Source organism: Salvelinus fontinalis, chromosome 31, assembly GCF_029448725.1.
Source record: "Salvelinus fontinalis isolate EN_2023a chromosome 31, ASM2944872v1, whole genome shotgun sequence".
Classification (NCBI taxonomy): Eukaryota; Metazoa; Chordata; class Actinopteri; order Salmoniformes; family Salmonidae; genus Salvelinus; species Salvelinus fontinalis.
Genome location: NC_074695.1, coordinates 20,522,952 through 20,644,847, shown reverse-complemented (window position 1 = coordinate 20,644,847; position 121,896 = coordinate 20,522,952). Strand labels below are relative to the sequence as shown.

General features: G+C 41.3%; 1 protein-coding gene across 4 annotated transcripts; it reads right to left on the bottom strand.

Moving 5' to 3' along the window:
* Positions 1 to 295: 295 nt before the first annotated feature.
* Positions 296 to 106,735, bottom strand: LOC129829782 (synaptotagmin-6-like). Of its 4 annotated transcripts, XM_055891696.1 has the most exons (8): positions 106,624 to 106,735; positions 105,071 to 105,152; positions 19,166 to 19,619; positions 17,114 to 17,672; positions 14,826 to 14,946; positions 11,543 to 11,714; positions 10,542 to 10,692; positions 296 to 10,234 (listed from the first exon to the last, which is right to left on the bottom strand). In XM_055891696.1, exons 3-8 carry the CDS (start codon positions 19,342 to 19,344, stop codon positions 10,163 to 10,165), a joined length of 1,254 nt encoding a protein of 417 aa, XP_055747671.1. In that variant the 5' UTR covers positions 19,345 to 19,619; positions 105,071 to 105,152; positions 106,624 to 106,735; the 3' UTR covers positions 296 to 10,162. The 4 variants fall into 4 exon arrangements, with proteins under 4 accessions (XP_055747671.1, XP_055747670.1, XP_055747672.1 ...); XM_055891695.1 differs by lacking the exon at positions 106,624 to 106,735 and having other exon boundaries at positions 105,071 to 105,692; XM_055891697.1 differs by lacking the exons at positions 105,071 to 105,152; positions 106,624 to 106,735 and adding an exon at positions 53,501 to 53,642.
* Positions 106,736 to 121,896: the final 15,161 nt, after the last annotated feature.

The window sequence follows — 121,896 nt, the reverse complement described above, 5'->3', positions numbered from 1 at the left end:
CAGGGTGAAGGACAGGGTGAAGGAGAGGAAGAAAGGGGGAGAGCAGGAGGATGGGCACTCCAGAGTCTTGGGTGAGTAGAGAGAGGAGCAGTGGGAGGCAGTTGGGGGAGCTCTGACGTCTTCTACAGGATGATTGCCTTTGATCTAGAGCCTTTATTTTCCTGCCTGACAGAGACTTGGCTGAGAGAGACCTGTTGGCTTATGGAGCATGGTTACAGATTTTTTGCCTAACACTAAGCATTATACAGCTATTGGCAGTTGGTGTCCTCCCCTGAAAATAGGCAACACACACACATTTATTTCAAGTATTTTATTTGCGGTTGGACCTACGTTTTGAATCAATGGGTTGCTACTAGTTAATTTGTTCAAAGTCCTATTTCACCAACAGTAGGTTAATTTGGTCAACTGTATAACATAGCATGGAAAACACAGAGAAAAGGGTTTCAGCATCATAAAGAGTTTCAGCATCACTAGGAGTTTTAGCATCACTAAGAGTTTCAGCATCACCAAGAGTTTCAGCATCATAAAGAGTTTCAGCATCACTAAGAGTTTCAGCATCACAAAAGGTTTCAGCATCACAACGAGTTTCAGCATCACTAAGAGTTTCAGCATCACAAAAGGTTTCAGCATCACAACGAGTTTCAGCATCACTAAGAGTTTCAGCATCACAAAGTGTTTCAGCTTCACAAAGAGTTTCAGCATCACTAAGAGTTTCAGCATCACTAAGAGTTTCAGCATCACAAAGTGTTTCAGCTTCACAAAGAGTTTCAGCATCACTAAGAGTTTCAGCATCACAAAGAGTTTCAGCATCACTAAGAGTTTCAGCATCACTAAGCCTTTCAGCATCACTAAGCTTTTCAGCATCTGCATAGCCTCCTGAGCGATCAGGGGGTTCGGTAGCACATTAACATTAAATAAAGGTTTATAAAAGATTAAGAAGTAGTTTATAAACTAGGAATTATTAGTTTATACATTAGTTTATAATAAAAAACAGTTATAACTTTAATGTAAAGCGTTTACCAGGGGCTCTTAAGGTGTCCGCAAACATAGGTTTGGTTTGCGCCTAGCAGAACTCGGCTAGGCGACGTGAACATCAGTGCTCGCATACTCCCTAAAGCTAAGCGGTGATATTATTATTTGTCACTCTTGAGCCACCGTAGCAACAACATAGCCATGACATTTCCTCAAAAAAGTCTGAATTCATTTCTAAGTTTTTTCAGAGGTCTTAGTCACAGAATTTTACACATAAGATGTTGGTGCAGTATTTCTCAAGTGAAAAAATGTGTGGGAAAACTAGTCGTCTCTCGTTGAATGACAACAAACACTTAATTGAAAAATCCCGTCCATAGTTCCCACTTCTACTAGGAATACTACTGTTGAACAATCACAGACGAAGGGACATAGACTTCGGCTCCCGGCCCTTCCTCAAGAGAAAATGGCGTGTGCACAAACAGCTCCCCAAAAAACTTTGTTGTCTTGAGAGATACAATTTACTGTTGATCAGCAAAAAGCTCTTTGAAGAAAATACCACTTTACTATACTCCAGCATATCTGTATCCCACTCATCTTGCCCACACTATCTTCCACTACGTGAGTAAGACATTTAAGCATGTTAACCCTCACAAGGCGGCTGGCCCAGACGGCATCCCTAGCCGCATCCTCAGAGCATGCGCAGACCAGCTGGCTGGAGTGTTTACGGACATAGTCAATCTCTCCCTATCCCATTCTGCTGTCCCCACATGCTTCAAGATGTCCACCATTGTTCCTGTACCCAAGAAAGCAAAGGTAACTGAACTAAATTACTATCGCCCCATTTCACTCACTTCTGTCATCATGAAGTGCTTTGAGAGGCTAGTTACAGAAGGATCACATCACCTCTTACATGACACCCTAGACCCTCTTCAATTTGCTTTCCGCCCCAATAGATCCACAGACGATGCAATCGCCATAGCACTGCACACTGCCCTATCCCATCTGGACAAGAGGAATACCTATGTAAGAATGCTCTTTCATTGAGGTGGTGAAGGTAGGAAACAACACCTCCCCTTCACTGATCCTCAACACAGGGGCCCCACAAGGGTGCGTGCTCAGCCCCCTCCTGTACTCCCTGTTCACCCATGACTGCGTGGCCACGTACACCTCCAACTCAATCATCAAGTTGCAGATGTCACAACAGTAGTAGGCCTGATTACCAATGATGACGAGACAGTCTACAGGGAGGAGGTTAGTGGTGCCATGAAAATAACCTCTCACTCAATGTCAACAAAATAAAGGAGCTGATCATGGACTGCAGGAAACAGCAGAGGGAACATGCCCCTATCCACACGACGGGGCCGCAGTGGAGCAGGTGGAAAGCTTCAAGTTCCTCGGCATACACATCACTGACGATCTGAAATGGTCCACCCACACAGAACGTGTGGTGAAGAAGGCGCAATAGCTCCTCTTCAACCTCAGGAGGCTGAAGAAATTTGGCTTGGCCACTAAAACCCTTACAAACTTTTACAGATGCACAATTGAGAGCATCCTGTCGGGCTGTATCACCACCTGATATGGCAACTGCACCGCCCGTAACCGTAGGGCTCTCCAGAGGATGGTGCGGTCTGCCCAACGCTTCACCAGGGGCAAACTACCTGCCTTCCAGGACACCTACAGCACCTGATGTCACAGGGAGGCCAAAAAGATAATCAAGTACATCAGCCACCCGAGCCTCGGCCTGTTCACCCCATTATCCCCAAAACCCCATCAGTACAGGTGCATTAAAGCTGTGGCCGAGAGACTGAAAACCAGCTTCTATCTTAAGGCCATCAGACTGTTAAATAGCCATCACTAGCCGGCTTCCACCTGGTTAGGCAACCCTACACCTTAGAGGCTGCTGCCCTATGTACATAGACTTGGAATCACTGGATACTTTAATAATGGAACACTAGTCACTTTAATAATATTTAAAATAATGTTTACGTACTGCTTTACTCATCACATATATATATATACTGTATTCTATTCTTACTGTATTTTAGTCAATGCCACTCCGACATTGCTTGATCTAATATTTAAATATTTCTTAATTCCATTATTTTACTTTTAGATTTGTGTGTTGTTGTGAATCATTTCTAGATATTACTGCACTGTTAGATAATACTGCACGGTTGGAGCTAGGAACACAAGCATTTTGCTACACCCGCAATAACATCTGCTAAATATGTGTATGTGACCAATAAAGTGTTATTTGATTGGGTGACAGACAGTGCTGTGTTTCTAGTGGAGGTGGCGGACCATAGACCCGTTTAGAGCCTCAACCCAGAGACTGTTTTGGACATGGCTGCCAATGAGGAAGGCCTCTGGGTTTTGTATGCCACCATCCAAGAGTGAGACGCTTCACCTGCCTAAGATGGTCTGAGACAGCCTGGATATAGAGCAGATGTTGGACACATAGTGTCCTCGGGAGAATGTGGAGGCAGCCTTCGTAGTCTGTGGGACGGTCTATGTCAGGGCTGCCCAATCCTCTTCCTGGAGATCTTCTGTCCTGTAGGTTTTCAGTCCAACCCTAATTTAGCATATCTGATTCAGCTAGTTAAGGTGTTGTTGAGCAGCTAATTAGTAGAATCAGGTGTGTTAAATTAGGGTTGGACTGAAAACCCACAGGACGGAAACCCACAGTTTATATAAGAAAATCAGTAAATTGAAATAAATACATTTGTCCCTAACATATGGATTTCACATGACTGGGCATTGGAGCAGCCATGGGTGGGCCTGGAAAGGTCTGGTCTCAGACGATCCCATAGGTGAAGAAGCCGGATGTGGAGGTCCTGGGTTGGCGTGGTTACACAGGGTCTGGGGTTGTGAGGCCAGTTGTGAGGCCAGCCAAATTCTCTAAAACAACGTTGGAGGCGGCTTATGGCAGAGAAATTAACATTAGATTTTTTTGGCAACTGCTCTGGTGGACATTCCTGCAGTCAGCATGCCAATTGCACGCTCCCTTAAAACTTGAGACATCTGTGGCATTGTGTTGTGTGACAAAACTGCACATTTTAGAGTGGCCTGTTATTGTCCCCAGCACAAGGAGCATCTGTGTAATGATCATGCTGTTTAATCAGCTTCTTGATATGCCACACCTCTCAGTTGGATGGATTATCTTGGCAATTATCTTGGAGAAATGCTCACTAACAGAGATGCAAACAAAATTGTGCACAATATTTTTGAGAGATAATATTTTTGTACGTATGAAACATTTCTGCGATTTTTTATTTCAGCTCATGAAACAAGGGACCAACACTTTACATGTTGTGTTTACATTTTATAGTTCAAACCATTTTCTCTTTCCTACTGCTTGGTCCCTTTGTTGTACACTTTGAGATACGTAGTTGTGAAATTGACATTCTCCAGCTAAATTATAAGTTCACCTGCACAAAGAATACAATTATTTCACAAAAAAGTTCAATCTTAGGTGAAATCTTAAAATTAGAATAAGTACTTCATGTTTAAAACACAACTTTACACCACCATAATTCAAAACATGTCTTCTGTTGCTGCAATACTGCTCATTAATTAAATGTTACATATATATAACAACAGATACAATTATATTTTTTTGATCAGTTTATTACACATTGGACCTCATATTATGAGTCATAACGATTCAGGATTTAAAAGCAACCAAAAATAAAACCCTTATCTGAACTAACAACATTTGGCTTCAATTACAAGAACAGTTGTCAAACAGTTATATTACAATACAAATCTTCAATACAAAATTGGAAAGTCAGAGCTATCCAGGAGGAATGGAAGGGATACAACATCATATTGAGGAACATAACGATAATAATAATAGCCAAAGCAATAAGGTCTTTAAAACAGTCCATAAACTGAGGCTAAATCGATTTAGTATGATACCTACTATGGAAATAAACACACTAGGCTATATTATCAGAACACAAGATCATCATCATTATTAAACGCACGTTACTGAAACAGAGGAAGAACCAAATCTACAGTCAGTTATTTCAACAATTTTTGTCAAATAGAAACAAACTTGGGAGTCAGGTGTCGGTACAGAAATGTTATGAATCTAATCAGGAATGTAACCAGCAAGCGTATACCTATATACTGTATGTGAGAACAACTGAAGAATCACACTGAGCAGATAAAAAGGCCACCTTTAGACAGGTGCCTCCTGTCTAAAGCCTCACTACTGTTATTTTACTGCTGCTCTTTAATTATTTCTTTCTTTATTTCGTATTTTTCTTTTAGGTCTTTTTCTTAAAACTGCATTGTTAGTTAAGGGCGTGTAAGTAAACATTTCACTGTTCTATTCGGCGCATGTGAAAAATAAAATTTGAGATTTTAGTGGTGTGAGGGAATCCAACAATCCAACAAACTGTAGTGAATCAGCTATCAGGAGTCTGCCAGTAATGGCAGGAGGAATCTTAGCAGGATTGTAACCAGTACTGTAACTACACATACTATGTGAGGAAACCCAATTAATCACATTGTGCAGAAAGAAACAATAATGGTGTGAGGGAATCCAACAAGTGACTCATTGAATTGCGTCTCACCAACTGCCAATTAGAGAAATGACTGACTCACTGCAAGACATCGGCCTTTGACTATCTATTGGCTAGTTTCCCCCACACTGTCTGTCTGTCTGTCTGTCTGTCTGTCTGTCCGTCCGTCCGTCCGTCCGTGAAATGCGTCCGTCCGTCCGTGAAAACATGAAATGTTTATGGATTTTTTAAAAGTATTTTATTAGAATCAAAGACACAAATTGTACACTTGATATAGTGTGCGTATTGCTAGAACTTAAATAATTTTCAATTAGGTTTTGTTTCATTAGTGACTTCTGTAAACAACATTTTGAAGGGTGAGTGTTTATTTACCATTTTTAGCTTTAAGGTAAAGGGTGATGGAAAAATATCCAAATGCAAAACGGACGGATGGACGGACGGACGGACGGACGTTGGAGTCCCTCCGTCCGTCCGTCCGTCCGTCTGTCTGTCTCTTAGACAGTGTAGACAAAGTAAACAAGGTTAACTCCTGCTCTCTCTAAGAGGAATAGCTAAAACAGTGATCTATTGTGTGTCTATTTAGTTCATTCACTTTAACCATTTTCCTTGTTCACTTTTCCCATGGTTCTTCCATATCCTCTCTGTTTGATTTATACCATCTTAAAACATGCTTCTGCTCTGCAGCTGTGGTCAGGCAGAAGCCACCTTGTCATGACCATTTTAGATTTTATTATCATTGAGTTACAATTACCTCTTTGATTCACAAACAACTACTACCATACGATCAGTGCCAAAGTTCTGTAGACAGAATGCATGGAGAAAGAAGCTTCAGTTTAGAGCACTCAAGGGATAAACGTAGAGAAGAATGCTACTCAGAAATGCTCCTCATGTACTACAAACAACACCCATTTCCTGATACCCACATTATAGGCAGACCGGCTTTCAAACATGTGCTCGCCAATGTCAAATCAAAACACTGTCACGGTCAACATAAAACAACATTGATAAAGATTCCTGATTTGTATTACATCTTACATAACCCAACTGGGATAAACAAGAATCCTTCTACTCAAATTGAAGATATTACTAAAATTCCTCTCTCAAATGGTAGCCTACTTTCAGTTGCACATTGTATTATTAAAAAACATTTGCAATCCATGATGTATTTGTTCTAATAATTGAAACAATGACAGAAAATAAGAAAATAATAAGTCTCACTGGAAAGAAAATATTAATTTTGATGATTGACATTACTTTCCTTATTTTTGTCACAGAGCAAATTATAGTCTACCTTTGCTACAAGCACATTTGGCACCAAAAACCTATACACCAATCAGTTTGTTTTCTTTTGTCTGTTTAATACATATTTGGCTATTGAGAGGACATCAAATATTAGGTTGTACTGCACTCATCACAGTACCACAATGTAGAAATAAATAGAAATATTACAAAGCCATCATAATCAAACATTAGACCCAATAGTACACATGTATGGCATACAATAGAAGTAGCTACATACATGACTGCCTACATGTAAAGGCCGACTAATTGGATTTTGTCGAAGCATTGGGAAAAGGGTTCAATAATGCAAATCATTTGTTTGGATTCAGATCAAGCTCCTCAACAATATCCAATAAACTGGTCCTTGTATGAAGGGCAGATTCAGAGTCAGCTCATTACAAACCGCTAGTTTCCATGGTGCCTCTTGATATAAAATAAATCTAAAATGAATAGTTGATTATTGGTCCCCCGAGGGTGATGTTCTCCTCTTTTCGAGGAGAGTTCTGAACACTTAAGGATAAGGAAAACTCCCACAACACAACAATACTAGATATACAGTGCCTTGCAGAAGTATTCATCCCCTTGGCATTTTTCCTATTTTGTTGCATTACAACCTGTAATTTAAATGGATTTTTATTTGAATTTCATGTAATGGACATACACAAAATAGTCCCAATTGGTGAATTGAAATGGAAAAGATTACTTGTTTCTAAAAATAAAAAAATAAAAAAAACTGAAAAGTGGTGCGTGAATATGTATCCACCCCTTTGCTATGAAGCCCTTAAATAAGATCTGGTGCAACCAATTACCTTCAGAAGTCACATAATTACTTAAATAAAGTCCACCTTTGTGCAATCTAAGTGTCAAATGATCTGTCACATGATCTCAGTCTATATACTGTAAAGGGTGTGTGTTGGTGGCAGGGAAGTCAGGCGCAGGAGAACAAACTTGGTATAAATGGAGTCGTTTAATAAGTGCTCACAAAACTCCAAAATACCAAAATATACAAAATAATAAAAGTGGGTACAAAACCCGTTGCATACCAACACATAACTTGCACATAACATACAATCAAACAATCTCCGACAAGGACATGAGGGGAAACAGAGGGTTAAATACACAACATGTAATTGATGGGATTGGAACCAGGTGTGAAGGAATACAAGACAAAACCAATGGAAACAGAAAAATGGATCAGCGATGGCTAGAAGGTCGGTGACGTCGACCGCCGAACGCCGCACGAACAAGGAGAGGGACCGACTTTGGCGTAAGTTGTGACATATACACCTGCTCTGAAAGGCCCCAGAGTCTGCAACACCACTAAGCAAGGTGCACCACCAAGCAAGCGGCACCACAAAGACCAAGGAGCTCTCCAAACAGGTCAGGGACAAAGTTGTGGAGAAGTACAGATCAGGGTTGGGTAATAAAAAAAGATCTGAAACTTTGAACATCCCACGGAGCACCATTAAATCCATTAAATTATTTAAAAAATTTAAGAATATGGCACCACAACATACCTGCCAAGAGATGGCCGCCCACCAAAATTCACGGACCAGGCAAGGAGGGCATTAATCAGAGAGGCAACAGAGAGACCAAAGATAATGACTTAAAGATTGCTGTACACCAGCGGAACCCATCCAACTGAAAGGAGCTGGAGCAGTTTTGCCTTGAAGAATGGGAAAAAATCCCGGTGGCTAGATGTGCCAAGCTTATAGAGACATACCCCAAGAGACTTGCAGCTGTAAGTGCTGCAAAAGGTGGCTTTACAAAGTATTGACTTTGGGGGGGGGGGGGGGGGGGGGGGGGTGAATAGTTATGCACTATGCAAGTTTAATGTTTTTTTGGTCTTATTTCTTGTTTGTTTCACAATAAAAATAATTTGCATCTTCAAAGTGGTAGGCATGTTGTGTAAATCAAACGATACAAACCGCCCAAAAATCTATTTTAATTCCAGGTTGTAAAGCAACAAAATAGGAAAAATGCCAAGGGGGGTGAATACTTTCGCAAGCCAATGTAATCTACTTTGTATTCTGGTGGGAAATACAAACTTTACATTAGCAGATAGAGGGCTGTGCTGTACAGTTCAAACCAACCCCAGAGAACAGAATACAATAAGAAGGTGCTGAGATGTGTAATACGTTCAGCTGACAGAGAAAAACTATGGGAGCAGGAGTAATGAGAATACACTCTCCGATGGAATAGGCAAGGGCACCAAGACTAACAAGGAAACAAACAGGAGGGAGAGGTAAGGGTGGTTCAGAGTCTGTATGCTATTTAACATTTTTTCATTCCATAGAAAGACTCTCTCAGGAGGCACTACGCACCAATGGTGTTGCAATGTGCTTATATGATGTGTTGCACATATTTTTTTCTTTATGACCCTCTGTAAACTTGATGAACACTATTTGACTGGTCTAAACCATCCCTTTAAGTTCTGCTCATTACTCCTGAACATGTAATGGTTTACATTGAGAAAATATTCAACATAGGTACTATTGTGAAATATGTCATTTTTTGTTGCCTTCTTTGGCTTGGTTAATATGACAATTAATGTTTGTTAAAAGAACTACACATTTGTTTGTGCCTCAGTGTTTTTGTTACTGCCACACAATATTAGTAGATAGATAGTAAGGGCAGACGGCTTTAGATATTCCTTAGGTCAATCCAGTCTTTCATTTCCTATCTTTAGGAAAGCAACAGATTTTGACCAACTGATCCAATATAAAGTGACAGCTTGTAATGACCACTGACTGGCTTTCTCACTATGTTTCCCCTATTCTCTCTCTCTCTCTCTCTCTCTCTCTCTCTCTCTCTCTCTCTCTCTCTCTCTCTCTCTCTCTCTCTCGCTCTCGCTCTCGCTCTCGCTCTCGCTCTCGCTCTCGCTCTCTCTCTCTCGCTCTCTCTCACTGTGTTGAGCAGAAACTTCAGTATGTTGGACCAAGTCTCTGTAAGAGAACTGTGATCACATTCATTTGGACTCAACCCATAGATACATACACTCGGAACCAGCAGTCTGTTGTTCCACTCAGACAACAAGCTCCCCCTTTGGGGACTCACTTGATGAGAGAAGCTCAGGATAAAATCAAACCAAAGCACCCTAAGTACTGGGATTGACTCCAGATCAGTAAACCTAAGTTCAACACTTCATGTTGATTCAAAAAAAGCATTGTTACGTCACAAACAACTGACAGCGATGCTGATCCAGGATCAGTTCTTGGGAACAGGATCACTTTGCTGCTACACTTGAGGGAGAGTGAAGACTGAGAAAGAGACTGAGTGGGGTTATGTTTCTCCTCAGGCGCAGGCAGACAGACCAGACAGGATGTAGGATTAGTAGGAGAGAGAGGAGACCATTTCGCTAGGGTCACAGGTGGTTCTGCTCAGGGGCTAGAAGGAGGCCTGGGGGAGGGGCAAGAGCCCTGGCTGTCTAAACTGGCCGTCCGCGTTTTCCACTGCAGTACACAGACACACACGTACACGTACACGTACACGTACACGCACACACACACGCACACACACACACACACACACACACACACACACACACACACACACACACACACACACACACACACACACACACACACACACACACACACACTTCAGTTAGAAGATAGATATCACACTGTTACAATATCTGACATTGACTATTTATCCTACATATTATCCTTGAAAAAAAAAAGTCTCTATATTTTTTACTATATGCAATATTCATGCATACGAATTCTTCACACACCGCAGTGTGCTGTATGAACTAACCTCTTTCTCTGATTTCTTGGCCTCCAGTAGGGGGTGCCAGTGTGCAATGGGTTTGCGTGGGTACGCCAGCATCTCGTTCCAGTGGCCCTTGCCAAGCCCCTCAGCACTGCACCCCACACGGTTCACACCAATGATCTCATTGTGACCTACCCTGCAAGGGCCAGACAACACACACAACATCAACACAACAGTACAGCTAATCCTGCTCTTCAGAGACACTACATTACAAAATGCAGGATTGATTTCATAGCTGAATTTGTTTTACAAAATAGAATAAAAAAATACACTGGGAACACACCAATGTAAGATCTTTGCATCCACATTATAAAAGCTAATTTGGCAAAATGATTTCACCCCATCTCCAACCCTTATAACAAGTATACATTTAGTTATCAGAGGATACGGCTGCAAGATGTAAAGTTAAAAGTGAGAGGTGATAATTAGCAGTTGCAGTTCAGGTGAAGATAAAGCTGAGTTATGGTTAAAAGGAGACATTTCCATATCTCTTGGAGAGATAATGTCTGAAATGTAAATGGGATGAAGAAACAACTACAAATGGTAATGGCACCAACAAAGTCCAGACTAGAAGGGATCTCTGTTCTTCCACATCATAATCCTGGATCAAAGGGACGCACTGGTACAAAACAAGGATCACCTGGCTGATACCCTCAAAGTAGAGTCGGTTCGCCAGTCGGCAGCTGCCACGTTAGTTGATAAAGACTACCCTCAGAGCTTCCATTCAACCAGTGAAGTAAATGTTCTGACTCCTGATCTATTCTTTCTATTTGTTGTGTTTATTTTATTTTTTAAATAGACATCCTAAGCAGTGTTCTATTCTAAGGGGGCGTATTGTGCAAACTACACAGATGCTGAATATTCTGAGAAAACCATCTGAGTTGAATTTTTTGACAGTGCTTGACAGACTGTTACCAAGTAGCTGGCCAAGTGCATGCCACATTTGTCTTATGGATGCCAAGATTAAATCAAAGCGTTATACGCACAAGTCATAGTCCATGACTGAGATGTGCAGGCTGACGTGGTCCATGCTGTCTGGGGGGATGTCGAAGATGATGGCCTCGTTGTACGTGGGGTTCAGAGTGTTCTTCTTGATGGTTGTCTTCTTCTTTTTCAAACGCCTCCCGTCACAGACGAGAGACACTTTGACGTATGGATCTGAAGTGGAAAAGAGAAAAACCTATAAGATATAAATCAGGATGTAAATTCTATAGGCGCATTATCTTGAGATTAATCGTGGCGCTCAGAAATCTCCCTGTGTTTTCATCCTTGATTTGAGAAAGAGATTCTGTACATTTACCACCAGAACACTTGACATGCAGCATTATCAAGGACCCCACATGGAGCATGAGGTTTGATACCAACAGGCTCAGAGATAGTTTCTATCTACAAGCCATCAGGCTGCTGAAAACTTGAACTGGACTGACCACCTGCACTGACTCTTGGCACCTTAGCACACATGCACTCGCTCACTTACGCATACACCCACACAGATATACACTCATCCACTAATCCACTAATCCACAGACACACGCACACACACACGCACAAACACACACACACACAGACATACACCCCCACACACACACACACACACACACACACACACACACACACACACACACACACACACACACACACACACACACACACACACACACACACACACACACACACACACACACACACACATGTTTGTTTTACTATTCTTGTGGGGACCAAACAATTGATTCCCATTCAAAACCCAATTTTCTCTAACCCCTAACCCCTAAACCTAACCGTAACCGTAACCCTAACCCTAACCTCAAAACCCTAACTCCTAAACCCTAAACCTAAACTCTAACCCTAATTGTAACCCTAAACCTAACCCATAAATCTAGACTTTTTCCTTGTGGGGACTGGCAAAATGTCTGGTCCCCATGTAACCGATGTGAAATGGCTAGCTAGTTAGCGGTGGTGCGCGCTAATAGCATTTCAATCGGTGACGTCACTCGCTTTGAGACCTTGAAGTAATGGTTCCCCTTGCTCAAGGGCCGCGGCTTTGTGGAGCGATGGGTAACGATGCTTCTTGGGTGACTGTTGTTGATGTGTGCAGAAGGTCCCTGGTTCGCGCCCGGGTTAGGGCGAGGGCACGGACGTAAAGTTATACTGTTACACCCACAAGGGTACTAAAACCAAAAACACACAGTGACACACATTCATGCTAGACACACATCCCATCTGCTGATGGGAGACTCGTATTATTATTGCTAAATAATGCACAATTTAAACACTTGCCTCCCAATCCCCCCTTTCCCAAAACACGTGTAAATATTGGACAATAAATTGTGCCTTCCTGCTAAAATGTTTATTCTATTCTACTGAGCCATTTACTTTATGTTCGTATTCTTATCTTGTATTATTTCTTATTGTTGTTGCATTGTCGAGAAGGAACCTGCAAATAAGCATTTTGTTGGATGATGTATATCATGTGTATACTGTACATACGACTAATAACACTTGAAACTTGAAGCATGCAGGTATTGTTTCAGTATGTGAGAACATAACGCTCTTCTTATTAAGCCTGCAGTGACCTCAACATAACTCAACACATACATTTTGATGCTGCAGCGATCAATTTCATTTCCCATAAAGTAAATTTCCCATGTGCATTATACTCCTACGCTACCTTAAACCTAAATATAACAATAACATCCTTGGAAAGGTCTGGAATAAATCTCTGTACATTTGATATTGATGAGTAAACACCTCATGTATTGAAAGCGGAGGAAGCGAAAGCTGCTGAAATATGTTTTAATGGAATAAAGTGAAACATATTGGCGTGGTGAATACTGATTTCAATCTTCATCCATCAGCTCCTATAATCCATTATGCCAGGAAACTAGTCAGATGTAAGCTGCCTTAGATCCATACACAACAATATAAAGAGTGCTTGCTTTGCAACCACATATGCTTCAGGGTACAATTTACTAGCCATGGTTTACTGCACACAGATCCAATTCAATCCAGCAACAATTGGTAGACATTTAAATCCTCAACTGAGAAGGGATGTTAAACTTGTAAAATGTCGTTAACAATGAGCGGAAAAATAATAACAAATAATAAAATAATTGTTTGAAATACATACTACAATATTCACAACATTTAACGCACAGGGAATGTGTCAGGACCCGGTGAGAGAAACAGTCACTAATAGTTGGCAGAACCCAGAAGATGAAGCAGACTCAGCAGTACTAGAGATAATGATTTAATAAAAGGACAAGATCTTCAGGCAAAGAATATAAATCCACCACGTCCAAAATAAATCCAAGAGGCACAAAATGGATATCCTCCAAAATACAAAGAATCTCCACAAAGTGGTAAAAACAGCAGGGAAAAACAAACCTCAAAAGACTACTCAAAAATACACAAGAACTAAACCAGAGAACCTCTGGAAAATCCAATAAGAGAACTAACTGTTTCACACAAAAAGGCTTGGGCTGGGGCTGGGTGCTAACATACAAGCACTGAGCAAAGAACTGAGGAACACACAGGGTTTAAATACTAACAAGGGAACGACACACAGGTGCAAACAATAAAAGAGCAAGGAAAAAACAAAAGGTTCAAAAAAGGTGCAATGGGGACATCTAGTGACAAAAACCAGAACAGTCCTGGCCAAAACCTGACAGAATGTCACTTGAATTCGCAAGCAAACATATTTCCTCAAATTATATTTGGTTATTGATAATATAAACTGAATATGGAGCAGCAGATTGTTATCCTACATCCCAAATGGCACCCTGTTTACTACATAGTGCACTACTTTCAGCTCTTAGTGCACTATATGGGAATGGGTACCACCTGGGACACACCTAGATTAGAATAAAAACACTGACTGAAACCTCAGAGAAATGAGTAGTTATAGGTGACATCTTCCTATTGCCAGTGATGAATATGAAAAGATTCTCACAGAAACAGAGCTCAGCACTAGAGAGGACTTCCCTTCGTTTGCTCTTTTTATTCAACATTTGATAACGTCTATAATTTTATATGTTACAGCCGGGGTTTATTTTCACTTTGACACCATCACAAATGTGCACGAGCGCACAACACACACACACGCACACGCCCACGCCCACGCCCACGCCCACGCCCACGCCCACGCCCACGCCCACGCCCACACACACACACACACACACACACACACACACACACACACACACACACACACACACACACACACACACACACACACACACACACACACACACACACATACAGCTTGCCTACCTGAGTATCCAGTGATATCCATGGCCTTGAGGTTCCTGCACTTGATGACGGTGAGAGTGAGTCGTCCTGCAGTTGGCAGGTAGCATAGTGAGAACATGATCTCTCCCAAGTCTACACTCTCCTGTGGGAACAAACAGAGAAACAAACTGATGTGACACACATCACTGGAAGGATGCCTTCAAGCCCTACTGGCGCAAGGGCAATAACATTACGATGGAAATGGATTGTGAAGCCAATGCTATTCCAAAATCCCTCAAGAGATATTGGTGTGAAGCCTGTCATCACAAACAGAATTGAGTATCTAGCTCACACTGAGGAAGTTGTAGAGTCAAATCTGTAGGACAGTGAAAAATGTCTACTTTATGGCCACCTGTGGAGTGTTAAGCATTTCAAATGTAATGTTAGTATTTCATGTGTAGTGTCAAGCGTTTAAAATGTAATGTTAATATTTAATGTGGAGTGTTAAGAGTTTAAAATGTAATGTTAGTATTTCATGTGGAGTGAAAGTTTCGTTCTCAGTCTGTCCCGGGGTGTTCTGACTAAGCTTCATCCCATGAACATGCATTAAGGCTGGTGAGGTTCTTTAAATGCCCCCCCCCCCCCCCCCCCCTGACTGAGAAATCCCATGACTCGGGATGGGATATGGACTTAATGTCTCAAGCACTTAAAGCTGATTTAGCCTAAGCACTCCAATGGGAGAGGGAATTTGGTTGATGAAGACAAAGTTGGATTCCGTGCAGTAATATGAGCGCACAGCAAATGTGTCATAAAATACTTTCTAGTCCAGAGCATCTTAGAAGTCTAATGTGGTACATGACCTGTACGCAATATTGACATTTACAGTTATGAAATGGAGCTAATGAATCATTGTGAAGACTTCAGTAATGTCAGAACAGTTATCTTACGCACTGCTCCCTTGCCCTCTCTGTCTGGAGACAGTATTACCTGTTATTAATGCCTCCTCTTTGTAAAACAGTATTGCTTTTCACAGCACCAGTGCAGGTTTGCAGTAGTCAAAGGGCCAGGATTAAAACTGGGGTGTGGTGCGAAGGCAAGGGATGCAAGTGTCAGTGTTATGAGGGAAAATGCTACATTTAGGGTTTGAGCCAGGATTAGAGTTTAGATTTAAGCTGATTCTCAAGCAATACGGCCCCAACCATTCACTTCCTCTGAGTTTGTGATCAGCCACTATCATTTATCACTTTATCACCACAGGATGAAACAGTCGATACAGTAGGCCTACCTATAGATGTATAAATCAGGCTTACCTAAACATTTATGCATCATGCGGCCTATGATTAGTGAGAAACCCCTCTCAAAATAGTTCATATGGATCATGCTCTAAGACACTGCCTACAGTCAATAAGTCTTCCACCCTGCCCTCCTCCCAGCCCTCGGCCCCCTCTACACTCTTGATGTTCTTGATGCCAGTGGGTTGGTGTTATTGATGCATCCCCCATTTGTAAACAGTACCTACATTCAGTCCAAGGCTCATATAAAAGGTAGGCCTAGTACATGCACCTCAACCCCTTTATGCCTACTACTACATCCGCAACGCAACAATTACATTTAGAACCGTCCTTGTCTGTCTACTATATGCATTACTTTATATAAGACGGTGGTTGAGGGAGTTTTGGCTGGGCGTCCTTGTTCAATAATATGTGTTTGTTAAGCAACGAGCCAACTGCTTCCTGCCACTTTAGCAATAACTACTGGATTATTGAACTACCCTCCAAAAGCAGCTGAAGTCCAACAATACGGGCCAAATAAAATAATCTGACAAAGGTACCCCTCAGACCAGAGAGCTGCCAGAGTGATGCCAGAACGATGCCAGAGTGATGTAGACTCCAATAGAATCCAAACTGATGCCAACAGCATAGTGCACTATTCATCAAGACATCCTCAGGACACCATCCAAATAGAATTACTGTCAAATATAATGACCACTTCAATATCTCGTTGGAGGGCTCAATTCTTTTGCCGAGACAGTTTTATGACCTTTGCGATGATTACAAGTACTTTTTATGCCTTTAGCTTATAATTACTGTCATTTCATATGACTTGAATAAATTCTTACTTCAACAAAAGATTTATGACATGCTGAACTCACATTTGTTCATAATGTTTTGTTCTGGTGGGGGGGGGGGGGCATATGATTTGAATGAGATTATTATAACTGGTTTCAAATATAAGTAATGTTAACTCTAGGCTGGTCAGCACGAACATATCTGGGATCAGGCTATGTCGACTCTGCTTTGAGTCAAAAACAAACAGACAGACGTTCTTACAGTTGTGGCGTACTGAATGTCCCTCCAAATGTCTGTCTCCCTGGAGAGGTCTGACGTCTCAACAAGGTTATCCACCACCACCTCCCCGATCATATCATGTCTGGAGAACCTGTCAAAGTCAAACACACTCATGTGGAGCTTCCTAACAGCCAGCTCATCATAAGGCACGGGGAACTGGAAGGACTCGTCAAACGTGGGGTTGAGCGTCTTCCGGTGGACGCGAGTCTGGAACTTCTTGCGATCTGGGAGAAGATAGATTTTAACGTAGGGGTCGGAACTGCCGCACAGGTCCTTGGCGGGCAGGTCGAAGGCCTTGAGGATGTTGACCAGGAGGGCCTCATTGTCATAGTCGTACTTCAGGGAGAAGTTGATCTTCCCACAGTTCTTGGCGTTGCTGTTCTTGGCGGACTCGTCTGTATCCAAGGTCTTCTGTCTGTAGAGTTCTGGTTTGATGCGTCCGATGCTGGTGGGCTGCTCCTCCTCATCCGCATAGTCGTTGCCCAGGTCCAGGCTGATGGACTGCATCTGCCTGGGCAGGTGCCTTTTGAATGAGCTGTGTCTGCAGAGACAGAAGAGAGGAGGGAGAAATATGAGAACCCCACTAAACCATTCAGCCTGTAGTAGCGACAGGCGGTGTGTAAAATGGCAGAGAGAGAGGAGAAGAGGGAGAATATGAACAGCTTCATTGTGGCATCTGGAAAGGTCAGTGTTTTGAAAAATTGCTTGAGTGCCCAGCAGGTGAATTCAATTCCAAGTGGTTTCTCGAATCTTAATAGTGTTTCTGCAACCTAGAACTACATGGTCCCCAATTCAATTTATCTTAGTCAGTAGTATAACTTGTCCTACTCTTAGGGGGCTGTTATTCAGGATGGGTATGGGTGTTTCAAGACAACAGAGCACAGAGATTATGTTATTGAAAAATAATTAGGTACATCCAATAATTAGACCCCCGTTATCGTTGTGGCCATGTGGAATAATGTCTGTGGGGTTGTTTAACTGGTGAATTTATGCTTATAACTGTATTGCATTACTCATCATGAAGTGGTCTGGAGATATTAACCTTATATTAAATGAACAGCACCAAATGGCTCACAGGCAAAAAGTAACACAAGGGCTTTGGAGGACCGAAACAAATTGAAACATAATTGTCTTTTTCACTATGATAATCATGTACATTTTTTATTTTTAAACAGCTGTGGAATAACAAATTGAATTCAGATAAAAGTTAATTCCTAACTTTGTTAGTGCCGTTATTTGTGCCGTTATTTGTGAGGTCCTTATGAAGTTTCTTTCTAACTGACTATAGATATTTCTGCTGACTACCTGACCCATTCAGTTTTTCTGACCACGCCTCTGTGTATGTGTGTACTGTACTGTATGTGTGTGTGTGTGTGTGTGTGTGTGTGTGTGTGTGTGTGTGTGTGTGTGTGTGTGTGTGTGTGTGTGTGTGTGCGTATGCGTGCGTGTGTGTGTGTGCGCATGCATGTGTGTGTATGTGTATGCGTATGTGCGTGTCTGCATACGTGCTTGTGTGTGTGCATGTGTATGTGTGTGTGGCAGTGAAATACTGAAGTGGATTCAGGTAGATTAAGCGTTGGATTTTCTATCTTTGTTGCCATTATGTGGAGATTTGGCCTGTACTGTCCCTGTGTACACGTCAGGTTCTTTAAACTTTAATCTTTTTATTATTACCAGAGCCATTCAATTTTCCTGACCATGCCTCTCTCTCTCTCTGTGTGTGTGTGTGTGTGTGTGTGTGTGTGTGTGTGTGTGTGTGTGTGTGTGTGTGTGTGTGTGTGTGTGTGTGTGTGTGTGTGTGTGTGTGTGTGTGTGTGTGTGTGTGTGTGTGTGTGTGTGTGTGTCTATGGCTGTGTGTGTCTATGGCTGTGTGTGTGTCTATGGCTGTGTGTGTGTGTGTGTCTATGGCTGTGGGTGTGTGTGTGTGTGTGTGTGTGTGTGTGTGTGTGTGTGTGTGTGTGTGTGTGTGTGTGTGTGTGTGTGTGTGTGTGTGTGTGTGTGTGGCTGTGTGTGGCTGTGGGTCTGGGTGCTGACCTGGTGGATGAAGCGGGCTCAGTGGCTTGCCGCTGCATGCGTTGCGTGCGCCTCAAAAAGTGCTCCCTCATTGAGAGCTGCACCTCGGCGGGGATGTCAGGCGATGTGTGGCTTATCTTCACAGCAGCCTCTAGGAATCCCATGGAACCCATCGGGTCTTTCACCTTATCTGTAGCCATGGTGACCGGTGACTTTTGCTGGTTGGGGCTGGGGAGGAACTTGTGCTGGTTGTGGTGGAGGGGGTGATGAGGGTGGAGGTGGAGGTGGAAGGGAGGGCAGTCGTCTGGGGGACCACAGGCTGGAGTGAGGGCTGCAGAGTTGGAAGAGAGGGCCGCTGCCTCTTTATTCCGCAGATAAGGCACCCAGCACAGCTTCCAGGAGGCAAAGGCACAAAGAGTCAGCAGGACCAAGCCACACACCACAAACACACCGAGGAGGAGGCCAAAAGTGACGTCTGGAGCAGAGCCGCAAGGACCAAATGCAGGATCACACAATATGGACAAGCAGATGGTGGTAACAGTGAGAGAGAAACAGAGAGAATCAGAGTCAATTAGATTGAAATACAAAATATGGCACAGTAGATTGGTATGGTGCAGTGCTGCAACACAGTAACACAGTAGATTGATATTGCAGTATCAGTGACAATGAAACACTGGTGGTCTGAAAGATGGACAGCCATATGTTTACTGTCAAACCTGTTTTCGTAAGATTGATGATCATATTATACATTTGTCTGCAGTCATTGGTGTATACATGTGGATGCTGAATACATAAAGCTCATCCTTAAAGCAGTAAAAAGATACGTAACACACACTTTGTTAGCCTTGCAACTGAGTTAAAAAGTAATTACAGTTAACTCTGATAAATGATAAATAACGAAGCCTATTGGGAGATGTGCTACAGTGTCAAATGCTCTCTCTGGCGATAGTTTATGTATGGTGTAAATCTGTATGTGTGTGGATATGAAAATGGGTATGGGGTGTGGTGGGCTTGGAACAGCCCCTCAAACGAATTAATTTGTCAATATTATGAATATGTTTTCTGGAAGAACAAATGGGATCTAAAGACCTGGAGAGCCACTAAGAATGCTAGCAGGCAGCACCAAGGACAAACATTCATTTTAAAAAATTGAGAAGATGAAGAAAAAACACCACATTGTTGGCTTGGTTCGCCCCGGGGGATACTTGCCAAAGCATTATAAATTTATTCTTGATGAAATGTAATTATCTTTCTCCACCTGATACTTGCCAATGTTTCCATACTGTGGAAAATGTACTTTTATCTATTTGGGTTTCACTGCAGCGTTCATCCAATGCTGCTGCACTCTTGATTACCCTGATTTATCTGCAATAATTCACACTGAAGAGTTTCAGAGCATCTTGGTGCTTTCTGTTTGTATTCTGACTCCAATCTCAACATACTGTCATTCCCTGCTAACCATTAGACCTGCTTCAAGGCAGATTCAATTTGTTCCTTTTAGAAATTCAGCTGGCTCAACTGTTACTCAGTTTAATGTACAAACATGAGCATATGTTAAAAAAGAACACTGGAGGTTAGATTCTGTTTGTTCAACAGTTACATTATAGCCTTCAATATGTATATGATATTCATATTTATACAGGGAGATTTGTAAATGGTTCAAATGAAACATGGGTTGAATGTCCAGTTTTTGACAATCATCAATATGGATCATTGCTTTATTTGTTTTATAGATTTGATCCTTTCCAAATTCTTTCACACTCTACATCAAACTCTAAGACAGTGGTATTGCAGTATTATTAGGTATAATGAAGATCTCTTTACGCATGCCTTATGGTTTTTATAATACAGTTGTAACTTTCAAATGTCCTCAGATAACTCCAAGTTTCAAGATGTGCATTTTTACTCAAATGAAAAACTCTCATGTTCAGAACTCTCCATCAAAGCATTTTGTAAATTGGGTCCAGTTCGGAGAGCTTTGGGCTTATCCAAGATGGAGCCTGGATTTCCTAGACATGGGGATTTGTGCCTCTACTCTGAGAGGATTTCAACATCATCCCCAGCCATGACTCCTCCTTGTCATATCCCATTTCTCCCAGTCCTTCACAAAGGACAGTGTTAACTGACCTGCCACTGGCACATTTCTCGTTAACTGTGACAAAAAATGCGAAGATTGTAGATTGATGGTTTATGTAGGCTATCTGACCAGAGCATAGAATGGAAGTTTTATGTAGCTGAAATGGTATATGATGGCTTTGGAATGTATAATGTAGCTGTTTCATGATATGTAACCACTCATGATATTTAACTCATTATCAATTTGTTGTTATTATAGAAAGTACTTAATTTCCCAATAATGACAACATAATCGCACATTTGGTCATTGGAACCTGGAAGCAAATCTGAGTGTGCTGACGGTCTGTCATGAGAGACCATTGCACAGTAGATCATTGGCATACAGTAAGCAGAGCTCTATTTGATGGGTAATGTAATGTTCACAATAGAGACAATGGAGTAGGCCAACAGATATAGACAGTGAGCAGTGAATTTCCATTTGCTCTGTGTGTGTTGTAATGTCCACACTAGAGACACTCAGCATTGGGGAGTAACGGTTTATCAAAACACTCTAACTGTAATTTGTTATGTTACCAACAAAAATATTGTAATCAGAGTAAAAAGTAGATGAATATGTCGATGAATAATTTTTTATTCAATTTGACACCTTTCTGTTTTCTCAATGACATTCAAATAAGCATTGAAAAAAGTGTAAATTGAACATGACACAATAAATGCGTTTGATGGATCATGGGAAAAGAGCAGGAATAGCAGTGACGTGTACTAATGGATGACAAGGGAAGCCAGGCTTCCCCAAAAAATGTACAGAGAAAAAAAGATAGCAACTAATGTATCTTTAGTTTCTCTGTTTTTCATAATTTTTTGGTCCAATAGAGTATGACATTGTAGTTTCGGCTATTTCAGCCAAAGACAGGTGTATAAAATCGAGCACACCGCCATGCAATCTCCGTAGACAAACATTGGCAGTAGAATCACCTTACTGAAGAGCTCAGTGACTCTCAACATGACAGCGTTATAGGATGCCACCTTTCCAACAAGTCAGTTTGTCAAATTTCTGCCCTGCTAGAGCTACCCCAGTCAACTGTAAGTGCTGTTATTGTGAAGTGGAAACGTCTAGGAGCAACAACGGCTCTGTGGCTAAGTGGTAGGCCACACAAACATGAACAGGAACGTTGAGTGCTGAAGCGTGTAGCGCGTAAAAATCGTCTGTCATCAGTTACAACACTCAACACTCAGTTCCAAATTGCCTCTGGAAGCAAAGTCAGCACAAGAACTGTTAGTTGGGAGCTTCATGAAATGGGTTTCCATGGCCGAGCAGCCACACACAAACCTAAGATCAACATGTGCAATGCCAAGCGTTGGCTGGAGTGATGTAGAGCTGGCCACCATTGGACTCTGGAGCAGTGGAAATGCATTCTCTGGAGAGATGAATCACATGTTTTACCATCTGGCAGTCCGACGGACAAATCTGGGTTTGGCGGATGCCAGGAGAACGCTACCTGCTCCAATGCATAGTGCCAACTGTAATGTTTGGTAGAGGAGGAATAATGGACTGGGGCTGTTTTTCATGGTGCGGGCTAGGCCCCTTAGTTGCAGTGAAGGGAAATCTTAATGCTACAGCATACAATGATATTCTAGATGATTCTGTGCTACCAACTTTGTGGCAAAAGTTTGGGGAAGGCCCTTTCCTGTTTCAGCATGACAATGGCCCATGCACAAAGTGAGATCCATACAGAAATGTTTTCTCGAGATCGGTGTGAAAGAACTTGACTGGCCTGCACTGACCTAACCTGGCCGTGACCTCAACCCCGTTGAGCACCTTTGGAAAGAATTGGAACGCCGACAGCGACCCAGGCCTAATCACCCAATATCTGTGCCCGACCTCATTAATGCTCTTGTGGCTGAATGGAATTAAGTCCCCTCAGCAATGTTCCAACATCTAGTGGAAAGCCTTCCCAGAAGAGTGGAGGCTGTTATAGCAGCAAAGGGGGATCAACTCCATATTAATGCCCATGATTTTGGAAAGAGATGTTCGACAAGTTGGTGTCCACATACTTTTGGTTATGTAGTGTATAATGGATTTATACACCAGTTCAGTTGGTTGCGGTGATGCAACATATTGGAGGCCAATGGCCATAAAACCTAATTGAAGAAGAAAAAGAAGGAAGGTAGGGTTGATGTAGCACAGGGGAGAGCAGAGGGTATACAATTCATACCATCCCACAGGGCCATGCTTATAAATTACACCGCTACACATTTTGTATGGTAAATAATGTTTTGATTACAATATTATGCAAATGAGAAAGGTCAAACCACAGTAAAGACTAAGGACAGCTAGTGCAGTAGTGGTACATGTAGCTGTGGTTCCACCCTTATATTTACACCTAATCAAGTCATGTGTTCAAAGTCTTTATATCAAAATACCATATGAAAGAACATGTTACGTTGTTGGATGTATATATTTTTTAAGGATTCATAATACAAATGTATTAATATTGTTATATCTGGAAAGCTCAGAAGCTCCAACATACAATTATATCAACATCAAGCTCAACACCGGCACCAGTAGGCCCAGTAAAAGCCTATATTGTTAAGTCTTTCAATGGAAGAATGATGAAAGATGAAAAGGGCTGGCTGAGAACTGCTTCCATCCCGATAGAGAGTTCTACCAAGCTGGGCCTTGGCTGAAGCATATGTAGCCTTTCAGAACGGCCCACAAATTGAATTAAACTTTGTTTTGAAGAAGAGTCAGAGCAAACTCAAGCCTGGGGTTTTTTCACTTCAAGTGCCTTCAAAATCTAACCTGGTTTCCATAGAAACCTTGTCATTAGACAGATGTATGCACTCTCTACTGGCTGTTATGAATCGACTGATCTCCAGAAAGAAAACCAGAAGGTGGTCCACTTTTGCATAGAGCTAATGGCACGATACGAGATATACACTGCCTGCTGTGCACAGCATGAGTTGTACTGTATTGGTAGTGTTGTATTACATATTGTATTACACATGTTGCTGTCCACAATGCACAAGGAGAGTGTTCAATGATAAGCCAAGGTTGACCTTTTGGATTTAAATCTTTCAAGAGCCTTAACGATCCACTGTCATCAATTGAATAAAAATGATTGGCGTGTACTGCTCAGCTCATTTTCTGCAAAGGGCAATCTCTGAGGAAGGCAGGGAGTGGTGGTGCTATCCCTGCCCTGTATCCCTCAATTACTCACAGGCTCTCCCTCCAACACATCGCCATGACAGCTGATATTTCCCTGGGAACGAGAGGGGAGCCACAGCAATGGAGAATGGCTCAGAGTCACACTGCTATCGAAGATGAGGGAGTTCAGAGTAAAATAAAGTAAAATAGACTTTGGATAGCAATTTCACTTCCAAACTTCCAAAGTAAAATTGTATTTGAAAGGCTGTCCATTGGAAACCCTCAGTCATTTCCAGTGGTGAATCTCATGTTCAGACATTTTCACTGTTCAAAATGCAAAATGCAAATGTTCACAGTAGAACATGATTAATTGAAGAGCAATACAACAGGTCAACTACATGGAGATAAAGGCAGGTTTCCCATCTCTCTTATTTTTTGATAGCTGCATTTTATGGCTCACTTTCTTTCTTTCTCTCTTCCTCACTGCAATCTGAAATCCTCTAATCCCCCACATCCCCAAATCCTTAAAACTCCACAGCATGCCAGGAAGAGAAGGGTTAGACTCTAGCATTATCTGCCTGCCTGCCTGCCAGCCAGAGGGCTGTGTGTGTGTGTGTGTGTGTGTGTGTGTGTGTGTGTGTGTGTGTGTGTGTGTGTGTGTGTGTGTGTGTGTGTGTGTGTGTGTGTGTGTGTGTGTGTGTGTGTGTGTGTGTGTGTGTGTGTGTGTGTGTGTGTGTGTGTGTGTGTGTGTGTGTGTGTGTGTGTGTCCAGTATATCGGCCTGCCTGCCAGAGGTGTGGGAAGAAAATGGGAATGGATTATGGGAAAGACTGTTAGACACCCTCACAGTACAATTCACACACTGATCTGGGGTGAGGTGTACTATAAGAGCATGGTGTTATTTAGGGTTGGGGTTGGATGGAGTCCATAGTAGTAGTAGCCCTGATTTTCATGAGAATTATGGCAAGGGAATGTAAGACATCCTCCCTCACAGTAACATTCACATACTGGGTTGGGGTGAGGTGTACTGTTGTACTGATGTACTATGTTTCGGATATGAATTGGAGTGGGTTGGATGGAGTTCATTAAAGCAGTGTCCCTGATTTTGTGTCTTTGCTAGTCATTTTAGCCACCCTTTTTTAATTGGTGGAAATAATGTTATAATTATTTGGTTCTTGTAAACAGCTTTCAAGGATGGGTCAAGCTATTGAAATGCTACAGTATTGGGTAGGGGTTGGATGGAGTGCATTCTAGCAGTATGCCTGCTTTTGCTTGCTTTCCTACTAATCATTTTATCCACCCTTTTTTAATAAGAGTGGAGAGATGATTTTGTCATTATTAGGTATCTTGTAAACAGATTTTTCAAGGGGTGGTGAAGCTATTTAATTGCTGTGAGAATGGATGGATGGTGTATCAGGGGTTAGGGATAGTGACTCATATAGATGCTGTGGTGAAAGTATATTAAAAACTTCCAGCTTGCTACAAGGTTTAATTTTTTACTGTGATTTATTGACTTTAGCAGGCCTTCATTTACAGCAGTATCAATTTCCCAAACTGCACTCGTATATGAAATATAGGCCTACTCTCTAAGAGGAATAAACAGACAAAATCCCTTAACATTCATCGACATTGTTGAGGGTAGTAGAACAGGTATTGAATATTGCATTTGAATACCAAGATCTGTCCTGTCAAAGGTATGTTTATATGTTATGTAAACAGATTACTTGTACAGTATAAATTGAGATCAAAGCAGTAGACTATTTAACCTTTATTTAACCAGGAAGTCCTACAAAGGATATTGATAAAGACTGTATGTCTCCTTAATTATGTATATACTGTGACACTGACTGCGCTTTTCTATAGGAAAGGTCATTCAATTTAAACCCTACTGTATTTTCGGTGTATTCTTAGCAATGTAATACAGATATTTGGTGACATGAAAATATTGAGTAGAGCTGTATTTCAAAGGAGATATATTTAAAAAAATGTTTTCATGTTTTTAAATGTTTCTATGGAGGTCCATTCTCCTTTACTTTCCTGCAGGAACCTCCACTGGCTGGTTCTTGGCCTTTATCTTATATCATGTGAACATTGACTTCCCTAATCCATTTCCTTCTGCGAAGTATATCTATTGATATGCTGACCAATTGATGAACTTTTTGGAACTCAAGGAAGTGAAGGAATTAACTTATTTTGAAAAATTGATTTTCTCACAGGATATGCATGTCCATTTATATATCAATGCTCCCTCTCTCTCGCTGGCTAATTACTTTCTCATGTAATGGACTCCTTGGGGTTCAACAACAGAACTTTCTAGCACACTCAATAGCTGACAGACAGAAGACTGTTCTCAGCTGGCTGTTATCTCACCACACTTGTGATGGTGTGAAGTAAATCATTGTAATCTTGTTCTATAATTTCCTCCACATAAAATGATCAGATGATATTTCCCATTTCAGATGATGCTCTAATTCTATTGATTAATGATGGTCTTACATGAGTTTTGAGGTTAATATGAGTGTTAATTATATTTTCCTTGGTCTGAGAAAACACATTTTGACTGCTGCCAAAAGTTGTCTGATTTATTTGATTTCATGGTTCCCGTGTCCAATCAGAGAGCAGGAAGTAGGGCCCCCACTCAATGTAATTGAGTGGCTTAGTGGTGCATCAACATCTTGTCCTAGCAGCCAATTAGCCTGCCTGGTGACCAGTAGTTTCTATCTCTGACCCACAGGCTTTAGTGTGCCAGCCAGGCCCACACCGCTGCTGCCTTACCTGGCTTCCAAGCCCCTCTAACTCTCAGGTTCACACAGAAAGGAAAACACTGAAGTCATTCAAAGGATGGATGTTTTGGTATTTAAAGATGCAAGCTTTAGGGGTACACTCCAACCCTCAGACACCATTTACAAACAAAGCACTTGTGTTTAGTGAGTCTGCCATATCAGAGGAAGTAAGGTTGACCAGGGATGTTCTCTTGATTATTGTGTTAATTGGAAAATGTTCCTGTTCTGGTAAGCATTCAAAATGTAATGAGTACTGGCTGTTGGGGAAATGTTTGGAGTAAAATGTATGGAGTAAAATGTATGGATTAAAATTATTATTTTCTTTAGGAATGTAGTGAAGTTAAATTAAAAGTTGTCCAAATATGAATAGTAAAGTACAGATTCCCCCAAAAAACTACCTACAGTAAGTAGTACTTTAAAGTATTTTTACTTCAGCACTTTAAACCACTGCATATAATAATGCCTTGTAATGCTTGTTAATGCTTTGTAACTTACGTTTCTGTATTGTATAATGTTATCATTCATTTTACAAAGTAATTAAATACACCTGTTCTGGGCCAATTGTAATTTTCCTAAGTCCCTCTTTGTGGCACCTGACCACACGACTGGACAGTAGTCCAAGTGCGACAAAACTAGGGCCTGTAGGACCTGCCTTGAGGATAGCGTCGTTAAGAAGACTGAGCAGTGCTTTATTATGGACAGACCTCTCCCCATCTTAGCTACGGTTGCATCAATATTTTTTGACTATGACCGTTTACAATCCATGACAGTTTACTCCAAACAGTTTAGTCTCCTCAACTTGCTCAATTTCCACATAATTCATTACAAGATTTGGTTGAGGATGCTTAGTTGAGGTACTCTTAGTTTTTGAAATATTTTGTTTTTGAAATAACGTATAATTTTTTCTGAATGTGTTGCAGTGATTTCACGTGCATAGTGTTGAGTCATCAGCTTACATAGACACACAGAGCCAGTTGCAGGTCATTAGAAAATATTTTAAAAAGCAGGGCCTGGACACCTGCCATGGGGAATGCCTGAATCTACCTGGATTATGTTGGAGAGACAGGTAACTCTTGATCCACAAGCTATAACACATACATTTTTCCAGCAGCAGATAATGTCAAAAGCTGCACTGAAGTCAAATAAAACAGCTCCCACAATCTTTTTGTTTTCAAAATCTCTCAGCCAACTCATAAGTCATTTGTACAAGTGCCATACATGTTGAATGCCCTTCCCTACAAGCGTGTAGAAACTCTGTTGTTAATTTGCTTACAGTGGAATAGCATTGTATCTGGTCAAACACACTTTTTTCCAAAAGTTTACTAATGGTTGGTAACAGGATGATTGGTCAGCTGTTTGAGCCAGTAAAGGGTGCTTTTCTATTCTTGGGTAGTGGAATGACTTTGCTTCCCTCCAGGCCTGAGGGCACACACTTTCAAGTAGGCTTAGATTGAAGAGATTGCAAATGGGAGTGGCAATTTCATCCTCTATCATCCTCATTCATTTTCCATTGAAGTTGTTAGACTCAGGTGGCTTGTCATTGTTGATAGACAACAATAATTGCGTCACCTTTTCCACACTCACTTTATAGAATTCAAAATTACAATGCTTGTCTTTCATAATTGGGTCAGTTATGAATGGATGTGTAGGGTCCGAATTTGTTGTTGGCATGTCATGCCTATCTTTGCTAATCTTGTCAAATATAAAATCATTAAAGTAGTTGGCATTATCAGTGGGTTTTGTGATGAATGAGCCATCTGATTCAATGAATGATGGAGCCGAGTTTGCCTTTTTGCCCAGAATTTCATTTACGGTGCTCCAAAGGTTTTTGCTATTATTCTTTATATCAATTATCTTTGTTTAATAGTACAGTTTCTACTTCTTTTTATTCAGATTTGTCACATGATTTCTCAATTTACAGTAGGTTTTCCAATCGGCTGTGCAGCCAGACTAATTTGCCATTCCTTTTACCTTATCTTATACAATTTTTGTCTTCCTCATCAATTCATGGGGATTTAACAGTTTTTACAGTCATTTTCTTAATGGGTGTATGCTGATTAGTAACTGGAATAAGCAATTTCATAAATGTGTTAAGTGCGCGTCTGGTTGCTTGTCACGATCGCCGTAAGAAGCGGACCAAAGCGCAGTGTGGTTTGAATACATTCTTTTATATTTAATGAAGAACACTTAAACAAAAAACAACAAAACGAATAAGACGAACGTGACCGCTATATAAACACTGTGCTAACATGCAACATAACATAGACAATCACCCACAACCCACAATGACAAAACAGGCTACCTAAATATGGTTCCCAATCAGAGACAACGACTAACACCTGCCTCTGATTGAGAACCATATCAGGCCAAACACAGAAACAGACAAACTAGACATACAACATAGAATGCCCACTCAGATCACACCCTGACCAAACAAAACATATAATCATACAAAGCAAACTATGGTCAGGGCGTGACATTGCTCCCCATTACACACTACAGACCAGTAAATATTATATTATATATATATTATCTTCAACATAGGAATCACTACAAAACATATTGTATATTATATTATTATGTATATTAGGCCCAGTGTAACGCTCTGAGTGTCGGGAGGTGCGAAGTCAGACGCAGGAACAGCAGAGCTTCAATATGTTGAGTTCTTTAATACTCAACTTGCACACACAATGTCCAACACGGACGTACTGGGTGTCACACACAACGGTCCAACGACACGATAAACAAACCCAGTCCACAATAATAACATCCACTCCCGAAATCCAAAAGCCACAATGAAACAATCCCGCACAAAGAAGTGTACGGGCTGGCTGACTAATAAAGCCACACTAATTAACAATTAACTGAACACAGGTGATACAAATAAACACATAAGGAGGGGGAGGAAAAAGAGTCAGTGGCAGCTAGTAGGCCGGTGACGACGACCGCCGAGCGCCACCCGAACGGGAAGGAGAGCCTGCCTCGGTTGAAGTCGTGACACCCAGCCTTTGGAACTTAAAATTTCCCAGATATCAAATCAAATAAAAATCAAATCATATCAAATCAAATTGTATTTGTCACATGCGGCGAATATAAGAAGTGTAGACCATACAGCGAAATGCTTACTTACAAGCCCCCTACCAACAATGCAGTTTTAAGAAAATACCCAAAAAAAGTAAGAGATAAGAATAACAAATAATTAAAGAGCAGCAGTAAATAACAATAGCGGGGTTATATACAAGGGGTACCTGTGCAGAGTCAATGTGCGGGTGTCGAGGTAATTGAGGTAATATGTACATGTGGATAGATTTAGTGAAGTGAATATGCATAGATAATAACAGAGAGTAGCAGCAGAGTAGAAGGGGGGGCAAAGCAAATAGTCTGGGTAGACATTTGATTAGCTGTTCAGGAGTCTTATGGCTTGGGGTAGAAGCTGTTTAGAAGCCTCTTGGACCTAGACATGGTACTCTGATACCATTGAATGCTGAGCTGTAGTCAATGAATAGCATTCTCACATAAGTGTTCCTTTTGTCCAGATGTGAAAGGGCAGTGTCGAGTGCAATTGAGATTGCATCATCTGTGGATCTGTTGGTGCGGTAAGCAAATTGGAGTGGGTCTAGGGTTTCTGGGATAATGGTGTTGATGTGAGCCATGACCAACCTTTCAAAGCATTTCATGGCTACAGGCGTGAGTGCTACGGGTCAGTAGTCATTTAGGCAGGTTACCTTAGTGTTCTTGGGCACAGGGACTATGGTGGTCTGGTTGAAACATGTTGGTATTACAGACTCAGACAAGGAGAGGTTGAAAATGTCAGTGAAGACACTTGCCAGTTGGTTAGCGCATAATCGGAGTACACGTCCTGATAGTCCGTCTGGCCCAGCGGCCTTGTGAATGTTGACCTGTTAAAAGGTCTTACTCACATCGGCTGCGGAGAGCGTGATCGCACAGTCATCCGGAACAGCTGATGCTCTCTTGTGTGTTTCAGTGTTACATGCCTCGAAGCGAGCATAGAAGTTATTTAGCTCATCTGGAAGGCTAATGTTACTGGGCAGCTCTCGGCTGTGCTTCCCTTTGTAGTCTATAATAGTTTGCAAGCCCTGCCACATCCAACGTGCATCGGAGACGGTGTAGTAGGATTCAATGTGCCTGTAATCCATGGCTTCTGGTTAGGGTACGTACGTACAGTCACTGTGGAGACGACATCCTCGATGGTAAAGCCAGTGATTGATGTGGTGTACTCCTCAATGCCATTTGAAAAATCCCGGAACATATTCCAGTCTGTGCTAGCAAAACAGTCCTGTAGTTTAGCATCTGCTTCATCTGACCACTTTTTTATAGACAGAGTCACTGGTGCTTCCTGCTTTAATTTTTGCTTGTAAGCAGGATTAAGGAGGATATAATTATGGTCAGATTTGCCAAATGGAGAGCAAGGGAGAGCTTTGTACGCGTCTCTGTTTGTGGAGGAAGGGGGTCTAGAATGTTTTTCCCTCTGGTTGCACATTTAACGTGCTGATAGAAATTCAGTAAAACTGATTTAAGTTTCCCTGCATAAAAGTCCCCAGCCACTAGGAGCGTTTTCTTGTTCCCCTACATGTGGTCTACAGCTCATTGAGTGCGGTTTTAGTGCCAGCATCGGTCTGTGGTGGTATGTAGACAGGTACGAAAAATACAGATGAAAACTCTCTAGGTAGATAGTGTGGTCTACAGCTTATCATGAGATACTCTACCTCAGGTGAGCAAAACCTTGAGACTTCCTTAGATATCGTGCACCAGCTGTTGTTTACATATATGCATAGGCCCCCGCCCCGTATCTTACCAGAGGCCGCTGTTCTATCCTGCCGATGGAGTGTATAACCCACCAGCTGTATGTTCTTAATGTCGTCGTTCAGCCACGACTCGGTGAAACATAAGATATTAGAGTTTTTAATGTTTTTTTTTGTCCCATTTATTTTCCAGTGATTGAACGTTAGCTAGCAGGACAGAATGCAAAGGCAGGTTAGCCACTCGTCGCCTGATCCTCACGAGGCACCCTGATATTTTTCCGCGAAATCTCAGTTTCCTTCTCCAACAAATACCAGGGATCTGGGCCTGGTTGGGAGTCTGTAGTATCTCCCTCCTGTCCGACTCATTGAAGAACAATTATTTTTCTGATCTGAGATGAGTAATCACAGTTCTGATGTCCAGGAGCTCTTTTCGGTCATAAGAGACGGTAGCAGCAACATTAAGTTACGAACAACGCGAAAAAACAAACAAAATAGCATGTTTTTTTAAGAGTCATCCCCTCCGGCGCCATCTTCTTCTATGGCTGCTATACTATTATTTGGTATTTTGGTATTTTATTAGGATCCCCATTAACTGTTGCAAATGCAGGAGCTACTCTTCCTGGGGTCCACACAAAACATGAAACAAAAAAACATTAGCACTACATCCAGTGGATTTGGAAGCTGTGATTAATACATGTGAATGATTTGATTCCTGTGTTGTTTGTAAATACTCTGGTAGGTTGTCTGATAATCTGAACCAGGTTGCAGGCACTGGTTACAGTTTGAAGCTTTTCCTTGAGTGGGCAAACTGATGAAAGCCAGTGAATATTTAGGTCACCCAGAAAAAATACATCCCTGTTGATATCATATACACTATCAACAGGCTAGGGTAGGTTACTTTTTAAATGTAATCCGTTACAGTTACTAGATGTATGTCTAAAATTGTAATCAGTAACGTAACTTTTGGAGTACCTAAACTCAGTAACGTAATCGGATGAACTTCAGTTACTTTAGGATTACTTCACCCGAAAAACACATAAGAAGAAAAAAAATATTATTACCAACAACATTTCTTGTAGGATGTTTGAGCCACTAAGCATAGCCACATTAGAACACATCACAAAACCTTGTGACAAAAATTTATTTATTCACTGTATACCTGCCTCTAACATGCGTTCTTCATTCTGATCTTGTCCATTTACACCTATAAGATCTGATCACAGTTAGACCACATTGCGTCTTTTAATCATGTACACCGGTCTAAAAATGTGGGCACAAACACAATGTGCAGGACAAAGGATACACGTTAAAACCAGGTATAAGTAAGGGCTTAAGTAACACAGAAACATGGATGGTGCTAAACACTTATCACACGGGACATCAGTAAAAAAAAGTATGAAAATGTATGCACTAAGTCGCTCTGGATAAGAACGTCTGCTAAATTACTGGTTCTCCAATTCTTACTGGTTGGTAGGTGATCAAATACTTATGTCATGCAATAAAAAGCAAATGAATTACTTAAAAACCATACAATGTGATTTTCTGGATTTTTGTTTTAGATTCCGTCTCTCACAGTTGAAGTGTACCTGTGATAAAAATGACAGACCTCTACATGCTTCGTAAGTAGGAAAACCTGCAAAATCGGCAGTGTATCAAATACTTGTTCTCCCCACTGTATATCACTTAACTTGGCAGCAATCACATCGTAGGTATGACGTCTTCACAGTCTCACACAATCCAAAGTAGCTGACTTCTTCTCCAAGGTGTCCTCCTCGATCCAGTGGCATGTCATGCCGAAAAAGCTTATTTTATGGACAGACCAGATGTCTGTTGTGGTGCTGACTGACTTAAGGCTCTGGAACTTGGTGGAGAGAGCTTATTTCATGGACTCAATTCCCTTTCAATTCGTTGCATCATGACCTTTCTCCCACCACTGATTCCTTCTACTAGCTTGCGGAATGAAGGCACCTCTACTAGTGAAAATGGTTGCACATCCTCCATGATTAAGTCAAATACCTGGTGATTAATGCCACTTTGTGAGGTGTGTGGTCCTCCTCAATGGTGTACAAGATGTCCATTTTTGGCCATCTGTAGATGGCTGTGAATCTCTGCACCCATTCATGTCATCTGGCTGCCTTTTCCTGCTCAGGGTCTGCCATTAATTGTTATGCATCCTCTGAAAAACAAAATGTAATTACTTAACTATGACACTACAGTATAAGTAACATAACAGTGGAGTGAGAACCTTGTTATTGTTTCAATTAAGGATCGTAGCTTTAACCAACTTTTGTCCACCCTTTTGAAACATGTGTTTCACTTTCTATAGCCTGTCCCTGTCTCATAAACACAGAGCTGGGGTTCGAACATGTAACCACTCACACATGGACAAAGCTGTGGATGCAAGGATATCTATGGTGGTTTATATTGTTTGTCCAGAAATACTCAAATTTGAAACTATTAAGCAGCAGGAAAACTGCAGTGTGGCTTTATTGATCTGGGTAGCATGTTACTCTGAAACCAAGTTAGCAACAATCCTGACAGTTGTATCTTGTTATGTTGGGTTACAGAGTGCAACTAGCTTTCAATTTTTGTTTTTAAACTTTTGATTTAGCTAGCTAGCTAGGCTCCGTAGCCCAGTAAATCTCACCCAACTATCTACAACTGATTTACCTTAGTTAAAATAGATTTAGTTTGTGAAATTGTTAACACATTTGCACAAAAGCATACTTGAAATGATATCTTGCTAACTACAGTAGCTAGCAACCGACAGAACAACCTTAAGTGAGCAGTATACCACATACAGTTGAAGTCGGAAGTTTACATACACTTAGGTTGGAGTCATTAAAACTCGTTTTTCAACCACTCCACAAATTTCTCGTTAACAAACTATAGTTTTGACAAGTCAGTTAGGACATCTACTTTGTGCATGACACAAGTAATTTTTCCAACAATTGTTTACAGACAGATTATTTCACTTATAATTCACTGTATCACAATTCCAGTGGGTCAGAAGTTTACATACACTAAGTTGACTGTGCCTTTAAACAGCTTGGAAAATTTCCAGAAAAGCTTTAAAAGCTTCTGATAGGCTAATTGACATAATTTGAGTCAATTGGAGGTGTACCTGTGGATATATTTCAAGGCCTACCTTTAAACTCAGTGACTCTTTGCTTGACATCATGGGAAAATCAAAAGAAATCAACCAAGACCTCAGAAAAATTATTTTAGACCTCCACAAGTCTGGTTCATACTTGGGAGAAATTTCGAAATGCCTGAAGGTACCACGTTCATCTGTACAAACAATAGTACGCCAGTATAAACACCATGGGACCACACAGGCGTCATACAGCTCTGGAAGGAGACGCGTTCTGTTTCCTAGAGATGAAGGTACTTTGGTGCGAAAAGTGCAAATCAATCCCAGAACAACAGCAAAGGACCTTGTGAAGATGCTGGAGGAAACAGGTAAAAGATCTATATCCACAGTAAATGAGTCCTATATCGACAAAACCTGAAAGGCCGCTCAGCAAGGAAGAAGCCACTGCTCCAAAATTGCCAGAAAAAGCCAAACTACGGTTTGCAACTGCACATGGGGACAAAGATCGTACTTTTTGGAGAAATGTCCTCTGGTCTGATGAAACAAAAATATAACTGTTTGGTCATAATGACAATTGTTATGTTTGGAGGAAAAAAGGGGAGGCTTGCAAGCAGAAGAACACCATCCCAACCGTTAGGCACAGGGGGGCAGCATCATGTTGTGGGGGTGCTGTCAATGGTGTGCGTACTGGGAGCGGAGTCAGGTGCAGGAGAGCAGGGAGCTGTGAACAGGCGCACACTTTATTTAGGCAGGAGAAACCAACAGACGGACGTCACTGCGTCGAAACCTCCAGCCAATAGGTTAAAGTGCAAAACGCGCAAACAGTCACAATAATTATGTTCAAACAAATAAACATACTTCGTGACAAAACACGGAAAATAAACGAACACGCGTCAAAATTGACACGTAACACAAAACAATTTCACACAAAGACATTAGGGGTAACAGAGGAATAAATACATGTAGTGTGATTGGGGAATGAAAACCAGGTGTGCAGGGAACAAGACAAAACAAATGGATAAATGAAAAATGGAGCAGCGATGGCTAGAAAGCCGGTGACGTCAACGGCCGAACGCCGCCCGAACAAGGAGAGGAGCCGACTTCGGCGGAAGTCATGACAGGTGCTTTGCTGCAGGAAGGACTGGTGCACCTCACAAAATAGATGGCATCATGAGGGAGGGAAAATCATGTTGACATATTGAAGCAACATCTCAAGACATCAGTCAGGAAGTTAAAGCTTGGTCGCAAATGGGTCTTCCAAATGGACAATGACCTCAAGCATACTTCCAAAGTTGTGGTGTCAAAATGGCTTACGGACAACAAAGTCAAGGTATTGGAGTGGCCGTCACAAGGCCCTGAACTCAATCCTATAGAAAGTTTGTGGGCAGAACTGAAAAAGCGTGTGCGAGCAAGGAGGCCTACAAACCTGACTCAGTTACACGAGCTGTGTCAGGAGGAATGGGACAAAATTCCCCCAACTTAATGTGGGAAGCTTGTGGAAGGCTACCCGAAAGGTTTGACCCAAGTTAAACAATTTAAAGGCAATGCTACCAAATACTAATTGAGTGTATGTAAACTTCTGACCCACTGGGAATATGATGAAAGAAATAAAAGCTGAAATAAATCGTTCTCTCTACTATTATTCTTACATTTCACATTCTTAAAATAAAGTGGTGATCCTAACTGACCTAAGCCAGGGAATTTTAAACAAGGATTAAATGTCAGGAATTGTGAAACTGAGTTTAAATATGTTTGGCTAAGGTGTATGTAAACTTCCGACTTCAGCTGTAGTGTATGAGAGTTGCCAAGTAAATTAGTAAACTAAACAGGCTAGCTAGCTAGAAAGTGGACTAACTACCTAGCTAGTCTCTGAAATCTCTGCCCTATGCACGAACATTGTAGATGCAAGACAACCTGTCTGTCTATGGAGCCTAGCTAGCTAAGCAAGCTAACACGTCACACCTGCCAACCGTCATCCTTACCTCCAGGTGTTTCTTCAGGTTCGATGTCGAGTCTCCTGATGTCGACAGCAGCTTTATCGTGGGCAAGCAAAGTTTGCATTGAACTGTTACATCCTTTTCTTCTTTGAGACAAATTAATTTTTTGAAACGGCATCCAAAAAATGCATTGCGTTGGCGCACCATACCTTTTTATTTTGTGACCGTGTATGTTGCTCAGGCGGGAAGATCAAAGTAGCACTTTTTCAGTTAATTACTGACCTTAATACGAAAGGTAATTAAGAAAACAAGCAATTGCTTCATGGGAAAAAAATCCTCCAAACATCCCTTCTAAAATTTGAAAGTAATCCTAGAAGTAATTATCGACTTTTTCAAAAATATCGGTAATCTGAATACAATATTTTTGCTGGCAATGTAACGGATTACCGTTACAGTTTTTTGTAATCCATTACATGTAACGGATGACATGTAATCTGTTATTCCCCAACCCTGACTATCAAGCATTTCACTCATCCTATCCAGATCCTTTTACCACTTAGTGGTCTATAGCAGGGGTTCCCAAACTTTTTCACCCAGACCCCATATCCAGCATTGGGGAACATCCCCTGCCGACTCCTCACGCCCCACAGTTTGGGAACTCCGGATCTGATATCGATGCGGAAGCCCCCAGTGATGAAGGCGCCGGCAACTCTGGATCCAGGGCGGCGAAGCTGTTTGAAGTCTGTATCTGGTCCGGGCTTCCCACCGCCAAGGAGGCCCCTATTGCCAAAGGCCGTAGTTTTCGAGTTCCACGGCGAGTGCCTCCGTGGCTGGTTGGTATGGTCAAGAATAGGATCATCCACTAAGTCATCCAGAAGCATCCTACTAACTCCATTCCTGCAGAGCTCCGAACAGTCGGCTCTGGAGAGACGACACGAAGGCGACACTCACACCAGGCCAGAGCGGCGTCCAGCTACTAGAGTAGAAGAGAAAGAGAAAGTAGGTGTGTAGGCTTGTGTAATACTACTTGTTTGCCAAGTTTGCCAAGAGTAGCCATATTTGCCCCTGTAGTCTTCTGCAATCAAACAGTTGCTACATTGAAAGTCCAGATGGTCCACATTGTCCTGGAATAGAGCAAAAATAAACACAGCTCCTGCAGCATTGAAAACATTAATTAGCAACCTCTATTTGAAACTATAGGCTAGCTAGGCTATCTGTGCTTCCGTATCTCTCTTCTTGACATTCATTTACTGAAGGTTTGCAATGAGCTACAGTGGGTTTGCAAATACAGGCCGCACCCCGCCTCCCAAAACAAGCACAGCAGGTGATATGGCAAAAACACAGAAGCAACACACACCCGAGTCACACACCAGTACGGCAAACAGAGAAAAGTGGAGGACTTGCTCGCTGTATGGATCCTGACTATACATACACTATACAAGTGGGAGATGACCAACTCGCAAGTTGGTGCTGTAGAAACAAGCAGTAAATTGTGGGGCAGTTAGCCAAAACACCAGTCAACAAGTTAGGGAGAGACAGGTAGCAGGAGCATTCGCTTACCAACGAGCAGCGTGAACGCGCAGCGTATACGCGCATTGATGGGAAAGAGCTTGCAAGTAAGCATTTCACTGTACTGTTTTACACCTGCTGTATTCTGTGCACGTGACAAATAAATGTTGAAACTTGAAACAACGGCAGTTTTTTTTTATCTCGTTGTGTGTTTGGAAAAATGCTGCTTATTCCATATTCCTATTTTTCTTCTCACCACTGCTGAAATCAACCCACCTATTCATCCCAGTCTCCAGCTCGCAGAGAACACTCCCTACCTGCCGAGCTCAGACCCAACTCTGACCTTGGACCACCCACTCATCCTCTCTGGCAGCACTAGTACAAGCCCCTACAGCGCTTAACGCCTGCCCAGCCCTTACACCCTTTCAGTCATTACAGTCTGTTGGCATTCCCCCTGCCTGCCTCCTGCCTCTCTGCTTCCTGTTCTGCCTCCAGCCTCCATCCCTACCCTGTCTCCAGCCCTGTCAACAAGTGGGCTGCTTTAAATAGATGTCAGTTCAACCTTGTTCATAGCACTCTGCCATGTTGGTAGCACTCTGCCATGTTAGTAGCACGAGCTGAACTCACTCCCCCATGCTGTGGTCTACACCCCAATGCCATTCCACGCCCTGCTTTCACTAGAGAACAATAGACTGGACATGACAGCCCTCTGGTCTTGTCTACTTCATATTGAATTAATAATGAATATTATTCAGAGGCGTCATAGAAGGAGTATTTTTGAAGGGGCATTAATGGCCAACATTTGTATATATAAAAAAAATATTACATGAAAAGGCAACAATATCTTCTGCATTTTCAGTATTCAAATGGAAAGTAAATGAGAGGCCTGGGCCAATCATCATGCCAACCCTGCTATTATTCCTCCCTTTTATCTCCAGTTCTCTGTGAGGAACATGAAATCCTGACACATTCTGCATAACTTCAACATATGAGAGGACCCCCTCTCTTATCCACTAATTTTCTATAACTCAGGGATATATGGACTCTAATTGTATGTTCCTCATAAAAATGCCTGATATTAAAAAATATATTTTATAAGCTGAAGTGTATAGGTAAGACCAGACCAGGAGAATACAGCACCTGGATGATTTATGACATGTTGAGGGTGGTGAAGTCTTATCTATTTGGCCCACGCATTCAGTCATGACACTTTCTAGGCTGTTTTAGTTTCCAAAGGTATCACAATAAAACTGCCAAGTCTCATTCCTGTTGCTGTAAAAATAGATTAAGCCCATTTTCCGTCTCAGTTCCTGTCTCAGTTGTTTTCATTGCCCGGGAGTTTAAATGGATATGCTTTACCCATCACAGATAAAAAGCTAGCTGTTGCACACAGCAATCCTTCACTCACACAAAATGCTTTATTGACCAAAAAACACTCAGTTCATCTGCAATGAATAATTGCTAGCTACCAGTTACTGTCATATACATTTATAAAGATACAAATATATAAGTGCTTGTATATAGAGGTGGTAGGCAGATGGGTTCTTATTGGCTTTGATTGGGTATGAAAAAATGTGGATGAATATAATTGAAATGGAGATACCTTTTTGTTCCCTATTAGCAGGTTATTAACACATCTTGATTGTTTATTAGAGCTCTCAGCTAAATGGACATTTAATGGAGTTTAAGAACAAACCCCTAAAACCTGCAGGGACATCATCATAGGGTGATGCTGCAAATGACAGCTTGAGGATGCATTAAAGACACGCTTCAGAAATTTGGAGACTACTTAGTATTTTTTTAATCTCCCGCTTAGGCTGGATGTGTCAGTGTGTAGTTCATACATGCATAATCTATCAGAAGAATGACTGTTGATATTCTATATTGATATTCTAGTTTAGGGCACCTGTAACACCCCCTGCTTATGTACATTGGAATGCTTGGAATGTTTTGTCCTGTGAAACGTATTAAACAATGCCCACGTAAGTTTCCACTCCCGTCTCATGTCCTGTCCTTATATTAGGTGTACAAGTAATACAGTGTGTTATACAATATTTACTGTTTTACCTCAATTAGCCACGAAATCCCTAGTTTGAAAGTTACTATTTTTCTGGAAGCTGTGCTACACCATTTCCCCTTCATTTACGCCACGTGGGCCAGCCCCCTAGGAATTCAATTTAAACCAATGAGCTCCAGCCCCGCACCTTTCAGTGACAGCTAGCAAGATACACACACAGCAGACGAGAGAGAGAGCAATGACGTGGTGCACATATCTGCCCAAATGTGGTATAGTACGCAATTTTTGGCAACCACTTTTGGCTTGTGAGCACTACTTTCAGAACTACCGGCTAAAAAAGTATATAAATGTACTGGAGAATCTCTTGAAGAGAGCATGTGGTGCACTAGACTAGTTGAACGGTTCTGAGTTTAGTCTTGCAATGACAAAACATTTCATTCAATGGTTGTGGATGAGGCAATTCAGAGTTAAGTTCATGTCATGGGCTTTCTGCCTTCTCTCTCTTTCTCTTTGGGTTTAACCTCCAACACTGCATACCAGTCCAATCTGGAGTTTAAAATAGGATGAGTAGCCTACCTACTTATTTTGATCAAGAGAGTTTCATGTTGAGTTTAAATGTATTCAACAGCACCAGTCATGGTCAGTTCTTGTTTCTGACATTTTACAGCTTTCATGTGCTTCGGCCTTGACAGCTCACATACTACTTGCTCACTTTTATTCAAGGTCACAAGAGAAGTTCACAGAACTCCTTAAGGGTTTAAAAACTCATAACGGATGTTGAATAAGCCATGCCCAAGCCACTAGTCACTACTCCAATCTGCTGATAAATAATTTTTTATCAGCAGAGTGGCTCAGGCATTGATGTAATCTGACCTTTGGCCTTGGCCATGAAACAGAGCGTCCAGTCAGCATACGGAGATAATGATGATGTATCATCACTATGAGTCTCTGAACCGATGCTTGAAAATGAGAGGCCACAGGGCTCCGAGTCAGATTATGGGTAGTAACGAGCTGGAGGTTTGACAGCTTCAGCGCTGCATCCACACACCAGGTCACAATTCTCCTCTATGTTTCCGTTTTGTCTTAATGAGTTGTTATTGATCCAGTACAATGTAGATGCAGGTCGCCTTAAAGCCCATTCATGTATGATGAGGAGGTAAATCAGAGGATTATGAAATGACTTGACACTATTTCTCTTGGTTGGTCACTTTTTATATGCACAGTGGCTATGTAGAAAATGTATGGTGAAGGAACATTAATTAGATCGTACAATAGCGTCACAGCTTTGTTGAAATCACACAACTGTTCACTGTGTTTTAATCTATGTCAGTCCAATAGGAGGAATTGTCATAATGCGTTTCAGTGCCACTGCAAGAATGCCCCAAAGGTGTTTTCCCTTCAAATAAAATATCCATTCCAGGATGCAACCTGCATAATTGCTGTCCACATACCAACAGCTTTCTCTCATGTAGGCTCAGCCCTAATTTATATATCTGACAACTGGAGTTGCACGGCAAATGGTCCAAGAACAAAGGACAATACCAAAGGACCAGTCAGCCCTTCCCTCTAAGGGGCTAAAATGTACTGCATTTCTGCTATAGTATTCAGAGAACTGACTAAAAACCTGTTTTTGTTTTGTCATTATGGGGTATTGTGTGTAGATTGATGAGGGGAAAAAACTATTTAATCAATGTTAGAATAAGGCTGTAACATAAAAAATGTGGAAAAAGTCAAGGAGTCTTGACTTTTGGAATACTTTGGAATACTTTCCAAATGCACCGTATGCATTATCGCTGTGGTTACTTGTATCTGTATAGGGTGAACTCTGAATTACTATATGCAAAAAGGTTTTATGGTCCTCTCAGGATTTATGTCTTATTTACATTGGTCTCATCCCACACACAAGCCTTTAAATGCTGTGACACCCTGTGGAGATTAGGCCTGGCAGTGTTTAGGTTACTGTAAACTTGATATTGTTTGATTGGGCAATGGTGGTTGGTTTGGGCTGAAAGGTTACACCTTCAGATGTTATAAATGGAATTAAATGCCTTTGTTCTCTCTCTTATCCTACATCCAGTGAATGGAGGATGGTTGTATGATCAATTCTCATTTTCTAGGCTTCTAGTTCTGGCATAGTATGCATCCCTTTGTTCATGCTTTGTTCTGTAAGTTAACCTTAGGATCTATATTCTTTGAATAATGCCTTGTAATGCTTGTTAAGGATGTGTAACTTAAGCTTTATGCCTTGTACAGTATGTGAATCCATTCATTGTACAATGTTAATTAAATATCTTCCTTTGATAAAGACAACTCAGAACAATTCTTGCTAGTCATGGTCAACTCATGCTTGCTTGTATATTTAGTAATGGCGCCGGAGGGTAGGGCTGCCATCTTATCGGCTCTCAACCAATCATGCTATGTTGTTTGTTTTTTCGCGTTGTTCGTAACTTGTTTTGTGTATAATGTTGCTGCTACCGTCTCTTATGACCGAAAAGAGATTATAGACATCAGAACTGGGATTATTCAACTCAAATTGTAAGAGGAGTTATTCTTCAATTAGTCGGATGCAAGTGATATATTACAAACACCCAACCAGGCCCAGATCCCCGTGATATCACTGGAGAAGGTAACAGATATTTTGAGGCAAAAGATCAGGGTGCCGTGCGAGGATCAGGCGACGAGTGGCTAATCTGCTCTTGCCTTCCGTTCTGCTAACTAATGTTCAATCGCTGGAAAATAAATGGGAGGAACTGACATCACGTATATCCTATTAATAACGGGACATTAAAAACTGTAATATCTTATGTTTCACCAAGTCGTGGCTGAATGACGACATGAAGAACATTCAGCTGGCGGGTTATACACTCTATCGGCAGAATAGAACAGCAGCCTTGGGTAAGACGCGGGGAGGGGGCCCAGCAGGGCAGGGACCCACAAGGGGCGGGAACCCAGCTGGTGCACGATATCTAAGGAAGTCTCAAGGTTTTCCTCGCCTGAGGTAGTGTATCTCATGATAAGATGTAGACCACACTATCTACCTAGAGAGTTTCCATCTGTATTTTTCGTAGCTGTCTACATTCCACCGCAGAGCGAGGTTGGCACTAAAACCACACTAAATGAGCTGTATTCCGCCATAAGAAAACAAGAAAACACTCATCCAGAGGAGGCGCTCCTAGTGGCTGGTGACTTTAATGCAGGGAAACTTAAATTAATTTTACTGAATTTCTATCAGCATGTTAAATGTGCAACCAGAGGGAAATACATTCTAGACCACCTTTACTCCACACACAGAGACGCGTACAAAGTTCTCCCTCGCCCTCCATTTGGCAAATCTGACCATAACTCTATCCTCCTGATTCCTGCTTACAAGCAAAAATGAATGCAGGAAGCATCAGTGACTCAGTCTATAAAAAAGTGGTCAGATGAAGCAGATGCTAAACTACAGGACTGTTTTGCACAGACTGGAATATGTTCCGGGATTCCTCCGATGGCATTGAGGAGCACACCACATCAGTCACTGGCTTTATCAATAAGTGCATCGAGGACTTTGTCCCCACAGTGACTGTACGTACATACCCCAACCAGAAGCCATGGATTACAGTCAACATTCGCACTGAGCTAAAGGGTAGAGCTGCCGCTTTCAAGGAGCGGGACTCTAACCCGGAAGCTTATAAGAAATCCCGCTACGCCCTCCAACGAACCATCAAACAGGCAAAGTGTCAATACAGTAATAAGACTGAATCCTACTACACTGGCTCTGACGCTCGTCGGATGTGGCAGGGCTTGAAAACTATTACAGACTACAAAGGGAAGCACAGCCGAGAGCTGCCCAGTGACACGAGCCTACCAGACAAGCTAAATAACTTCTATGCTCGCTTCGAGTTAAGTAACACTGAAACATGTATGAGAGCATCAGCTGTTCCAGATGACTGTGTGATCACGCTCTCCGCAGCCGACGTAAGACCTTTAAACAGGTCAACATTCACAAGGCCGCTGGGCCAGACGGATTACCAGGAATGTGTGTACTCTGAGAATGCGCTGACCAACTGGCAAGTGTCTTCACTGACATTTTCAACCTCTCCTTGTTTGAGTCTGTAATACCAACATGTTTCAAGCAGACCACCATAGTCCCTGTGCCCAAGAACACTAATGTATCCTGCCTAAATTACTACCAACCTGTAGCACTCACGTCTGTACCCATGAAATGCATTTTACTGGCTGGTCATGGCTCACATCAACACCATTATCCCAGAAACCCTAGACCCACTCCAATTTGCTTACCGCACCAACAGATCCACAGATGATGCAATCTCTACTGCACTCGACACTGCCCTTTCCCACCTGGACAAAAGAAACACCTATGTGAGAATGCTATTCATTGACTACAGCTCAGCGTTCAACACCATAGTGCCCTCAAAGCTCATCATTAAGCTAAGGTCCCTGGGACTAAACCCCTCCCTCTGCAACTTGATCCTAGACTTCCTGACGGGCCGCCCCCCAGGTGGTAAGGGTAGGTAACAACACATCTACCACGCTGATACTCAACACGGGTCCCCCTCAAGAGTGCATGCTCAGTCGCCTCCTGTACTCCCTGTTCACTTATGACTGCACAGCCAGGCACAACTCCAACACCATCATTAAGTTAGCTGATGACACAACAGTTGTAGGCCTGATCACCGAAAATGATGAGACAGCCTATAGGAAGAAGGTCAGAGACCTGACGGTGTGGTGCAAGGACAATAACCTCTCCCTCAACGTGATCAAGACTAAGGAGATGACTGTGGACTACAGGAAAAGGAGAACCGAGCACGCCCCCATTCTCATCGACGGGGCTGTCGTGGAGCAGGTTGAGAGCTTCAAGTTCCTTGGTGTCCACATCACCAACAAACTAACATGGTCCAAGCACACCAAGACAGTCTTGAAGAGGGAACGACAAAACCTATTCCCCCCCAAGAGACTGAAAAGATTTGTTATGGGTCCTCAGATCCTCAAAAGGTTGTACAGCTGCACCATCTAGAGCATCCTGATGGGTTGCATCACTGCCTGTAATGGCAACTGCTCGGCCTCTGACCACAAGGCACTACAGGGGGTAGTTCGTACGGCCCAGTACATCACCGGGGCCAAGCTTCCCGCCATCCAGGACCTCTATACCAGACGGTGTCAGAGGAAGGCCCTAAAAATTGTCAAAGACTCCAGCCACCCTAGTCATAGACTGTTCTCTCTGCTACTGCATGGCAAGCGGTACCAGAGCGCCAAGTCTAGGTCCAAGAGGCTTCTAAACAGCTACTACCCCCAAGCCATAAGCTTGAACAGCTAATCAAATGGCTTCCCAGACTATTTGCACCCCCCGCTGGTGCTACTCTCTGTCATTATCTATGCATAGCCACTTTAACAACCCTACCTGCATGTACATCATTCCCTAAATTACCTCGACACCGGTGCCCCCGCACATTGACACATTGACTCTGTACCGGTACCCCCTGTATATAGCCCCACTAATGTGATTTACTGCTGCTCTTTAATTATTTGTTTTTCTTATCTCTTACTTTTATTGGGGGTATTTTCTTGAAACTGCATTGTTGGTTAAGTGTCTGTAAGTAAGCATTTCACTGTAAGGGTTACACCTGTTGTAGTCGGCGCATGTTACAAATAAAATTTGATTTGATTTGATATGATATTTGAATTATCTTTATAGAGTCATATAAACATTTTAATAGGCTAATCGCTAAGTCTTATTACGAGTCGCATGTGAGGTATTTATAACATCCTATATACTGTATTTGCACGTCAATTATTACTGTCCACTACACTCACACTTGATCTCTGAACAAGAGATCGGAAATAGGAAGACGATTCTAGATTTAATTTTTGATTGGAGATGTTTATTGTGAGTCTGGAAGGAGAGTTTACAGTCTAACCAGACACGTAGGTATTTGTAGTTGTCCACATATTCTAAGTCAGAACCGTCCAGAGTAGTGATGCTGGACGGGCGGGCAGGTGCGGGCAGCGATCGGTTGAAGAGCATGCATTTAGTTTTACTTGCATTTAAGAGCAGTTGGAGGCCACGGAAGGAGAGTTGTATGGCATTGAAGCTCATCTGGAGGTTAGTTAACACAGTGTCCAAAGAAGAGCCAGAGGTATACAGAATGGTGTCGTCTGTGTAGAGGTGGATCAGAGACTCACCAGCAGCAAGAGCGACATCATTGATGTATACAGAGAAAAGATTGTGGATACATTGTGGATACACCATGCCTTATAAAGGACGAGAACACTATTCCTCTTTCACAGACGGTCAGGTTATTGATCCTATGAGCCAAACACCTGTCAAATACTAAAACATTCTGTATTGTATGTTTGCGTCCAAGAGGCCAATGGAAACTGTGGAAAACCTTACCACAAGCATCTCACACATCCCTCCCTCTCTTCCTTCCTGTGTGTTTTATGCCCTTTATCTCTCCATTGTGCATCCCTTTTCACACAATGAGCTGCCTCACTGTTTTTTTTACAGGCAACACATAGAGTGACATTTTGACAAGAAGTCTTAAATCGATTTCTGGTATGGCTACGGTGAGGTAGTCAGTCAGGTGAAGGTGAAGGTGATCCGTTTGGTATTCCGTTTCTTTACCAAAAATATGCCTCTTAAAATGAAAATAACTTGACTCTAAAGTCAATAAATGACTGAAAAGTAATGTCGGCAACTGCATGTTATGGCAAATACTAAATCTAGAAATAGAGACAAACAAACACAGCAAAACAAAGTGACCATGGACCAAGTAGCTGATGACTCGGCTAAAGTGAGTTTAGAGACACTACTAACAGAATGGCTATGTATAGACTGAACAGACAACGCAGGACAGATTGGGCATTAAATAAGGTAGGCGTTAATGTCTTCACTCACACGCCTATTAACAAGACAATCACAGCACCACTCAGGCCAACTGTCTAAATGAATAACACTGTAATGGCTATTGGATATGTAGCCTAAATGACAACCCATCCATTGGTAGGCCATAGTCATGATCTATTTGTTTACGCAACAAACTGACAAGTGAACAAGACAACATGATTGCTATGATCTGGACAATTATTTTGAATGCCCCCCAGCCGATAGGCTATAAAGGCCTGAGTGGGTGGGAAGAATTTAAGTGACCCATATATAAAAAAGAGATCAAATGTCATACAGCGTAAGATGCTGAATTTGTAAGCACACTGTCATTACGCTACCGCCACCAAGGGGCACTCTGTTCACAACGTTGACATCAGCAAACCGCTCGCCTACACGAAGCCATACACATGGTCTGCGGTTATGAGGCTGGTTAGACGTACTGCCAAATTATCTAAAACAACATTGGAGGCGACTTATGATAGAGAATTGAACATTAAATTATGTGGGCAACAGCTCTGGTGGACATTCCTGCAATCAGCATGCCAATTGCACGCTCCCTCAAAAGTTGAGACATCTGTGGCGTTGTGTTGTGTGACAAAACTGCACATTTTAGAGTGGCCTTGTATTGTCCCCAGCACAAGGTGCCCCTGTGTAATGACCATCTCAGTGTAAGAGGTGTCACTGCAGACCCTGGTTCAAATCCAGGCTGCGTCACATCCGGCCGTGATTGGGAGTCCCATTGGGCGGCGCACAATTGGCCCAGCGTTGTCCGGGTTTGGCCGGAGTAGACGTCATTGTAAATAAGAATTTGTTCTTTACTGACTTGCCTAGTTAAATAAAGGTTTGATTTATTGTGTAGCCAGCTAAAATAATTAAGGCATTTTCTTATTTTAAAAAGAATAACGACAACATCTGTTTTTTTTTTAAAGAAACTCATGTCAGCAATAGAATTAAAAAGGTAAGGGTGAGCTTGAGATGGGTACTCCACTTAGATCAAACAGGGTACATACAGAATAAGATATCTTCAGAAAATCTCAGTCGATTTTTCTATAATCCATCATACCAGGAACTTGAACGTTCACAAAGTGGTAATATCATTGGATGCCGAAAAAGCGTTGTATAGGGTGGAATTGGCATATTTGGTGTCCATCTTAAACAAAAATTGGTTTTGGTCTGGTATTTATTTCCTGAATGGAGCTATTGTATAAATCCCTCAAAGCAGATGTAAGAGCAAATGGACAAATCTCTGATCCAAACATCCCTTTCCTGCAGTCAATGACCAAAAGCACCCTCTTTGTCCTCATGGGTGGAATGTTATTCATATTTGTCAAAATGTCCAAATAAAAAATAAAAACAAAAATCCGGTGTTTCTTTGTTAAACTGTTTTGTTATATTTCAGTCTTCGTTGATGTACATAAAGTTTAATATTGGGATTCAAACTCAAAATTGAATACAATTCAACTCTATATCTGACATGGTACAGGTGTCTTCTTTTTTTAAAGCCCATAACCATGTGTGTTAGGTGTATACTATTGTTTCAAAGTAGATTTGTTTAAGACTACCAAGAATCATTCTATGTGACCCTGATTTAGGTTAAGTTATCAAGAGGAACAAGACAGGGGGGGCCCTCTTTCCAGTTATTTATTTGCTTTAGCCACGTAACCCCAAGCATCAATAATCAGAACCCACGGCTCAATCCAGGGAAAGCAGCTACTCTTCCTGGGGTTCAGCAAAATTAGGGCAGTTTATACAATTTAAAAAACATTACAATACATTCACACATTTCACAACACACTGTGTGCCCTCAGTGCCTTACTCCACCACTACCACATACCTACAGTACTCAATCCATGTGTATGTATAGTGCGTATGTTATCGTGTGTATGTTATCGTGTGTGTGTGTGTGTGTGTGTGTGTGTGTGTGTGTGTGTGTGTGTGTGTGTGTGTGTGTGTGTGTGTGTGTGTGTGTGTGTGTGTGTGTGTGTGTGTGTGTGTGTGTGTGTGTGTGTGTGTGTGTGTGCATGTGTCTGTGTTGCTTCACAGTCCCTGCTGTTCCATAAGGTGTTTTTTTATCTGTTTTTTAAATCTAATTTTACTCCTTGCGTCAGTTACTTGATGTGGAATACAGTTCCATGTAGTCATGGCTCTATGTAGTACTGTGTGCCTCCCATAGTCTGTTTTAGACTTGGAGACTGTGAAGAGACCTCTTGTGGCATGTCTTGTGGGGCATGCATGGGTGTCTGAGCTGTGTGTCAGTAGTTTAGACAGACAGCTCGGTACTCTCAACATGTCAATACCTCTCATAAATAAAAGTAGTGATGAAGTCAATCTCTCCTCCACTTTCAGCCAGGAGAAATTGACATGCATATTATTATTATTAGCTCTTTGTGTACATCCAAGAGCCAGCTGTGCTGCCCTGTTCTGAGCCAAACGCAATTTTCCTAAATCCTTTTTTGTGGCACCTGACCACACGACTGAACAGTAGTCAAGGTGCGACAAAACTAGGGACTATAGGACCTGCCTTGTTGATAGTGTTGTTAAGAAGGCAGAGCATCGCTTTATTACAGACAGACTTCTCTCCAACTTAGCTACTACTGCATCAATATGTTTTGACCATGACCGTTTTCAATCTAGCGTTACTCCAAGCAGTTTAGTCATCTCAACTTGCTCATTTTCCACATTATTTATTACAAGATTTAGTTCAGGTTTATGGTTTAGTGAGTGTTTTGTTCCAAATACACTGCTTTTAGCTTTAGAAATATTTAGGGCTAACTTCTCCTTGCCATCCACTCTGAAACTAACTGCAGCTCTTTGTTGAGTACTGCAGTCATTTCAGTCGCTGTAGTAGCTGACGTGTATAGTGTTGAGTCATCCGCATACGTAGACACTCTGGCTTTACTCAAAGTCAGTGGCATGTCGTTAGTAAAAATTGAAAAAAGCAAGGGGCCTTAACAGCTACCCTGGGGAATTCCTGATTCTAACTGGATTATATTTGAGAGGCTTCCATTACACACAAGTAACTCCCTGGACAACTTGTTAGAATACATGAATATCATGGACTCCATCAAATATCAGCAGATATTACATCGAAACCTGACTGTATTTGACTACATCATATGAAAATGTATTACTGGGCCGCACAACTGCGTTCACTTAAACAATGGACAGCAGACTATCATTGTGCTTGGAGTAGTATTGAAGCCATAAATATAAATACCCTATGTTTTAAAATATATTCACTACTTTGGGTCCAAGGCTTTAAATAAATAAACATCCAATCCAATGATTTTCAATTAAATTCGTATTTGGGAAAATGTACATAAATTCATGAAATGGAATAAACCCATATTGTTAGGTCCCCCTATATGAAACAACCCGACATTACCTCCAGCATTTAATGACAATACCTTCAAGTCCTGGTTCCAAAGTTGGCATCATTCATTTTTAGCATATGTATTATAAGGGCTCCCTACTGTCATTCAATCAATCACAAGAAAAATGTATCTTATTCAAGACCAATTTCTTTAAATTATTACAACTAAGAAATGGTATTCAATCACTTCAACAGAATCTGGATGAACCAAAAGCATCTAGCATTGAAAAAATGCTGAAAAACGCTGCAACGCCAAAGAAGTTGATTGCCAAGTTATATCTAGGATCGATTATATCTCTACCTCTATCTCTAGCTCAGAACCTATAAGGAAAAAATGGGAAATGGATCTAAAAGAAGAAATTGATGAGACCTATTGGTCACAGATATGTGAAAATGTTCATATTTGCTCCTACAACCTTAGACATAAATTACTGTAATTCAAGATAATCCATAGGATTTACTAAACTCCTGCCAGAATGCATTTAAAGCACCCAGAAAAGTCACATCTCTGTTGGAGATGCAGAAAACAAAAAGGAACCCTATTACATGTGCTGTGGTCCTGTGACAGACTGACACCATTTTGGGATAATGTCTGTACTAACATGTCATTGTGTCTAACACTTTATATCCATCCATATCCACGATTATGTCTAATGGGAAATATAAATATTGGTGACCAATATCAAACAAAGTTATGGTGTAGGTGTAATTGCTGCAAAAAAAATTATAGCTTTCAACTGGAATGCATCATACTCACTGTCAGTAATGAACTGGAGGGCTGGACTATGTAGTTACATTCCATTAGATTCAGTGTTTAATACAATTAAGCAAAATAAAATACATATTTGATCAAATCTGGAAACCTTACATTGACCATCTTGAGATGTGTGACATTTCCCTACAGACAGAATCGTGTTTGAACTTGATATGTGTATTTGATACGTTCAAGGACAGGTGTGGGCATGTTGTGGTGTGTATCGGGTGTAGTGGTTGTGTTGTTTTTGTGTGATGTTGTTTCTGTTTGTTCATGTTTATATATTTTTAAAGAAGTGAACAAACTAGTCATTAAACATGCTACATGAAGAAAATCGTACATCCATTCCCTGTTTTCTCCTTTAGGAGTGAGAGAGAGAGTGAGAAACAGAGAAACAGAGAGACAGAGAGACAGAGAGACAGAGAGAGAGAAGAGACCCCTGAGGTCATCCTAATCAACCTCAATCATGTCACGGCTGCTGCCTGCCTGCACACACGCCGCCCGCCTCCTGCTTGCCTCGTAGGGTCTAGTCTTTGGCAGAAAACTGATAAGGCTGGAAAGGATTTGTTCAGTTTAGGCTCCCTCCTACTGCTGTATACTGCTGGGGACAGAGTGACAGACAGCCTGGAACAGCACCATAGGAACAGGTGAAGGGATGCAGGGGATCCAGAGATAGAACAGCATAATCTCTATGGGGGGACCAACATCTACCACAGAGATGCATTCAATCACCATCACTCATCACTGAATGCTCAGCCAGCCACAAACAATGTAAAGTGATATGATGTTGGCTGAAAAATTATTTATGAACCCAATCCACTGCAACATCAGATCCTCTGCCAATACCAATACAGTTTATGTAAGTTTTCAGTTTTGAATACCGTACTCCTATAACTACTACTGTATATCCTAATGCACATTGAACTATTGAATGATTTTCTGTCTGATTCGTGTTGTACAGTACAGATGAAAGAAAACAAATGATTCCCTGGTGTGTCTCACATTAGCTTGGCAGCAGACAGGGAGCGTTAATCAAAGTGACAGACAGAGCCGTGATCCATCCACAAAGGATTGATGATGAAACCCATGTGAGCTGTCCACAGAGAACATGAGGTAACTACCTACCTGATGGGACTGGGAGATAACGCTCTGGAGACACCTGGGACTCACCTGACTCTGACTTTCATGCTACGCAGCTAAATGTGTACCCCTGATACCATATTATTGTACAGGACTTTTGACTGGTACTGTACAGTATATACAAGAGGCATAAAACAAAGTCAAGATTTTGACAAATTGACTAGAGCTGAAAAGATTCACACTGCAATTGACTGAGGCAGAAGTAGGAAAAAAGATGCGGCCAAAAAGTGTGGCAACAGAAAATCATTCTTATCAAATATTTACACAGTGATTCATAAATGATACAGAAGAGTATGTGTAATCCAGCAACAGACACTATTAGAAAGAGGAACTCAGACACTGATTTGACACTGGTGAGATAGAAATAGTGGCAAAACATAATCAACACTTGAGCAGAGAGGAGTCTGTCACTGCTTAAAAAGATCAGAGGATCATCCCCACTTTGATGACGCACACACACACACACACGCACACACAAGCACACACAAGCACACGCACACGCACACATGCACGTAGTTACGCACACACACACGCTCACACACCACCACAACACACACATGCACACATGCGTGCACACACACACGCACATAGCCAAACGCATACACAATTTAATTATGCAACAATAATGAACTTGAACCATTCAGCAAACAAAAGCCAGATTTGTGCCATCCGTCTGCCTGCCTCTGAGACCAAAGCATCACACAAACAAGACAAGGCTCTCTCTCTTCTCATCCCCCACAAACTAACAACCTGTTTCCCACACAGCCACATCATGAGAGAAAATAACCTGGAGAAATCAATGATCAAAGGAAAGAAAGAGCTCAAAGCAACAGATTTTCACCAACTGATCCAATATAAAGTGACAGCTTGTACTCACCGGTGACTGGCTCTCTCACTATGTTTCCCTGTTCCCTCTCTCTCTCGCTCTCTCTCTCTCTTTCTTTCTTTCTCTCTCTTTCTCTCTCTCTTTCTTTATCTTTCTCTCTCTCTTTCTTTCTTTCACTCTCTCTCTCTCTTCTTCACTTAGTCCCTCTCTCTAACTCTTACTCTCGATCCTCTCCCTCGCTAGCTCTTAGACAGAATGAGCTTCCACTGCACTCAGGAACTCTGTTTCTATGGCACTGCGAGGCGAGAGCAAGCCAGCCAGCAGGATACTGTACTGTAGCAAATGTTTAGGGGCAGATACGTCCTCACTCAGTTCCAGAGCAGTTACAACTGCTTCACAAATAGCCTCTCCGCTAATCCCTGTTGTGGTGAAACACCCCCAAACCACTTCACTTTGCTATCACATACAGATGTAGGATCTTAATTTGATCACCCTGTGATGCAGGAAATGTAATACTTGTAGTGTGTTTGAGGTTTAAAAATGCTTCTGAAGTTTGTAATTTTCACTTTGAAATTGCAGGCTTGATGTAACAACCCATACAAAAATATCCATTAATATAATCCGCATAATAATTCACATTTCCTGTTGCTGCAGGATTATTTTCCTGCTGTAGCAAACTGGCTCAAATTAAGATCTACACCTGTAGTAGTGTGTATGTAAGTGGAGACTAGATGTGGATGTGCATGCAGCGGGGGACAGAGAGGGAGAAAACATAACATAATATACACTCTGTAAATACTGTAATACTGTAAATACTGTAAATACTATAATACTGTAATAATGTAATACTGTAATACTTTAATACTGTACTACGTTTTACTGTAAATACCGTAATACTGTATATACTGTAAATACTGTAAGTACTCTGTATGTTCTGCACAGAAAATATGCACAACAAAAGAGAGAGGAAGACATGCATAAGTTTAGAAGGCATGAATATTAATAAAGCAGACGTTCCTCCTCATTAATATATATTTTTTAAAGGTGAATAGATGCCCAGTTAACAGATCCACCAAAGGTTTGTTTTATTTTCAGATTGAGATTAAGCAAATGTGTTAGACGGAAGATAACATGTATTATTTATGATGCTGCGAATACAAAACTATGGCTTTGTTTCCCTAGAGTGTTCTAAAATCTAGATGATCCACTGCAAGGAACACAATCAAAATGCATACAACATTGATGTAATATGCTTGGGAGAAATTGTGCCTCAGTCTGCAGCTATAGCTATGTCTGAGGTCAGGCGATATTGCAGCACAATCTAGCATAGACAGAGAGAGTGAGAGAGAGAGAGAGAGAGAGAGAGAGAGAGAGAGAGAGAGAGAGAGAGAGAGAAAAAGAAAGAGAGATAGCAATACCTCCTAGCCTCCCCCTCTCTGTCTAGATTAGCATCAGTTTATATCCTCATCTGCCTTCAGCAGCCTAGATGCAGTCATCTCTGTACACAGAGAAGCACCCTGACCAGCCAACAGCCTAGATGCAGTCATCTCTGTACACAGAGAAGCACCCTGACTAGTCTAGATGCAGTCCTCTCTGCATGCAGAGAAACACCCTGAACAGCCAACAGTCTAGATACAGTCCTCTCTGCAAGCAGAGAAGCACCCTGACCAGCCAACAGCCTAGATGCAGTCCTCTCTGCACACAGAGAAGCACCCTGACTAGTCCAGATGCAGTCCTCTCTGCACACAGAGAAGCACCCTGACCAGCCAACAGCCTAGATGCAGTCCTCTCTGCACACAGAGAAGCACCCTGACTAGTCCAGATGCAGTCCTCTCTGCACACAGAGAAGCACCCTGACCAGCCAACAGCCTAGATGCAGTCATCTCTGCATACAGAGAAGCACCCTGACTAGTCTAGATGCAGTCCTCTCTGCAAGCAGAGAAACACCCTGAACAGCCAACAGTCTAGATGCAGTCCTCTCTGCAAGCAGAGAAACACCCTGAACAGCCAACAGTCTAGATGCAGTCCTCTCTGCACACAGAGAAGCACCCTGACTAGTCCAGATGCAGTCCTCTCTGCACACAGAGAAGCACCCTGACCAGCCAACAGCCTAGATGCAGTCCTCTCTGCACACAGAGAAGCACCCTGACCAGCCAACAGCCTAGATTCAGTCCTCTCTGCACACAGAGAAGCACCCTGACCAGCCAACAGCCTAAATTCAGTCCTCTCTGCACACAGAGAAACAACCTGACCAGCCAACAGCCTAGATGCAGTCCTCTCTGCACACAGAGAAGCACCCTGACCAGCCAACAGCCTAGATTCAGTCCTCTCTGCACACAGAGAAACAACCTGACCAGCCAACAGCCTAGATGCAGTCCTCTCTGCACACAGAGAAGCACACTGACTAGTCCAGATGCAGTCCTCTCTGCACACAGAGAAGCACCCTGACCAGCCAACAGCCTAGATGCAGTCCTCTCTGCACACAGAGAAGCACCCTGACCAGCCAACAGCCTAGATTCAGTCCTCTCTGCACACAGAGAAGCACCCTGACCAGCCAACAGCCTAGATTCAGTCCTCTCTGCACACAGAGAAACAACCTGACCAGCCAACAGCCTAGATGCAGTCCTCTCTGCACACAGAGAAGCACCCTGACCAGCCAACAGCCTAGATTCAGTCCTCTCTGCACACAGAGAAACACCCTGACTAGTCCAGATGCAGTCCTCTCTGCACACAGAGAAGCACCCTGACCAGCCAACAGCCTAGATGCAGTCCTCTCTGCACACAGAGAAGCACCCTGACTAGTCCAGATGCAGTCCTCTCTGCACACAGAGAAGCACCCTGACCAGCCAACAGTCTAGATGCAGTCCTCTCTGCACACAGAGAAACAACCTGACCAGCCAACAGCCTAGATGCAGTCCTCTCTGCACACAGAGAAGCACCCTGACTAGTCCAGATGCAGTCCTCTCTGCACACAGAGAAGCACCCTGACCAGCCAACAGCCTAGATTCAGTCCTCTCTGCACACAGAGAAGCACCCTGACCAGCCATCAGCCTAGATGCAGTCCTCTCTGCACCCAGAGAAGCAACCTGACCAGCCAACAGTCACAGTGAAGACGGCTTGAAATCAATGAAATACCCAACTACATACCGAAGACGTGTAAAGGTTAATCTGATTTAAAGATTTATCATGTTGATATGCAAAATGATACAGTTGGCAGGTGCTCAATGGGAGTCTGAAATATACATGTACAGTGCCTTCAGAAAATATTCCTACCTCTTGACTTTTTCCACATTTTGTTGTGTTACAGCCTGAATTCAAAATGGATGAAATACATATTTTTCTGACGTATCTACACAGAATACCCCAGATCGACAAAGTGAAAACATGTTTCAGACATTTTTGCATATGTAGTGAAAATGAAATACAGAAATATCACATTTACGTAAGTGTTCACACCCCTGAGTCAATACTTTTTAGAAGCACCATTGACAGCAATTACAGCTTTGAGTATTTCCTGGTAAGTATCGAAGAACTTTCCACACCGGGAACGTGCAACATTTGCCCATTATTCAATTCAAAATGATTCAAGGTCTGTCAAATTGATTGTTGATCATTGCTAGACAAACATTTTCAGGTCTTGCCATATATATTCAAGTAGATTTAAGTCAAAACTGTAACTCGGCCACTATTATCTTGGTAAGCTACTCCACAGTCCTTAACTATTACAAGCAGACCCATAACATGATTCAGCCACCACTATGTTTGAAAATATGGAAAGTAGTACTCATTAATGTGTTGTATTGGATTTGCCCTAAACATAATACTTTGTATTCAGGACAAAGAGTGAAGAGGTTTGCCACATTTTATTACTTTAGTGCCTTGTTGCAAACAGGAGGCATGTTTTGGAATATTTTTATTCTGTACAGGCTTCCTTCTTTTCACTCTGATATTGTGGAGTAGCTACAATGTAGTTGATCCATCCTCAGTATTCTCCTGTCACAGCCATTAAACTCTGTAATTGTTTTAAAGTCACCATTGGCCTCATGGTGAAATCTGAGCGGATTCCTTCCTCTCCGGCAACTGAGTTAGGAAGAACACCTGTATCTTTAGTGACTGGGTGTATTGATACACCATCCAAAGTGTAATTAATAACTTCACCATGCTCAAAAAGTTATTCAATGTCAGCTTTTTTTCTTTTACCCACCTACCAATAGGTTCCCTTCTTTGCGAGGTATGGACAGTGTATTAATAGAAAAAGGTGTGTACAGCAGTAGTTATAGGATGAGCCTTGACTAGAATACATTATATACATATGAAGTAGGTAAAACAGTATATAAACATAATTAAAGTGACCAGTGTTCAATGACTATGTGCATAGGGCAGCAATCTCAGGGTAGAGTACTGGGTGGTAGCCGGCTAATAACAGTGACTAAAGTTCAGGGCAGAGTACTGGGCGGAGGCCGGCTAGTGGTGACTATTTAACAGTCTGATGGCCTGGAGATAGAAGCTGTTTTTCAGTCTCTCAGTCCCAGCTTTGATGCATCTGTTCTGTCTCCACCTTCTAGATCACAGGTGTCAAACTCATTCCACGGAGGGCCGAGTGTCTGCGGGTTTTCGCTCCTCCCTTGTACTTGATTGATGGATTAACATCACTAATTAGTTAGGAACTCCCCACACCTGGTTGTCTAGGGCTTTATTGAAAGGAAAAACCAAAAACCTGCAGACACTAGGCCCTCCGTGGAATGAGTTTGACACCCCTGTTCTAGATGGTAGCGGGGTGAACAGGCCGTGGCTGGAGTGGCTGAGGTCCTTGATGATCTTATTGGCCTTGCTGTGTCACCAGGTGCTGTAGATGTCCTGGAGGTCAGGCAGTGTGCCCCCGGTGATGCGTTGGGTTGACAGCATCACTCTTTGTAGAGCCCTGCCGTTGTGATGCTGTGATGCTCTCAATTGTGCATCTGTAGAAGTTTGTGAGGGTTTCTTAGGTGCCAAGACAGATAAATACTACCTCAGGGCTACAATAAGTACAACCTCAGGATATGCTGTCGCAGTGTCAGCTTGAGGGGAAATATACATCGTCGTGACGATGACCGAAGAGAATTCTATCCGGTGGTAATGCAGTCGGCATTTGATAGTGAGGTATTCCAGATCGGGAGAACAAAAGGACTTGAGTTCCTGTACGTTACCACAGTTACACCATGAGTAGTTAATCATGGAACATAATGCACAATGCACCTCTAACTGAGACAGCTCAATGCACCTCTAACTGAGACAGCTCAATGCACCTCTAACTGAGACAGCTCAATGCAAATCGAAGAAACATGTTATACTGTGTTACAAAGTAATATGTGTGTCAAATGTGCTATTGTATTTCAAATGTATTGTATTACAAAAACTATTCATGACAGAGAAGTTCAAAAGAGTAGGAACCTTATGACAGTGAGCTGATAGCAGCTGGACAGACATTTGACAGGGCAGCGAGGGCACGACAGTGTGTTTGAAGTGATAGGTCAACATCAAAGCTGAGTCAGTCCAAAGGTAGAATATTCAAGAATTTTGTAGGTTTGGTACCCTCTTGTTGAGTGTACCAAATCTATGTATATCCAAAAATGGTTATATTGCTTGCTTCCTATATGGCACCCAAATGGTTCTATATAGAGCCCTTGAAGGCTACAGGATATTGGACTTTTTCTGAAAAAGGTTCTTACATTTAAACTGAAGAACCACATGGGTCTAAATAGCCTACACAAGGGTTTTATATAACCTTTCAGGGTGCCATATATGAAGCATTCGCCCGATATTGAAAGAACGTTCCTAGAACACAATTAATCTGTGTTCAACAGATTCTGGTGAGAACATTGTGGGGACATCACAAAAGATATGTTCCCAAACCACAAAAACTGTCAAGATGTGTGGATGATTCTACAATGTTTGTTTAAGGGTGCAAAAAACATTCAACCGGTTGTTACAAGAATGTTCCTAGTCTGTTCTTTAGAGGTTCCTATAAAACATTTAAAAAATAGTGGGAATATTGTGGGGATATGACAAGAGATTAAAAGTATCCAGTTATGCTGATATTCAGATCATTTTTGAATCATGGTGCACAAAACATTCCTTTGATTTTGCAAGAATGTTCACAGAACAGCCTTTCTGAGTTTTATAAAGGTTCCCAGAACATTGCATTAGGTTGTGGGAACAGTGTGGGAACATTGCAAGAGAAGTTGTGATGACATTCATACAATGTTCAAGTTAGGTTAGACAGGACATTCCTATAATGCCTTAAGAATGTTGACAGAACACCTGGTCTAAGTTCTTTAAAGGTTCCCAGAACATGTCATTAAGGTATGGGACTTGTCTGGGATGTTGCAAGAATATCCTTGTGATATTCACGAAGGTTGCAAAGAACGTTCCCACAAAATTGCATAATGGTCCACAATTTCCAAATATGTCTGTTTGTATGACATTCATAGTATATTTGTTTTATGTTTAACATAATATTCTATTGATGTTCACACAACATGCATTTTACCTTGTCTGGAGGTCCTCAGAACATTTCAAGAACATTTACAAAATGCTATATTTAAGTTTTACCTAATATTACCGCAACATTCTCACCATGCACATTTGTAGCTCCTTAAAGCTTAAGAAAAAAGATTGGAATACATCCCCATTATGTTTATCTCCAGATAGATATGGCATTTATATTTTATTCATTTGAACAGCATTTAATCATTCAAACACAACTAAATGTTTTTACTCTTATGTTGTCAATCTGCAAATTATTTCAATCATAGGACATTCGAGCAGCATTTATTAATACAGACACAATTATATTTTTCAAATTTAATTTGTTAACAGTCTGTACATTATTTCATTCATAAGACATTTGAACAGCATTTAATCATACAAACACATTCATATGTTTTACACTTCATATATTGACAATGTGCATATGGTGGGGTTAAACCTACAATGTTTGGTTCCCGAGCCAGGTCTTTAATCCTCTGCACCACCAGGGAAACTCTCTTACATCTTATTTTTTCAGTATATGCCCAGATATTCCACACTTCCTTTTCAGCATTACACATAACTAACCCAGGGAAATACTGTTAACTGGGTTATCCACCATCACTCCACCCATCCTCTTTATATGCTGCATACTTCATGGTCCACATTTACAAGGTATCCAACACTATGAGTGGTGATCTAGAATCATTTCTGATTTTTAGATCATGAAAAATAAGCCAGGGGGGACCAACACAAATGTCTCAAAGCAGGAATTACAGTTGAAGTCGGAAGTTTACATACACTTAGTTTGGAGTCATTAAAACTCGTTTTCAACCACTCCACAAATTTCTTGTTAACAAACTATAGTTTTGGCAAGTGGGTTAGGACATTTACTTTGTGCATGACACAAGTAATTTTTCCAACAATTGTTTACAGACAGATTATTTCCCTTATAATTCATTGTATCACAATTCCAGTGGGTCAGAAGTTTACATACACTAAGTTGAATGTGCCTTTAAACAGCTTGGAAAATTCCAGAAAATGTCATGGCTTTAGAAGCTTCTGCTAATTGACATCATTTGAGTCAATTAGAGGTGTACCTGTGGATATATTTCAAGGCCTACCTTCAAACTCAGTGCCTCTTTGCTTGACATCATGGAAAACTAAAAAGAAATCAGCCAAGACCTCAGAAAAAGAATTGTGGACTTCTGCAAGTCTGGTTCATCCTTGGGAGCAATTTCCAAATGCCTGAAGGTACCACGTTCATCTGTACAAACAATAGTACGCAAGTATAAACACCATGGGACCACGCAGCCGTCATACCACTCAGGAAGGAGACGCGTTCTGTCTCCTAGAGATGAAGGTACTTTGGTGCAAAAAGTGCAAATCAATCCCAGAACAACAGCAAAGGACCTTGTGAAGATGCTGGAGGAAACAGGTACAGAAGTATCTTTATCCACAGTAAAACAAGTCCTATTTCGACATAACCTGAAAGGCCGCTCAACAAGGAAGAAGCCACTGCTCCCAAAACACTATAAAAAAGCCAGACTACGGTTTGCAACTGCAAATGAGGACAAAGATCATACTTCTTGGAGAAATGTCCTCTGGTCTGATGAAACAAAAATAGAACTGTTTGGCCATAATAACCATTGTTATGTTTGGAGGAAAAAGGGGGAGGCTTGCAAGATGAAGAACACCATCCCAACCATGAAGCGGCAGGGGTGGGGGTGGCAGCATCATGTTATGGGGGTGCTTTGCTGCAGGAGGGACTGGTGAGTAATCATGAGGAAGGGAAAATTACGTGGATATATTGAAGCAACATCTCAAGACATCAGTCAGGAAGTTAAAGCTTGGTCGCGATGGGTCTTCCAAATGGACAATGACCCCAATCATACTTCCAAAGTTGTGGTGGCAAAATGGCTTAAGGACAACAAAGTCAAGGTATTGGATTGGCCATCACAAAGCCCTGAACTCAATTCTATAGAAAATTTGTGGGCACGACTGAAAAAGCGTGTGCAAGCAAGGAGGCCTACAAACCTGACCCAGCTACACCAGCTCTATCAGGAGGAATGGGCCAAAATTCACGCAACTTATTGTGGGAAGCTTGTGGAAGGCTACCCGAAACGTTTCACCCAAGTTAAACAATTTAAAGGCAATGCTACCAAATACTAATTGAGTGTATGTAAACTTCTGACCCACTGGGAATGTGATGAAATAAATAAAAGCTGAAATAATCATTCTCTCTACTATTATTCTGACATTTCACATTCTTAAAATAAAGTGGTGATCCTAACTGAACTAAGACAGGGAATTTCTACTAGGATTACATGTCAGGAATTGTGAAAAACTGAGTTTAAATGTATTCGACTTCAACTGTATATTGGATGCCTTTTTTAAAGTTGAACAGTCAATTGTAACACAATATAAATGTATGTATATTTTTTTACGGTTAGTCTAAATTCTAAATTCATGACTGGATTTATGCATCTGGACGAAATAAAGACATCCTTTTAGGAATATGTGTCATTGAATCTGCAATTTTTGGATATGCAAACAGCTAATTAACCCTATGCGCCACTAGAGGATAGCTGTGGCCTTTTTTTCTTTCTCTAATATGTCCAATCAGGACACAGAACCATTTTCTTAAAGTTAAAGAGTTCTTGAAATGTTCCCATTCTCTTCTTGCAATGCACTTGTGACACTGTAATTTATGATTTAGATCTTTGGTATTGCGTTTTGAAGAGGATGAGAACATTTTAATAACTCTGAAATGGTGTTCTGTGTCCTGATTGACGATAATTAGACTGGATAAAAAAACACAATACCACAGATATTCCCAGGTGGCACAAAGGTTTAATGATCTTCAGCTCTGCAATCAAATCATTAACCCTTTGCGCCACCAGTCTAATATGGCCAATCAGGACACAGAACACAATTTCTGAATTGCTAAGATGTTCCCATCCATGCCTCTACCCGCATCAGTCCTCTGCTCGTGTACAGGGCTACTTTACCAGCTAGGCATCAGTCCATGCCCTCGACACCTGTGCCTGGCTGGGCCTCTGTCCTTGCCATCAACATTTATGCCTGGCTGGGCCTCTGTCCGTGCCCTCAACACCCATGCCCAGCTGGGCATCTGTCTGTGATCCTCACACCTGTGCACGGCTGAGCTTCTGTTAATGACCAAACCTGTGCCCGGCTGGGCTTCTGTTAATGACCACACCTTTACCAAGCTGGGCCTCTGTCCATCCTCTACGTCCATGCTCTGTTGTTCCTTAGTCAGTCTCCTGTCCTCTGCATTCTGCAGCCAGCGATCAGTCTCTCCCCATTTTCACTTATTTATATATTGTAATTATTAGTGTGGTGTTTATTTAACTGTACAGTATTACTATTTTTCAAGCTTATACAGACTCATTTTTCATTGACGTATTAATCAACAGTATTCTCCCCTTCCCCTTAACCTTTTACTGTAGTGGGCTAAATCAGGGTCACACAGAGAGGTTCTTGGTTGTCTTAAAAAAAAATCTACTTTGAAACAAAAGTGTACACCACACACACATGGTTTTGGGCTTGTACCATGTCCTGACCTGTACCATGTCAGATATAGAGTTCAAATGTATTACATTTTCAGTTTGCATCCCAATACTACACTTTAAATACATCACAGAAGACTGAAATTTAACAAAACCGCATGACATAGAAACACCGGCTTTTCGGCAGGTTTTTTAAATAATGTTTACTAATTATGAAATTGTGAAAAATATTAATGACATTCCAACCACGAGACCACTAGGTCATTTGACCGCTGGAAAGGGCTACAGGGCAACTCCACTTTTCATCCTAATTGTCACGATCTTCAGCACAATACCAGTATCTATATACAGTTGAAGTCGGAAGTTTACATACACCTTAGCCAAATATATTTAAACTCAGTTTTTCACAATTCCGGACATGTAATCCAAGTAAAAATTCCCTGCCTTAAGTCAGTTAGGATCACCACTTTATTTTAAGAATGTGAAATGTTAGAATAATAGTAGAGAGAATGATTTATTTCAGCTTTATTTCTTTCATCACATTCCCAGTGGGTCAGAAGTTTACATATTCTCAATTAGTATTTGGTAGCATTGCCTTTAAATTGTTTAACTTGGGTGAAACGTTTTGGGTAGCCTTCCACAAGCTTCCCACAATAAGTTGGGTGAATTTTGGCCCATTCCTCCTGACAGAGCTGGTGTAGCTGAGTCAGATTCGTAGGCCTCCTTGCTTGCACACGCTTTTTCAGTTCTGCCCACAAATGTTCTATAGGCTTGAGTTCAGGGCTTTGTGATGGCCAATCTAATACCTTGACTTCGTTGTCCTTAAGCCATGTTGCCACCACAACTTTGGAAGTATGCTTGAGGTCATTGTCCATTTGGAAGACCCATTTGCAGCCAAGCTTTAACTTCCTGACTGATGTCTTGAGATGTTGCTTCAATATATCCACATAATTTTCCCTCCCTCATGATGCCATCTATTTTGTGAGATGCACCAGTCCCTCCTGCAGTAAAGCACCTCCACAACATGATGCTGCCACACCCGTGCTTCACGGTTGGGAGGGTGTTGTTCGGCTTGCAAGCCTCCCCCTTTTTCCTCCAAACATAACAATGGTTATTATGGCCAAACAGTTCTATTTTTGTTTCATCAGACCAGAGGACATTTCTCCAAAAAGTATGATCTTTGTCCCCATGTGCAGTTGCAAACCATAGTCTGGCTTTTTTATGGTGATTTTGGAGCAGTGGCTTCTTCCTTGCTAAGCGGCCTTTCAGGTTCTGTTGATATAGGACTCGTTTTACTGTGGATATAGATACTTTTGTACCCGTTTCCTCCAGCATCTTCACAAGGTCCTTTGCTGTTGTTCTGGGATTGGTTTGCACTTTTCGCACCAAAGTACATTAATCTCTAGGAGACAGAACGCGTCTCCTTCCTGAGTGGTATGATGGCTGAGTGGTCCCATGGTGTTTATAGTTGCGTACTATTGTTTGTACAGATGAACGTGGTACCTTCAGGCGTTTGGAAACTTCTCCCAAGGATGAACCAGACTTGCGGAGGTCTAAAAAAATTAATCTGAGGTCTTGGTTGATTTGTTTTGATTTTCCTATGATGTCAAGCAAAAAGGCACTGAGTTTGAAGGTAGGCCTTGAAATACATCCACAGGTACACCTTCCATTGACTCAAATGATGTTAATTAGCCTATCAGAAGCTTCTAAAGCCATGACATCATTTTAAAGGCACAGTCAACTTGGTGTATGTAAACTTCTGACCCACTGGAATTGTGATACAGTGAATTATAAGTGAAATAATCTGTCTGTAAACAATTGTTGGAAAAATTACTTGTGTCATGCACAAGTAGATGTCCTAACCGACTTTCCAAAACTATAGCTTGTTAACAAGAAATGTGTGGAGTGGTTGAGAAATGAGTTCTAATGACTCCAACCTAAGTGTATGTAAACTTCCGACTTCAACTGTTTGTGAAAACGGCAGATTTCTAAGTTTTGTAGAAACATTTATAAAGTAAAAAAATTCTACCCGATGACATCATCAAAAGTTAAACATTTTATAAACAGTGATTTTCAAAGACTATGAGATTCACGGTGATGTGGGGAGCAAGAAAATACCTTCCCTTTGGCTAGAAACTCGTTGCAAGTTTTGAAAATCACTTTTGTTTTTTTACTTTTAATACTACTCTGTGATGTCACAGAGAAGCATTTTTTGGGCTCCTTTCTTCTCATCCTTTTAACCACAGACCATAGAAACGCATTGTTTTCACATATGTAGACACTGGTTTGGTGCTGGAGATGATGAATATGAGGTTTAAAAGTGGTGGAATTGCCCATGAATTCTTTCTGAGCACAAACCCCCTGAGCTGAATGCTCTAATTATGTTTTGATCAATTCATGTTAGTCGTTGAATGCTCCATTGTATAAATTATCAAATGTTCCTACATGTGTGCTAGGGGCACTGATTTCATACAATGATAGTATATTTATTTGTAGTTGTATATTTAGTAGTATAGTAGTATAGTATACAATGATAGTATATTTATTTATTTGTTTATTTGTCTTCTTTCAAGTCTGTGTCTTCAATTACTTCTTTGATTTACAATCAAAATAATTTGGCTAACGTTACCTTTTCGATGTGAACATGATCTTACATTTATAGATGAAGCCCTTTCTCTTAAATGGTATAAAGAATATTTAACTCCTGTGGTGTTTAGGCTTAACCCCTTTACCCTTTTACAATTTCGAATCCTTGAGGGTGAGTGGTTTGACAAAAAGAGACAGGTTTTCATATAAACAAATTGCGTTGTCTTGACTGTGTATTTAGGGACATTGTCCTGTTGGAAGGTAAACCTTCGCCCCAGTCTGAGGTCCTGAGCGCTCTGGAGCAGGTTTTCATCATGGATCTCTTTGTACTTTGTTCCATTCATCTTTCTCTCAATCCTTACTAGTCTCACAGTCCCTGCCACTGAAAAAACATCACCACAGCATGATGCTGCCACCACCATGCATTACCGTAGGGATGGTGCCAGGTTTCCTCCAGACGTGACGCTTGATATTCAGTCCAAAGAGTTAAATCTTGGTTTCATCAGACCAGAGAATCATGTTTCACATGGTCTGAGAGTCTGTAGGTGTTTTTTGGCCAACTCCAGGTGGGCTGTCATGTGCCTTTACTGAGGAGAGGCTTCTGTCTGGCCACTCGAACATAAAGGTATGATTGGTGGAGTGCTGCAGAGATGGTTGTCCTTCTGGATTGTTCTCCCATCTCCACAGAGGAACTCGGGTTCTTGGTCAACTCCCTGACCAAAGCCCTTCTCCCCCGATTGCTTAGTTTGGCCGGGTGGCCAGCTCTAGGAAGAGTCTTGGTGGTTCCAAACTTCTTCCATTTAAGAATGATGGAGGCCAATGTGTTTTTGGGGACCTTCAATGCTGAAGACATTTATTGGTACCCCTTCCCCATATTTGTGCCTCGACACAATCCTGTCTCCACGGACAATTTCTTCAACCTCATGGCTTTGTTTCTGCGCTGTCAACTGTGGGACATTAAATAGACAGGTGTGTGCCTTCTCTAAATCATGTCCAATCAATTGAGTTGACCACAGGTGGACTCCAATCAAGTTGTAGAAACATCTCAAGGATGGTCAATGAAAAGAGGATGCATCTGAGTTCAATTTCTCATAGCAAAGAGTCTGAATACTTATGTAAATAAAGTATATATATATTTTTTGTATTCATTTTCAAAAACATCTGACAAGATGTTTTCACTTTGTCATTATTGGGTATTGTATGTAGACTGCTGAGCATTTTTTATTGAATCCATTTTAGACAAGGGGTTAAGGGGTCTGAATACTTTTCGAAGGCACTCTAATTATGCACCATAGCGGTATTTTGGTGAATTTCCGTGCCAAGAAAGTTCAACCAATAAGGACATTGGTTGAATGAGCCTGCTGTCTGATCTAAACATGAATGGAGTCATGTTTGTAGCAATTATTGTCTTTTTGTTTCGCCGATTACAAGATCACACTAGCAGCGAGTAGATATTGTTATCCTTGTTCAATAGAGCCATTGGTCTCAAAAATGTTCCTGTCTGCCATGACATTGCAGGATATATAGGTTGACTAATTTTCTCTGGCTTTGTAAAGACTACAGCCTGACGGAAGCCCTATTTACCGACCCACGAAAGCAGGCTTTTCAAAATGGACGTGTTACTAGTTTCTACAGTTTCACTGGGAGCTAAGTTACCATGCACTGTCTATCTGAGATGGATAGCAAAATAATTACAATGGGTGCTTGTGATGATTTCTCTTTCCATGAAGAGCTGGACAACGAAACAGGTTTTGATGTTCTTTTACATGCAAACATATGACAAACAAGTAAGTTGTTTTGCTGTTGGTAGCTAGCTAGCAATATAGCTTTCTTTCATACGAGGCAGTGTTGTTCAGTACAGTATAATTTTGTGTACGATTCGGCCATAACTGTGCTTGCTAATGCCACTACAAATTGAGCTAGCTAGCTTTGTTGCTATACACAAAATGTACTCTAGCTGAATGTTATAGCTAACTAGCTAGCTAACATTACTAGCTAGCCTCACAGCGCATCTCATTAGGACTAGGGGAAAAACTGGAGAAACGTTTTGATGATGACGAAGATGAAGAGTCAATGAATGATTTTGTCTTTATGATTAGTTTTTGAGTACCTACTGTATACCTGTGCGTTGTAGTTAGCGAATGTGTGTCTTTGAGATGTGTAATATTATGCATCGTGCTGCTACAGTAGGAATACAGACAGTACACAATGATTACCCATGAAAGTCTAATAGCGTTTTTGCATTCTCTTACAGACAATACTGCTTGGTGGCATACAGATTGTTTGGGGAGTTTATTCTATCTGGGGAGAATTTAGGCATATGACACTGAATCCCCTTGCCTGCATGTGTGGTTGGGACCATGTGTGACCTGTTTCAGGAAACTAGGCGTATGTCGCGGGTCACTACTTCACATGAGTTATTTGAAGTAGTGATTATACAAATAAAATTGAAAATTATTATACAAATAAAATTGTTTAATTATGAGCATAGTTGGTTTAGCCACAGAAAAAGGGGGGCAAACTTCCCGCTAGCCATGATTTGCTGAGATAATGAGTGGGCTGGACATGCCAAGAGATGAGTTCGGATTGGTCTGCCATATAACATGCTTTTGTCTATTTGAGCTGGTTAGTATGGTTAGGTAATACAGTCCAACACAGCTTTTTAAAAATATATATTGCTTAGTAGAACTGGATAAGTGTTGCTCTCCACTTTCTGGAGGGTTGAGTTTTGAAATCAGTGGAATTATAGCATGATAGCTAAGGTGATGGAGAAAACACCTGTCTCCAGATTACATCTTCAAACTAAGGGCAACCATGGCATCCGTGACTGGGAGAAGCCTCCAACCATGATGTATTTGGGTAAGATGGTCTAGCTAGCTACATTTTCAGATATTACACGTTTCTAATTTTTACAAAGTCGTTTTCATTTCAAGTTAAAGTGTAGTGTTAGCTAGCTAGCTAACATTAGCTGGCTGGCTCACTAACTAACGTTACGTGTATGATCTTATTATTTGTATCTCAGGGCCATTTACTTGGCTAGTTATGGAATTATGAACCTGGTTCGCTAGCTACCTGCAAATTCATGCAGGGTAGTAATGTCATGAGTGTTAGCTAGCTAACATTGAACCTGGTTCTCTATCTCCCTGCAGATTCATGCAAGGTAGTAACGTCATGAGATTATGGTTCATTGTTTAGCTAGCTACATGTCTTAACATAAGACTTGACTATGCAAGTATACCTTTCAAATATTGATAGACGAGGCTGGTAAATTCACTCTGGCTATGTACTCTGATTTCAGACCACGGGTAAGATAGTCTAGCTCACTACATTTTCAGATATTACATGTTTTTAATTTTGACCTGAAGTCTTTTCATTTCAAGTTAAAGTGTACTGTTAGCTAACTCGCTAACATTAGCTTCCTGGCTCGCTAGCTAACTTTACGTGTATGATCTTAGAATGTCAATGTGACAACTGTTAGCCAGTTATCTTGGGATCAACCCTTAAAGAGATTGGTGGTGCTTAAGCTTAAGAGGGTGTGAACGATGCTGAATGGGTGTAGACAAAGAAGAGCTCTCCAGTAGGTACCAAAACATTTAAAGACCATTTTCTCAAAAGTGAGGTTACAAGTTTATCAACCTTTATTTGTTTAACTAGGCAAGTCAGTTAAGAACAAATTCTTACTTACAATGATAGCCTACCCCAGCCAAACCCTAACGACACTGGGCCAATTGTGCACCACCCTATGGGACTCCCAATCACAGCCGGTTGTGATACAGCCTGGAATCAAACCAGGGTCTGTAGTGACACCTCTAACACTGAGATGCAGTGCCTTAGACCACTCCGCCACTCGGGAGTAGAATTACTTTCCCATTGTTCCTCAAATGCATTGTATGATATACATGTTTTTACCTCTGTGTCTCTGCTTTTATCCAATGTAAAAAACACAATTTGAAATTTTGTTACAATCAAGGTGGTCGGTCACATTTGAGCAATTCAAGAGGCGATGTAAAAGGTCCATAATAACGATACCCTGTTGTATCAAAGTGACTCTGAACACCTCACTGCACCCCCAAAACATACCATATGCATGTATTCCTTTTGTAGAACTGTAGTATTTATTATTGACGTAAGTAGTATATTTTTGTTCTACTGTATATATATGTCATACATTGCCATAACTTTTCCTGCATACTGCTGTGTAAACTCACCTCTGTCTCCAGACCAAATAACATGTCTACTTATTTGCTACATTGACAGACCAATCAACTGTTATTTTCAAGCATGTTTACTTGCCAACAAATTAAAGTCGAAATGACGCACCACCTCCCTGCATCAATTGTTTTAGCAGTAAGATTGTAGCTAGTTACTTCCAAATACATTTCATGAATATCACAATTGATCTTGAAGTTGAAGTCAATACTTTACTGTTTTCTGATGCAGTTGCAATCATTTAGTCACTTGTCAGTACACTTGGAAAACATATTATATAAAACATTTGATATGAAACTTCATTAAAAACATATGTACAAGAGTTAGCAATATCTATACTAGAATGCAGCTTTGAGCATAGTAGCCATTCTATATTATACTACAACAACTGAATATGGATGTTGTGATGGCTGAATGTTCCAGGCAGGGTCCTGAATAAGTCTACAGTATCTAGACTACTAAAGCTGAAGTCAACCTCGTCTTGTGTTGGGCAATGGCAACTGGTCTGGCAGAACTTCATGAGCTCCATGACCTTGGACATAGACTATACACTTTGGCTCTTGCCAGCGCTGTACAGTCTTTTCCTCTTCCCAGTCAGATGATGTTGAGCTTGTTCTCACCTGAAAACTTTCATCCAATGGGTCTACAGGATCTGTACTACTAAGTTGGTGTCCAGGTCATCAGCAGCAGGATGAGTCTGTAGGACATACACTAGTCAGTGATTAGCCAACATTGTACTACTTTGTCCCCATCAATAGACACTCAGAAAGGTAATATACACACCCATCCCCCTCATGTCAATAGATCAAGCTGACTAACTTTCACAAACACAATACCTACACCAATAGACACCGGTCAGTCACCCACACCATCCCCTCCTTACTAATAACTCTACAGATACTGTAACTACGATAGAAGTTGTAGACTACTTATAAACACAACAACTATGGCAACAAAACACAAACCATGTTTATGTTTAGCTCCAGTATATTTATTTGCTCATTATAGAGTCATGGAAAGATTTTGCAAATGTAACTTAACCTAGTTCCTGGTGCAGAGCTTGATGTTGATGCCACTGCAGATGTTGATGGGATCAGACTCTGTAAATACAACACATAGGCCAGTCACATTAGCCTCTGCGGTAGTTAGTTAGCTAGTTAACGGTTAGATATGGTCCAGGAGGTTGTAGCTAATGTAACCTAACGTAGCTAAAGTTAGCTTGCAAAATTGCAAATCACACCGCCAGATAGCAGCTGGCTATCGCTATGAATTCTGGATATTGTGGTTTGCTGAGCAAATTCTCGATTTTTATTACACATATTATATGATAATAACATTAATGGACATATACAGTGAAAGAGCAGCAGTGAAGTTTCCCTTTAATGGGAATCTTAGCTATTGTCCTGGGAATGTTCCCGGTTGGCTCTAAACATAGACAAAATTCACTCTGTGGCTGAATACAATCACTGGCAAAGCTTTACGACAAGCCAGAATATAATCCTATTAACAATGTCTCACTTAGCAGCAGGTATTATAATTTCTTCTTCTATCTTACTTCCTATTAACTTGAAATGACTCATAGGGACAGTTACAGATGTAACGTATCCCTGACTTACATAGGGGGGTGTGTCATGTGCTAGTGCTGTGCTGCTTGACTCATGATCTGCACCTGTACATGCATTTAATTGCCTCTTTTATTGAGCCTTTGTATAGATTTGACATTGTACCTGTCATTGAACATGGAGGAAGCATGATGCCTGCCAGTGGAGGGAGGGAGCTCGACCTAGTAGAACTAAAGGCACATCTCAGCGTCAGGCCTTGATACGGATATAGCTCCACACCATTCATCTTTCGAATGAACCAAACATCAACAGCCCTCTGTCAACTTAAGCATAAATGGCTCGTGGACCGCTCTATACCTGAAACCCCAGCGTGGCAATCTTAAGAACAGAGGATCAAAGAGAAAGCTCTGCTCAGTTGAGATGTGTCCTTCAGGGAACTGATGGGGGGTCTCTGAGAATACGAATCTAAATTGAAATCCACTCAGTTTTTCAGACGCCTTTCGGGAGATTTAATATAGCCCCCTCAAAATCCTTGAGTTAACTTCAAAAAAAGAGAAGAAGTTAGGGAACAGACCCAAGTAGGAACCGGACTGGAGAGGGCTGATGTGCCGCAGAGATTAAAGAAAGAAGGGCATGATAAGAGGAAGTTCATATAAAATGGAGGATAGTGGGGGCTTTAATGTCTCGAGTTCTTTCCTTTCAGGGGATTTAGAGCTACCCTACATAACAAAAAGTATGTGGACGCCTGCTCGTTAAACATCTCATTCTAAAATCATGCGCATTAATATGGAGTTGGTCACCCCTTTGCTGCTATAACAGCTTCCACTCTTCTGGGAAGGCTTTCCACTAGATGTTGGAACATTGCTGCGGGGACTTGCTTCCATTCAGCCACAAGAGCATTAATGAGGTCAGGTACTGATGTTGGACGATTAGGCCTGACTCGCAGCCGGCGTTCCAATTCACCCCAAAGGTGATTAATGGGATTGAAGTCAGGGTCCTGCACAGGCCAGTCAAGTTAATCCACACCGATCTCAACAAACCATTTCTGTATGGACCTTGCTTTGTGCATGGGGGCATGCTGAAACAGGAAAGGGCCTTCCCCAAACTGTTGCCACAAAGTTGGAAGCGCAGAATTGTCTAGAATGTCATTGTAGGCTGTAGCATTAAGATTTCCCTTCACTGATTACTACATGTGATTCCATATGTGTTATTTCACAGTGTTGATGTCTTCACTATTATTTTACAATGTAGAAAATAGTTTAAAAAAAAGAAAACCCTGAAATGAGTAGGTGTGTCCAAACTTTTGACTGGTACTGTATATTGTGTATAATATCTCTCCAGTGTTTTTTTCTAAACAGCGTTTGGAACAAACTGTGAATTTCAGAATCAAACCGATCGACAATAGACAAACAAAATGGTTTCCGGGGGGGGGGGGGGGGGGGGGGGGTCTATTCCTTCTAAATGTATCGGGTAAACCCTCATGAAAAAAAACTACAGTTTACCAGATAATACTACAGTACTTACTTTAGAATTCTGTCGAAAACTGTAGTATACTGTAGAATAATATACTACCACTGTAATACCCCTCAATCATGTGTAGGACTTACTATAGAATGGTGTATTATGCTGTAGAATACTATAGTAAATATTATAATAGTGTCCACAAAAACACTACAGTACACAAAAACACTACAGTCTGTAAAAACACTACAGTCCGCAAATACACTACCCATTGTGCCACCCATAAGTGAGAAACCTACATGCCAAGTATAAACCATATATTGTGTTACCTACAGGTTATAGAAATTATTAGAAGCTCTGAACTATCCGTTCAGACCCCAGCCCTACTGTCACGCCCTGGCCTTAGTTATCTTTATTTTCTGTAATATTTTGGTTAGGTCAGGGTGTGACAGGGGGGATGTTTGTGTTTTTGTCTTGTCTTGGGTGGTTGTAGTGTCTAGGGGGTTTTGTTAGAGTGTATGGGTTAATGTTGAGTGTAGGTTTCTAGGTATGTCTATGGTTGCCTGAATGGTTCTCAATAAGAGACAGCTGTCATTCATTTGTCTCTGATTGGGAGCCATATTTAAGGCAGCCATAGGCATTGGGCTGTTGTGGGTAATTGTCTATGTCATTGTGTAGTGTTTAGTGTCAGCACGATTTGTTTAAATAGCTTCACGATCGTCAGTTTGTTGTTTTTGTTTCGTCGTTATAATTAAAAATAATGTATTTTTCACATGCTGCGTTTTGGTCCTCTCTTCCACGTCAAGACGATCGTGACACCTACCTAGCTACAAGTAATGGAAAATGTACTCTTTTAGTATTTTTCAAGTAGGTTTCCTCAAGGAGAACGCCTGCACTTCTATGTTAATGAGAATAAAACAAAAACACTGTAGTAAATATTACATTAATGTCCCCAAAAACATTACAGTAAATACTACAATAAACTACAGTGAATACTACTTTATTCTACAATCCACAAAAACACTAATTTAATTACTATAGTATATTTGACAGTTTTCGTTTACTACAATATTTATAGTATAATTAATGTAAATTCTAAAGTATACTACAGTAAATACTACAGTATTCACTACAGTGTTTTTGCTGACTTTATTCTGCAAAATCTCTACAGTTGTAGAGATAAGGCCGGGCTGCTGGGTAATAAAGCCCCACTAATCACCCTAACCACAAACAGGTGTAACCACTAAACAAAAAGGGAGGGGGAGGAAAAGTCAGTAGCAGCTAGTAGGCCGGTGACGACGACCGCCGAGCGCCACCCGAACAGGAAGGGGAGCCACCTTCGGTGGGAGTCGTTACAACAGTGAATACTATAGAATTTATACCATAGTTTTTTTTTCATGTGGGACAGCTGTAATGGCCCTGTGATGTGTCACACCAGCCTGTATTATAGTACAAATCTGCAATAAACTCAATTTTGCTCACAGGTGAAGGTAATCTGTGATATGAATCACTAGGGAGTCCTACAAAACTACTGAAGTGGACACTAGATCAGGGATCATCAACTTTTGAGCGGATGGTCGGGGGACCAGAACATAATTACAAATAATTTGTAGACTGCAAATTGACCGCAAGAAGCCCAAACAGATATAATATTTGACAAAAAAATATAATAATTTGAAACCTTGCTTACATTTGTAAATGATCACGTCTCTCTATTATGCGTGGGAATATTTGGGAACATATTTCCAAAATTAAAATCACTTAGAGCTGATTTCCTGGTGTTTTTACAGTCTTTTATTTCCAACAATAAAAATACAAAAATAAACGTTGGAGGGTCTAATATAACCAATCGTAGTCCAAATTGGTCCCGCGGGCCACCAGTTGGGGAACCCTGCTGTAGATTGTAACTACAGCAATGCTGTGGTCCCAGACATTAACCCTACTTGTCTTCTCTACCAAGAGGGCTATTTTCAGAGGATACAAAAAGACACTTAAATCTATGTTACAGGAACATCCTAGTACTAGAAACATCCTGAGAACCAAATGTTGAACTTAAATTATTTGGTTGAGCAAAGATACTTACTATCCTCATCCTCTTCTAATGTCTCTGTCATAATCTGAAGGGTTTGAGAGAATCATTCGTTTTCCATAAGTTTAGATAGTTACAGCCTGAGCTAAAATGCACAAATTATGGAGTGTATCACCTCTGGCATGTCATAGATGCACCATTCTTATCATGTTCTTAATTACACAGATTACCCTGTGTGGCTCAGTTGGTAGAGCATAGGGCTTGCAATGCCAGGGCTGTGGGTTCCATTACCATTGGGGGAAAGTATGTTACACTATGCACTCACTACTAGGAAACACTTTACATCAAATCAAAGCTTATTTGTCACGTGTGCCGAATATAAAGGTGTAGTACACCTTACAAAGAAATGCTTACTTACAGGCTCTTACCAATAGTGCAAAAAATGTATTAGGTGAACAATAGGTAGGTAAAGAAATAAAAACAGTAAAAAGACAAGCTATATACAGTAGCGAGGCTATAAAAGTAGCGAGGCTACATACAGACACTGGTTAGTCAGGCTGATTGAAGTAGTATGTACATGTAGATATGGTTAAAGTGACTATGCATATATGATGAACATAGAGTAGCAGTAGTGTAAAAGAGGGGTTGGTGGGTGGTGGGTGGGACACAATGCAGATAGCCCGGTTAGCCAATGTGCGGGTGCACTGGTTGGTTGGCCCAATTGAGGTAGTATGTCCATGAGTGTATAGTTATAGTGACTAAGCATATATGATAAACAGAGAGTAGCAGCAGTGTAAAAAGAGGGGTTGTGGGGGGGGGCTCACAATGCAAATAGTCTGGGTAGCCATTTGATTACCTGTTCAGGAGTCTTATGGTTTGGGGATAAAAAACTGTTGAGAAGCCTTTTTGTCCTAGACTTGGCACTCCGGTACCATTTGCCATGCGGTAGTAGAGAGAACAGTCTATGACTGGGGTGGCTGGGGTCTTTGACAATTTTTAGGGCCTTCCTCTGACACTGTCTTTACCTGTTATGACACATATATTTAGACCTGTTGTGACATATGTTGTGTTATTTTATGGCTGGTTATGACACCAACATAAGAGTGTAAAAACCCACAAAACCTACCACACAAGCCTAAACATTCCATTACACCATAGCCTACGTGTCAACAGTATGTTTACATGTACTCATTCAAGGGTTTTTCTTAATTCTTTACAGTTTTCTACATTGTAAAATAATAGTGAAGACATCAAAACTATGAAATACCACATATGGAATCATGTAGTAACCAAAAAAGTGTTTGAGCCAATCAGTTGTGTTGTGACAAGGTAGGGGAGGTATACAGAAAATAGCCCTATTTGGTAAAAGACCAAGTCCATATTATGGCAAGAACAACTCAAATAAGCAAAGAGAAACGACGGTCCATCATTACTTTAAGACATGAAGGTCAGTCAATGCGGGAACATTTCAAGAAGGCTACCAAAATAGTTGATCAACTTCCAAATATTGTTTTACTAAGTAAAACAAGAGAGATAGGCTTTTGGCACGAGCACATTGGCCATCACCAGCGAGTGAGCTGCGCATCATTGGGTGAGTCAGTGAAACAGGAAAGCATTTTTAGGACTATAATTTCCTCCTCTACAGCAGTCTTCTCTTTTCAGCAGGAGCCATTTGCTTTCCAACCTGTATTTTCCCTTCATTGTATTTGAAATATTGCACAGGGCCTGTTTTTTCTGCATGCTGTTTTTTCTGCATGCTGTTTTTTCTGCATGCTGTTTTTTCACTGACAGATTTGCAGCGTGTTTACGACTATAGGCTATTCTTTGTCGTTGGGCTACAATCCACAGCTAGGCTATTTAAGAAAATTATCTATGGAGCTGTGGCCAAATGATAGGCCTTCTCATGGTGCAGTAGGCTATTCTGAATGATTTCATTTATAATAGACTACTCTGAATGATTACAACAGACAGCAGTAATTCTATAACTTTGGTAAATGTATTTCAATGTATAAGGGGTGCTGCAGTTCCTTCAGAACCCTTAGCGCGATTCTATAAGGAAATAAATGATGAAGTGCTGCGACTGGAGAGATGAGAGTTGCAGGCTCATGTCTTTCAGAGCAGAGAGGGAGAGCGTTCATAGAAAGTGAATCTCCTTCTAGTTATGTGAGAGATACTGGCGCGATTTTCACAAAGCCACGCTTTGGTTTCAAACATGGGTTACAATGTTGCGGAAATCATACACCCAAATCAACTCTTAGAATATTAGGTCCGGGCTGAATCTACTTCTTCACACTACGTTTTTTGTGGGGCCAGGAGAATTAACAAAGAGGCATCTCGAATGAACATTGATCACTTTTGTTCGAATTTTTACATTGCAAAAAGTGAAAATAATTTTTCATGCAATGAGAGGTTCCCAATCCGGCCAAATAGGTTCCGGAACAAAACAGTCCAAAACTAAGAGGTGCAGGATCCTGTTCCGGCAAGATCTGGCTCAAATTAAACACTGGTGGTGATACTTCACAGACCGACAAACACACATCTGTTACACAAACCTGTGTTTTGTGGGTTAGAGAGAACATTTCCCAAAGTACCCTTCCTTCAGTATGCTTGTCAACCTTGGTGTTGTTTTGTAGGTAGAACATAAGTGAAAAATGCATCATAGAGGCACGACTGTCTCTTTCCCTGTGTTTCTCAGTGTCCCATGGAGAGGTTTTCAGCAGTTGGACAAGCTGGAAGGTCATTCCATCAATTCCTGTCAGTTTGGGTAACATCACTTCAGGCTGTAGCCGGTTGGCACAGAGCTCTAATACAATCAAGGAATGAAATGTCACAACAAACCTCAAGTTGCCCCTACCCTTTGTCTTAGTGCAAGTGAGACAGAAATGTAATTTTGTCATTTTGTCATTAATGTAACACCATCCCCTTCAAATCCTCTCGCTGAATCACAGACATAAACACGCTTCTTTGCACGCACAGGCACACACGCATATATGCACACGCTCGAACGGACACACACCCACACACAACAGCACACACACTACAGCACACACACTGACTTCGGAGGCCTTCCAGTTGTATTTCATGAGGTTGTTATTCAATTTCCACTCATTCTCGTCTCCTCTGTTGTCCCTCTTTTTGGGTAACATTTCCTCAGGGGACAGTTAATTGGACTATAAGTAAAAACAAAGAATAGGAACCTAGAAATATTCCAGGAAATTGGAATAATAAAGTATGTACCAATAAAGGGCCAACAGCGTCAGATATACAAGGTGGACTGAGAAACTCAGTTTCTGTTAATACAACAGAAAATACTGGGCAAGAATATGATATCATTTGAGTAAGAGTAATATACGTATATATAAATTGCATTGAACTATTTATTATACATGAATGAATAAAATTATTAAAGTAAGCTTCATCTGCTATTCAGTTCCACATAGCAATGTTAGATAACAGTCCTATATACTGTAGAAGCCATATGTGATGATAACACATAACGGGATCTGCAGCATAGCTTAAACAATAGACAACACTCAGACCATCCAGAAAAATGTAATACAATATACCCTTGGCTTGCCCCTGAAAAAGCTGTGGTATTTTGTAAGTAATTATGGTCTTTCATGCATGCAACACAATCATCCAATTAGTGAATAAGGTGTTGACAGGTCTCTAACGTAGTGCATGTAAATATCAACATCTCTCTCACTTCCCTGTGCCCACAGCCATAACACCCTACCACTTTACTGTTAACAAACCAAGGTAAGAAGAAGGGGCTAGATTTGGCTATAGGATCTTACTGAAGTCTCACTAAAAAACTAATAAGAATAGCTTAGATTTGGCTATAGCATCTTACTGAAGTCTCACTAAAAAACTAATAAGAATAGCTTAGATTTGGCTATAGCAACTTACTGAAGTCTCACTAAAAAACTAATAAGAATAGCTTAGATTTGGCTATAGCATCTTACTGAAGTCTCACTAAAAAACTAATAAGAATAGCTTAGATTTGGCTATAGCATCTTACTGAAGTCTCACTAAAAAACTAATAAGAATAGCTTAGATTTGGCTATAGCAACTTACTGAAGTCTCACTAAAAAACTAATAAGAATAGCTTAGATTTGGCTATAGCATCTTACTGAAGTCTCACTAAAAAACTAATAAGAATAGCTTAGATTTGGCTATAGCAACTTACTGAAGTCTCACTAAAAAACTAATAAGAATAGCTTAGATTTGGCTATAGCATCTTACTGAAGTCTCACTAAAAAACTAATAAGAATAGCTTAGATTTGGCTATAGCATCTTACTGAAGTCTCACTAAAAAACGAATAAGAATAGCTTAGATTTGGCTATAGCATCTTACTGAAGTCTCACAAAAAAACTAATAAGAATAGCTTAGATTTGGCTATAGCATCTTACTGAAGTCTCACTAAAAAACTAATAAGAATAGCTTAGATTTGGCTATAGCATCTTACTGAAGTGTCACTAAAAAACTGATAAGAATAGCTTAGATTTGGCTATAGCATCTTACTGAAGTCTCACTAAAAAACTAATAAGAATAGCTTAGATTTGGCTATAGCAACTTACTGAAGTCTCACTAAAAAACTAATAAGAATAGCTTAGATTTGGCTATAGCAACTTACTGAAGTCTCACTAAAAAACTAATAAGAATAGCTTAGATGTGGCTATAGCATCTTACTGAAGTCTCACTAAAAAACGAATAAGAATAGCTTAGATTTGGCTATAGCATCTTACTGAAGTCTCACTAAAAAACGAATAAGAATAGCTTAGATTTGGCTATAGCATCTTACTGAAGTCTCACTAAAAAACGAATAAGAATAGCTTAGATTTGGCTATAGCAACTTACTGAAGTCTCACTAAAAAACTAATAAGAATAGCTTAGATTTGGCTATAGCATCTTACTGAAGTCTCACTAAAAAAATAATAAGAATAGCTTAGATTTGGCTATAGCATCTTACTGAAGTCTCACTAAAAAACTGATAAGAATAGCTTAGATTTGGCTATAGCATCTTACTGAAGTCTCACTAAAAAACTAATAAGAATAGCTTAGATTTGGCTATAGCAACTTACTGAAGTCTCACTAAAAAACTAATAAGAATAGCTTAGATGTGGCTATAGCATCTTACTGAAGTCTCACTAAAAAACGAATAAGAATAGCTTAGATTTGGCTATAGCATCTTACTGAAGTCTCACTAAAAAACGAATAAGAATAGCTTAGATTTGGCTATAGCATCTTACTGAAGTCTCACTAAAAAACTAATAAGAATAGCTTAGATTTGGCTATAGCATCTTACTGAAGTCTCACTAAAAAACGAATAAGAATAGCTTAGATTTGGCTATAGCATCTTACTGAAGTCTAACAAAAAAACTAATAAGAATAGCTTAGATTTGGCTATAGCATCTTACTGAAGTCTCACTAAAAAACTAATAAGAATAGCTTAGATTTGGCTATAGCATCTTACTGAAGTGTCACTAAAAAACTGATAAGAATAGCTTAGATTTGGCTATAGCATCTTACTGAAGTCTCACTAAAAAACTAATAAGAATAGCTTAGATTTGGCTATAGCAACTTACTGAAGTCTCACTAAAAAACTAATAAGAATAGCTTAGATTTGGCTATAGCAACTTACTGAAGTCTCACTAAAAAACTAATAAGAATAGCTTAGATGTGGCTATAGCATCTTACTGAAGTCTCACTAAAAAACGAATAAGAATAGCTTAGATTTGGCTATAGCATCTTACTGAAGTCTCACTAAAAAACGAATAAGAATAGCTTAGATTTGGCTATAGCATCTTACTGAAGTCTCACTAAAAAACGAATAAGAATAGCTTAGATTTGGCTATAGCAACTTACTGAAGTCTCACTAAAAAACTAATAAGAATAGCTTAGATTTGGCTATAGCATCTTACTGAAGTCTCACTAAAAAAATAATAAGAATAGCTTAGATTTGGCTATAGCATCTTACTGAAGTCTCACTAAAAAACTGATAAGAATAGCTTAGATTTGGCTATAGCATCTTACTGAAGTCTCACTAAAAAACTAATAAGAATAGCTTAGATTTGGCTATAGCAACTTACTGAAGTCTCACTAAAAAACTAATAAGAATAGCTTAGATGTGGCTATAGCATCTTACTGAAGTCTCACTAAAAAACGAATAAGAATAGCTTAGATTTGGCTATAGCATCTTACTGAAGTCTCACTAAAAAACGAATAAGAATAGCTTAGATTTGGCTATAGCATCTTACTGAAGTCTCACTAAAAAACTAATAAGAATAGCTTAGATTTGGCTATAGCATCTTACTGAAGTCTCACTAAAAAACGAATAAGACGGAGCTAGACTTGGATATAGCATCTTACTCACGTCTCACTAAAATACTAATAAGAAAGGGCTAGATTTGGCTATAGCATCTTACTGTCAGGCTGTGGGTAACTGGTGCATGGAATCAGGCGCAGGAGAGCAGAGATGAGTGTACAAGGTAGTTAATTCCACAAACTGCACCAGTACAAAACAAATACTAAAGGTGCGTGAAAATACCGGTCACTCGTAAATAACGGGCATAAAAACGAACCCGGCAAACAACAGCAGCCATAAAGATACAACCTGAACATAATAAACAAACACGCACACCAACATGGGGGAAACAGAGGGTTAAATAATGAACATGTAATTGGGGAATAGAAACCAGGTGTGTAGAAAAGAAAGACAAAACTAATGGAAAATTAAAAGTGGATGGGCGATGGCTAGAAAGCCGGTGACGTCGACCGCCGAACGCCGCCCGAACAAGGAAAGGGACCGACCTCGGTGGAAGTCGTGATACTTACTCACGTCTTAACAAAATGTTGCCTACTCCAGGATCAAATCCAGGTCGATTGGATACATGAGTATTTTAAGACAAAATCAAGCGTTTCTAATGTCTCACATCAGTGTGGTTGATGAAGTGTGTGGGGGCACATCTGGTCTGGTTGTAAGTGTTTCTACATCACCAACTCAGTGAGAATGGCAGTAGTTTTACCCCCAGAGGGCTAGCTGGAACTACAGTACAGCTTTCAGCATGACAGGCTGCATAGAGCAGTCCTGATGATGGGGGAACTGAACAGACTGACTGTGTATGTCCCAAATTGCACCCTATACCCTATATTGTGCACTATGTTTGACCAGAGCCCCATGGGCCCTGGTCAAAAGTACTGCGCTGTAATGGGAATAGGGTGCCTTTTGAGACACAAACTCTGTCTGCATGCAGCTAAATCAACAATGCCAACCTCTCTCGTGGCATAGTCCATGTAGGAGTTGTCTAATCTACATATCTGGGTAAATTAGTTGGGTTCAAAGCACTGATGTGAGTGGTAAATGAGAGAAATGAGGGCATGATGCCATTCTTGTAGTAGAGATACAGGCAGTGGCGATTTTAGGACGAAAATCTTGGTGCGGCAAACTCCCCCTAAAATGTTTAGATGCATGCCAGCAAAGCCACTACACAACACAAAACAACACTAAACAATACATTATTTGCAATATAACAGTGACAAATGGTGCCCACAAACTGTTAGCGCCTACATAAAGCTGTCCCAACAGCAGCGTCCCAACAGCAGTCCCAACACCTTGCCACTACTACACCTGGCTACACAGAGCCTTGTCTGGCAGCGAAACAGTTCCCTCAGCCTCATTAACTGCCTTTAAAAAAGATGATATGGCTGACATGCTTGAACATATGTGGTTTCTACTGACAATTGGGATGTACAAACTATGGCATAAGGGGACGACGAGCGGATGAGAGGCAATCCGTAATTTTGATTAATACAACCTGTTGGGGATGGGGGCGCTGTTTAGACTATTTATGCTAATTGGGTAATTTTTGAAACGGCTTCCCACAAAATCCTTGATCGTACAATATGCATATTATTATTATTATTGGATAGAAAACAGTCTATAGTTTCTATAGGAGTTGAAATTTTGTCTCTAAGTGGAACAGAGCCCATTCTACAGCAATTTCCCTGACATGGATTCAGATTTCAGAAATGTTGGCCACTGTTCTGAAGTCAGTTAAAAGGGCACTGATATTGCTATGACTATACGGACACTTCTTACGTCTTCCCCTGGATGCCTTTACGTGATGACGATTCCAATGGGGTCGATTGCGCGTTCACAGGCCCTACAAATGAAAAAACCCTGAGGCTAGTCATTCTTTTGGAGCTGCGTCATGCGCCTAGAGGACACCGGCCCGCACCTTTTCCAAGCATTAGTGAAGGGGGTAATATTACTCGGGTCATGTTTCTACTCGTTATGGGAGTTAAAAACATCATAAGGTAGTTAATTTAAAGCGTTTTATAGCAATTTATATCCGTTTAGTGCGATTTTGGGACATTTATTTTTGAAACGATGTGAATAGTTGGGCACGCTTTTCAGTTCATCCCGAACGCAGTTGGCATTTCCACATGGCAAGAGGACAGCTTTCCACCAAAAGACGATTTCTCCCAAGAAAGGATCCTTTGCCCAAGATACTGATGGAAGAACAGCTCAAGGTAGGACATTTTTATTATGATAAATCGTGTTTCTGTCGAAACATTTTAGTGGCTTAGGACGCCATGTTTTTTGACGTAGCTTCGCTTGGCGCAAACTGTATTGAAAAGTAAGGATAAATTAAAAAATGTAATAACGCAATTGTATTAAGAATTAAATTGTCTATCAATCCCTGTCCACCCTATATTTTTTAGTCACGTTTATTAGTATTTATGTATAAGAGTAGATCACTGTCTAAGTGGCGCAAGGACATTTTCTGACCAGCTTGTCTACATTTCACATTGTCTAACCATGATTTTGGTGGCTAAATATAAACATTTGCGATCAAACTGTATATGCATGTTGTAATGTGATGTTACAGGAGTGTCATCGGAAGAATTCTGAGAAGGTTAGTGAAAAAATTAATATCTTTTGGCGATGTTGACTTTTATCGCTCACTTTGGCTAGAATCAATGCTGGGCTGCTATGTGGTATGTGCTATGCTAATATAACGATTTATTGTGTTTTCGCTGTAAGACACTTAGAAAATCTGAAATATTGTCTGTATTCACAGGATCTGTGTCTTTCGATTCGTGTATGCTGTGTATTTTTACGAAATGTTTGATGATTAGTAAGTAGGTAAACACGTTGCTCTAAGTAGTTTTTCTATTCCATTTGTGACGGTGGGTGGAATTGTAACCTATGCCATCTACCTGAAATATGCACTTTTTTCTAACAAAACCTATCCCATACCATAAATATGTTATCAGACTGTCATCTAATGAGTTTTTTTGTTGGTTAGGGGCTATAAATATCTTAGTTTAGCCGAATTGGTGATGGCTACTGGTGTTGGTGGACAAATAAAAGATGGTGGATTATGCTAATGTGTTTTTAGGTAATAGATGTACATCTTTACATATTGTGTCTTCCCTGTAAAACATTTTAAAAATCGGACATGTTGACTGGATTCACAAGATCTGTGTCTTTCATTAGCTGTATTGGACTTTAATGTGTGAAAGTTAAATATTTAAAAAAAATATTTTTTTGAATTTCGCGGCACTGGTTTTTCAGTGGGGGGGGGGGGGGTGTGCCGCTAGCGCCACGCTGATCCTAGATTAACCTGTTGAGGACAGAGGGCGCTGTTTTCAATTTGGGGGAAAATCGTGCCCAATTTAAACGGCCTCGTACTCAATTCTTGCTCGTACAATATGCATATTATTATTACTATTGGATAGAAAACACTCTCTAGTTTCTAAAACCGTTTGAATTATATCTGTGAGTAAAACAGAACTCATTTGGCAGCAAACTTCCTGACAGGAAGTGGAAAATCTGAAATCGATGCTCTGTTCTAGGGCCTGCCTATAAATGGCCTTCATATATATCAGTATACATGCACTTCATACACCTTCCACTAGATGTCGACAGGCAGTGAGAGAAGAAATGGAGTGTATAACTTGATCTGGGGTCGAATAAAAGCTCTTGGCATGACGTGTCACCAGTTTCCTGTTTTCTGGAGCGTGCGAGAAGGGACCTGGTATTGCCTTCTGAAAAGCTGTCGTTATAGACAACTAATATCTCCAGCTTTGATTTTATTTGATAAATGTGACAATATCATCGTAAAGTATGTTTTTTCAACATAGTTTTATTAGATTATTGAAATTTATTCGGGACGTTAGGCGTGTTGCGTTGTGTGCCTTTGTTCAGGAAGGAGAGCTTTGCGCTACTTTGCTAGCTTCCGTGCTAATTGACTGGAGAAGAGGACATTCTAAAACCAAACAACGATTGTTCTGGACAAAGGACCCCTTGTACAACATTCTGATGGAAGATCATCAAAAGTAGGACCCATTTTATGATGCTATTTCATATATCTGTCGAACATGTGAAATAGTAGTTTGCGCCCAGATTTTGGGCACGCTCTCGCTATAACTAAGCTGGATGTCGTAATGAAGTTATTTTTAGAATTCTAACACGGCATTAAGAACTAGTGTATCTATCATTTCCTATACAACATGTATTTTCTAGTAACGTTTATGAATAGTTATTTGGTCAGAATAGTTGAGTGTCATAAAAATATCTGCACATTCTGGGAAAAAGATGCTACGTTAGCACAATGTATAACCACTGATTTCAGCTCTAAATATGCACATTTTCGAACAAAACATGAGTGTATGTATAACCTGATGTTATAGGACTGTCATCTGATGAAGGTTTATGAAGGTTAGTCAAAAATGAATATCTTTTGCTGGTTTATTCGCTATCGCTAACGTGCCTATTGCTATCGCTAACGTGCCTTGATGAATGAATGCGGTAGTGTGGTAGGCTATTGTAGAAAGCTAATATAATGCTATATTGTGTTTTCGCTGTAAAACACTTAAAAAATCGGAAATATTGGCTGGATTCACAAGATGTTTGTCTTTCATTTGCTGTACATCATCGATTTTTCAGAAATGTTTTATGATGAGTATTTAGGTATTTGACGTTGGTGTCTGTAATTACTCTGGCTGCTTCGGTTCTATTTGTGACGGTAGCTGTGATGGTAGCTGCAATGTAAAACTGATTTATACCTCATATATGCACATTTTTCGAACAAAACATAGATTTATTGTATAACATGTTATAAGACTGTCATCTGATGAAGTTGTTTCTTGGTTAGTTTGGTTGGTTCTTGGTTAGTTAGGTTGGCTTTGTGCATGCTACCTGTGCTGTGAAAAATGTCTGTCTTTTTATGTATTTGGTGGTGAGCTAACATAAATATATGTGGTGTTTTCGCTGTAAAACATTTTAAAAATCGGACATGTTGATTGGATTCACAAGATGTGTATCTTTCATTTGCTGTATTGGACTTGTTAATGTGTGAAAGTTAAATATTTCTCAAAAATATTTTTTGAATTTCGCGCTCTGCCTTTTCAGTGGAATGTGGGAGGAGTTCCGCTAGCGGAACCCCAGTGCCAGACAGGTTAACATGATGTCTTCTAATTGCAGTTGCTGTACTCATAATATACAGGAGAACGATCGCCTTATGGCGAGGATAGCTGTGCTGCAAGCCCAGCTTCAGACGCAATCGTTAGGCAAGGGTCATTTCAGTGTAGGAAAGGATGAAACAGCGTCTGTGCCACCAGTAAGTACAGATAGTAACGTTAGTATAAATCCCCCCGCACAGTCCCCGCAGCCGGACAACTTTCTCATGGCTTCTGGAGGGAAATGCTGTAGGAATGCTCAACTGGTGTCGCTCATTCAACCGACAGAAACTTTCAACCGGTTTTCCCCATTAAGTAGCGAGTCGGAGTCTGAGGCCGAGTCTTCTCTTGTCTCTACTCCTCCCGTTACGGGGTCTGAGACGCCGAAGGCTCCCACCATTAGCTCTGACAAATTGAAAACCCTAGTCATTGGCGACTCCATTACCCGCAGTATTAGACTTAAAACGAATCACCCAGCGATCATACACTGTTTACCAGGGGGCAGGGCTACCGACGTTAAGGCTAATCTGAAGATGGTGCTGGCTATAGCTAAAACTGGCGAGGGTAGAGAGTATAGAGATATTGTTATCCACGTCGGCACCAACGATGTTAGGATGAAACAGTCAGAGGTCACCAAGCACAACATAGCTTCAGCGTGTAAATCAGCTAGAAAGATGTCGGCATCGAGTAATTGTCTCTGGCCCCCTCCCAGTTAGGGGGAGTGACGAGCTCTACAGCAGAGTCTCACAACTCAATCGCTGGTTGAACACTGTTTTCTGCCCCTCCCAAAAGATAGAATTTGTAGATAATTGGCCCTCTTTCTGGGACTCACCCACAAACAGGACCAAGCCTGACCTGCTGTGGAGTGACGGACTCCATCCTAGCTGGAGGGGTGCTCTCATCTTATCTACCAACATAGACAGGGCTCTAACTCCTCTAGCTCCACAATGAAATAGGGTGCAGGCCAGGCAGCAGGCTGTTAGCCAACCTGCCAGCTTAGTGGAGTCTGCCACTAGCATAGTCAGTGTAGTCAGCTCAGCCATCCCCATTGAGACTGTGTCTGTGCCTTGACCTAGGTTGGGCAAAACTAAACATGGCGGTGTTCGCCTTAGCAATCTCATTAGGATAAAGACCTCCTCCATTCCTGCCATTATTGAAAGAGATCGTGATACCTCACATCTCAAAATAGGGTTACTTAATGTTAGATCCCACACTTCAAAGGCAGTTATAGTCAATGAACTAATCACTGATCATAATCTTGATGTGATTGGCCTGACTGAAACATGGCTTAAGCCTGATGAATTTACTGTGTTAAATGAGGCCTCTCCTCCTGGTTACACAAGTGACCATATCCCCCGTGCATCCCGCAAAGGCGGAGGTGTCGCTAACATTTCCAATAGCAAATTTTTATTTACAAAAAGACTGCTTTTTCATATTTTGAGCTTCTAGTCATGTAATCTATGCAGCCTACTCAATCAATTTTTATAGCTACTGTTTACAGGACTCCTGGGCCGTATACAGCGTTCCTCACTGAGTTCCCCGAACTCCTATCGGATCTTGTAGTCATGGCAGATAATATTTCACATTTTTGGTGACTTTAATATTCACTTGGAAAAGTACACATACCCACTCCAAAAGGCTTGCGGAGCCATTGTCAATCGACTCAGTGGTTTTTGTCCAACATGTCTCTGGACCTACTCACTGCCACAGTCATACTCTGGACCTAGTTTTGTCCCATGGAATAAATGTTGTAGATCTTAATGTTTTTCCTCATAATCCTGGACTATCGGACCACCATTTTATTACGTTTGCAATCGCAACAAATAATCTGCTCAGACCCCAACCAAGGAGCATCAAAAGTCGTGCTATAAATTCTCAAACAACACAAAAATTCCTTGATGCCCTTCCAGACTCTTTCTGCCTACCCAAGGACGTCAGAGGACAAAAATCAGTTAACCACCTAACTGAGGAACTCAATTTAACCTTGCGCAATACCCTAGATGCAGTTGCACCCCTAAAAACGAAAAACATTTGTCATAAGAAACTAGGTCCCTGGTATACAGAAAACACCCGAGCTCTGAAGCAAGCTTCCAGAAAATTGGAACGGAAATGGCGCCACACCAAACTGGAAGTCTTCCAACTAGCTTGGAAAGACAGTACCGTGCAGTATCGAAGAGCCCTCACTGCTGCTCGATCATCCTACTTTTCCAACTTAATTGAGGAAAATTTATTTTTGATACTGTTGCAAAGCTAACTAAAAAGCAGCATTCCCCAAGAGATGATGGCTTTCACTTCAGCAGTAATAAATTCATGAACTTCTTTGAGGAAAAGATCATGATCATTAGAAAGCAAATTACGGACTCCTCTTTAAATCTGCGTATTCCTCCAGGGCTTAGCTGTCCTGGATCTGCACAGCTCTGCCAGGGCCTGGGATCGGGAGAGACACTTAAGTGTTTTAGTACTATATCTCTTGACACAATGATGAAAATAATCATGGCCTCTAAACCTTCAAGCTGCATACTGGATCCTAATCCAACTAAACTACTGAAAGAGCTGATTCATGTGCTTGGCCCTCCTATGTTGAACATAATAAACGGCTCTCTATCCACCGGATGTGTACCAAACTCACTAAAAGTGGCAGTAATAAAGCCTCTCTTGAAAAAGCCAAACCTTGACCCGGAAAATATAAAAAACTATCGGCCTATATTGAATCTTCCATTCCTCTCAAAAATTTTAGAAAAAGCTGTTGCGCAGCAACTCACTGCCTTCCTGAAGACAAACAATGTATACGAAATGCTTCAGTCTGGTTTTAGACCCCATCATAGCACTGAGACTGCACTTGTGAAGGTGGTAAATGACCTTTTAATGGCGTCAGACCGAGGCTCTGCATCTGTCCTCGTGCTACTAGACCTTAGTGCTGCCTTTGACACCATCGATCACCACATTCTTTTGGAGAGACTGGAAACCCAAATTGGCCTACACGGACAAGTTCTGGCCTGGTTTAGATCTTTTCTGTCGGAAAGATATCAGTTTGTGTCTGTGCATGGTTTGTCCTCTGACAAATCAACTGTACATTTCGGTGTTCCTCAAGGTTCCGTTTTAGGACCACTATTGTTTTCACTATATATTTTACATCTTGGGGATGTTATTCAAAAACATAATGTTAACTTTCACTGCTATGCGGATGACACACAGCTGTACATTTCAATGAAACATGGTGAAGCCCCAAAATTGCCCTCGCTAGAAGCCTGTGTTTCAGACATAAGGAAGTGGATGGCTGAAAACGTTCTACTTTTAAACTCGGACAAAACAGAGAGGCTTGTTCTAGGTCCCAAGAAACAAAGAGATCTTCTGTTAAATCTGACAATTAATCTTGATGGTTGTAAAGTCGTCTCAAATAAAACTGTGAAGGACTGTGAAGGACTGTGAAGACCTGTGAAGGACCTCTCTTTTGACAAACATATCAAGACTGTTTCAAGGACAGCTTTTTCCATCTACGTAACATTGCAAAAATCTGAAATTTTCTGTCCAAAAATGATGCAGAAAAATTAATCCATGCATTTCTTACTTCTAGGTTAGAATACTGCAATGCTCTACTTTCCGGCTACCCGGATAAAGCACTAAATAAACTTTAGTTAGTACTAAATACGGCTGCTAGAATCCTGACTAGAACCAAGAAATTTGATCATATTACTCCAGTGCTAGCTTCCCTACACTGGCTTCCTGTTAAGGCAAGGGCTGATTTCAAGGTTTTACTGTTAACCTATAAAGCGTTACATGTGCTTGCTCCTACCTATCTTTCCGAGTTGGTCCTGCCGTACATACCTACACATACGCTACGGTCACAAGACGCAGGCCTCCTAATTGTCCCTAGAATTTCTAAGCAAACAGCTGGAGGCAGGGCTTTCTCCTATAGATCTCCATTTGTATGGAACGGTCTGCCTACCCATGTGAGAGACGCAGACTCGGTCTCAACCTTTAAGTCTTTACTGAAGACTTATCTCTTCAGTAGGTCATATGATTGAGTGTAGTCTGGCCCAGGAGTGTGAAGGTGAACGGAAAGGCTCTGGAGCAACGAACCGCCCCTGCTGTCTCTGCCTGGCCGGTTCCCCTCTCTCCACTGGGATTCTCTGCCTCTAACCCTATTACAGGGGCTGAGTCACTGGCTTACTGGTGCTCTTTCATGCCGTCCCTAGGAGGGGTGCGTCACTTGAGTGGGTTGAGTTACTAACGTGATCTTCCTGTCTGGGTTGGCGCCCCCCCCCTTGGTTTGTGCTGTGGTGGAGATCTTTGTGGGCTATACTCGGCCTTGTCTCAGGACTGTAAGTTGGTGTTTGAAGATATCCCTCTAGTGGTGCGGGGGCTGTGCTTTGGCAAAGTGGGTGGGGTTATATCCTTCCTGTTTGGCCCTGTCCGGGGGTATCATCGGATGGGGCCACAGTGTCTCCTGACCCCTCCTGTCTCAACCTCCAGTATTTATGCTGCAGTAGTTTGTGTCGGGGGGCTAGGGTCAGTTGGTTATATCTGGAGTACTTCTCCTGTCTTATCCAGTGTCCTGTGTGAATTTAAGTATGCTCTCTCTAATTCTCTCCTTCTCTCTTTCTTTCTCTCTCTCGGAGAGCCCTAGGACCATACGTCAGGACTGGAGCCCTAGAGAGCCCTAGGACCATACGTCAGGACCTGAGCCCTAGGACCATACGTCAGGACTACCGGGCATGATGACTCCTTGCTGTCCCCAGTCCACCTGGCCTTGCTGCTGTTCCAGTTTCAACTGTTCTACCTGCGGTTATGGAACCCCTACCTGTCCCAGACCTGCTGCTTTCAACTCTTAATGATCGGCTATGAAAAGCCAACTGACATTTATTCCTGATTATTATTTGACGATGCTTGTCATTTATGAACATTTTGAAAACCTTGGCTCTCTCTAATTCTCTCCTTCTCTCTTTCTTTCTCTCTCTCAGAGGACCTGAGCCCTAGGACCATACGTCAGGACTACCGGGCATGATGACTCCTTGCTGTCCCCAGTCCACCTGGCCTTGCTGCTATTCCAGTTTCAACTGTTCTGCCTGCGGTTATGGAACCCTTACCTGTCCCAGACCTGCTGTTTTCAACTCTTAATGATCGGCTATGAAAAGCCAACTGACATTTATTCCTGATTATTATTTGACCATGCTTGTCACTTATGAACATTTTGAACATCTTGGCCATGTTCTGTTATAATCTCCACCCGGCACAGCCAGAAGAGGACTGGCCACCCCTCATAGCCTGGTTCCTCTCTAGGGTTCTTCCTAGGTTTTGGCCTTTCTAGGGAGTTTTTCCTAGCCACCGTGCTTCTACACCTGCATTGCTTGCTGTTTGGGGTTTTAGGCTGGGTTTCTGTACAACACTTCGAGATATTAGCTGATGTACGAAGGGCTACATAAAATAAACTTGATTTGATTTGATTTGATGTATGAGGGGAAAAGGGACCAAATGATTAGGGTGAGGCACATGGGCTACTAACAGCTTACTACACAACATACAATTAGTATAACTTTCTTAGCTACAGTATACATATCTCCCTGGCATATTACATTATTTATGTGGCAGCATAAAATACATTTTTGGACTCATCTTGTTGTGCTGTGCTCACTTGAACAGGAAGGTGGCGCGGTGGTCCTTCGTGGGCAAATTTTGTCATCAAATTTTGTCATCAAAATCTGACATTCTCTGAATTTATGGTGTTTTCGAGACAACTGGGAACTCGGAAATAAAGAAGTTTGAATCATGATGTCTGTGATCTTCAGGTCAGAACTCTAGAAAGAGGCCCGAGTTTAGAAAGAGGCCGAGACTTGGAATTCTGAGTTGGATAACTGTTCAAAATGTATTTTCCCAGCAGGAGCAAATTTTTTCTGAGTTCCCAGTTCTTGAACTCACTGAAGTCTGAAATTTCCCAGTTCCGAGTTTCCAGTTGTTTTGAACGCGGCAGAAGTCATGCTGGATTGACAGCATTGACAGCATTGCCAATGTTGAATGTTTATCCTTCTAAGCTTGGAAAAGAGACCCTTAAACCCACACCTGGACAACACACTCACTCCACTGAATAGCAGGCTTGTGATTGCTTTGCAATGGTTGCAGTTAGCCACTGATTCTTCCAAACCACAAATTGTTGAATTTGTGATTTCCAACATGTTGTGTAATGTTTGTGTCCAATGGCCGATGAGCACCAATATATTTTATCTTTAATTTCTCTTCATAATTTCTCTTCATATGACAACGACTGAAAAGGATTTGCTAGTAGATTGTCGACTTGATTCATGATGACGACTGCTAGCTTGCTAGCTAAGATTTTGAAAGTATGATGTTGACATGATCAGTCCAATCAAAGTTACAGTAGATATAACGTGATTTGACATAATTTTATCTGTGGCCAATGACCTTGAGCCTTCTTGGATGTGCACTTCTAATGTAACTCTATGGCAGCACCCAAGGGGCTTGAATTTTCGAGCTCTCCTCGTAGATTTTGGGGTGACGTAGTGTTCCCACGAGTGACAGAAGACTGAGCCAATCACGGCTCAACTAGAGAACATTACCAACCCCTACGCTCCGTATTTTCCGCTGGCGGCCCCACCACCACAGAAAGCACTGAGCTAGGCTGAAACACTTGCATTTTGGAGCTGCCTTACTCATGAAAGCAAAAAAAGAGACCATGTTTGTACAGTATGTGGCTTTATTAACCTGTCTAGGACTCCCCCCCCCCCACCCCCACTGAAAAGGCAGAGCCGCGAAATTCAAAAAAAAATTTTTTTTTAAATATTTAACTTTCACACATTAAAGTCCAATACAGCTAATGAAAGACACAGATCTTGTGAATCCAGCCAACATGTCCGATTTTTAAAATGTTTTACAGGGAAGACACAATATGTAAAGATGTAAATCTATTAGCTAAACACATTAGCATAATCCACCATCTTTTCTTTGTCCACCAACACCAGTAGCTATCACCAATTCGGCTAAACTAAGATATTGATAGCCACTAACCAAGAAAAAAACTCATCAGATGACAGTCTGATAACATATTTATGGTATAGGATAGGTTTTGTTAGAAAAATGTGCATATTTCAGGTAGATGTCATAGTTTACAATTGCACCCACCGTCACAAATGGACTAGAATAATTACATAGAGCAACGTGTTTACCTAATTACTAATCATCAAACATTTCGTAAAAATACACAGCATACACTAATCGAAAGACACAGATCCTGTGAATACAGACAATATTTCAGATTTTCTAAGTGTCTTACAGCGAAAACACAATAAATCGTTATATTAGCATACCACATATGCAAACGTTACCAGAGCATTGATTCTAGCCAAAGAGAGCGATAACGTAAACATCGCCAAAATATATTAATTTTTTCACTAACCTTCTCAGAATTCTTCCGATGACACTCCTGTAACATCATATTACACAATCCATATACAGTTTGTTCGAAAATGTGCATATTTAGCCACCAAAATCATGGTTAGACAATGACAAAAGTAGCTCAGCTGGTCAGAAAATGTCCTGCACCATATTAGACAGTGATCTAGTCTTATACATAAATACTCATAAACTTGACTAAAAAATACAGGGTGGACAGCGATTGATAGACAATTTAATTCTTAATACAATCGCGGAATTACATTTTTTTAATTATCCTTACTTTTCAATACAGTTTGCGCCAAGCGAAGCTACGTCAAACAAGATGGCGTCCTAAGCCATTAACATTTTTCGACAGAAACACGATTTATCATAATAAATTGTTCCTACTTTGAGCTGTTCTTCCATCAGAATCTTGGTCAAAGAATCCTTTCTTGGGTCTAATCGTCTTTTGGTCGAAAGCTGTCCTCTTGCCATGTGGAAATGCCCACTGCGTTCGGCATGAACTGGAAACCTGCCCGGCGCTTCAAAGTGTCTCAGAAATAAATGTCCCAAAATCGCACTAAACGGGTATAAATTGCTATAAAACGGTTTAAATTAACTACCTTATGATGTTTTTAACTCCTATAACGAGTAGAAACATGACCGGAGAAATATTACTCCCTACACTAATGCTTGGAACAAGTGCGGGTCGGTGGCCACCGCGCGCCTGACGCAGCTGGAAAAGAGTTCCTACCTACAGGTTTTTTTGATTTATAGTGGCTGTGATTGGGCAATCGACACCATTCAAATCGTCATCACGTAAAGGCATCCAGGGGAAGACGTAAGCAGTGTCTGTATGCTCATAGCTATAACAGTGGCCTTTAAACTGACTCCAGATCAGGGGCCAAAATGTGTGAAATCTGACTCCATGTCAGGGAAATTGCTGTAGAATGAGTTCTGTTCCACTCAGAGACAAAATTCCAACGCCTATAGAAACTATAGACTGTTTTCTATCCAATAATAGTAATAATATGCATATTGTACGATCAAGAATTTAGTAGGAAGCCGTTTAAAAAATTACACGATTTACATAAATAGTGACAACAGCACCCCCTAGCCTCAACAGGTTTTAAGTCAATGAAAACATTTTTTAAATTGTTTGCAAAATTATATGTGACATGTATTACTGCCAAAATAACATGCAAAACACGGCAGCTATGCCCCACCTGCCCTGAATGACGGGTCGCCACTGGATACAGGCATGCATGTAATTCTATACAGGCCATGTAATTCTTCTATGCTGTGGCTGAGACACAAGCATGCATGTAATTCTTTACAGGCCAGTTAATTATTCTATGTTGTGGCTGAGATATAGGCATGCATGTAATTCCTCTATATGCTGTGATCCAGTTCTAGGGCTTCACAAAATGTCCATGTGTTTCAACAGGCCATTCTGTTGCAACAGGCCAGGATGAATAATATGGTCTGCTTATGGTTTGCTAGATCTCTTTCTGAGTTGTCATGTTGGCTGGATGTCCTTTGGGTGGTGAACCATTTTTCATACACACGGGAAACTGTTGAGTGTTGATAACCCAGCAGCTTTTAGTTCTTGACACAAACCGTTGCGCCTGGCACCTACTGTACTATCAAACCCTGTTCAAAGGCATTAAATCTTTTGTTTTGCACATTCACCCTCTGAATGGCACACATACACAATCCATGTCTTATCTGTCTCAAAGCTTTAAACCCATTCTCCTCCCCTTCATCTACACTGATTGCAGTGGATTTAACAAGTGACATCAATAAGGGATCATAGCTTTCATCTGGATTAACCTGGTCAGTATATTGAGGGAGAAAACCAACTGTGCATCTGGTTCATGCAGGGTGGTGGATTATTCATGCAGGGGGGTGGGTTATTCATACAGGGTGGTGGATTTACATTGATGATACAGCACAGAGCATCACAGTGCATGGTGGGAAATAGCCCTGTACGGTTCTACTGAGAGATAGATAACACCACAACAAGCAACACCATCAGGGATGTCCCAAAAGCTAGTGATCTTCAAAAAGTTAATGGTTAAAAAAAGAACAGAAGAAAATAACACAGTAGAAAAAGCTAAATAATTCCAATTGGAGTGCTGCTCATATTCTCAGAACAGAGGCGTGATTGGTATTCTGGACTGCTCCTTTTGTCTTTAGTGCATTGTAATGAAAAATGTGTTCCACTTGGTTGGCCATTATTTCAGCCAGCTCTTCACCCAACTGGGCAAACTGAGAGACGGGATCCATTTGAATTTAACCTATGGCTTTAATCAGCCACTCTCAGGGAGGATAACCTTAGTCCTCTGCGTGTCGGTGGGTCTAAAGCAGGGAATAGAGGTAGAACTAGATGGGTTATAATGCTTGCGGTGATGTGCATACACTGTTAGAAAAAAGGTGCTATCTAGAACCTTAAAAGGTTCTTCAGCTGTAGCCATAGGATAACCCTTTAATTAACCATTTTTGGCTGCAAGTAGAACCCTTTTGGGTTCCATGTAGAACCCTTTCTACTTAGGCTTCTACATGGAACCCAATAGGGTTCTACATGGAACCAGAAATGGTTCGACCTTGAACCAAAAAGTGTTTTCCTATGGAGACAGCCAAATAATCCTTTTGGAAGCCTTTTTTCTGTAGAGTACTCCCAAAGAACTAGAATGTCTATTATTTCCTCTTTATTCCTGTACAAAATCCTGGAAGCTGAAAATGTCCCAGTTCTTCCATGGCCTGCATATTCACCAGACATGCCACCCATTGAGCTTGCTTGGGACTCTCTAGATCGACGTGTACGACAGCATGTTCCAGTTCCCGCCAATATCCAGCAACTTCACACAGCCATTGAAGAGGATTGGGACAAAATTTCACAGGCGGCAATCAACAGCCTGATCAACTCTATGTGATGGAGATGTGTCGAGCTAAATTAGGCAAATGGTGGTCACACCAGATACTGACTGGTTTTCTGATCCACGGCCCTACCTTTTTTTAAATGTATCTGTGACCAAGAGATGCACATCTGTATTCCCAGTCGTGATATCTATAGATTAGGTATTGACTGATTTCCTTATATGAACTGTATTTCAGTAAAATCTTCGAAATTGTTTCATGTTGCGTTTATATTTTTGTTCAGTATACATAAAAAAGTCAGTCAGATTTCAAACCAGTTATGTGCTGTCACATATCAGACTGTATTTGTTCATCCAAATGTGCACAGCCGGAAGCGCTACCACAACAGCCTTCAGGTCGTAATAATGAGACATAGGCATCTCACAGTGAAATGGACAGATTTCCAATGTTCTTTTGGAAATGTTTGTACTCACTGGGAAGTGCTGTGTCTGTAGAACACAGAGTCAGTGTGGCTGTGTGAATATTAATTATTAAAGGGAGGTTTGTCTGGGTTCTACAGTAATCTCTACAGCCTAGTTAATTTGATGTTTTTGTACTGTTGTTTTGGATTTCACCTGCACTGCGTCATCCTTCCTGGACTGCAAATAGAGGACTAAGGAGCGACCAGTTCCCTGTTCTGGATGGAACTTACCTATATTTCTAATCATTTCTCATTTTCTCCTTACAGAATTTGAATAAATGAGGAAAGACAAACATTACATTATAGCCTGATCTAGCAGCATAGTTGTCACGCCCTGGCCTTAGTATTCTTTGTTTTCTTTATTATTTTAGTTAGGTCAGGGTGTGACATGGGGAATTTTTGTGTTTTGTTGGGTTTGGGTGTTTTTTATGGTAAAGGGGTTGTTGGGTATAGTATATGGGTTTGTGTGGAGTACATGTGTCTAGTGTTGTCTATGTATGTTTAGTTGTCTAGGAGAGTCTATGGTTGCCTGAATGAGTTCCCAATTAGAGACAGCTGATTTCGGTTGTCTCTGATTGGGAGCCTTATTTAGGGTAGCCATAGGCTCTCATTGGTGGTGAGTAATTGTCTATGTCAGAACGTTTGTAGCCTGTATGTATGTGCACAACGTTATTTAGCTTCACGATCGTTTTCTTGTTTTGTTTTGTATTAAGTGTTTCGTGTTTATTTTTCGTCATCTTTTAAAATAAAAGAAGATGGCTTATTTTCCAAATGCTGCGTTTTGGTCCGTTAATCCGCCACACGATCGTGACAGAATTACTCACCCCGAATGAGAGCCTATGGCTACCCTAAATAAGGCTCCCAATCAGAGACAACCGAAATCAGCTGTCTCTAATTGGGAACTCATTCAGGCAACCATAGACTCTCCTAGACAACTAAACATACATAGACAACACTAGACACATGTACTCCACACAAACCCATATACTATACCCAACAACCCCTTTACCATAAAAAACACCCAAACCCAACAAAACACAAAAATTCCCCATGTCACACCCTGACCTAACTAAAATAATAAAGAAAACAAAGAATACTAAGGCCAGGGCGTGACAATAGTGCTCTCTGAGAAATTCCCCTGGAGATACTGCAGTATTGTTTCTTCCCAGAACCGTATTACTCTAGCTTAATCACAAAGGAGAACATGACTTCATTCACCAACATGAAATGCAGCAGAAAAAATGCCTAAACATTCCCCCCTCTTATCTCTCCAAAGGCATCAGCAAAAAAGTAAACACAACACAATAAGGTTATTGTAAAATACATTTCCTGAGATGGATGAATAACAATAATGAGTTGAATTAAGACTTCCCATTGGCATTTTCCTTTCACTGAATACCTTCAATCCTTGTGTCACTGTCAAACATTTTCAAGACATTGCAACAGTGAAGAGTTCCTACACTGCAATGATGGACCCAGAGGGTACATGTCACATGTCAGGTGCCAGGCCGTGGCCGTGTTCTAAGTTCTGTCCATATCTCCCCTCCACATCTCTACCAAGTCCCAACAGTAAGAAAGTAAAGCGTCTTGCGTTTATCCTTCATGTGGCAGAAGAGATTCACAGTGATGGGTGGATAACATGCAATGGCATTTAATGCCCCCACAGCTTAGTGACAGATGCCCATGGCATGGTGAAGTACGTTTGATTCCATCGCTGAGGATAATGCGGAGTGACATAGGATTTTGTCAGAAATGGTGTGACGCGTACCCTCTGACATGGGGATCCATCCTAGCAGAAACATCGCTGAATGACATTTGTTATGTACCTGCCTTCAGTCCAAATTCTCTGGCTGGCTCTTCAATCATGTCACATACTGTAGCTATATGTTTCACTGATGTATTGGTCTATGTATAAGCAGTTACAAAATCATCCAAATGTAAAAATTATATTCAGTTTATATGTACACTAACGTTCAAAAGTTTAGGGTCACTTAGAAATGTCCTTGTTTTTGAAAGAAAGGCACATTTTTTGTCCATTAAAATAACATCAAATTGATCAGAAATACAGTGTAGACATTGTTAATGTTGTAAATGACTATTGTAGCTGGAAACAGCTGATTTTTTATGGAATATCTACATAGGCGTACAGAGGCCCATTATCAGCAACCATCACTCCTGTTTTCCAATGTTAGCTAATCCAAGTTTATAATTTTAAAAGGCTAATTGATCATTGGCAGGAACTGGAACACGCTGTTGTACATGTCAATCCAGAACATCCCGAACATGCTCAATGGGTGACAAGTCTGGTGAATATGCAGGCCATGGAAGAACTGGGACATGTTCAGCTTCTAGGAATTGTGTACAGATCCTTGCGACATGGGGCCGTGCATTATCGTGCTGATAGAAGAGGTGATGGTGGCGGATGAATGGCACGACAATGGTTCTCAGGAACTCATCACAGTATCTATGCGCATTCAAATGGCTATCGATAAATTGCAATTGTGTTCGTTGTCCGTAGCTTATGCCTGCCCATACCATAACCCCACCGCCACCATGGGGCACTCTGTTCATAACGTTGACATCAGCAAACCGCTCGCCCACACGACGCCATACACGCTGTCTGCCATCTGCCCGGTACAGTTGAAACCAGGATTCATCTGTGAAGAGCAGCACACTTCTCCAGCATACCAGTTGCAATTGAAGGTGAGCATTTGCCCACTGAAGTTGGTTACTGCAGTCAGGTCAAGACCCTGGTGAAGAAGACGAGCATGCAGATGAGCTTCCCTCAGATGGTTTCTGACAATTATTCGGTTGGGCGAACCCACAGTTTCTTCAGCTGTCTGGGTGGTTGGTATCTGACGATCCCGCAGGTGAAGAGGTCGGATGTGGATGTCCTGTGTTGGCGTGGTTACACATCTTCTGGGGTTGTCAGGCCGGTTGGACGTACTGCCAAGTTCTATAAAACGACGTTGGAGGCGACTTATGTTAGAGAAATTAACATTAAATTCTATGGCAACAGTTCCTGCAGTCAGCATGCCAATTTCCCACTCCCTCAACACTTAAGACATCTGTGCCATTGTGCTGTATGACAAAACTGAACATTTTAGAGTGTCCTTTTATTGTTCCCAGCACAAGGTGCATCTTGATATGCCATACCTGTCCAGTGGATGGATTATCTTGGCAAAGGAGAAATGCTCACTGACAGGGACGTAAACAAATTTGTGTACAAAATTTGAGAGAAATACGCTTTTTGCGCTAATAGAACATTTATGGGATCTTTTATTTCAGCTCAGACATTGGACTAACACTTTACATGTTACATGTATATTTTTGTTCAGTATATGAGCAGAACTCTTCCCAGCCATTTCAATATCCATTACTATAGAGACAGCTATACTGTAGGATGAGTTGTCTTTTTCATTATGATAGGCCCTCAATTCAGACACATAATAAATGTCAATGGGAAAAAAAAGACATAGTGTGTACTTAACAATTGGATATATTTAACAATTGGGATGCCTCCCATAATTAATCACAGTGGGACTGTCTGCGACATTAAATAACTTTGAAAGTACACTACAAGGCCAAGAGTATGTCAACACCTGCTCGTCGAACATCTCATTCCAAAAGCATGAGCATTAATATGGAGCTGGTCCCTCCTTTGCTGCTATAACAGCCTCCACTATTCTGGTAAGGCTTTCCACTAGATATTGTAACATTGCTGCGAGAACTTGCTTCCATTCAGCCACAAGCGCATTAGTGAGGGGGGGTACTGACGTTGGGCGATTAGGCCTGGCTCGCAGTCGGCGTTCCAATTAATCCCAAAGGTGTTCGATGGAGTTGCGGTCAGGGCTCTGTGCAGACCAGTCAAGTTCTCCCACACCAATCTCGACAAACAATTTCTGTATGGACCTCGCTTTGTGCACGGAGGCATTGTCATGTTGAAACAGGAAAGGGACTTCAGCGAACTGTTTCCACAAAGTTGGAAGCACAGAATCGTCTAGAATGTCATTGTATACTGTAGCGTTAAGATTTCGCTTCACTGGAACTAACGGGCCTAGCCCGAACCATGAAAAACAGCCCCAAACCATTATTCCTCCTCCACCAAACTTTACAGTTGGCACTATGCATTCGGGCAGGTGGTGTTCTCCTGGCATCCGCCAAACCCAGATTCTTCCGTTGGACTGCCAGATGGGGAAGCATGATTCATCACTCCAGAGAACGCGTTTCTACTGATCCAAAGTTCAATGTGGTGGAAGCTCCCCTTTCACCACTCCAGCCAACAATTGGCATTGCGCATGGTGATCTTATGTTTGTGTGTGGCCGCTCGGCCATGGTAATCCACTTCATGAAGCTCCTGATGAAGCATTCTTGTGCTGACATTGCTTCCAGAGGCAGTTTGGAACTACGTAGTGAGTGTTGTAACCTAGGACAGACCATTTTTCTGTGGGCTTGTGTGAGCCGTTGTTGCTCCTTGAAGTTTCCACTTCACAATAACAGCACTTACAGTTGACCGGGGAAGCTCTTGCAGGGCAGAATTGTGACGAACTGACTTGTTGGAAAGGTGGCATCCTATAAATAGGCTGAAATAGCCAAATCCACTAAATTGAAGGGGTGTCCACATACTTTTGGCAAATTAATGTCCCTCTAATAATGCATTAACTTTGGTGCAGTAAATATACCAGGCTAATAGCACTGACTGAGATTCTTCACGAAAGTAAAGTGCGCCTTCTTAGACTCTCATGAGTCCTCTCATTAATCCACGCAACAATATTATCAGTTTCAGTTGCAGGGAGCTGTGTGCTCCAATCTGCTATAATGCTAATGGTAAAGTTGAGCGATCAGGACAGCATCAGCAGAAATTAACCTAAAGGCTGATTTATTCGTTTTATAGGAGCTCTGCTCACCCAGACTAACTAAAAAGTCACTCTGAGTTTGGTTTATAGGCTATACCTATGGTTGCTCTGCCCTGAGGTCACAAAAACTAATTAGAGATGTGTCCAAGGCCCAGTCTGACCCCTAACATGGACAGTGAGGAAAACAAAAGGAGAAGAAAATAAGTAATCCAGAGTGATAGTGCATGTGCGAGCGTGCGTGTGAATTCTTTCTTCCAAAAAATACATTTGTTCTGGAAAAATGCACCTACTTATACAATTGTTGTTAATACCATGTGGCATCCATTCATCAATAGTCCCGTCACATGCACAGATAGGGCTCTATCTGATATACAGTACCAGTCAAAAGTTTGGACACCTACTTATTCAATGTTTTTTCTTTATTTTTACTATTTTCTACATTGTAGAATAATAGTGAAGACATCACAACTTATGAAATAACACATATGGAATCATGTAGTAACCAAAAAAGTGTTAAACAAATCAAATGTATATTTTATATTTGAGATTCTTCAAAGTAGCCACCCTTTGCTGAAAGGTGATGAAAGCTTTGCACACTCTTGACATTCTCTGAGCCAGCTTCATGAGGTAGTCACCTGGAATGCATTTCAGATGTGAAATGATGTGCCTTGAAGAAAGGTCATTTGTGAATTTCTTACCTTCTTAATGCGTTTGAGCCAATCAGTTGTGACAAGGTAGGGGTGGTATACAGAAGATAGCCCTATTTGGTAAAAGACCAAGTCCATATTATGGCAAGAACAGCTCAAATAAGCAAAGAGAAACGACAGTCCATCATTACTTTAAGATGATGAAACTTAAGTTTCTTCAAGTGCAGTCACAAAAACCATCAAGCGCTATGATGAAAGTTCCTCTCATGAGGACCGCCATAGGAAAGGAAGACCCAGAGTTACCTCTTCTGCAGAGGATAAATTCACTAGAGTTACCAGCCTCAGATTGCAGCCCAAATAAATGCTTCACAGAGCACAAGTAACAGACACATCTCAACCTCAACTGTTCAGAGGAGACTCTGAATCAGGCCTTCATGGGCAAATTGCTGCAAAGAAACCACTACTAAAGGACACCAATAATAAGAAGAGACTTGCTTGGGCCAAGAAACACGAACAATGGACATTAGACCGGTGGAAATCTATCCTTTGGTCTGATGAGTCCAAATTTGAGATTTTTGGTTCCAAGCACCTTGTCTTTGTGAGACGCAAAGTAGGTGATCTCCGGGCTATTTGCAAAAATCTATTTGACCAAGAAGAAGAGTGATGGTGCTGCATCAGATGACCTGGCCTCCACAATCACCTGACCTCAACCCACTTGAGATGGTTTTGGATGAGTTGGACCGCAGAGTGAAGGAAAAGCAGCAAACAAGTGCTCAATATATGTGGGAACACCTTCAAGACTGTTAGAAAAACATTCCCCATGAAGCTGGTTGAGAGAATGCCAAGAGTGTGCAAAGCTGTCATCAAGGCAACGGGTGTTAACTTTGAAGAATCTAAAATCTATTTTGTTTGTTTAACACTTTTTTGGTTACTACATGATTCCATATGTGTTATTTCATAGTTTTGATGTCTTCACTACTATTCTACAATGTAGAAAATAGTCAAAATAAAGAGTAGGTGTGTCCAAACTTTTTAATATTTATTTTTTCTTCACAAAAGTAGTGCACTGGGCCTTTAGAAGTCCTGTATTAGCTGATGATATAGCAGTTGACAAAACACTGTCAGCCCTCCCGCCCCCCATTGTTCGGAAACCCACTGCCTGCAAATCGTGTTCAAGTTCCCCACCACCCACCCTGTCGTTGGTTGCACCTGTAATTTGATGCAAGCTTTATTCTATCAAGACATAACCATGTTGATCTGTATGGAGCTTGCGCTTGCCCAGTTGTGCCTTTTTTCCAGTCTGCCCTGCAAGGAGATTGCGCAAGCGCCCGCCGGTATCCAAACATGCATGGCTTGAGAGATGCAGTGTAAATACATCAACAGTATTGCCACAGCAGCATAACATTGATTAACACTTGATAGCACTTGATTTAGCCCACATTATCATCAATATTCAGTATGGTTGGCAGATGCATTCCAGAAAGATAGAGAGACAAATCACAATCAGTAAAATAAATTGATCTAGCTAACTAGTAGATTTACATAGATCATCAACATCAATGATCAGCTGATAGCCCATCCTCTTTTCTCGATGTCAATCATGTCTTTAGGAGGCAGTGTAGCCTAACTAACTTGCTTACAATTTCTGATGACGAGTGATTGTGTTGTGCAGAATTAAATATACCTTTGCTAAAAAAATATATAATTTTCCGCTAAACAGGGATTTAGTATGTTATTACTTTCGAGATATGAATCATTATTATTATTATTATTCTTTCAAGCGGGGTTGCCCTTTTTTCATTTTGAGCACCTTACCCCTGAAAGGTCTGTGCATGGCCCTGGTTAAGTGCTAATATACTGTACTGTGTATAAAATTAGCACAAATGTCACAAACGCTAGCTCACTGTTTGAGAAACAAAAAGCAGTGACAGCAGGGAAAACCAATTCCACAGTGCAAAAACACAGTGCCTATTCTGGAATATAGACACTGTTATAAAACATGCTCAAGATTCTATGTACATGTTCTAAATGTTCTTACCTGGTTCCTTGTGGTCCGAGTTTTGGTTGGACAGCAGAAACAGGAAGTCCTGGCAGGTGTCCTGGTCCAATAGCTGCTTGTTCTGGAGGCAGAGGTCAACAATTAGGGTCACGGCTTTCTGACAGAACATGTCATACTCCTCTCCGTCAGGACTCATGCTCCCAGCTGCATCCTCTGTCTCTCAGCGCTGTGTCTCAGCAACGTGCTCATCCAAGGAGACTCATGCCACGTAACGCATGCACTGTACAGCACCCACACAAACAGACACACAGCCGCCCGGCATAGACAGAAGATAAATGAGACTGGTCTCTGTCCGTACGGCTGATTCTTGTTGTTCTGTCTTGTACTGTCTCTCAAGTGTGTGTGTGTATTTGAGTGTGTGGAGGTTAGCGTGTATGTGCATTTCTAAATGTGAGTTTGTGTCTGATCTGGGCCAAGTTTGTGTGTATGTGAGTATATGTATTAAGTTTGTGTGTATGTGTGCATGTCCACGTGTAGCTTACGGTTGGGGACTGTGTGTGTACAAGTGTGTAAGCTTGATGAATCACTTATGCCCCCAGATATTCTAGGAACAATAATTATTGCATCACATTTATTCTGAAGCTCTGGCAAATTAAAATGAAGAACACTCAACAACAACTGAATATGGATACTACAGCCCCTCCCTCTCCCCTCCCCTTACTCTCCTGTACTCCCCCCACTCTCCCATCCCTCCCCTTACTCTCCTGTTCTCCCCCCACTCTCCCATCCCTCCCCTTACTCTCCTGTTCTCCCCCCACTCTCCCATCCCTCCCCTTACTCTCCTGTTCTCCCCCCACTCTCCCATCCCTCCCCTTACTCTCCTGTTCTCCCCCCACTCTCCCATCCCTCCCTTTACTCTCCTGTTTTTCCCCCACTCTCCCATCCCTCCCCTTACTCTCCTGTTCTCCCCCCACTCTCCCATCCCTCCCCTTACTCTCCTGTTCTCCCCCCACTCTCCCATCCCTCCCCTTACTCTCCTGTACTCCCCCCACTCTCCCATCCCTCCCCTTACTCTCCTGTTCTCCCCCCACTCTCCCATCCCTCCCCTTACTCTCCTGTTCTCCCCCCACTCTCCCATCCCTCCCTTTACTCTCCTGTTTTTCCCCCACTCTCCCATCCCTCCCCTTACTCTCCTGTTCTCCCCCCACTCTCCCATCCCTCCCTTTACTCTCCTGTTTTTCCCCCACTCTCCCACCCCTTCCCTTACTCTCCTGTTCTCCCCCCACTCCCTCATCCCTCCCCCTTATTCACCTGTTCTTCCCCCACTCTCCCATCCCTCCCCCATTCTAACCCCTCCACCAAGCAGCAGATGAGTTCACCCTGCAACATCAGAATATAAATACTAGAGCCTGTGTCCTCAGCGCTTCCCCTATTCTCCACCATTCTAACCCCCACCCAAACAAAACGCAACAGATTAATTCACTGGGCAATAACTGAATATGGATATTAAAGCCTATCTCCCGTCTTCCCCCACCTCCCTCCCTCCCTCTTTCTCCCCCCATACTCCCAACCCCCTCCTCCCACGCCAGTACCTCTGTCTGTGTGTGTAGTAATGAAAAGCTTCTCGTTTGGACCAGTGGGCTGCTTGTTTTTCTCAGGTCAGCTGATCCCTCAGCTCCAGGTCTCCCCTCTGGTATCACTCCCCTCTGGTATCACTCTCCTCTGGTATCACTCCCCATTGGTATCACTCCCCTCTGGTATCCCTCTGGTATCACTCTCCTCTGGTATCACTCCCCTCTGGTATCACTCTCCTCTGGTATCACTCCACTCCAATATCACTCTCCTCTGGTATCACTCTCCTCTGGTATCACTCCCTTCCGATATCACACTCCACTCGGGTATCACTCTCCTCTGGTATCACTCCACTCTGGTATCACACTCCTCTGGTATCACTCCCCTCTGGTATCACTCCCCATTGGTATCACTCCCCTCCGATATCACTCTCCTCTGCTATCACACTCCACTCTGGTATCACTCTCCTCTGGTATCACTCCCCTCCATTATCACTCCCCTCCGATATCACTCTCCTCTGGTATCACTATCCTCTGGTATCACTCCACTCTGGTATCACACTCCTCTGGTATCACTCCCTCTGGTATCACTCCCCATTGGTATCACTGCCCTCCGATATCACTCTCCACTGGTATCAATCCACTCTGGTATCACACTCCTCTGGTATCACTCCACTCTGGTATCACTCTCCTCTGGTATCACTCCACTCTGGTATCATTCCACTCTGGTATCACACTCCTCTGGTATCACACTCCTCTGGTATCACTCCACTCTGGTATCACTCCCCTCTGGTATCACTCTCCTCTGGTATCACTCTCCTCCGGCATCACTCTCCTCTGGTATCACTTCCCTCCGGTATCACTCTCCTCTGGTATCACTTCCCTCCGGTATCACACTCCTCTGGTATCACACTCCTCTGGTATCACTCCACTCTGGTATCACTCTCCTCTGGTATCACTCTCCTCTGGTATCACTCTCCTCTGGTATCACTCTCCTCTGGTATCACTTCCCTCCGGTATCACACTCCTCTGGTATCACTCTCCTCTGGTATCACTCTCCTCTTGTATCACTCTCCTCTGGTATCACTCCACTCTGGTATCACTCTTCTCTGGTATCACTCTCCTCTGGTATCACTCTCCTCTGGTATCACTCTCCTCTGGTATCACTCCACTCTGGTATCACTCTCCTCCATTATCACTCTTCTCTGTTATCACTCTCCTCTGGTATCACTCTCCTCTGGTATCACTCTCCTCTGGTATCACTCCACTCTGGTATCACTCTCCTCTGGTATCACTCTCCTCTGGTATCACTCTCCTCTGGTATCACTCTCCTCTGGTATCACTCTCCTCCGGTATCACTCTCCTCTGGTATCACTTCCCTCCGGTATCACTGCCTCCCTGGGCTAAGATAAACCCCCAGTGTCTGGTACCCTGTCTGTACCTGTGTCTGGTCACTTCTCCTCTACCTCCTCCTCCTTTCCTCTCCCTCTTCCTCCTCTCCCTCCTCCTCCTCTCCTCTCCTTCCTCCACAACGTGATTGCCTGTGCTTTGCGTGCTGAATGTTTACAACAGCCTGATTAGGAGGAGGAGGGAGGAGGAGGAGGGCGAGGAGGGCGAGCAGGGAGGAACTGACTGTGTATGGGAGACATATCCTCCGACCGGACCTAATCACGGTCTGTATCGACTTTGAAGTGATTTTTGCACGTGGCTGCATCCTAACAGCCTTTTGAGTGTTCTTGGCTGCACATGTGTGTATCTGCATCTAGATGATCTTGTGAGTGTGTTTGTGTGTGCAGGTGTATATTAAAATGCTTGATAATATTTTGCTCAACTGTTGAGTGAACACAATACTGAATTTAGTTTCTGATCATCATTATTACAACAGTTGGACCCTGAGATATATTTGATATTAATTCATTAATTGACTTTAATCTGCAGTCTCTTCAGGACTGTTGCATGCACTGGGAAAAGTGCCAGGAGAAACTTGCTTAATTGACTTGAGTTAGTTTCCACACAAAACTCTGCATTAACTTCCCTGACCCTGAGCCTTAATTACATTCTTACTGACTTTAACATTATTCAACTTAATTTAATCAAACTAATAAAGATAAAGATGTAGGAATAATGACTTCATGCCTCTCTATTCTACATACAAAATCATATTCCCGATTGATTCCCTTACTTAATTGAGCTGAGACAGAGATGACCGCGTTGAAAGAGGAGCCGTGTCCATTTTGGTGGGGGAGGAGTTTCTTCAGACGGTTGCTGAGATAATTGGGTGCTAATCTTGGTCTGTGTTCGCCCCCTCGTTTCCTCCGGTCCTGGTTGGATTCCCTCTCAGGTCCTCTGGTCCTCTGTTGATCCCAGGTAATGAGGATTGGATCTGCTCAGGCGGACAACAAATTATTTCTGGCTGCACCTCTTCAAAGGAGTCAATTACTTTCTCCATCTGCTCTAGCTGATCCGGTCCTCTTTATTTATCTGTGGAGTATCTGGCTAAAACTGGAGGGTCAATCAACAGCCACCTGTTGCACCAAGCCATAAGGTTGTATGTACTGCGGGGAAAGCACTGGAAATTGCTTCATGGTGCAATACATCTAACTGTTGTTAGAAAAATGTGATGGTGCAATGCATCCAACTGTTGTTTACTCAGTGCATCAATGGGGAGACAGTTGTGTCTGTCCCTACTTAATTAAAGGATTAACATTTAGTAAATAAATATTATTACACTATGACTGTGGGGACAGAGCAGCATGATTTCCGCCACTTCTGCCAACACTCAGTAGGCATGGTGATAGACCGGTGTGACGGCACAGTATTTTGCTGATGCACTTGAGAGAAAAATAGATTTGTGGACGTGACAGTTCAGCCTGCCCTATAGCCTTGCACTTCATCATAAGAGCATTTGCGTGGCAGACTGGCAGTAGGGGCAATCAGCAGTTGAAACAATAACAAAGTGTTTTCCCGCCACTGTTTCGGGAAACAGCTGAGGGATGGGACTGGAGTAATGTAACCAATCTCAAATGCAAGGACTGACCATCCATGGTATCAACATTTGTTTTAACCATTATTTGAGGCTATACAGTGTTTTTTTACATTTATGTTGTTTACAAATATCAGAGTAAAGCAAGCTTATATTTGGGTTCTGATGGGGTATGACAGTTGAATTAAACTCACGAGGCATTTCTAAGTCAAATTTTTCAAGAATATAGTCTAAAAGAAGATAATGGCTGTGAGAGTTATTTAAGATACTCTTCAAAGAGGTAGGGTTTCAGACGTTTTCTGAAGATGAGGCAGGGACTCCGCTGTACTGACTTTAGGGGGAAGCTGGTTCCACCTTTGGGGTGCAAGAACAGAGAAGAGCTTTAACTGGCCTAAGCAGGAACTGTAGTGGGGGGAGGGCCAAGAGACCAGAGGTGGTGGAACAGAGTGCTCGGGTTGGGATGTAGGGTTTGAGCATACTATGAAGGTATGTATAGTAAGTATAGTATAGTTAAGCAATAAGGCCTGAGGGAATGTGGTATATGGCCAATATACCACGGCTAAGGGCTGTTCTTAAGCACGATGCAACGCAGAGTGCTTTTCAACCACCCAGTTTCTAATTTAGCATAATACAATTGAAGTATAACTTACCTGTATGCATTTCATACAATTTTCTCCCCATTTCCTCTCCATCTCCTGTGAACCACCAGCCCTGGGATGGCCATCCACCTGTTAAGCAGAATCCAACATTTATTAAACATCACAGGTTTAATTGTATACCACCAGCTTCTTCATTATTCATCCATCTTTAAGATCAAACATAGCACCAAAGTCGTATAGCAGCTGACTGGACTGTAGATACTGTACTCTAGTCTCTGAATAACTTAGAAATACTTAGCGTCAGAAGTGCATTACGGGAAATAGACGTAAATATGAAGTATGCTTCTGTAGAATTAAGTTTTTAATCTAGTTTGCACTGCTAAGAGCACTCACAGCTAATTCAGTTAGCCTTGGTATCAAACCATCCAATCTTAAGCGTGTCTTGGTCCTTGAAAAGTGCTATATAAAACCCATGTATTAGGCCTATTATTGTCATTATACCTGCTAATCTCACATACACCATATTTTACGTTAACGGCCAAGTTGCTATCTATACAGTGTAGATGATATCTATAAATAATAAGAATGGGTGGGGGTGTTACTAATATTGACTGTAGCAGGTGTGCATGGGCATTATTTATTCCTAGTAAATGAGGAAAGCTGTTGCACATGAGGTGGCCAGGAGAGGGGAGGGTTTGTGTCAACATCATCTTTGGTGAATCTGTGTGCTCTGACAGGCCTGTGGCTGCAGGTGTTGAACTTGATTCAGAGTGGCAAATGCATGACAAAGGGATCGCTCAGTCAAAGCTATGCTAATCAACATCAGCACTCCTATGAACTTGACCTGAGGGACAGCGAAGTGACAATTTCTGTATATAGAGTGAAATGTGTGTGTGTTTGTGTGTGTGCACGTGCTTGTCACTCTATGTCACAGTATGTTAATCATAGGTTTTGAACTTTATCTTTAGGGGAAGCTGAAAATACTTCAATTTTGACTCACAGTTAAGCTCATTAGTGACACCCTCAGACTGTGTGTGTTATAGTTCTCTGGTTATTACCTACTCTCAAAGAGGACAAATGGGAGGGAGAAAGGATCTATGAACACATGAAGTTGAATACGGACATACTGTTTCAGCGAACTGCTCAGGGCAACTAAAATACTCATAAAGTAAAATTACATGTAGGCCTGAGACTGTATACAGTGATGTACAGTATGGGGGATGCATTACCTCCTGGTGTCCAGAGAGACATGACATTAGTCACAGTCCATGAGGCGTTCCAACCTGGACTCAGGGGTAGACATAACATAGTAAATGTAAATCCAGGACACTCCAATTAGTATGATATGTTACGTTTCGTATGGTATGTATTAATTTGTGGATGGCCATCATCCATTTCATCCATTTACCAGTCTAGGGGTTAGGGATAGGGGTTAAGGTTAGGGTTAAGAGTTAAATTAAAGGGTTAAAGTTATCGTTAGGGGAAGGGTTAGCTAACATGCTAAGTAGTTGCAAAGTAGCTAAAAAGTAGTAAGTAGTTGAAAAGTTGGTAATTACCTAAAATTGTCCGTGATGAGATTCAAACATGCAACCTTTGGGTTGCTAGATGTTCGCGTTACACCCATTCACCCCGACCAATCACTCTACTTTCATTGTTGTCTTATGTAACCATACCAAACATATCATACTCATTTGAGTGTCCCGGATTTACACTACCGTTCAAAAGTTTGGGGTCCTTTCAATGTCCTTGTTTTTGAAAGAAAAGCAATTCTTTTTGTCAATTAAAATAACATCAAATTGATCAGAAATACAGTTTTATTGCTTCTTTAATCAGAACAACAGTTTTCAGCTGTGCTAACATAATTGCAAAAGGGTTTTCTAATGATCAATTAGCCTTTTAAAATTATAAACTTGGATTAGCTAACACAATGTGACATTGGAACACAGGAGTGATGGTTGCTGATAATGGGCCTCCGTACACCTATGCAGATATTCCATTAAAAAAAGCAGTTTCCAGCTACAGTACAATAGTCATTTACAACATTAACAATGTCTACACTGTATTTCTGATTCATTTTATATTATTGTAAGGGCCCAAAAATTTGCTTTTCTTTCAAAAACCAGGACATTTCTCAGTGACCACAAACTTTTGAACTGTAGTGCATGTTTATTATGTTACGTCTAATCTATGAAACCAGGATGGGCATTCACAGCATTACTTCATATACGGAAATCAGTCAATTTCAAATAAATTCAATAGGCCCTAATCTATGGATTTCACATGACTCGGCAGGGGCAAAGCCATGAGTGGGCCTCGGAGGGCATAGGACCACCCACTTGGGAGCTAGGTCTACCCACTGGGGAGCCAGGCCCACAAAAGGGCTTTATTACAAACATAAATACTTCTCAGATTCATCAATTGTCTGGGTGCCTGGTCTCAGATGATCCCGTAGTTGAAGAAGCCGGATGTTGAGGTCCTGGGCTGGCGTCGTTACACGTGGTCTGCAGTTGTGAGGCCAGTTGGACATACTGCCAAATTCTCTAAAACGACGTTGGGGACAGCTTATTGTAGAGAAATTAACATTGGCCTTTTATTGTCCCCAGCACAAGGAGCACCTGTGTAATGATCATGCTCTTTAATCAGCTTCTTGATATGCCACACCTGTCAGGTGGATGAATTTTCTTGGCAAATGAGAAATGCTCACTGACAGGGATGTAAATTTGTGCAAAATATTTTTGAGAAAAAAGCTTTTTGTGCGTATGGAACATTTCTGGGATCTTTTATTTCAGCCCATGAAACATGGGACCAATCACTTTACATATAGTGTTTATATTATTGTTCAGTATACACTAGTGCATTCATCTTAAGATAGCTAGGTGAGAAAACAACATATCACCATCGTAGCAAAAGTACATGGTATTTTTACAAGATACTCTTTGAAGAGGTAGGGGTTCAGATGTTTTTTGAAGATTGACAGGGACTCAGCTGTTCTGACATTAGGGGGAAGCTTGTTCCACAATATAGGGGTGCCAGGACAGAGAACAACGTCATGGTGTAAGAACAACGGTAGTGGCAGTATTGTTTATGTTTTAAAAATTTTAAAAACTTTCTCAACACTGATAATATCTTGCTGCAGGCAGTAAGTATATATCATCAGATTGCAGTAACAGCAGATTTGCAGTGATTAGAATGATTATGAACCTTGTTTCCGTATTTGTCGAGGATAAAGACTCATGATCTGTCTGGTAAGTAGCTATTGCCTATTCCTGCTAAATGTCAACTCATTAGGAACATTTGGAGCCATATTACAATACAAAGTCCCTATTACAGGATTTAACAATCTATTTCTCATTCTAACCCTTATCGCGGATGTATTGAAAGCAGGAAGCTGAAGGAACCTGAAGGTAATAACAAAAACACAAGGCTGTATACAGACAGAATACCCTATATAGTATTCATAAAACACTAAATACATGAATCAATTCAGTGGTTTGATACTATCGTCTTTGAACAACTGTAAAGTGCAGACAGGCAAATACACAAAAGGTAAGCCTACAAAACATTGTACAGTATATGCCTATGCATTGTCAACAGCCAAATGCACGTCAACATTATGTAATAACTATAATTAACAATGAAAGTACTCCAGTGAGCAACCCCAGTCAGCCAGAATCCTGACTCTAGCAGAGCATGGACAGGATCAACGCAGGGGCTGAGGCTTAGCTCTCATATAAATTAATCTTTAGGAGAGAGCTTCTTTAGTCTCCTCCCCTCTCTTGGCCACCTCGGGCGACCTACAAATGGCCTGATAGTCTTGTGTTTGCTCAAGTGATTTGAGATGTATGGGGCCTAATACCAATGACTACTTCCAGCAGCCCTTCCTGGAAATGAGAGGCTAAATGAGCTTATTTTCCATTCATCAGGATGAAATGTGTTCAAGTTGTCACCACGGCAACAGATCCAACAGGGAAGGGAGAGAGGGGGATGAGAGGTCCAAGAATTAAAAAAATATGTATAATTCACCACGATAACAGCAAAGACTAGATAATAAAGATGATCACATGGAAAAATAAGATTCATACCCTCTTCATAAAAAAAAGGATAAATATTTTTGTTCTAAATGTGCTGTTTTGTTTTACTTACTCATGATATACACTACTGTTCAAAAGTTTGGGGTCACTTAGAAATGTCCTGTTTTTTGAAAGGAAAGCTAATTTTTTTGTCCATTAAAATAACATCAAATTGATCAGAAATACAGTGTAGACATTTTTAATGTTGTAAATGAATATTGTAGCTGGAAATGGCAGATTTTTTTTAATGGAATGTCTACATAGGCGTACAGAGGTCCATTATCAGCAACTATCACTCCTGTGTTCTAATGGCACGTGGTGTTAGCTAATCCAAGCTTATCATTTTAAAAGGCTAATTGATCGTTAGAAAACCCTTTTGCAATTATGTTAGCACAGATAAAAACTGTTGTGCTGATTAAAGAAGCAATAAAACTGGCCTTCATTAGACTAGTTGAGTATCTGGAGCATCAGCATTTGTGGGTTCGATTACAGGCTCAAAATGCCAGAAACAAAGACCTTTCTTCTAAAAATCGTCAGTCTATTCTTGTTCTGAGAAATAAAGGCTATTCCATGTGAGAAATTGCCAAGAAACTGAAGATCTCATACAACGCTGTGTCTACTCCCTTCACAGAACAGCGCAAACTGGCTTTAACCAGAATAGAAAGAGGAGTGGGAGGCCCCGGTGAACAACCGAGCAAGAAGACAAGTACATTAGAGTGTCTAGTTTGAGAAACAGATGCCTCACAAGTCCTCAACTGGCAGCTTCATTAAATAGTACCCGCAAAACACCAGTGTCAATGTCAACAGTGAAGAGGCGACTTCGGGATGCTTTCTAGGCAGAGTTGCTAAGAATAAGCCATATCTCAGACTGGCCAATAAAAATAAAAGTTTAAGATGGGCAAAAGAACACAGACAATGGACAGAGGAAAATTGGGAAAAAGTATTATGGACAGACAAATCTAAGTTTGAGGTGTTCGAATCACAAAGAAGAACATTCGTGAGACGTAGAAAAAATGAAAAGATGCGGGAGGAGTGCTTGACGCCATCTGTCAAGCATGGTGGAGGCAATGTGATGGTCAGGCGGTGCTTTGGTGGTGGAAAAGTGAGTGATTTGTTCAGGGTAAAAGGGAACTTGAAGAAGGAAGGCTATCACTCCATTTTGCAACGCCATGCCCTGTAGACAGCGTTTAATTGGTACCAATTTCCTCCAACAACAGGACAATGACCCAAAGCACAGCTCAAGACTATGCATTAACTTTTTAGGGAAGAAGCAGTCATTTACATTTTAAGTCATTTAGCAGACGCTCTTATCCAGAGCGACTTACAAATTGGAAAGTTCATACATATTCATCCTGGTCCCCCCGTGGGAATTGAACCCTGGTCCCCCCGTGGGAAATGAACCCACAAACCTGGCGTTGCCAGCGCCATGCTCTACCAACTGAGCCACACGGGACCACAGTCAGCTGGTATCCTGTCTATAATGGAGTTTCCAGTACAGTCACCGGATGTCAACCCTGCTGAGCTGTTGTGGGAGTAACTTGACCGTATCGTACATAAGAAGTGCCCATCAAGCCAATCCAACTTGTGGGAGGTGCTTCAGGAAGCAGGGGTGAAATCTCTTCAGATTACATCAACAAATTGTCAACTAGAATGCCAAAGGTCTGCAAGGCTTTAATTGCTGCAATTGGAGGATTCTTTGGTGAAAGCAACGCCACCCTTGATGACAGCTTTGCACACTCTTGGCATTCTCTCAACCAGCTTCATGAGCTAGTCACCTGGAATGCATTTCAATTAACAGGTGTGCCTTGTTAAAAGTTAATTTGTGGAATGTCTTCCCTTCTGAATGCATTTGAGCCAATCAGTTGTGTTATGACAAGGTAGGGTTGGTATACTCAAGAAAGCCCTATTTGCTAACAGACTAAGTCCATATTATGGCAAGAACAGCTCAATTAAGCAAAGATAAAATCCATCAACTGTTCAGAGGAGACTGTGTGAATCAGGCCTTCATGGTCAATTTGCTGCAAAGAAACCACTACTAAAGCACACCAATAATAAGAAGATATTTTCTTGGGCCAAGAAACACGAGCAATGGACATTAGACCGGTGGAAATTTGTCCTTTGGTCTGATGAGTCCAAATTTGAGATTTTTGGTTCCAACCGCCGTGTCTTTGTGAGACCCATAGTAGGTCAACGGATGATCTCTGCATGTGTGGTTCTCACCGTGAACCATGGAGGAGGAGGTGTGATGGTGTGGGGGTGCTTTGCTGATGACACTGTCTGAGATTTATTTAGAATTCAAGGCACACTTAACCAGCATGGCTACCACAGCATTCTACAGTCATAGGCCATCCCATCTGGTTTAAGCTTAGTGGGACTATCATTTGTTTTTCAACAGGACAATGACCCAACACATCTCCAGGTGTGTAAGGGCTATTTGACCAAGAAGAAGAGTGATGGAGTGCTGCATCAGATGACCTGGTTCCACAATCACCCGACCTCAACCCAATTGAGATGGTTTTGGATGAGAGAGTGCAGAGTGAAGGAAAAGCAGCCAACAAGTGCTCAGCATATTAACTCCTTCAAGACTGTTGGAAAAGCATTCCAGGTAAAGCTGGTTGAGAGAATGCCATGAGTGTGCAAAGCCTTCATCAAGGCAAAGGGTGGCTATTTTGAAGAATCTCAATTATAAACTATATTTTGTTTTCACTTTTGTTGGTTACTACATGATTCCAAATGTGTTATTTCATAGTTTTGATGTCTTCACTACTTTACTACAATGTAGAAAATATTATCAATGAAGAAAAACCCTTGAATGAGAAGGTGTGTCCAAACTTTGGACTGGTACTGTATATTTCAACACTATGAGGTTGGAATATACTGTGAAATTGTGAAAATTATGATGATTTCAGCCTGAAAAAAAACTCCAACCCTGGGTTACGGCCCTGGTTCCTCACCTCTCTGCCAATAACAGATAGTTTTCAGTTTTCCTCTCTCCACTCCATGACAGTCCTAGCAAAAAAATACTTTCAAAATTGCTTCTCTTAGAATCTATTTTTGTTTATTTTTGACAATTTTAATTTAAAACAATCACAGTAGGTACTTAATTGTTACCCAGTAATAATTTGATATTGAGATAAATAATGGCTGCATTGGACCTTGAATTAAGTGAGTCAAATAGATATTGGATTCATTCAAGTTTCCAATAGGAAGTGTTATGACAACATTGTAGAAAACTAAGCAGCACTGAAATCCAGACTGTGCAAATAGTTAGGCGGTAGGTATTTTATGAGGGTTTTACAGACACTGCAAGTCCTTCTATACATGGGAGGGAGGTGAGTACACTCTTGGGGGGAAAAAGGTTCTTCCACAGGGACAAGGATCAAACAAAAAGGTTCTAAGTTCATGTTTTTGCTGGGAGAAAGGATTATACTGTACCTAGAACCATAGAGGGTTCTTCAGAGATATGCTGAATAAACCTTTATGGTTGGTTCTTCCTTTGTGTAGACCCTGCTTGCCCTAGCTCTACCTGATGCACCATTTGTAATCTCTGATTTTCGGTGTGTGAAATCACTCTGGCAGAATGATTTGATGGTTGGCTCTGAAGCAGAAGTGTGAGATTTGTTTCTGTGTTGATAAACACAACCCTCACTGTTGTCTGACACTGTTGCAAACACTTTAATTTCAATTTTGGCAGGAAATAATCACATCTTCCACAGGCAGGAAAACAACTCACCTAGTCATTGTGATGTTGTTTTGCAACTTTTTCATTTGAATATTAAATTATGTGTATTTTGTGCCTAGCCAGTTGGCCTCTTAGTCATCCCTTAATATTGTTTTATTATGAATCTGCTCCACATGTACTAACAAAATATGCAATGTTTTGCCATGAGCAACATTTTACAATACTGTAGTACTAAGAATTTGTAAGCACCTACCCAAAGGGTACAAAAGGGAGAAACTATTCAATATCCTAATGTTGGCCTACTAATTATTGACTTGCTTATAAAACAAACAGTCATACATTTTTCATGACATAATAGTCTATTGTCAGTTGTAATTTTGTCATCTAGTCACATGTTTGACACCAGTTGTAAAATATCTACATTGTAATCTCCAACGGTACACTCTTAGAAAAAAAGCTTCTTTGAAGAACCCTTTTGGTTCCAGGTAGAACACTTTTGGGTTTCACGTAGAACCCTTTCCCAAGAGCGTTCTACATGAAACCCAAAAGTGTTCTACCTGGAACCAAAAATGGTTATCTTATCGGGACAGCCAAAGAACCATTTTGGAACCCTTTTTCCCAAGAGTGTATAAGAGTTCTTCTGAGAGCCCTTGAAAGCTAATTGTACCCATGCAGCACCTCATCACAAAACACACCAGTACTTAGATTAGCAGTGTTCTTTTGTTCCTCGTTAATGACCAGTTTAGTCTGTCTCCAACCCACCAAGACTCAACCAGCTCCATCCACCATCCTAATAACACAGCTGCCTCTGCAATGTGGCAGGAGCCACAATGGTAAGTGTCTTTAGGGTGCGTGTGTTCGTCTCTGGTGATAAGAGGCAAAGCTGCAGTCTATAGACAGGCTGTGAAGCAGAAACATATGGCTCTTGACGCCTCCCGGGGTTTAATGTCTTGGTTTTTTCCACAGACTGAACCGAAAATGAACACTTTGGCAGCAGGGCCACTGTCAGGTTGCCGTCACTTCCTTTCACATGCAGGGAGTTAATCTGTTTGGAGGAACGCAGGGAACATATTTGCCTCGTGATTATGAGCTGCTCATATGGTTGACGTAGCATAACGAGGTCCAGCAGAGTTGTGGTTTTACATAAAAATCTGGGATATTTGTTGTGAACTAATAGTTAGCCACTGAGAACACACACTACATTCCACCAACCTAGTAGCTTTCATCCAATGACTCTAAAGTTTAATACAGTGTACCATGGTAGTGTCTAATTCCCCTTTTCCACTGTGGAGATTTACACCAGTACTTGTCCAGTGTCAGAATGACATACAGTATAATGACACCCCTCTGTCTGTTGACCTTTACTGATGCCCTGTGTTTGGCCAGGTCATTGGCCGGGTCAGAGTACGTCAGTCAGTCAGCATCCTTTGTAGTGGACGTTCGTTATTCTGCATCAGGTGAGTCATGGCAGAGGCTGGAGCTCAGCCCCATGCATCACTGCACCTTACTAAGTGGGTTTAACATGGTGAGTATTAGAAGCTCACACATCTCCCAGCGATTCCTTTCATTTTCCTTTTGTTTCAGTCAACTTCCTTCTCATTATACAGTCGATTGACTTCTTCATGGAGTTTGATGTAAAAAATTGACTTTCTTTCACCTTGACTGTTGAATGTTCCGTGTTCTGAATTCTGTAAATTCCACATTCTGAGGCGGGTCAGAGACGGAGTCTCCATTTATTAATCTCCTCAGTCATTATCTCTCATTAAAGCGTCAATCAGCCCCTGTTTCTGTAAAAAGCTGAGGGCTGGGCTGGAGAAATGTAACAACTCTCATATTCATAGACAGAGCTATGGATGCAAGTACTGACCATCCGTGATATCAAAATTATAGTTTTAACCATGTTTTGAAGGCTATAGAGTGTTTGTTTCCATTTACTTTGTTTACAAACATTGGAGTGTAACAAGCTTATATTTTGGGATCTGATGGGATACAGCAGTTGAATTAAGCTCATGAGGCATTTAAAAGTTATATTCTTCAAGAATAAATGGGTACATTTCATTAATTCAGAAATCCTAAAATGTATCAATCAACTGCGAATTGCCCCTTTAAGGCAAAATGTATAAATATGAATACATTGGATGTAATTATGAAAATTATGATGACTGACTTCATAAACTGCATACAACTATACAAGACTGTATTAGATTGTAACTCTTAAAAGGGAAATCTGCAGTTAGAACAATAACAAACTACACCCCACCATTGATTTGGTAAACAGCTGAGGGATGGGGCTGGAGAAATGTAACCCCTCTCAAACTCATGGACAGAGCTATGGATACAAGGCCTGACCATTCATGATATCAATATTATAGATTTAACCATGTTTTGAGGTTACACAAGTCTTTGATTACATTTACATTGTTTACAAACAAAGGAGTAAAACAACCTCACATTTGGAGTTCTGATGGGGTATGACAGTTGAACTAAGCTTATTGGACTTATAAGTTATATTCTTCACGAATCAATGGGTAAATATGATTAATTCAAATGTGTAAAAATGGATGTAGCAACTTCAGATTGCCCCTTTAAAGTTACAGTCACTACACTAAATTCCACTTAAGGGTATAGTCACTATAGTGGTTGACCTCCCTTCACTATGTTGTATAATGTGTCACTCTGAGCTAGGTTACCCTGGGCCATCCACTACAGTTGCATTAATTATGTGACATGGATGATTAATTGTGCAGTGTTGTGGGAGAGGAGATAGGGATAATGTAAGCGATGGATGTCTGTTGAGTCTCTGTAGTGGGTGGGAGGCGGGACGAGAGCAGCAGTTACTCTTTAATCCCCATGTATAGATGATTGCTATTATGATAAATGTGTCTTTAAAACAAGAGAAAAGATTTTGGTGAGGTTTCAGAATAAAGCGATTGGGACTGGAGATAATGTAAAAAATATATAGGATACCAGTCAAAAGTGTGGACACACCAACACATTCAAGTTTATTATTATTATTATTTTACTATTCTCTACATTATAGAATAATAGTGAAGACATCAAAACTATGAAATAACACATATGGAATCACGAAGTAACCAAGTGTTAAACAAATCAAAATATATTTTATATTTGAGAGCTTTGCCTGGAATGCATTTCAATTAACAGGGGTGCCTTGTTAAAAGTTTATTTGTGAAATTTCTTTCCTTCTTAATGCGTTTGAGCCAATCAGTTGTGTTGTGACAAGGTAGGGTTGGTATACAGAAGATAGTTCTATTTGGACATGAAGCACAGTCAATACGGAAAATGCCAAGAACTTTGAAAGTTTCTTCAAATGCAGTCGTAAAAAGCATCAAGTGCTATGATGAAATTGGCTCTCATGAGGACCACCACAGGAAAGGAAGACCCAGAGTTACCTCTGCTGCAGAGGATAAGTTCATTAGAGTTACCAGCCTCAGAAATTGCAGCCCAAATAAATGCTTCACAGAGTTCAAATAACAGACACATCTCAACATCAATTGTTCGGAGACTGTGTGAATCAGGCCTTCATGGTCGTATAGCTGCAAAGAAAACACTACTAAAGGACACCAATAAGAATAAAATATTTGCTTGGGCCAAGAAACATGAGCAATGGAGTCCAAATTTGAGATTTTTGGTTCCAACCGCCATGTCTTTGTGAGATGCAGAGTAGGTGAATCCGCATGTGTGGTTCCCACCAAGAAGCATAGAGAAAGAGGTGTGATGGTGCTTTGCTGGTCACACTGTCGGTGATTTTTTTAGAATTCAAGACACACTTAACATGGCTACCACAGCATTATGCAGCGATATGCCATCTCATCTGGTTTGTGCTTAGTGGGACTATCATTTGTTTTTCAACAGGACAATGACCCAAGACCCAAACTGTTACAGACCTATTTCCGTCCTGCCCTTTCTTTCTAAAGTCTTTTAAAGCCAAGTGAACAA

Coding starts and splice junctions, on each gene's coding strand:
- LOC129829782 (XM_055891694.1), bottom strand. CDS start 23,477: ATGTGTAGCGGTGTAATTTATAAGCATGGCCCTGTGGGATGGTATGAA. Junction 17,673..19,165: donor GAGCCCGCTTCATCCACCAG/GTCAGCACCCAG, acceptor CTGTCTCTGCAG/ACACAGCTCATTCAAAAGGC. Junction 10,693..11,542: donor TCAGTCATGGACTATGACTT/GTGCGTATAACG, acceptor TGGCCCTTGCAG/GGTAGGTCACAATGAGATCA.